At 33.6% G+C, this 118,684-nt stretch overlaps 2 protein-coding genes and 1 pseudogene across 2 annotated transcripts; all 3 read right to left on the minus strand.

Annotated features, from left to right (window-relative positions):
- Positions 1-370: 370 nt before the first annotated feature.
- Positions 371-28,348, minus strand: LOC105421211 (fatty acyl-CoA reductase 1-like; annotated as a pseudogene).
- A 6,073-nt stretch (positions 28,349-34,421) lies between these two features.
- LOC18441328 (fatty acyl-CoA reductase 3-like) lies at positions 34,422-42,349 on the minus strand. Its single transcript, XM_011627660.3, has 10 exons — positions 42,014-42,349; positions 41,820-41,923; positions 41,516-41,718; positions 41,309-41,412; positions 40,151-40,343; positions 39,414-39,575; positions 38,288-38,369; positions 37,936-38,202; positions 35,634-35,761; positions 34,422-34,817 (listed from the first exon to the last, which is right to left on the minus strand). Exons 1-10 carry the CDS (start codon positions 42,090-42,092, stop codon positions 34,676-34,678), a joined length of 1,464 nt encoding a protein of 487 aa, XP_011625962.1. The 5' UTR covers positions 42,093-42,349; the 3' UTR covers positions 34,422-34,675.
- A 13,493-nt stretch (positions 42,350-55,842) lies between these two features.
- On the minus strand, positions 55,843-74,802 carry LOC18441327 (GDSL esterase/lipase At5g03610). The gene is made up of 5 exons (XM_006851445.4): positions 74,519-74,802; positions 74,040-74,237; positions 59,472-59,743; positions 58,061-58,367; positions 55,843-56,254 (listed from the first exon to the last, which is right to left on the minus strand). The coding sequence occupies exons 1-5, from the start codon at positions 74,565-74,567 to the stop codon at positions 56,046-56,048; spliced, it is 1,035 nt and encodes a 344-aa protein (XP_006851508.1). The 5' UTR covers positions 74,568-74,802; the 3' UTR covers positions 55,843-56,045.
- Positions 74,803-118,684: the final 43,882 nt, after the last annotated feature.

Here is a 118,684-nt window from a genome sequence, read left to right on the forward strand (position 1 = left end):
TTTCTCTTTGGCTTTTTTTTTTTTTTTTAATCTGAGTGATCTTAAAGTTCCTATTTGAATCACCCAAACACTTAGCTTTTTCAAAATTTAAGTTGTTCAAAAGTTAAACTTTTCAATTTGAAAATAAATTTAAGATAAAATCTAAAAACTTTTGGGCAAAAAAAAGTAAAATTGAAATAAAAAACCTCAAAAATTTTTGACTTTACCCTAAAAAGTGGAAAAAATATCCACCATTCTTTAATCCCAAAAACTGATATTGGGGAAATTTAAGAGAGAGAGAGAGAGAGTAAAGCCATACCTGTAGAGGAAGATTGTAGAAGAATGCCATGTACCTTCGGAATTGGGTCATTGAGGTTAGGAGAAGAATCTTTTATACCACAATGGGTCTGCCACGCTTATCAAAACATGGGTTTTTAGAGAAGTAGCGATACATGGTGTCAAAAATTAGGTGGGCGTTGCAAGGGTTCCTTGCAGTGGGGGTGACGTGGTAGATGTGCAGAGAACTTTCATTACAGTGAGTCGCCATGGCCACTATCATAGCATTCACCACTGTGTCCCCTGGTATCTGTGCCCAAGTAATATTTCAGTGTCAAAATTCTCACTTTTATTTTTTCTCTCACTCTATATGAAGTTTTTTTTTTTTGGGTAATTAAGTGGAAAAGACAGGCCCCTTGACCTGTATTTTTAAAGAGATTAGGAGTTAACATTTTGAAAGTATTAATAGGGGGTGTAGTGTTAGTGATGAAAATGAAAACTACAATTTGGTGACTAAAGGTGCGGTGTTAGTGATGAAAATGAAAACCACAACGTGATGATTATGGTGTGGGGTGCTACCACCACGACCCCAGCCACTCTTATCTTATGTGTACCTTACTGTGTGCGAGAGCTTTAATTACTGCCAACTGATTCATTAGAAACTTATGAAGCTTACCACGTCCAACATTTGGTTTGGCTATAAAGTGGCGGACCTTTCCCTTTGCAAAGTTCACAATAATGCTGTCAAATGTCCTGCGATGCCTCAAGTCGCAATCGTAGTCATTACCAAGTAATTGTTTGGGCCGAAGCAACAAGCACAAAAAAGAAGAAGTAACAAACAAATAACGCCAAAAGAACACCAAGATGCCCAATAAGGATGAGAGCACATCACAAATTTTGGTTCATCCCAAATGTCTATAGGCATGACAAATTAAAATGCATACTAATGAGAGTACATAAAAAATTTTGGGATACGAAAGATATCTTACTGATGCAGTGCCGGCAACCAAGGCTATCTTGATAACCCCTAGTTGGCAAATCGGGATAACCCATTTCCGTACTTGATGTGGTGAGCAACCACAACAATGAATCTAACACCCAAATAAAATACCCAAGAACAATATTGTGTGCGCAATATATTTAGAAAAAATATAGAAATTAGAAAACAAGTAAGATGGGAAATATTCAAACCATAACACAGTAAAAGGTAGAGAGGGATACACACATTTATGTAGTTCATCCAAGATGGGCTATATCTAATGGGGAAGAGGGCAAGAATGCATTAACTATCGAATGAAAAAATTTACAAATATGAGGTTTTGTAGATATTGATTCATACATGGAAAGAAAGCTCAATAGAACTTTCATATCATACTCCCACCATCAATCGAATCATTGCTTTGTATCCATCGACTAACATCGTCTTTGCAAGAAAATCTCGATCAAATCTAGTACGATACAAGAGCCACAAGCGAAGGTTTATACAAGAAACCCCTAATCTCTATCTCTCCATAAAGCTTCTCTATATTTTTCTTTCTCTTCTTCACTAAGAGCTTCCTCCCTTCAACCCAATATTTCTCTCTCTAAATGGGTTATAAATCCTCCATAAAAGGCATTCTTTCATCTAGACCAAAAGTACCTTTGGCCTTAAAAGAAATGTTATAAGTCATGGAGGTAATTTTTGCATCACCTTCCCAACATGCAGATCAAGAGATGGGTAATTCTATATTTTTCTTTTAATTTTCATGGTTTACATGCATTTGTTATTAAAGTTACATGGTGGTCATTTCTAGTAAATTCGTTCTTTTTTTTTAATATCTTTTATGTTATATTTAAAGCAAAGTTGTGTTTGCTTTAAAAGATTGGATGATTGTGCTTATCTTTAAAAGATTAACGTGAATAGTTTATGAAGCATATTTGTAATAACATGCTTAGAAAGGGAAATAATATGAGAAGAGCCATCACAATGTAATGGGTTGGTTTTTGTTTGTGTGAATGGAAAATAAAGTTATTGTATATGGGAAAGGTTTCTATGCTTCTCCTACAGTATAAAGTTCTATCCTTCCCCTATCATCCAGCCGTTCAATTTTAATCATGAGAGCCACTCACCGTTTGATCTTAGATCCGACGTTTCAAAGTATTTTATTTTTAGTTATTTTTATACAAATTGTATGAATATGAAATTTTGTACGTGCCATCTTCCCATTGGCACGCACCTATAAAAAATATGAAAAATATTTTGATAAATATAATGACCAAAATACCCCTTGAAAATTTCAAGGGTATTTTGGTCATTTTATTTTATTGAAAAACAAATTAAAATTTTTTCTAGTGCGAGGTTAATAGAGGAATGGACGTCCAAAATTTGATGTCAAAATAGTTTATAAAAAAAAAATTTAAAATAAAATAGTGTAAAGACGGGACATTGTGATTGGGGCAATCTTAGGCCTCCATTCAGAATAGACGGTTGGATAAGGAGGAGGATAGAACTTCTATACTGTAAGAGAAGCATAGAAAGCTTGCCCATTATATATATAGAAAGAGACCTTGGCTCTTTGTTCCTCTTTTCTTCTTCTCTCATTGATGATGCATGGTGAAGGTCTTGGATCCCCATGTGTGTACCTCCTCCTTGTAATTTTCTTTTCAGTTTTTGTTCCTCTATATAAAACACGCCTATATTTGCAAATTGTTGGTTGCCAACATTTTGTTAGCTGCATCATTGACTATTCATTGATAATATCCAGTCGAGCAACCCTTAAAACCATTCTCCTAACCAACATCACCAGTCATTCTTCATTCTCTATACTTCTAGCAACTATTATTAAAACAAATTAAATAAAGATGCGAAAGCAATGAGAAACTAACTATCTCCATAAAGGGAATACCACCCAAAATCTCATTGGGATCTATTTTTCTATAAGAAATAAACATTTCTCTTCAGTCGAGGCACAAGCAAATCGTTACTCCCAATAGAAGCATACTTATCTCATTATAGGCTCCTTCAGAGGTTATTCCTTCTCTGCGCAGGAGGCCCTTGCATCTCTTTCGATATGAATCCTTTATCAAATAGAACTCCTTGTCCAAAAGATATGAATCCTTTATCAAATAGAAATCCTTGTCCAAATTGGAAATGTATTTCTTTTATATATAATTTGGTTTCCTAAAAATATGAAATTCACATGTTCATGAGTTTACGAGTGAAATCATCATCATTCAAATCACTGTCGTTGATAGACCAAGGGAGGGGAAGTGGGTGGAGGGCCCCCTCACATGGGGATTCTATTTGTTACTATTAAATGTTGTTTTAGCTAGCGAGTGTCTTCGTTTTCATAAATAAGGCTTCTACAAAATAAGACTCCCAATAAACATGAAAATTTGTTAATATGACTATCAATCCCAATAACATAGGATTTCCTCAGGGATGTGGTTTTGATTATCAATTTATCCAACAATCTCCACCTTTATATCAAAATCACTTACTCACTATGCTGATATTCATAAGATGTCTTCATGGAATCTTTTATTTTTACCGAATAACTTCCTTTCTCATTCTTGCTAAGAAGATTATGCTTGCCATCAAATTCAGCATTCGATCGATGCACGATCCATAGTGGAAGTACGTTCCATGGTGGAGCACCTACCACCAGGGAAAGGATACTCCATATAAGTTGTTTGGTCGGCAGCATCCACTGTGGAACATCTTCTTCTCCGCCTAGAACTTTGTATTCCAGACTTTTACTGGCATACCAAAAACCCCAAAACATGTTGTGATACCAGTTGTGTGGAAGCTCTAAAACTCCAGATGGATTGAATTTTGGCAAATAAAGTGCAAGGAAAATAAAAATGACAACAAGAAAATAATAAGGGAGAAAAATAAAGCAACAAATAACAACATAAAAAAAAAAACTAGGATTATATGTGGTTCACCCCAAATAGCTACGTCCATGGGAATCACATATTGGAATCCACTCGGTTTGCTGAGAGACCATAAACTGGGATTGAGATTGATATTGATAAATTTCTTAAAGGAAATAGAAATTCCAAAAAGAATTAGGACTCTTGGATATATCTCTTGGTCTTTTGAGATATATGTAACATCAATATGAAGTTTCTTATTTAGTATGGATTCCCAACCTTATATATATGGAATGAAAGTCCAGAGAATTTGTGTGCGCTATTTGGATCACCATATTGGAATGGTGAATTCCTCCAGAGAGAGGGGGCAAGGCGTCCTATACATAAGATGCAAGCTCTTAGAGAATAGAGCTTCCTATGGAGACAAACATTGTGATGGTACCTCTTTTAGACTCCTGAAAATTGAGAGGCTTGTTTTTTGTAGTGAAGCGGTTTCCATTGAGATTTTGAGTGGTTTCCCTTTTTAGTTTGAGAGAAAATCAGTTTCTCATTGCTTTCGTGTCTCTATTTGGTGTTATCGGTAATGGTTATCAGAAGTAAAGAAAATGAATGAAGAGTGGTTTAAAAGGGTTTGCTTGACTTGGTTTTTTGTCGAGGGTTACAGTAGCAACTCTATGTTCATAAATCTTTAATGTAACTTTTATTGGAATAGTGGATTTCAGTTTGTTGTGCCCGTGGATGTAGCCCTTCTGGGGTGAACCACGTAAATTTTTATGTTCTTGTGGTTTGTGTTTCATGCTTTGTTTTTCATACTTTATTTGCCAAAAATCAACCCATCGGGTTTAGAACTTCCGCGCACAACAGGTAAATACAAGAAAAAAACAATGTTTGGGTCAAGGTGTGATACGAAAAGTATTGAAGGAAAATATCTGTAAAGTTTATTTTGAGAAATATCTATAATTTTTCCTAAATTTTACATGACCCCTAATTATGGTTTTTTATGACACTCTTGAAATTCATCAGAGAAGGGCCTAAACTTCCGCACCACATCTGACGAAACAAATAAATTAAGAGGTGGGAAATGAGAAAACCTGGCGCCATCCATCCAACCAGGGAAAAGATCAGAGAAGGTACTTGATATTATGCTTGGCCGTATGATTACCACTGGTACGTCCTCTCTCAAATGCCCCATCAACATCTCTCCCATGGCTTTGGTGAAAGTGTATGTGTTAGGCCAACCATATAATCTAGCCCTAATAAACGAAACAAAACAAAGGAATGTCAATCTCCAAAGATCCATATATACTAGGGAAAGTTGGCTATAGGCCACCTGAACATTTCTACACAGAATACCTGAAAGTTTTCATGCACTCAAACCAAAGTAATAAGGAACACCTACCTTTAGAACTTGAGCAACATTAAGAGAAGAGAGCAGTTTGTTTGTGGTTCAAACTGAAATTATAACTTCCCTTCTTCAAGGAAAATGAAAAGACAATTTTTTTTTTTGGAAATTTTCATAAACATCGCATATATTTTAGCGTATTTAAAATATGGAGAATAATAAAAAGAGACCATTTACTTTTTATACAAGGAGGTCACAGTCACTTATATCTGTTCGATTTCAAATTAGATGCTTGTAAAAATGTCATTGAAAAGGCTCAAAGTTAAAAAAAAAAAAAATTCTCGAATTTCTTGACTAACCCAAACCATCCAAATTGACATCTACTTAGTTGGGGTGATTGTAACCTCTTTGTAACAAATATACAATGGTCTTATTGTATAGAATCCCTTCAAATATATCATGTAATTTTAAAATTCAGCTGATTTCCTTTATTTCTCTGCGTTTTTTCCTCCCTGGAGGAGAACCCATAATGCAAGTGTGCAATCTAGAGCCATGAGTCAATTCTAGGGTGTGGGTCAACACAAGGCGGCCACTACATGTGTCGATCGATCTGAGCTTCAAGTGTGCACTCTGTTGGGTTTATGTGGCATTTAAAGGCCTTATGTGAGCTTGTATGATCATTTTTATATAGTAAAACATTAACTCAGTGGGATTGTGGTCCTCTAGTGAACCATATTAGGCAAATGTGATTTGCCCATACCGGACTAAGCTCGACGTACTAGGCCAGCCGAGTTTGAAAAAACCTAAGATACTTGGATATAGGGATCTATCGAGAAGGGTTTAGTGGGTTAGCTCTTGATGAAGTCAGAGTATGCCCAGATGAGAGCAGAGGGACTGTGTGGCCCTTGTGTGTGATGAATAGCCTTTAGAGACAGGGCTAAAACATCATCGGTATATCATCATACGACATATACATAGATAGTCGTTTTGAGTTTCACCAATGAGAGTGAAGCGTGTACATGTGCGAGAGATTATTCTTATACACCATAGAGTCATGGTTGCATCATCATCTAGACGACCATGATTTTTTCGTCTCTCGAGGAGAACCTCAAATCCATAAATTGACATTACGTTCCCTAGTGTATTGACTGACTTTGGTATTCCAATCATGAGCCATTCTAATGGACTATGAGTCATGGGAATTGCTGGGTTAGTTTGAGAAAGCTAGATGGATCGTAATCCGCAGTTGCAGGTGGAATTCTCCCGTATATTGATAAATTGCCAGATCTAACGGATCCGATTCCCATCAAAATTAATTAGTTTTGGTTAATTTTATGATATATGATTTTTAGACTGTTTATTTGAATTTTTGTAAATCTTCTGATATTTTATTTTCGTCATTTCGATTTATAAAGTAAGAGAAATTAATTTTTCAGTGTTTTCAATAAAATATAAGATTTAAAAATTTTAAACACAAAATAAAATATTTTTTAAAATTATATGGGACCTCCATAAATATGGTAGCCCAATTTAAAACATGTGGGGTTGGGTAGGGCCCATGTGTGGCTACCAAAGGGTGAGTGGGGCAATCCCCACTCATAAGGACTAACTTGTTCTCCAAGATTGGAGGATAGTTGTGTCGTTGTTTGTTGGCTTATCTTTTGGGTATAGACAGATAAATTGAATATTTGAAATATTTAGAAAATATTTGAATCAATATTGCTTCATTCAAGAAATAAGGATTAGATATAGTAAAATAGAAAATAAGATATATACTTTCTTTATTTAAAGATATATATTTTCTTTATTTAAATATTTGATGGGAATAGATATAGGAAAGGGAGGATAAGGCTCTAGCTCATCTCTTTGAATTTTGATGGTGGATCAAAGCGATGAATAGCTCAAATATCTCACCCCAGATGTCTCTTTAGATCGACAATTAAGATTTGACCCTACGAATTGCGGTAAACCCCAAGGCATAAAAAATCCATAAAAAGATGCACTCCCACCTTATAAAATCTCTAACCCTATTCTCTCTTCTCTCTCTAAGGTTTGTCTCTCTCACAAAGATCTCTCTATAGGTAGTAGGCCCCATCTAAGGCTTCAAGATCTCTCTCAAGTTTTTCTAAAGTACACACCCCAACCAAAATTTGATCTCTCTCAAGTTTTTCTAAAGTGCATACCCCAACCAAAATCTTTTTCGAGCCAAGGGGGCACGCCCAAGTAAGATCTCTCTCAAGTTTTTCAAAGGTACACACCCCAACCAAAATCTCTCTCAAGCCAAGGGGGTACGCCTAAGTAATCTCTCTTTAGCCAAGGGGGCACGGCCAAGTAATCTCTCTTTAGCCAAGGGGGTACGCCCAAGTAATCTCTCTTAAGCCAAAGGGGCATGCCCAAGTAATCTCTCTTAAGCCAAGGGGCCACGCCCAAGTAATCTCTTTTAAGCCAAGGGGGCACTCTCATGTAATCTTTGCCTAAGTAATCTCTCGTAAGCCAAGGGGGCACTCCCATGTAATATTTGCCTAAGTAATCTCTCTTAAGCCAACAGGGGCATGTCCAAGTAATCTCTCTTAAGCCATGGGGGCACTCCTATGTAATCTCTCTCAAGCCAAGGGGCATGTGTAAGTAATCTCTCTCAAACCATTCTAAGATACACACCCTAACCAAAATCTCTCTGCAGCCAAGGGGTATGCCCAAGTAATCTCTCTCAAGCCAAGGGATACGCCCAAGTAATCCCTCTTAAGCTAAGGGGCACGCCCATGTACACCCAAGTAATCTCTCTCAAGCCAAGGGGGCACACTCAAGTAATCTCTCTCAAACCAAGGGGGCACGCCGAAGTGTTCTCTCTCAAACCAAGGGGCACACCCAAATAATCTTTCTCAAGCCAAGGGGAATGCCTAAGCCAAGGGTGCACGCTCAAGTGATTTCTCAAGCCAAGAGGCATGCCCAAGTAATCTCTCTTAAACATATCGGCACGCCCAAGTAATCTCTCTCAAGTCAAGGGGATCGCTCAAGTAATCTTTCTTAAACCTCTCGGCACGCCCAAGTAATCTCTTTCAAGCCAAGGGGCACGCTCAAGTAATATCTTTCAAACCTCTCGGCACGCTCAAGTAATCTCTCAAGCCAAGGGGCACACCAACTAATCTCTTTCAAACCAAATGAGGCATACCCAATCTCTCTCTCTCGCGTCTAGATGGCACACCCAAGCTATGGTTAGCTTGGGTGGCTTGATTTTTGGGTAGCCTCGTTTCTAGGTGGCACATGCTGGTTAGCTTGTGGTGGTTTAACTTTTGAGTAGCAAAAGGGACGATTCCTTTATTAGTAGACTCTCCCTCTCTCTTTGATCTATCTCTCATCTCTCTAAAAATCAAGCCAAAAGGGCTTTAGCAAGACTAAGGCACTAAAGCCTTAGGCAGTTTGTTTTAGATCGAGATTCATATGCCATTGAGATAGTTTTTCCATATGTAGGAGAATCAATAGACCGATCATAGATCCCGAGCACTATCAGAAGGAGGAGACTCGATGTGGGGTATATTAAGCCCAGTTGAGGTAATTTCTGACAATTTTACTTCTTTAAATCTTTTATTTGTGACTTCCCATAAAGCAATGAGTTAAGGCTTTGATTTAGGAATTGTATTGAATAGTGGTACCAAGTGAAAACTGTGTTTCCTTTCTTTTATTTATTTATTTCAAGAGTTATTTGTTTGTAACTTGACATTGTGTGTGGTCTTGCCGGTGTAAAAATATGAAAAAACAAATTTAATTTATATACATTGTGCTTGATCACATAGTCCAACTTTCATCCACTCATGAGCGCCAATCTGCGTTTTGAGCTTGGCGCCCACTCTATTTGCCAACCACACTTGAGAATTAGCCAGGATCAATGCTTGGAGTGCACACCTGAGGGTATGTTGGAAAAAATAAAAGAAAGGAAATGAAAGGGACTGGGCTACCAAATATAAAAGTTAAAGTAGTCCAAAATATTGCAAAAAAAAAAAAAAAAAAAAGGTAAAAAGAAAGAAAAGTAAAGAAAAAAAAAGAGAAGAAGGGAGAGAAAATAGTTGATATCATTCAATGACCTTTTCATGCCCAACATTTTCATTGCAAGGTGTTGAATCTTTTCATCTGCCCTCTCATTCCTGGCCTTCTCCAATTCACTCTTGACAAGTTTCAACTTGAAGTCAATGTCCAAGTGAGAGTTTGGAATTAGGGTGTCACCAAGTTTAATGGGCTTCTCCATTATCAACCCCGGCTGATTCCCCGAAACATAAGCTGGAACATCCATACCAAGCAAAACATTAATAACAATTACTTTACCAATGATAAATAAGAGACTAATTACATTGATGCTATGTACAAAACCAAAGTAGAAAAAGCAAAATATATCATAATGCTTAATCAAACGATAACAATAAAAAAGTAAGAGTTCTGTTTCTATAGAGCTGAGGCACTAAACAATCAAAGTACAGCAGACAATTAAATAGTATCGAGAAATGTTGTATCAATACTAAAAATCTTTGTGAAAGCCTTAAACTATATTTTCATCTTTAATTATTAAATTTAAAGCTTCAAAAATACTGTAGATCGAACAAATCTATGAAAACTTGAAAATCTTAAAAATTAAGAGTCCAAAAATACATTACCATACGTACTATTTCCAAGACTTGAAATCTATTTGGTTCTCATGTCCATGCATCTTATAGTGAAATTTTTAAGGTGGGTTCTAATTTGATTGTTTAGAGCCACACCTCTATATAAACGTTCTCCTAAAATAAAGAAGGAAATGTTTAAAGGGAAAAGTCCATCTGATACTCACCAGTTGAAACATGGAGCAAAACCTCCAATCTTCCCCCACATTTTTTGGCGAAGTCGATGACATGCTTTGCTCCCAAAGGGTTAATCTCCAACGCGACCTCGTACCTGCACCAATTCATCATTCAACTCATCAAAATTCTCTCTCCTCATTTACTAAAACCCAGCAAAAGAAAACAAAATAAGAAAAGCTATTATTCAAAACACCTTTCATCAAAGGCTGTATTTGCAGCAACATTGATGATGATATCAACTTCTCTCCACAATTTTTTTCTTAGATCCAACTCTTCGATTCCCACGCTTTCATGGCCGACATCACCCACTACTGGAAATATCTTCTTTAAATTCTGTCATATTTAGATAAAGAAAATAAGTGGTAAAGCAATGAACAGTGACTCAACTTTCGATTCTTGCAAAAAACATTGAAAACAAAAATGAAAATTTAAGAGAGAGAGAGAGATCAGTGCAATGGAGTTTCACCTCATTATGCAATCGATATCTGGCGGAGTTGAGATCGGAGGCTCTTGTGAGAAGAAACATCTTCTTCACTTCGGGTTGGATTCGGAGAACTTTTTCCACCAAAAAGAAAGACGAGAAAAAGTCATTTAGCACCCATGTAGAGAGAGACAGAGAAAAAAACTCATATAGCACCATGGAGAGAGAGAGATTACTCTTGGCTAGGAATCCAGTGGAACCCGTGATTAAGATACTCCTATGGTGCATGGAGCAGATGATATCGTCTAAACCCACTTGTTTTGGAGCAAATAATTTCAATATACAAATGAAATCTCTCGTCACTGCATTTTGTGAGGTATATTGGAAGAAATGAAAGGGTTAGTGTTGACGTACTTATATCGGAGGAGGTCTCAGCTGCCTAAAATAAATAAACAAATCTATCTCTCTCTCATAAGAGATTATTTTGGAGTGACACGTCCAAGCATTTAAGCTAAGCATGTCCAAGTCCATCATAAAGTTGGAGGTTAAAAAAGGGAGAGGGGTAGGCCTAAAAAGTGATGACTAGAATTAGTGAGGGTAGGCCTAAAAAGAGATGACTAAAATTAGTTAGGGATAAGCCCAAAAAAAGATAATTAAAATAAGTGAAAAAATATATAGGCATTTACATATGAGATTGTATACAATGAGATCATTTACCTTTATTACAAGGTGGTCAATTTATATTTTGTGAATTATTTTTTTTTCATATTTTTATTAGGTGTGTCGCTATAAGATGACATATGCTCTAAATTTCAAATAATTTGGATTTGTAGAAAAAAAATGAAAAATAAAACACGACTGGACAATTGTGACCATGCAATGAAGTTTGGATGGTGATGAGGATAGGCGAAATCATTGTCCATTTCAAATTATTTGAATTTGTAGAAAAAAAATTTAAAATTCAAATTGGATGGTGATGAGGATAGGCGAAATCATTGTCCATTTCAAATTATTTTAATTTGTAGAAAAAATTTTAAAATTTAAATACGAAATGAGGTCGTGAACGTCAAATTGGCCATGATTCAATCTAAGCTATTGGGCTCATATGTTTATATGAGCTAGTGGGTTAATCTCAATTTATTTCGGCGACATATGCCTACTTCTTAACTGTGGCTTAAAAATATGGGACATATATATATATATATATATATATATATATATATATATATATATATATATATATATATATATATATATATATATATATATATATATATATATATATATATATATATATATATATATATATATATATATGTAGAGGAAAATGTTGGCTGACTGCTATAGTATCAGCCAATGGCTCAATCTAGGCTAATCTGAAGGTTACAATCTTCTTTCGTATTTGAATTTTCACTTTTTTTTTTTATAAATCTAAATTACTTGAAATTTTAAGCTTTCATTTTTCCCATTAAGGCTCACCTAATAAAAATATAAAACAAATAATTCACAAAATATAGATTGACCAATATACCCCCAAATTGTTTCGGAGGTATTTTGGTCAATTTATATTTTATGAATTATTTTTTTATATTTTTATTGGATTCCTCTATTTTTGAAAAATAGACGCTACAAATTTTAAGTTATTTGGATTTGTAGAAAAAAAATGAAAATTCAAACACGAAATATAGTCGTGACCGTCGGAATGGCTCAGATTCAATCGGGGCCAATCTTTTCCCTATATATATATATATATATATATATAATCTGGGGGTCAGCCTACTAGCTCATATGAACATATGAGCCCAATGACCCAGATTGAATCTAGGTCGATCTGACGATCACGGATGTCCGGTAGTGCTCGAATTTTTTTTATTTTTCTACTAATTCATATCACTTGAAATTTTAGTTGTGAGTTCTTCTCATCAAGACGCACCTAATAAAAATATTAAAAAAATTATTTGTGGAAAATAAAATGGCTAAAATACCCCCCAAAAAGTTTTCGAGGTATTTTGGTCAACTTATTTCATGTAAATTATTTTTTTGATATTTTTCAAAGATTCACTATTTTTTATGAATACACACCTAAAATTTCAAGTGATTTGGATTCGTAGGAAAAAAAAAAATTCAAACACTACCAGATATCTATGATCGTTAGATCTGCCTAAATTCAATCTGGGCCGTTGGGTTCATATGTTCATAGGAGCTAGTGGGCTAACCTTATATTTTTCTATATATGAGAAAAGATTATGTCGGCCCAAGGGCGTACTGCTACAGTTAGCGCCAACGGCCCAAATTGAATTTGGGTCGATCTGGCGATCCCGGATGTCTGGTAGTATTTGAATTCTAATTTTTTTTTTTTTACAAATTGGATTATTCTGAAATTTAGAGCGTATGTACATAAAAAATAGGTGAATCTTCAAAAAATATAAAAAAAATATTTTACACAAAAAATAACCAAAATACCCCTATAAAGTTTCAAGGTATTTTGGTCATTTTTGTTTTTGCATATTATTTTTTTTTATATTTTTATTAGGTGCACTTTGATGAGAAGAATATATATGTAAAATTTCAAGTGATTTTGAATTATAAAAAACAAAATTCAAATACAAACAGAGGTCGTAACCGTCAGATTAGCTCAGATTCAATTTGAGCCATTGGCGTTTACTGTAGCAACCAGCTAATGGGCGTACAGAATCCACTCCCAAATATATAAATATATACTTTATTAATTATCTCTTTTTTATTAAATTTTTTATTTGTACAATTTTATTATATTTATATATTTTTATATACAAATATATACTTTATTAATATTAATTTTTTTTAAAAAAAATTGAAATCTTCTTTCGAATTGTTTCGTTTTTCAAACCAAACCAAATAAGATTCTCAAAGCGAATCTGATAACATTGAGCCTGATAGGGCATAATTTCACACTACATCTTACAAAACTAATAAATTAGGAGGTGGAAACATATTTCCACACTACATCTTACTAAAAAAATAAATTAGGAGATGGGAAGTGAGAAAACCTGGCGCCTTCCATCCAACTAGGTAAAGGATCAGAGAAGGTACTTGTTATTAGGCTTGGCCGCATGATAACCACCGGTACGTCCTCTCTCAAATGCCCCATCAACATCTCTCCCATAGCTTTGGTGAAAGTGTATGTGTTAGGCCACCCATACAACCTAGCCCTAGTAAACAAAACAAAACAAAGGATTGTCAACCTCCAAAGAACCATATATATACTAGGGAAAGTTGGCTATGGGGCCACCTGAACATTTATACACATAGTACCCCAAAGTTTTCATACACTCAAACAAAAGTAATAAAGATCACCTACCCTTTTATAGCCTATTGAATAATTTTGACGGATTCTATCATTTCACTAATTCGTACTAAATAACGAGTTAATGAGTCTCTTTCTTTTTACTATTGGACTTCCCAATCAAATTCATCGTAACACTCATAATGATCGACTTTACGAAAATCCCATAAGATTTTGTAAGCTCGTAACATTGGTCCTGATAAACCTTTTATTGCTTCCTCTTCAGCAATTAAGAGAAGAGAGAAGTTTGTTTGTGGTTCAAACTGAAATTATAACTTCCCTTCTTCAAGGAAAATGGAAGGACAAATTTTTTTTTGGAAATTTTCATAAGTATCTCTTATATTTTAGGGTATTTGAAATGGTTGCGGTTTGTATAGAGCTTAGGATCTAAACAGTCAAATTAGTGCCTACTTTCGAATAGTGTCGAGAAATGTGGTTTAAATACTGTAAATCTTTATGATAGCTTTAAAATATATTTTCATCTTTCTTTATAAAGTTTAAAGCTTCAAAAATAGTGTAGATCGACATATCTATGAAAATTTAAAAATCTTGAAAATTGACAGTCCAAAATGTTATATGTGTGAAAACAAATCACGCATGTGGGAGTTTTATTTAACTTTTCTCTTTTTTTATTTTAGGCTATTGGATTGCATCTAATCCAATGGTTGTGGTGTTGTAGGAACTTTACTCTTTTAAAGAAATTAAAATCCTTTTGTATAGATAGAGAAATAGTGAGAAAGATAGAGAAATTGGGCTGCAATTGGGTTTTCTCTTGAGAGCTTGGTATGCTCTGTTTTAGAAAGAGAAAGTGAGCAAAAGGCTTGAACTCCATCATGGGTTTGTTGTGTGCCCTGTTTTAGTAAGAAAAAGTGTTAAAGAGAACCCATTTTGGGGTGTTCTTAGTGCCTTGTTTTTTGGCACTGTTTAGAGTGAGAAAATGGCTGCTTAAAATTTATATTTTGAGCTCCATTTCACTTTGTGATCTGCCCAAATAAGTAAGTAAACTTGTAGATGTAGGTCACGATTTGTGATCGAACCACGTTAAATCTTTGTGCTCTGTAGATTGAATATTGCTGGATTTTTCATTCCATATTTTTGCTTTGATATTGTATAGTTTCCATTGCATGTTTATATTGATATGAATGCACAATAGCTGTGAATGTTATATACCCTTGATGACTTTTTATTAGTCGATCCCAACAAATGATATCAGAGCTTAGGGTTTGTTCTGCATTGTGTCTGTGAAGCAAGGGGTTTTTTTTGCTATTGTGGTTATTTGTTGTATTTTTTCTTGAAAATAGAAACGGAAATGGAATTTGAAAATTATATCAAAGTAATTGGCCAATATGGAAAATGATGATAGAATAGAGGCAAATCTCATAGCGGAGGCAGGTCCAAGTCACAGGGAAAGAAGGTTACTTGTTGGTATTACAAGAAACCTGATCACACAAGGGAAAATTGTTATGCTTTGAAGAATAAGCAAAAGGCACAAGGAAAAGGTAGTCATGCCGTAGCAATTACAGTTTCAGATGGTGAAAATGGGGTCACTTTTAATTTTGCATGCACAGTATTACCTATTACAGATACTTGGGTTTTAGGCTCTAGTGCTTCATTTCATGTTTGCCCAGAAAGGTCATATTTTTCATCCTACACATATGTGGATGGTAGCTTGGTTTATCTTGATAATGATCGAGCTTGCAAAATATTGGGCATTGGAAATGTTGTTATCAAGCAAACAGATGGAAAGAAGCACACATTGAGAAATGTGAGGTATGTTCCTGAGTTGAAGAAAAATCTCATTTCAGTCGGGCGATTAGATGATTCTGATTTCATAATGACTTTTGAAAATGGGTCATGAAAGATTTCAAGATGTTGTATGACAATGTTAAAAAGGAAAAAAGATAGGAGTATTTACACTCTTCATGGCATAGCTCAAAGGAATGATGCTATAGAGAAGATCGTTGTTACAGCTAGTAAACATGAGGATATGAAGATTTGGCATAGCCGTTTGGATCATCTCAATGAGCATGGTATGAAGGTACTGCAAACTCAAAAATCTTACTCCTATTTCTAAGCATTCATTTCTTGTTTTTTGTGATCATTGTGTCATGGGCAACAGCACAGAGTTAGTTTTAAGAGAAATGAATCTCATAGAAAAAGTAAAACATTAAAATTGATTTATTCTGATGTTTGTGGCCTTGTTAATGTTAAATCTCTTAGTGGAGCTTCTTATTTTGACATTTGTTTAGATGATTACTCTAGAAAGTGTTGGTTGTATCCATTGGCGTCGAAGGATCAAGTTTTTGAAGTTTTCAAGGTTTTTAAATCCAAGGTTGAAAAAGAAACAGAGAGATTTATAAAATGCTTGCAAACTGATGATGGTAGTGAATATCGCTCAAATGTTTTTGATATTTTTGTAAAGAGAATGACATTCGTTAAGTAAGGATTGTTTCTGAGACACCACAACAAAATGGTGTCATTGAGAGGATGCATATGACCATCATTGAAAGAGTAAAAAGTATGCAATCACAATCTGGTCTTGGTAAACAATTTTGGGTTGAAGCTGCTAGTACAATTATATATTTGATCAACAGATCTCTCAGTGCACCCTTGAATGGTGAAATATCTGAAATTCTATGGAAAGGTAAAAGTTTGTCATATGAACACATGAGAACATTTGGGCGTGAAGCTTGTGTTCAAGTGCCTAGCGACAGTAGAGCTAAGCTGGATGCCAAGTCAAGAAGATGTGCTTTTTTTTAGTATGGTGGTGATAATAGAGGTTATAGGATTTGGGATCCTATTGTCAAGAAGACTATCAGAAATCGGGATGTTCTCTTTAATGAGAACATAATATTTGCTAAAAAGAAGCAAGAAGAGTCGAAACAAGAAAGGCTTGTTGTGGATATACAAGAACCAAATCTCATTGTTTCACCTCGGCAAGTGCAAGAGAATCAAGCGCAAGCTCGAGGCAGTTTTGATAGAGGTGATGCTAATTATGAGGATGATATTGAATTAGTTCAAGATGAAGAAGAACTATCAGTTACACTTGAGCTAGAATTGAGAAGATCCACATGCCCCCACAAGCCCACACTCCTTCCTTATAATATACTTTATATGTTGATGGTGGTGAACCTGAGTCTTTTCAGGAGACTATATATTGCTCTAATGGTGAAAGGTGGTATAAGGCAATGGAGGAGGAGATTGATGCTTTGCATAGGAATGATACGTGGGAGTTGGTGGAACTTCCACATAGGAAGAAAGCATTGAAGAATATATAGGTATATACTATTAAGTGAGAGGCAAATAGACTTATGCTATATAAGGCCAGACTTGTGGTGAAAGGTTATGGGAAAAAACCAAGTGTTGATTTTAATAAAAAATTTGCCCCTGTTATTAAGCATAGCTCTATTGGATTTGTTTTATCTTTGATTGCTAACTTTAATTTATAGCTACAACTAATTGAAATTAAAACTGTTTTTTTGCATGGTGATCTTGATGAAGAAATTTATATGTGTCAACTCGAAGGTTTTGATAACAAAATCAATCGTAACTTGGTTTGCAAGTTGAAAAGGGATTGTATGGTTTGAAACAAGCATCTAGGTAATGGTATAAGAAATTTGACATTTTTATGCTAGGCGAAGGTTATTCTAGATGTGATTTTGATCATTGTGTGTATTTGAAGGGTTCAACATATGATTCTTTTAATGTTTTGCTGCTTTATGTTGATGATATGTTTGTTGCTAGTAATGATCTAAGTAAAATCAAACATTTAAAGCTTGATATATCCAAGTATTTTGCCACTAAGGATCTTGGACCAACCAAAAAAAATTTGGGCATGCAAATCCATAGAGATAGGAAGCAAGGTAAGTTTTGGTTAAGTCAATCTGAATATATTTCTAAAGTTCTTGACCGCTTCAATATGATTGACCGTAAACATGTTTCTACGCCATTAGCTACACATTTCAAGTTGTCTAGAAGGGACTCTCTAATGAATGAGGTAGATAGAAGTAAGATGAAGAATGTTTCATATACTTCTGTAGTAGGTAGTTTGATGTATGCAATGGTTTGTACTAGTTTGTACTAAACCTGACATTGCCCATGCAGTGGGAGTTGTTTCCATTGGCAAGCAGTTAAGAGGATTCTTTGGTATTTGAAGGGGACACGAAATGTATGCTTGTGTTTTGGAAATTTATCATTGGAAGTTGTTGGTTATGTAGATGCAGATTATGCATGATGCCGTGATACTAGAAGGTCTACCACTTGATAAATTTTCAATGTTGATAGTGGTGCAGTCAGCTGGATGTCAAGGTTGCAGGATATTATTGCCTTGTTAGCAATTGAAGCTAAGTATGTGGCATTGACTGAAGCAGTGAAGGAAATGATTTGGTTGAAAATGTTACTTAGCCAGTTTGAGGTGAAACAAGATAAATATGTTGTGCATTGTGATAATCAGAGTGCAATTCATCTGCTAATAATACAGCTTATCACTCCAAGACAAAGTATATAGAGGTTAGATATCATTTTATTCGGTTGGCCCTCGAGAGTAGAGATTTGCAGGTGGACAAGATTCACACTAAGAATAACCTTGTTGATATGTTGACAAATGTTGTCTCAACTGAAAAGAATATGATGTGTAGAAGACTTTCGGGGTTGGAGGAGACGTAACCTCGGGTGGATGGAGAGTAGTGCCTTGGTAATTATTTTAAAGACTTTGTGATTTATCTTCAAGTGGGATATTGTTACATGTGTGAAAACAAATCACACATGTGGGAGTTTTATTTAACTTTTCTCTCTATTATTTTGGGCCACTAGATTGCATCTAATCCAATGGTTATAGTGTTGAAGGAACTTTACTCTTTTAAATTGATTAAAACCCTTTTTTAAGAGAGAGAAAGAGTGAGAAAGATAGAGAGATTAGGTTGCACTTAGGTTTTCTCTTGAGAGCTTGCTATGCTTTGTTTTAGAGAGAGAAAGTGAGCAAAAGGCTTGAACTCCATTGTGGGTTTGCTGTGTGCCATATTTTAGTGAGAGAAAATGTTAGACATAACCCATTTTTTAGTGTTATTGGTGCCTTGTTTTTGGGCTCTGTTTAGAGTGAGATAGGGCTGCTAGAAATAGATATTTTGAAATCAATTTCACTTTGTAATCGTCCCAAATCAGTAAGTAAAGTCTCGCATCATTCTCTCGTGGATGTAGGTCACGATTTATGACCGAACCACGTTAAATCTTTGTGCTATGTGGATTGAATGTTGCTGGATTTTTCATTCCATGTTCTTGCTTTGATATTGTGTAGTTTCCAATATATGTTTATATTGATACGAATGCACAAAAGCTGTGAATGTTATAAACCTTGATGATTTTTCACCAATCGATCCCAACACAAAAATGCGTTATAAAGTACACTATCCCCAAACTTTGAAATCCAATTTTTTCTCATGTCCATGCATCTTGATGTCAAGATGATCAATTTGAGGATATTTAGGAGTGAAAACGACCTCTTCAAGTGAAATTTTTGAGGCATCAAAACAACCTTTTCTAGTAAACTTTTTTGAAATTTTCCCATATAAAATATAGAAAAGTACATAAAGTGACCATTTACTTTTTGTACGAGTCACAATCACGTATGTCCATTGGATTTCAAATTGGGTGGTTATAAGATTGCCATTGAAAAGACTCAAAATTCAAAAAAAAATTTATTTCTCGGACTTCTTGACTAGCCCAAGCCATCCAATTTTACATCTAATGAGTAGGATTGATTGTGACCTCTTTGTAGTAAAGATAAATGGCCTTAGTGTATACACTTCCTTAAATATATCATGTAAATTTTAGAATTTAGCTCATGTCTCTTTTTTCTATATTTTTTTCCCCCCCTAGTGGAGAACCCAGAATGCAAGTGTGCAATCTAGAGCCATGAGTCAAGTCTAGAGTGTGGTTCAACACTTGGCCGCCACTACATATGTCGACCAACTTGAGCATCAAGTGAGCACTCCAGTCAGGAGTGTCATTCTATTATGGCCTTGCAGCCACTCCATTTGGCAACCGCGCTTGAGAATCCGGCAGGATCAACACTTGGAGTGCAGACCCAAGGGTATTTTGGAAAAAATAAAAGAAAGGCAAAAAAAGGGATAGGGTTGTCAAATATAAAGTCAGAGTAGATATTTAAAGGGTGCAGTTTGTACAGATCCGAGACTCTAAATAATCAAATTAGAGCCCACCTTCAAACACCATCGAGAAATGTGGTTTCAATATTGAAAATCATTATGATAGTATTAAAATATTTTCATCTTTAATTATAAAATTTGAAGCTTTAAAAATAGGGAAATTATCGCTAATATACTTTTATTTTAGTAAAATAGGAAAAAAAAAAAAAAGAAAACCCTAACTTCAAAACCTCGCCTACACCCTTTCTCACAAATTTCGGATTTTTTTAGGCCAAAATGTCCTTCACAGTAGTCTTTTTACCATAATAAATTTTACCCTTTACTGCAATTAAAACACAGTAAAAAAATCAAAGAGTATTACGGTAATTTAAATACGGGAATAGTTTGATTTATTATTACGGTAATTTAATTACCGCAATGTGTGAGGAAATTTTTACGGTATTTTTATTAACGTAATACTTTCCCGATCAATTCCAAATACCTATGGGTTGAAAAGCTTCAAACTGAAGCTAATATTAGGGCTACCCCTCTCCTCCCGCGATTTATAAACTAGAGGAAAAGCTGAGTTCGAGCGAGAATTAGAGCAAAGGGATTGGTAAGGTTGGGAACTTCCAGTAGATGTCTTCAGTTGTGGCTATTGAATTGGGGTTATTTTTTTCTCTCTTTTCATTATTTATACAAGTTTTTAACGCATTATTTTCTATAATAAAAGTGGGGTTTTTCTCTTATTTTTCTCGGTTCATTGTTTTTCATGAAAGAGTTGTGCATGCATGCAGATTTCCATGAAAAATTACCAATTTTCATCGAGAAAAAGGAGGAAATATTTTTCATGTTCAGTCAATAGGGTGGTTGGAAAAAGTTGCAGATCTTGCCATGAACCAAAGTTTGTTAATGTTGATCAGGCACCAAGAATTGAGATTTTTTATGAAGGGTTAAAGAGAGAGAATTGGTTTTCAGAACGTTAATGGCTTCCTTTACAAAGGAGAGAAAAGCAACAAAACGTGTGCAAAGAGGAAGGAAAGATGCGGGTTTTTGCAAAGAATTGTAGAAAACGCATGGGGAAGGGAGAAGAGGCTAGAGGTTTGATAGAGACAGAAAATATTCGAAGGAAAGAGGCTCGAGAGAAGTGGGTTTTTTTTATATGAGACAGAGACATTGAGAGAGAGAGAGAGAGAGAAAGAGAGAGAGTACCGTAATATGTGGAAGACATTACGGTACTTCGAGTACTTTAATTTTATGTTAATTCATTACGATAATTAAATTACCATATAAAATGCCTAAGAGTTACGGTATATAAATTACTGTATGGATCTTTCTACAAATTACGGTATTTAAAGACTGCCGTGAATGTCATTTTGATCCAAAAAAAGCTGAAAATGGTGAAAAAAGGTGTAGGCAAGGTTTTGAAAATTTGGGGTTTTTTTTTTTAAAAAAAAAATATAGGTATATTTACGATAATTTCCCTTAAAAATAGTGTAAATCGAGCAGATCTATTAACATTTGAAAATCTTAAAAATTGACAATGCAAAAGTACATTACAAGATGCACTATTTCCAGAACTTGAAATCCATTTTTTTCTCATGTCCATGCATCTTGATGTCGAGATGATCAATTTGAGGATATTTGAACATCCAAACAACCTCTTCTAGTAAAATATTTGAGGTAGGCTCTAATTTGATTGTTTAGAACCTATCTATATAAACTTTTCCTACGTTTAAAATACTGGAAAAAAAGAGATATTAAAAAATCCTCTCCACCAGCCAAAAAAAAAAAAAAAAAGGAAAAAGGATTAGTTGATATCATTCATTGACCATTTTAGGCCCATTTTCATTGCAAGGCGTTGAGTCATTTCGTCTGCCCCTTCATTCCTGGCCTTCTCCAATTCACTCTCCACAAGTTTCAACTCGTGGAGAGTTTGGAATTGGGGTCTCACCAAGTTTAACGGGTTTCTCCATTATCAAGCCTGGCTGATTCCTCGAAACATAAGCTGGAACATCCATACCAAGCAAAACATTCATAACAATTACTTTACCAACGACAAATAAGAGACTAATTCATTCATGATACGTAAGAAAAAAAAAGTAACAAAGGCAAATCATAATGCTTAATTTAACGATAACAAATATAAAAATAAAGTAGGAAATGTTTAAATGAGTTTATGTTGAAATGCAGGACTCTTCCAAAAGCCCATTGTGAAATACATCCTTCAGTCCTCTATTGCTTTCATGGTTGAGGTTTGTATAAGACCCTACTTATATTGAAGTAAGGGGCACCCCGAAATTTGCTTGGAGATGCAGTTCCTTTGTCGGAAACTTCAGGATGGCTCGAAAATCTATTTTTATTCTACTTATAAAATTTTAAATTATAAGAAAGATGAAACACTTTAAAATATTAAAAATAAAAAGTCCAGATAACTAGTTGCAAGATGTACATATTTTAAGACTTAAAACTATTTTTTTTTCTTTATTGCATATCTACACATCTCGAGATTGAGATGATCAATTGGAGGGCTCTCCAATATTCAAACACCCTTTTGAGGATTTTTGAGGCATAACTTACTTCGATTTTATAAGTTTGCAAGCTTATATAATATTTATATATATATATATATACATATATATATATATATATATATATATATATATATATATATATATATATATATATATATATATATATATATATATATATATATATATATATATATATATATATTCATGGTTCGATATGACATTTTTTCCATCACCTTCCTCCCAAATAAATGATCCCTGCTTATGGAAGTTTCTCTATATTGAAGCTCGTACTTCACATCATGTTGTTGGAACATGATACTGAACTCTAATAAGTGTTCACAAACTTGACCGGTCCAACTCGAAATGGGCTGGTCAAATCAGATCTTAGCACTTGCCAATCCAATTTTAGTAGTTGGGCATGGTATTTAATAATAATAATAATAAATTTATGTAAAATCCGAAAAAATAAAAGATTTGTTTGTTATGTGTTTTTTAATATGTTTTATCATTTTGGCAAATATTGGAATGTGTTTTGATTAAATACTTGTTTTTACATTTTTCCATCTTTTATAGAAAATTTTGAAAATACCCCTAGACACAAATAGTTTTTTTAAGATCAATTTTTTCCACGACGTTTCAACTTTATTTGGATGTGTTTTGTTTAATCATGATTTAAATATACTTTTCATATTTTTTAAATATTAAGTTTTTTATTTTTTAAATATTAAGTTTTTTATTTTTTTGTACTTTTTTGGCCGGCTGAAACGTGCCGGTTAGGCCGGTTTACCGCTTACTCAAACCCGGCCCTTGGCAGGTTTGATTTTTTGACTACTGACTCTAATAACTCTCTCTCCAACGCATGGAAAAAAAACGAACCCACCTCTCTCTCTCATCACAAGGAAATCTAGGGAAGACTTTCAATTTTTTTTTTTTTTTTTTGTTTTCGATTATCAAAAAAAAGAGAGCTCTCTAGTTAAGGGAACTTAATAATCTATTTCTCTCCGACAAAGCTTACAAGGAAACATGAAGAGCTAACTCTCTCCCTTCACCCAAAAGACTAAACTAAAGCTAATAATGAAACTCTTTCCCTCTTTGTTGGGATTTATCAAATTTTTTAATTGAAATTGAAATCTTGAATTTTAAAATTTGCAATGTTGTACATTTTTCAATTTGGATATGCTGATGTACACTTTCCAATTTTAATAATCATTGTATTTTTTATTTTTTTTTGTTGGATATATCCTTATAGTCAAAGGATCATAAGTTCTTGTACTCTCTATAAATATTTTTAGGATTGGGTAATACGATTCTTAAAAATTTGCTTCTAAACTTGACAAGTATGCCCTAAGGAAAAAATTGTCGCAGTTTTCCTTTCCTAATAGTTTAATTTCTACTATTACTCATTTTTAACTTATTTATTACGATATATGAGCTGGTTATGCAACCCCATCTTGTACAGGAGTACATTATTATTTTTACTCTGGTTGATGATTTAATTGTAGCACTTGGATTTTCTAATGCAACATAAATATGAAATAAATCAACGTTTAAAATTCTTTTTTTCCTTAGTTAAACCTCAAATCCATTGCTCGATTCAGTCCATTAAAATAGACAATGGAATTGACTTTTTCTCCAAAGATATGTAGATTTTTTTCCAAACAAGTAATGTGTCTCATCAACACTCTAGTACCGCAACACCCAATAGAATGGTATTGTCGAATGTAAACTCCATTACCTCCTTGAGGTTGCACAGGTCTTATGTTTCCCAGCTAATTTACCTTTTTTTTTTGGGAGATTGCATTCTTACAGCACTATATCTAATTAATTGCTTACCGACCCCTATTCTAAATGGCAAAAGCCCACATGAGGCTATTTTCAATTCTCCTCCAACATGTAAACAATTAAAGATATTTAGTTGCCTTTGCTATGCCTTTAACATTGATCAACAACACAAATTTGTTACTAGGTCACACCAATGCATATTCATTGGTTACCCTCATGGTAAAAAAGCATACCGTTTATATGACCTTGATAGTCATGAAGTCTTTACCAGCATAGATGTCATTTTTCATGAGCATTGCTTCTCATTTTTTGAGTCTTCATCATCCCTAATCCCATCACATACTATTCTCCCACATCCATTGCCTCATATTCCTACCAACATAACTTTACCCTCCCCAGTTGATTCATCCCACATTGTTGAGTAATCAACTCCTTCTCCAACCTCTATCATGCTTCCATCACCATCTCAGTCTATACCTCCAAATGGCCCCTGATATTCTGAACGTTCTTGCCAACCTCTAACATATTTACATGACTACCATTATTCAATCATTGTTCCTTCTCAACCTACCACAACTTCTCCTCCTCAACTGGTTCAAGTTGTGCGCTATCCATTAAGTGATGTCATCTCAAATGACAGGCTTTCAACCTCTTGCAAAACTTTTGCCACTATCATTTCTACCACATCTGATACTATCATTTCTACCACTTCTTTCAAATAATCCCCACTGATACTAACTGGAGGGAAGCAATGAACCAAGAGATCACTGCATTAGAAGCCAATAATACATGGTCCTTGATTTAACTACCTCTCAGCAAAAGACCCAATGGTTTGCAAATGGGTCTACAAGATAAAATACAAAGTGGATGGGTCTATCAAGCGTTACAAGGATCGATTGGTCATCAAAGGCTATAATCAGCTAGAGGGGCTCTATTATCATGAAACCTTTGCTCTTATAGAAAAATCACATGCTCACCATGCCAATATCCATTGTGTAGCTTTATGGATTCTTCAGCATTTGCCAAATAAATTTATTCATCATTCTTACTAAGAAATAGTGTTTGCCATCAAATTTCTCTACCTCGATCCTTGCATTTGAAACCTTACTGCCATATTGACAACCCCAAACCAGGCTCTGATACCACTTGTTGTACGTGGAAGTTTTAAACTTGAGCAGTTATTTTTTAAAAATAAAGTACGAGCAATGAAATATGAAACACATATCATATTAATACAAAGATTTACGTGGTTCATCACAAGACGGCTACATCCATGGGTACGGCAAACTGAAATCCACTATACCAATAAAAGTTCATCAAAGATTTTGGAATATAGAGTTACCTCTCTAATATCGACAAAAACCCAATCGAGCAAACCCTTTTAAACCACTCTCCATTCTTTCTCTTTACTTCTGACAATCATTGCTTACAACACCAGATAGTGACGTGAGCAACGAGAAACTGACATTCTCTCTAACTAAAAAGGGAAATCAACCAAAATCTCAATGGGAACTGCTTCTTTATAAGAAACATGCTTTTCAATCTTTAGAAGTCTAAATGAGGCACCATCACAATGTTTCTTTCTATAAGAAGCTCTCTTGCCTCTAAGAGAAAACCTTACATCTTATGCACAGGAGGCCTTGCACCCCTCTCTTTAGAGGAAACAACAATTCTCACAAATATGGCACACTAATTCTCTACACTTTCTTGTCATATATATAGGGTTAGGAATTCACATAAAATAGGAAACTTCCTAGTGATGTTACATATATATAAAATCCGAGAGATACAACCAAGAGTTATAATCCTTTTGGATTCCTATTTCCTTTAAGAAACTTATCAATATCAATATCAATCCCACAAAATATGGGATTTCCTTATGTTGGTGATTTTGATAGCACAAAATCCAACACAACTATCTGCCTATTGTGACTCTGATTGGGCTAGTTGCCCAATGACCAGACGCTCGACTACCAGATACTGTATTATATTGGGTAACATCCCCATATCTTGGAAAACTAGGAAAAAATTGAAAGTTTGACAATCATGTGCAGAAGCTGAGTATCGTTCCATGGTTGTTGCATCTTGTGAACGTACCTGGTTAAATTATTTCTTGGTTGATCTTGGTATTTCTCATAATAGCCCTCTGATGCTTTATTGTGACAACATATCCGCTCTACATATTACCGCCAATACAGTTTTTCATGAGCCCACAAAACATATTGAACTTGATTGTCATCTAGTTCAAGAGAAAGTTCAATAGGGCCAAATTCGTACTGCTCATGTTCCAACTAGTTATCAAAGGGCCGACATCTTCATAAAAGCTCTTGGGAAAAACAATTTTGATTCCTTATATGCAAGTTGGGTGTTCTCAATGTTTACGGTCTAACTAGAGAGGGGTGTTGGGATTTACCAAAATTTTTAATAAAAATTCAAATCATGAATTTTAAACTTTGCAATTTGGATAAGCATTATATATTGTACACTTTCCAATTTGGATACGCATTTTAGATTTTGCTCTTTTTGTTGTATAAATTCCTATAATCAAGGGATCGTAACTTCATGTATTTACTATAAGGGTGTGGTTTCTATAACGTTGCAACCTTAAACAATCCAATTACGAAGCACCTCCAAATTTTATCATAACATGTAATTTTGGTGTAAAAACATATTACGATTATCTCAAAATCTATTTTCATATCTTACTATGAAATTTTAAATTCCAAAATTGGTTAAAATCAAGTAGATCTATAAACATATGAAAATCTTGAAAATGGACGGTCTAGATAATGTATTGCAAGATGCACTATTTTTGAGACGCAAACTTTTTTTTTCTTGAAATTCATATATCTTGATGTCGAGAAGATTAATTAGATGGGTCTTAACATTAAAAAAACCTTTTCCGATGGATTTTTGAGGTGCATCCGTAATTCTACATTTTAAGGTTGCAACTTTATATAAACTTTTTGCTTACTTATAAATATTAAGAGGATTGGGTAATACGAACCATAAAAAATTGCTCCCAAACTTGACGCACACTCGGTCTGTCTCTCATCTATTTGTATTGCTACCCACCAGTTGAAACATGGAGCAAACCTCCAATCTTCCCCCACATTTTTTGGCGAAGTCAAGGACATGCTTTGCTCCCAAAGTGTTAACCTCCAACGCCACGTCCTACCTGCCCCAGTTTATCATCATTCTCAAACGATTCATGAAACCTCTCTCCCCTCATTCACTAAAACCCAGTAAAAGAAAACAACATAAGAAAAGCTATTATTCATACCACCTTTCATCAAAGGTTGTAGTTGCAGCAACATTGACGATGATATCAACTTCTCTCCAGAAATTTTTTCTTAGATCCAACTCTTCGATTCCCAAGCTTTCATGGCCGACATCAACCACTACTGGAAATATCTTCTCTTTAACAAATGAATCGAACCCACTTCCATGTTTCTCTCTCAAGACCTTGAATAGCTCCTTCATTAAAATCTGTCATATTTGGATAGAGAAAATAAGTGGTAAAGCCATAAACACAGACTCAATTTTCAATTCTTGCAAAAAAACATTGAAAACAAAAATGAGAATTTAAAAGAGAGAGAGCATGCAATCGATATCTTGCGGAGTTGAGATCGGAGGCTCTTATGAGAAGAAAAAACTTCATCACTTCTGGTAGCATTCGGAGAACTTTTTCCACCAAAACTGCAAGACGAGAAAAACTCATAAAGCACCCATGTAGAGTGAGAGAGAGAAAAACTCACAAAGCACCCATGTAGAGAGAGAGGAGATTACTCTTGGCCAGGAATCCTGTGGAACCAGTGATTAAGATACTCTTATGTTGCAAGGAGCTGATGATATCGTCTAAATCCATTTGCTTTGGACCAAATAATCTCAATATACAAAATTAAGATCCCACTTGAAATGGGATCTGTATTTTTGTGGATTATATTTGGAAGCAATGAAAGGCGAAGTATTTAGGTATTTATAGTGGAGGAGGTGCATGTACCTAAAATAATTAAGGGATTACATCCAATGAAACCATTTACGTTTGATACAAGAAGATCACAATTGCTAAAATCATGTGATTGAAATGGTGCCTTACAAAGTTTGAGAAAATTTCTTTTGAAGTTTGAGCTTAGTAAATGGAATAAATGCGAACATGTAATTTCACATCCAATGGTCAAGATTAATCGACCACCTGGTACCAAAGATAAATGGTCTCATTGTAAGTAAACAAACTTATCTATTTCTTGACGCAAGTTTTGCCTGCCACTTTTGATCGTTAAACCTCTCTCTTTTCCTCTCTCTCTATCTCTCTCTCTTTGAGAATGGGTTGAAACCTTGGCAGTAGTATTAATGAGCCTTATGATGAAGTCTCTAACTCCATTCTCACCAAATGATAGAGCTTAAATCCCTACTCTCTCTCCTAAGAGTTTATTTTGGAGCATCTGGCAATTAAGCTAAGCATGTCCAAGTCAATATAGTTGAAGGTTCAAAAAGGGCAAAGGGTAATCCCAAAACAACATTGCTGGAATTAGTGAAAAAATATATAGGGAATTATGGCATCACTAAAGATATGGCCTTTGATCGAGCACAATAGCAAATCAAGATTCATGTAGCCGACCTCAAATAGCTTGTCAAAGGCTCTGATGATGGTGATGATATCGAAGTCTATGATGTCGTGACATCAAATTTGACATACCATATCTTACCAATCTTCAATCTTTATCAGTATTCAAAACACAGAATTGAAGAGGGGACTCAGTCCAACTTAGCTGAGGGCCAGGTCCTCGCAAAGTGAAAAAGCATTAAAAAATAAAAAATACAAAGAATAATATAAAAAAATACAAAAATAGGAAAATTTGTTTAAAGTAAAACTAAACAAAACATATCTAAATGAGGTTGATCTAGTGTTCGCAAAACAGGTTGATCTAACCGCTAACCGGCAGGTTAGATCGGAGCCGGCCAGTGACCGGTTCCGGTTTTGGTGGTCACCCAGTGTTTTAAACTTTAAATATAATGCTACTTCAATTTTATATTAAATACACTAGAATGGTTTTTTGGTTAGCTTTGATGATAGGTTCTTATATGAATCAGGGTTCGAATCCACCACCGTCGTTTTCTTTTAAGAATTCGTTTCATACATAAATTCATTTCGTTGTATATGAATCAGCGTTCGAATTCGTTTCATACATAAATTCATTTCGTTGTATATGAATCAGAGTTCGAATCCACCACTGTCGTTTTCTTTTAAGAATTCATTTCGTTGTTCCTAGAATCCTCTTTGAATGAAGATCTCTAATACACCACTAACATCCACTATTACACCACTAACCATATGCCATTTACTACTTAATTGATAAAAATAAAGGCTTATATTATATATAACATTTTTTTTTTTTTCATTTTCTTTTCAAGCAAAAGATCATTTTCTTAAAAAAAGAGATCATTTTTTTAAAAAAAAAATATCATTTTCCTTAAAAACAGAGGTGGTTAAGTCGATTTTTTTAACACTATTTTAATATTCTTTACATTATGGTAAAGATTAAAAAATATTTTGGTCATTGATACTCATTTTTATATTTTCCTATCTTTTCAGAAAATTTTTTAAAAAATAAAAACTCTAGGTACAAATCGACTTGTTATAATTTTTTTCTTCATTTTCTTTAAAAAAAAAAAAAAAAAAGATCATTTTCTTAAAAAAAGAGATCATTTTCTTTAAAAAAATAAGATCATTTCTTTAAAAAAATAGTTTGTTAAGTCGCTTTTTTAACACTATTTTAATATTCTTTACATTATGGTAAAGATTAAAAAATATTTTGGTCATTGATACTCATTTGTATATTCAAGAAATGATCCTATAGGACCCTCTCCCACCTATGTGTGTAGGACCCCAAAGGATCACCATTAAATTTGACACGGATCTATAAAAAAGTGGAGTTCTACACCTATGTGATAACTTTTCTAGAGATCTGTGCCAGTTTTAATGGTAATCCTTTGGGGTCTTACACACATGGGTGGGGGAGGGTCCTATAGTATCATTACTCTTTATATTTTTATAAAAAATTTTATAAAAAACCTCTAGGCACAAATCAATTCGTTAAAATCCATTTTTTCATTAATTTTCAACTTTATTTGAGTATGTTTTGTTTTAATCACATTCTTTATATGCTTTTCATATTTTAGTAGATTTTTTTTTATTTTTTAACAGTTTTTTAATCGTTTGGGACTTGCCCCAATTAGAGCAGTTGAATCGGCTGGTTTATTAAATCACTTCCTGACCCACGTCTGGTGAACCGTTTCGGTTCGATTTTGCGAACACTAATTTATACATTTTCTCTTTTCAAGAGTTTTAAGCTACCAGTTGAATTCATCTTTGAGCAAAATTTCTATGCTTTAGAAGTAATTTCTTATCCATTCTCTCAAATATAATAATGTGGTGTACATTGGTTTCACTCTGGGTCACTCTTCTCTCATTATCGTTTTATAGCTAGTATAATGATTTGCTCTTTTGTTATGGGAAAAGTTTATATAGAGCCGAGGCACTAAACAATAAAATTTGAGCCCAACTTAAAAATTTCACCAGAAGATGATGTTTTGATGTCCAAATATCCTCAAATTGATCATCTCGACATCATGATACATGAACATGAGAAAAAAATGGATTTCATGTTTTTGGAAATAATGTATTTTGTAACTCATTTTTTTATCGTCAATTTTCAAGATTCTCAAGTTTTCATAGTTCTGTTGATAGACACTATTTTTGAAGCTTGACACTTTATAAATAATGATAAAAATATATTTTAACACTTTCACAAAGATTTCTGGTATTGAAACCACATTTATCGACACTATTTGAAGGTAGGCTCTAATTTGATTGTTTAGATCCTATGCTTTATACAAACAGCACCCTTTTGTTATTAGTACGGTTTGTTAGTCTTTCATATCGAATGGGCATAATATGGTTTTGACATATTAATAAGTATACGGTTGTTGACTATTACAAAGTTGTTATGGTATTTCTTACTTTTTATTTAATACCTAAGAAGTATCATCCTTATAGTTATGATACAATACCATTGTCAATTATTCATCATTCATACACGGATTAGGTAACATGAGATTAATAGAAAAAAATAAAAAAAATACAGTTAGTTAAAATAGAGTCACCACCTTTCCATAGAATATGGAAAGCATATTGAAGGATCATGAGGTGATTCACAAGGTACATAGATATGTATGAGAAAGTCGTAATTGCCTATTTCATTCTTACATGCAACGCACGTAATCTAGCTAATATACACTATTAAGCCAAAATTAACGGGTGGAGACGTGGCAAAGGAATAAGAAGGGACCATCTCATGACTGAGGAGAGAGGCTAGGTATCCCAGACATTCTAGGAATTTAGGACAAACTGTATAATGTATTTCCTATTTCTAGAGTAGATAAAAAATAATATTAAAGCATAGCCACATATAGCCCAACAAGAGAGATCTACACCTTTCAATTTTGGAAGATAGGGTTAGGATTTAGAGAATCTATAGAGAGATTGTAGGGTAGGTGGGATGGGAAGTGTAAACCATAAAACATTATGAAATTGCCCCCATGAGCTTAGAGAAACTCAAAACCTAAGAAATTCAACACACATTGCATCAGTTTTGCCACCTCTCATTCGATTATTAAAGAGCCCAAGTTCTTTTTCTCTCCGCTAGGCATCCAAGTGGGAAATTATCTTTTCGCACAATTTTGACATTTTGTAACATTGTTTTCCGACATCTCTCTCCCTCTTATCTGTTTGTTGGAAGGGTCTCTTTCACGACCAGGGCACAGGTCTTGTCCAAGTAGTTGGCTCTACTCCAAGCATCGTGGGAGCACGTTTACTATATTGCTCAATATGACCATGTTCTACATGTACTTTTTGGCAACAGTATTCTTAGTACTGTTTATATGAAATTTTGGAATTTATCTAAAAGTTACTAGATGAGTTCTTTCTGAAAAAAAATAAAAAAATTACTTCAACTCTCGTTTTTGTGAGTAATTCAATGGGGAAGATCAACCTCTATAATTTTTTCAAATAGTTAATGAGTTAGCTTTTTGAGATGTTAGTGGCTTTTTTTTCAAATAGTTTAGAAGTTAGTTTTTTAAAGTTGTTAGTAAGGTGTTGTTCGCGAGAATGGAAACCATAATATGGTGACTAAAGTACAACGATGCTAGCACCATGATCCAACCCCTTTCCCGATACACCAACTTATATTACACTCACCTTTACATTCCCTAACCCTTAAAAAAAGGAACAACGAAAGAGAAATATGGATTCCTTCTCCATCTTACCCACTAAAGAAATAATAATAATATTATTAATATTAATAATAATAATAATAATGATGATGAGGAAAATAAAGATTTATTTTTCCATCCTACCCCTCAAGTATCGTAGGATGCGTTTGTTTGGGCAAAGGTTTGTCTTCTAGAGACAAATCTTCCCAATACTGTTTGTGTTTGATGTGCAAAAGTGAAACAGTTCCCGTAACTTATCGAATCCTAATTTTCTCCCTAAAACCTACAAAGCAAAATGTTTGGAAGATTTTAGTGGGCAATAAACCGACTTATTTGGCCCTACCTCTTTGTCACTTGCTTCACCCTACCCCCTGCAGCTTTCTATCTCTCACCCTCACTCGCAGAATTAGATATCTGCATTACATTATTAAGCCAAAGGGTAGACACATGTTGAAGGCCTTAATTCTATATATAGATTGTAGGATACATTTCTAACTTTAAATTAATACACATTCTATTTCAACAAAAAAATAAAAGAGAGACAAAATACATATTTATTCAATGATATCTAAATTAGAGAGAGTACGAAAGGAGAGAGATCTATTTACCTATTTTATAGAATAACAAAATTTGAGAGAGAGAAAGAGATTTCTACATGGATGCTTATCTCCATCTCCACATTGTTTCCTTATCTTAATTTGAGAGAGAGAAAGAGAGATCAACATTCTTTCCATATCTAAAATGATAGACCCATCCTTATCTCAATATTGTTTTCATATCTTAATTAGAGAGGTACACGAGAGAAAGATTTTCATATATTCCTTATCTCAACATTGTTTCTTCCTGTTTTTTTAAAATGAAAAAGTTTCTATACTTCCCCTACAGCATAGAAGTTCTATGCTTCTCCTACCATCCAGCCGTCCAAGTTTGATCAAGAGAGTCACTCACCATTTGATCTTAGATCCGACGTCTCAAAGTATTTTATTTTTAGTTTTTTTTTATACAAATTGTATGAATATGAAATTTGGTACGTGCTATCTTCTCATTGGGGCGCATCTATAAAAAATACTAAAAATAATTTTTCGATAAAATATAATGACCAAAATACACCTTGAATCTTTTAGAGGTATTTTGAATATTTTATTTTATTGAAAATATTGTTTTTAAATTTTTCTCTAGTGCGAGTTTAATAGAGGAATAGATGTCCAAAATTTGGTATCAATATAATTTATAGAAAAAATAATTAAAATAAAAATAGTGTGGAGATGTGACGTTGTGATTGGGGCAATCTTAACCCTCCATTCAGAATGGACGGTTGGATAAGGGGAAGTACATAAGTTTTATGTTGTAGGGAAGCATAGAAAACTTCCCCTTTTAAAAATTTTTAAAGTTGGTGCCAATTAGATCTTGCATTTTTTTTCGGGCAATCTTTCTATGCTTCGCCTACAGTATAGAAGTTCTATCTTCCTCTTATCCAACCGTTCATTCTAAATGGAGGGCTAAGATTGCCCCAACCGGTTATATTAATTAATATGTACCCATCGCATATCCTTTTTTCAGGTAAATAAGCCTACTGAAGTCTCTCGTAATGGCGAAAAGCCATGAAAACGCTTTAGAAACATGGAATATTCGAAATGAAAATTAACTTAGTTATAAGTATCTGCCCATTGAACAATTAAACCTTGTTCACATATAAATAATATATGGTAGAAATAAATTGACAATTACATAAAAAGAAATAACCCTTTGTTTTTTCAATTCTATGCAATTGTCCCAACTCCTAAAAATGAAGTGCACAAGCTTCACTAATCAATTATAGGGTCCAATTTTTCCTTCATATTTCTTCTGATAGGAAACTTTCAATGCTCAATAGTTGAATCAATTACAATGTATCTTCCCAAGGAATCCATAAATGAGGAGATCATTTTAACACATATTTAACCAAGCCAGGCATGTGTATGGTCATGAAATAATCATCCCAATTGATGATCTTTGGATCAAATGTCAAAAGACTATTCGGTGGCACTGCAGATCGTAGCTTTTCAGTATTCAAGTCATCAAAGCTGCGTCCATCGAAAGTTAAAAATAAGAAATACTAAAATATAACAATAATTATAATAAAACACATGACTTAGATATCAACATGGTTGTAATTAGTGTTCTGTTAATTGGAGCTCGCCACCCGAGTATCTCTGAGTTGGTGTCCAACTCAGGGATATAAAAAAAAATTTAAAAAAAGAAATTTGTTAATAATTTTTTTTTTATGTTTTCTATCATTTTGACAAAGATTGGAAAGTGTTTGACCACAAATACTTATATTTATATTTTGCCTTCTTTTCGGATTATTGAAAAAAAGCTCGAGGTCACAAATTCATTTTTTTTTTAATCCATTTTTCACTATTTTTTTTTAATTTTACTTTAAAGATATTTTCCTATCTTTTGAATTTTTGAAGTATTTTTTTTAACTTTTAAGACCTTTTGGCCATTGCCAAAACTAAGCCCAACTCGGGCCTGGTATTTGGCTCAGGAACAGGCCAAGCAACCGGCCCGGGTCGCTCTTTCCAACACTGGTTAAAATTCATTATTGACGTAACCTGTGTTTTAAAGCTTTGTGGTCTCATTCATGTAGCATTCAACCATTTATAGAGCAATGGGTGGTGTGCATTTTGCTTCACTTTCATATTCTCATTAAGGAAAATGAATTCATATTGGAATTGTATTTCAACATCTAACTCTTAAACGTATTAGTACTCAAATAAAAATAAAAAAGACCATCAAATGAAATTTTAAAACACACACACAAAAAAAAAAATTAAGAGGAGACTATTAAATGAAAATGATGAAACAAGAAAGCAGTGAAATAGGATTTAGGGACATACCATCCTTTGAAAAATGCATAGGGTTCATAGAGCTCAGCTAAATGCATCACGTAGTTGTACTTTCTATTGAGATCGTTGCACTGACGTTGAAAGTATTGGCACAATGCTTCATTCACCAGTTCCAAGCCCTGAAACAAAGAAAACAAAAGATATGAGACTCTTTTTTTTTTTCTAAACAATAGATATGTCACACTTAACTACGAAAAAGTAAGCTAATTGTGGCAATAAAAAAGAAGGAAAAAAAAATCAAGGTAAAACACAAGGAAGAAAACTTTTCATACAGCATACTCCCTTAGGAACAAATTGTATACTTGCTCCACTAAGAAAAATACCTACTTCAGAAGTGCTACTTTTCCTGTTTTATTCGCTTCAAGTTTTGGAAAACATATATAGTTCCCTGAGAGTTGAAGGGGTATTTTGGTTATTTTATTTTATTAAAAATATTTATTTTATATTGTTTGTAGGTGTGCCCATTGAGATGTTGGCACGTATCGAATTTCATATTCGTATAATTTGTAAAATAAAAACTAAAAATAACGTACTCTAAGCCATCGGATCTAGATTAAACAGTATGACTTATTTGATCTAAATTAAACAGCTGGATGGCAGGGGAAGTATAGAAGTTATATATAGTAGGAGAATTATAAAAACCTTCTCCTTAAGAAAATCCCTTATGTGAGTATATCTAAAAGTGTTTTGAGGTTTACTTTATCTTAATTTTCTCTTCACCATTTTACCTCTTATAGTTACATTTTGTTGAAAAATATACATGCAGTATATGACTAGCTACTTAGACCGAACAAATACCCTCCGTACTCGTACACACAAGACGTGAGATGAGCTTCTTTTTTTCTTTTCTTTTTTCTTTTTTTCCTTTTTTTTTTTTTTTGTCTGTCTTTTTTCTTTTTTCTTTGTTTTTTGTCTTTTATCTTTGTTTTTTCCTTTTTTTTTTGTCTTTTTTTTAAAAGATGAATGGGGAATATAGCCCCTACCTATTTTAAAAGGGTGCGGTTTGTATAAGGTGTTAAACCTTGAACAATCACGGTAAGATGTATCTCAAAATCTCATTAAAAAATATATTTTCAGTGCAAAACTCTTATTATGACCTAAAATTCTATTTTTTACCCTTATAATGAAATTGAAAGCTCCGAAAATGGTGTAAATCTATGAGCACTCAAAAATCTTAAAAAAAAACGGTCCAAATAATATGTTACAAGATGCACTATTTTTAAGATTTGAAATTCATTTTTCTTTCATATTCATAAATATATATGTCTAAGTCAAGATGATCGATTGGAAAATAAATAGCTTTTTCAAGGTTTTTTAGGTGCATCTTATCTCTACACTATACGGTTGACACCTAGAGATGCAAGATGAGTTGTTTCTTACTTTATCAAAGCTCTAGTTTTGGAGGTAATAATTACTATCTTGAACTCGAGAATAAAGACGGACGAGGGATGTCAGGTAGATGTTGGGTATAGGTAACGAATATTATAGTCATCCAAGATAGTGTGCCGCACACTGGTTTGAATGGTTTTGCTCTAGATTTCCTCACTTTATAAATCAATTTTAGGGATTGGTCCTACTATCTTGTAATCGAGTGTTAGAAAAATAGTATATTGGAAAACTATATAAGGAGACTATTTATTATTAATATAATTAGGTCACAAACACTTTTGTTCGTTAGATTTTACTTTTAATGGCTATAAGTGATTGTAACCGATATAATGGTAAATAATAAGTTTTCCAATTATATATCGAGAGAGAGAGAAAGAGAGGGAGAGTAATGATACTATGAGACCCCCCACACCCATGTGAGTGGGACTCCAAATGATTACCATTAAATTTTGACACATATCTTTAAAAAAGTTATCGATAAACCCACTCACCCAAGTCTCATATCCCTATGATAACTTTTCTAAAGATTTCTGTCTAAATTTAGTGGTGATTATTTGGGGTCCTACTCACATGGGTGTGGGAGGATCTCGTAGTGTCATTACTTATATATATATATATATATATATATATATATATATATATATATATATATATATATTGGCCCACTAGCGTTAGCTACAGTGTTTGTTCAATGGCCCAGATTGAATATGGTCCGATCCAATAGTCACAATTCCATTTTGTATTTTAATTTTAATTTTTTTTTTACAAAACTAAATCACTTGAAAATTTGATAGTATGTTATTTAAAAATAAAATAATCTAATAAAAATATTAAAAAAATAATTCATAAAACATAAAGAAGTAAAAAAAAAGAATTGGAGAGTGTGCATTTGCAAAGACATCACCTGCAGCGGAAGTTTGTAGAATAACGTCATGTATCTTCGAAATTGGGCCATTGTTGTGAACATAACCACCCTTTTTACCACTATGAGTCTTCCATCCTTATCGTAGCATGGGTTTTTAGAGAAGTAGCGATGGCTAGTGTCTGCAAGCGTGTGGTAGTTGCATGGGTTCCTAACTGAGGAGGTGACATGGTAGATGTGCAGAGAGCTTTCACTACGGTGAGTTGCCATGGCCACTATCATAGCATTCACCACCATGTCCGCTGGTATCTGTCGCCAAGTAACATTTCACTGTCAAAACTCTCTCTCTCATTTACAAAAAACACGTAATCAAATCCGGTAGTTGCGAGATTACCACATCCAACACGAGATTTGGATCGGCTAGAAAGCATTTGAGCTTTCCCTTTCCAAAGTTCACAATCAGACTGTCAATCGTCCTGCAATATCTCAAGTAATCAATGTAGCTCCTAACATGTAATGAAAATGAAAGCACTAACAAATTTTTCTTCCCCGAGCTGAATTCTATTGCAGAGACCTAAACCCAGAAAAGATAAACAATTGTAGTCAGATTTGTTTCTTTAGCAGCTTAACCTTAAGTTCATAAAGGTTTAAAACACGCCAAGCCGTTAGATGTGAAACCACACAATTTAGTGTTGTACGATTGACTATGCCCAAAGTTCGAGAAAAAAAATCCCTCTTTTTTTTTAAGATTTTGAAAACATCAGCCAGTCTACGTTTTAAGCTTGGGGTGTTTTGGACTTTTATGTGCCAAATTCAAATTTAGAACATTGTTATGAATTGTCACATATAGTCGCCTTTTTTTTTTTTTCTTTGGCAGGTTAAAGTTGAGGGATATAGTCTTTGAGATCCTAAAAGTATGGCTCTAGAATTAATGTATACTATACGTTGACCATCCATCTTAATAGAGTAAAACGGTAGAACAGGATTCGTATAGCCGACCCTTCAATTAGTTGAGAAAAAGCTTTGATGATGATGACACATTCACCATCCATTTTTAGTGAAAAACACTACATGGCAGCATTATGTTTCTATTTTTTGGGTTATTCAGTGGGAATGACTAGCCTCTTCCCATTTTTTGAAATTGTTAGTAGTATTTTAATTTGTTAAGTGAAAATGAAAGCCTAGACTTTAGTTGGGGCACAAATAGTGCTACCACTACAACCCGAACCCCATTCTCCAACAGCACTATGTTGTTAAAGGCATGTAACTAATCGCAAATTAATTGGGTTCGAAAGTTACAAAATATTATGGCACAATATCTCGACTTTTGTTCCCTAATCTATTCTAAAATGGACTTCATCTTATACTTTACGCATGCCATATTGCAATTAATTTATCTTAGCTTATATTTTATGCGTGCCATCAATTTTAGCATTAGACTATTATCTTATTCTATGACTTGTAAACCAAAACAAATGAAAAAAGTTGAGAGAAAAAGATAAAGGGTAAAGATAGAAAACCTAGCGCCTTCCATCCAACCAGGGAAAGGGTCAGAGAAAGTGCTCTCTATGATGCTTGGTCTCATGATAACCACAGGCAAATCTCCCCTCAAATGCCCCATCATCATCTCCCCCATGGCTTTGGTGAATGTGTAAGTGTTAGGCCAACCATATAACCTAGCCCTAGTAACAAAACGAAACAAAAGGAATGTCAACCTCCAATTAATCATTTGTTTTTTCAATAGTACTAACCTCCACAGAACTATTTGGTTTTGTACTCATAAAATATGGCTACAAGCCATATTAACCAAAGAACAAAAAAAAGATAAAGAACAATGAAGATAAGCTGGATATAGGCCACCAGGTTTCAAGGTATTTGACAATTCACCATACATATTTAGCATCTCTATAAATAGGAAATATAGAGGAGAAGATGGTTTATTTTTTATACAAGAATAGCACAATCATTATTGGTCATTGGATGTTAAATGCGCTGGTTAGGGATGTACCATTGATTAAGCACAAAGTCCAAAATAAAATTTTTTTAACCATATAACATATTTTAACATGTCAAATTTTACATTCAATGATTAATAATGATTGTGACCTTTTTGTACTAAAAATAAATAATTTTATATTAAACAAGCCTTTATAAATAATGACCCATATTTTTCATCTCCTACTTTTACAAGTTGAGAGAGAGAGAGGGGGGTAAATATCATTAAGAGAGAGAGAGAGAGGGAATATCATTAAGCGACCTTTTCAAGCCCAATTTTTTCATTGCAAGGCGTTGAGTCTTTTCGTCTGCCCCTTCATTCCTGGCCTTCTCCAATTCAATCTCCACAAGTTTCAATTCGAAGTCGATGTCTAAATGCGAGTATGGAATTAGGGTCTCACCAAGTTTAATGGGCTTCTCCATTATCAACCCTGACTTATTCCCCGAAACATAAGCTGAAGCAAAATATTCATGAAATTATTAAGGAAAAAAATTTATATAAGGTGCACCACAAAAATCTAATAGAAAAGTTATCTCGGTCTTAAGATAAAAATATGCATCTGGGTCTCAAGATAATTGATATTAAGACAAACAGGAATTTGCGGTTCTAAAATATGCATCTTGTAAAAAATCGTTTGGGGCGTCTATTTTTAAGATCTTACATGTTTATAAATCTGTTCAATCTACAACATTTTTGAAATTTTAAATTAAATAATTAGGATTGATCATTAATTTTTAAGTCATCGCAAGATTTCTAATACTGAGACTACATCTTCCGACAAAGTTTAGAGGTGCACCTTACTTGTATAGTATAAGGTGGGCACCTTATACAAACCTCACCCAATAAAAAATATATTGATTCAAATAGTTTAAGAGTTGGGACTTCAAGTGTTAGTGACAATAAAAACCACAATGTAGTGACTAGAGTGTGAGCTACCACCATGGACTCCGCCCTCTTCCCATGCAAATGCCATGATCAACAAAGAATGAATAAAAGATCGAAAACCAGATTTTTCAAAATTGTATATTTTCGACATTTAAATTTTTTTTTTTTTTTTTATATTCATGATTGTGGTAGTCAACGGCAACTAGCGATATTTTGAATAACGGATAGGTAACGTAGCCTAGATTGGCCGTTCTGATCTAGATTACATGAGTCATCAAAGTGGTGAAGAGGAGAAGACAAGGACCTGTGCGGGTGACATTTTCCCCATCGCCTTCTTCACAAATAAATGATTCCCTACTTATGGAAGTTTCTCAATATCGAAGCTCCTACTTCTGGAAAACTGATAATATAACCCTAATAACTCTTTCTATGTACTTATGGAACCCTAGAGAGCTCTATTCATCTACCAACGCATGGAGAAACGAACCCAGCTCTCTCTCTCTCTCTCTGTCTCTCTGTGTATCCCATACCCACCAGTTGAAACATGAAGCAAAACCTCCAATCTTCCCCCACATTGTTTGGCGAATTCAAGGACATGCTTTGCTCCCAAAGTGTTAACCTCCAACGCCACATCGTACCTGCACCAGTTCATCATCATTCTGAAAGAACTCATAAAACCTCACTCTCATGGATCAAAAAAAAATTAAGAGAAAAGAAAACAGAAGCTCTTATGAACAATACCGTTCATCAAAGGAAGTAGTTGCAGCAACATTGATGATGATATCAGCCTCTCTCCACAATGTTTTCCTGAGTTCTAAGTCTGCGATTCCCAAGCTTTCATGGCCGACATCACCCACTACTGGAAATATCTTCTCTCTAACAAATGAATCGAACCCACTTCCATGTTTCTCTCTCAAGACCTTGAATAGCTCCTTCTTTAAAATCTGTCACATTTAGATAGAGAGAATAAGTGGTAAAGCAATGAACACAGACTCAACTTTCGGTTCTGGCAAAAAACATTGAAAAATCAAAAATGAAGTTTCACTTCATTATGCAATCGATATCTTGCGGAGTTGAGATCAGAGGCTCTTATGAGAAGAAACAACTTCTTCACTTCTGGTTGCGTTCGGAGAACTTTTTCCACCAAAACTGCAATATCAGAAAAACTCATAAAGCACCCATGAAGAGAGAAAAAAACTCATAAAGCTCCCATGGAGGGAGAGGAGAGAGAGAGATTACTCTTGGCCAGGAATCCAGTGGAACCAGTGATTAAGATACTCTTATGTTGCAAGGACCTGATGATATCGTCTAAACCCATTTGGCTTGGTTTGGACCAAACAATCTGATCTCCCTACTGTATTTTGTAGGGTATGTTTGGAAGAAATGAGGAGTGAAATGTTGGGGTATTTATAGTGGAGGAGGTCTCATGTGCCTAAAATAAACAAATTCACGAGGTCTTTACTCTCGTTGCGTAGGGTTATCGGTTTCTTGAGGGACATTTGGTTTCAATGGTGAAACGTCCCGCTCTCTCTCTCGCTAGAGGGTTTATTGTGGGGTGCCAAATCCATGAAAGATACAAGCTGAATCTATCCAAACCGATTTATTCGTGATATGAATATGGACCGGTGAATAAATAAACGACTCCGGACTCGGCCGAGTAGCTCAAGTCGGTTGAGCCCTTTCGAGTTAAAAATACTAAAAAATAAATAAATATATTTAAAGTAAAATTAAACAAAACAGAGGTTAAAAAAGTAGTGCAAAAATGGATTTGTGAAAATTTAATTTGTGACGAGGGTTTTAAAAATAATCCAAAAATAAAGGAAAATGAGGAAAAAAAATATTCATGGCCAAAACACTTTCCAATTTTACAAAAATAATAGAAACGTTAAAAAAAAATATAGTACAAATGAATTTGTTATTTTAAAATTTTTTTTAAGATCCCCGAGTTAGACCACCCAACTAGGGATACTGAAACTCTCCAGGGAAGGGGAGGGGACGAGTTTACGTTACTCAAGTGAGTCCAAGTTAGCTCGCCTGAGTTTTTGTGCACTGATTTTGATATATCGATATATCATGTTATATGAGTCCTCAAAAACTCAGCACAAGGTTCATAACCTTGTCCGAGCATAGTGGCTCGATTAAGTTCAAGCGAAGTTCAAAAAAAAAAAATTTTATTTTTATTTTTTTTGCACTTGAGTTTTTTCAACGGCATTCTTACAACCACTCAATTTGAAATGCAAATGACAAGACTGATTGTAACCTCTTTATACAAAAAGTAAATGCTCTCTTTTATAATTTTCCTTTTTTGCACATGTCTAGTTTGTTTTTTATATACTTAGCCCTTTCCCTCGATTGTATTCAAACCAATGTTCACAAAATCAGCCGAGTACTTTTAACTTGGCCGAGTTACTCAAGCTCGGACCCTTGCCGAGCCCGAGTTGTCCTGAGTTAGGTGCCCAACTCAGTGACATTAAAAATAAATTCAAAAAATTTAATAAATTTTTTAAAAAAGCAAGAAATTTATTTGGGATATATATTTTTTATGTTTTATATCATTTTGACAAAGATTGGGAAGTGTTTCAGCATTAAATACTTATTTTTATATTTTCCATCTATTTCAGATTATTTCAAAAATACCCCCAGTCATAAACTACTTTTTTTAAAAAAAAAAATTGCTACCTTTTTAACATCATTTTGAAATATTTTGCGTAATCTTACTCAAGACATATATTTCTTTTTTTTTTAATTTTTTAAATATTTTTAATAAAAGAAATTTCTACTATGGTACTCGGCACCAATAAGCTGAGTTGCTCGAACTCAACCTGAATAATCAGCGCCGGCCAGGACTGCACTTTCTAACACAGAAATGAACATAAGAAAAAGGTGCATGCAGATGAATAATTATTGTACTTGAGAAACTCTGCATATAAGGAAGTGTGTTATTCATCACGTCGTGGTTCCTCTCCCAACCTACGGACCCAATTGCGCGTTTATACGGGAATGTGTCAATTTTTCTTATCAATTACACGTTTTTATTTATGTGATTTATACCCACCGACCTTTTCATCAGTAGCCTTTTTTTTTTTCTCCTCAATTACCCCTTCTCTCCGGCAATGTCAAAACTATTTGATGGAGGGAAACAATAACTTCTCTCTTTTCTTTTACTTTTTCTTTTACTCTTTTTTTTTTTTTCTTTTTCTTTTTGTTTTTTTAGGTAAGCTTTCATTGAAAAAAAATGGAAACAATAACAAAAAAAAAAAAAGGCACGGCACTTTCCCCATCATATGTTGTGCTCATAGGGGAGGACACTGTGCATCTCCTCCCTCGGTCAAACTACCTAGTTATAGGGGTGGCAAGAAGCCAACCCCCACACTTCCCTTGTCTCCATAGAGCCAGCCCTAACCCTGTTAGGGTAGGGTGAAGCTAAACCAAAAAAAAATGAAGAAAAATAAAAGAAAAAACAAGATATAAAAAAAAAGGCCACGTTGGATTAGCATTGGCCCTAGCCCCGCCCTGGGGCCACACAGGCCGGGTCGCCTAGCCAATTGCTAGCCCTACCTAACTAAATTGACTTTTTTAGTCTAAAATTTTTGGACCATATAAAATTTACTTGATGAATATTTTTAAAGGAAATTTTGAATTTTGAGTTTTGTGACACTTAGATCTAACTCTTCACAAATTAGAGCTCTCTATTCAATGTTTAGACATTAGTTTTTTTCTAGTACACAGTTTTATTGGGGATTTTTTTTATGAGATTATTCTATGAGTCCTAGAGATTACATCCCCAAAATTTGATATCTAAAAATTATCCGAAACACGTATTTTGCTTGAGGGAGTCATGCGGGAGTAGGAAATCTTTTGGCATATGATTTATTCTTCACATTATTAGCATCAATTGCCCTCCTTTAATATTGCGGGACAGTGGAGCAATTGAGGAAAAAAAAGAAGGCCCTCTCAGAGGGAGAGACGTGGGCATAATTTACGAGAAATATCAACCAATCCCGTAAAAAACAAACCCAAATTAGGTCTGCACGTAATTTTTCTTAATAATAATAAACAACAACAAAAATTTACGACTACAATAGGGGTCCACTCTTTCAAAATTTATTTTGAATTTGGATTTTGGATTTAATATTTTTCAGATTTATCAACTAGACCATCATAATCATGAATTTCAGAAGAAAAATAAATATTGAGCATCAAAAATTAGTTGAATATGTATTGGTTTTTATTTTTTGGATTGTTCATTTTGTTTCTTTTGAGTATGGTTGAATTTTACTTTTGCTAAAGTTTTGGTTTTAGTTTTCGCTACTCTCAATATTCACTTTGAAAGCCCCAAATTTGTGAATACGAAGGGATATTGGCTTTGAGTCCTAAATCTTCATAAATAAAGAAAGATGACTTAGGTGAGCAACTCAATAAATTCCTTTTAGGCTAGGTAAACTTTGTTAAAGGCCAATGGGTATCTCTTTTTTTTTCTTCGATATAATCACTTTTTCTCTTCGCTATAATCAAGGCACAGGTGTTCAGGGTGCTAGTTGTTACATATGATATATCGAGTTCCAGTCCTATCATAGGCAGAAAGTCTTTTTCTACTTGTTCATCCACTTATCCAAATGTTGAAGGGCTTAAAAGTCTCTCCCTTCCCTACTTGGGAGATGAAGGGGGTAAATTCTATTTTTGCACAATTTTGACATTTTTGAAACCATGCTTTGCCACATTTGTCTCTCTCCACCCTTTGTTTGAGGAGGACATAGGGCCACCAACATATAGAAATTTAAGCATGTGGCCATGTGACAGGGTAAGGGATCTCTCTCACATCGAAACAGTTGGTCCTTGCATAGGACTTGTCCAAGTAGTTGGTTCTAGATTGGGACTTGTCAAAAAACAAATGAAAAAAAATAAAATAAAATAAAAGGCAGACGGGCCAAGCCAAATCGGGATGGCACCGGCCCTAACACTTTCCCTCCTAGCCCGCTTATGTGAAGTGCTGGACTTTTATTTTTATTTTTATTTATTTATTTTCAAGCACATACAAAGTGTTATTTGAACTTTTTCTTCCTGAGTTCAGTCTTGAGGTTTAAGAGCTTACATCCCTAGGTTTTCGAGTTATTAAAATACTTCTAAATTTAATTTGACCAAAGGGAATAAATGAACACTATTTCTCTTTCGAAAATTTAGTGGGGAAGTGTCACCCCTCAAGAATTTACAGTACTGATATTCCTGAGATGTGACAGTCAAAACATATATATACATCTATTTTTAGGACAAATTTATAATGGCGAATTCTTACAAAGTAACAAAAGAAAGTTTAAGCACAACTACAATATCTTCTAGAGTTGATCCTGATGAGCACTCAAAATGAAACCGCAGTTATCCTGAAAAAAAATGCTTACCATAATTTGATGAGTTTGGCTACTTAGTAAGTGATCATCATAATCCTAACAATAAGCATGGTTGAAAGATATCAATATTTTCAAAAAGAAGATCTATTAACAGAAATGCATTAACAGTTTCACTTTCAAAAATGCATAATTAAGTATAATCCAAATAAGTGAAATGCATATAACATTTTAACGGCAGTGCATAATTCAAAGGATTTCACAAATTACCCTTCTGACGTCCCAAGTAGATCACCTATATACCCTATCAACGTCCTGATGGGTCCACTTAATCCCTATCGACGTCCTAGATAAGTCCACTTAATCCCTACAGGTCCACTTATACCTCACCGGCGTACCGGATGAGTCCACTTAATCCCTACCGGTATACCGGATAGGTCCACTTATACCTCACCGGCGAACCGGATGAGTCCACCTGCATACTTAAAGTATTTCTAAATCTCTTTAAACATTCGAAAGTAGTAATATCATATACTCAACATATCACTGAAATTATTAATATGAATTTCACTGAAACAATTAATAACAGTCACTTTTAATAATATTTCAAAAATAAGCAGTCAAATATTTTGGGCTCAAAGTTAGAAAGGTAGCAGTTCGTAAAGACATTCTAGCATAATTGCCAATTTAATATGTATAGAAAACTCTTATAGAGATTCAAGAATACGGAATTATCACAATTTATGGGATGTCAATTCGCAAATAAACATTTCACAGACAATGCTATAATCAATTGTAAAAATATCAGTTTTCAAATAATAAGGCAGTCATTTGCATATGAAATTTACAATATCTAAACATTCAAAAACAATAGAAAGAAATCCCACAATTTTACTAAAAGCAGAAATATCACATTTATTTCTAATAATTTTACAGTATCTAAAATTTTCTAACAATAGACGAGAAAAATAAAAAAATTTATTTCTAAGAATTTACAGCATTTAAAATTCTTAACAGTAAATAAAATTTCACAATTTTACTAAAAGTTTATTTTTTAAAATAATGAGGTCGCTTGCGCATAAAATTTATCGCACCTAAAATTCATGATAATAAGCACAAGTAATTATTTCATTTCATTTTTAAAAAGAACGGATTATTTTTCAAGATAATGAAGTCACTTACCTAAAATATCTGAAAAGGAGCTTTCGATAAAAATTGGGCTAGAGAGAGAAGCTCACTGTGTTTGTAAGAGGGCGAGCGAGAAAGGAGTTGTTAGGCGACGTCTTACCTTTCGTCCTATTTAATTTCTTTAAAATGCCTCCATTTCATGTATGAGGTATTGCGTAATTGACCACCTTTAACACCTGAAAACACGTCGCAAGGCAGCTTAAACCAAATAAAGGTAAAAGCTTTTGAAAGTAGTGATGGTCCCTAAGGACCATCATTCTCATATGGACCATCACTTATTAAAAGTTTTTTTTCTTTTATATATATATATATATTTGAAATTTTAGGATTATTATAGGAAGACATGTCCCTACCCTTTTGTTTCAAATAGATTATGGAGTTAGCTTTTTTGAAAGTGTAAGCCGAATAAATGGATACTATGCTCCTGCAAGAGTTCATGACATAGGGATGGACAAATAATCCATCTACCTTACCCTTTTTGTTTCTTTGAGGATTAGGTTTTTTTGTTAATGTAAATGTGACTATACTATAACGAGGCGCATTAGTTGTATCTGTTATTGAGAAAGCCTACTTTCCGGTGTCCATCTCTACCTCACCGACTTAATTGTTTTTCAACATAAATCATAGAGGCATTAACATTGGTCAACATGACCTATGGTGGTGATTGCACTTTGGAGAATGTCAATAATCAAGAACCACGATTTTCTACGCTTTGTACATGAAACCGACGGTGGATGGTCCTATGTGCTGGTGTACAATCTACCTACCCTCTGATGTATTGCATATTTATACATATTATTTACTATAGCTCACTCCAAGGTGTGGCACTTTTCTTCACATTATTTAGTAAAGGGTGTGGTTTGTATAAGACCGAGGCTCTAGACAATTAAAGTAAGGTGCACCTTCAAATAACGTCAAAATAATTGTTTTAGTATTAGAAATCTTTATGATGACCTGAAATTTTATTTTCATCTCTAATTATAAAATTTAAAGATTTAAAATAGTATGAATCGAGCAGATCTATGAACACTTGAAAATCCTAAAAATTGATGATCTAGATAATACATTACAATATGCACTATTTCGAAGACTTGAAATCTATTTTTTCTTATGTCCATACATCTTGAAGTCGAGATGATCTAATTGGGGGTTCTTCATCATCGAAACAAGCTCTAATAATGAATTAGTGAGACACACTACAAACACTCTCTCAGGCAAATGAGCATATTCTTTTTATCTAAAATTTTGGGATCCCATTTAGAATCACCATATGAGTATTTTTAACTAAAATGTTTTGATTGCGCATCGTCGCACTTCAGCATACTCATTCTTAAATCTTAATTATGGCGGCTTCAAAAGTACCAATGGTTCATGATCAAGAAGGTAATCCAATCACTGATTATCTACTAAAATATGGGACTAGATCCTTAGAGGCTACACTTTGGCATGTTAGACAACTTGATTTTTCAAATCTCCTTTCAATTTAAGGTGTTGCGAAAATGTCTTTCTTAAGGGCTACCCATTGTGCTTCATGTAACTTTCTCTTGTTATTAATAAAAATCTGTAGAGGACCCTTTTCGACTGAAGTACCCAAATTTTTTTTTTTTTTTTTTTTTTCAAGGACACATGTATCTAGACAACATTTTATTCTTGTCTTTTTTTCGAGCCAAGTCAATAGGTTATGGAGATCATGTCCTTGTGATTTAGGGTCCTAAAAATATGGAAAATTGTTTCATGTGGGCTGCACCAGATTTCTACATATGCGGTCTAGAAAGTGTAAAGCATCTATCTTATAGATGGATGCAAGTAGGTGTTCCATCTTAAAACAATCAAAACTAACGGTCCAAATTTTTTCTTACTAGAATTATTATTTTTAGTTTTTAAAATTTATTTATTCTATTCATGATCTCCACGTTAGAGATTACATGTCTGTAAAAATTAAGTCTTAAAATCCATCTCAAAAATAGATTTGTTAAGAGGCATGCATTTCTACATATGTGGGCTTGGCCACATAGCAACCGGTTCCTAAAAATATAGCTAGATAAGGTTTTAATTGAGGGAGAGAATTGATCATATGCTCTCCATTGATTAACAACAACAACAACGATGTTGATGATGATGATGGTGATAGTAAGAATAACAATAACAATAACAACAATAATAAATAAAAATAAAATAATAATAATAATAAATTTTATATAAGATTACAGCTTTAAAATATAGAATTGAGGTGTACCTCCAAAATCCATTGCAAAAGGTTGTTTTCATATTGGAAAACCCTTTAATTGATCATCTCAACATCGAGATATATGAAAAATAATAATAAACAAACTAAAAAAGAGAGAGATTTGAATCCCAAAAATAGTGGATCTTGCAACGCATTGGCAGGACCGTCCATTTTCAAGATTTTCATGTTTTTATAGATCTATTTGATATGAACTATTTTTGGTGTTTAAAAATTTATAATTAGATGTGAAAATAGATTCTCAAGCCATCCTAAGAACTTTTAGCACTAAAATTACTTATTATAATAAAATTTGGAGGTGCACCTTACTTTGATTATTGAAGGTTGCAAAGATAATAATAATAATAATAACAATAACAATAACAATAATAATAACAACGACAACGACAACGACAACGACAACGACAACGACAACGACAACGACAACGACAACAACAACAATAATAATAATAATAATAATAATAATAATAATAAAGATATGCTCAGGGATTTTATCAATTGGCTCACTTAGTTGCCAAAGATGAACAAATATTCCCTCCTATTAATGCTGTATGTATGCATGTGGGTTGCCTTTCATGTCTTCTGTCATCTTAAAGGAATTAAATTGGGGCCTTGACCAAAAGAACTTGGGAAATTTCTCCCTTCAAACGATGAAATATTAGTTTTGACCCAAAGAGTTTGTGCAGTTTTCCGCCATGTTCATTTATTAAAGATCGGAGCCCCTTACACTCCAGCTCAAGGGTGAGTTGGCTTGTTTGGTGGAAGAAGCCAAGAGTGGGTTGCCAAACTAGCGTGTGCCATTGAGAGAGAGAGAGAGAGAGAGAGAGAGAGAGAGAGAGAGAGAGAGATCATTATTTTTATTTTTATTTGTTAGGTAGACAACGATTTTTCATTAGAGACAGAGGTCATTATTTATATCTAGAGAAAGGTCGTTCTTTTTAGGGTGCAGTTTGTATATAGCCGAGGCTCTAAACAATCAAAGAAAAGCGTACCTATAAATAGTGTTGAGAAATGTGGTTTCAATACAGGAAATTTTTGTGATAGCCTTAAAATATATTTTCATCTCTCATTATAAAATTTCAAGCTTAAAAAAAAGCATCAATCTAGCATATCTATAAAAACTTGAAAATATTGAAAATTGACTGTCCAAAAATGGATTACAAGATATACTATTTCCAAAACTTGAAATCCAATTTATTCCCCTATCCATCCATCTTGATGTCGAGATAATCAATTAGAGGATATTTAAACATCAAAACAACCTTTTCTAATGAAATTTTTGAGGTACGCTCTAATTTGATTGTTTAGAGCCTCACACTTATATAAACTTTTTCCTTATTTTTATTGGCTAGAGTGGGATTCTTGTTGGTAGAGAATGACTTTGCATTAGGGAGCTAGAGGGGTCATTATTTATATCTACTGGTTAGGAAAAGATTTTCTAAGTTTTGTCTGGCACTGAGTAATATAAGGGAAACTATTTCCACTTCCATCGTCCTTATCACTTAAGAATCTATCTATAATGATTGGGCATGAATTTAGAAAGTAGATGTTGCCATTGCAGAGTTTTTAAATGGTGTTGGTCCCTTGGATTATGTCAAATTGTCCTAGGTTTGGAGGTAAATAGGTTTATTTATTCACTCTTTCTTCTTTTTTAAAATATTCTTGTCTTTATTCATTTCTTTAACGGTCGTCTTCTAACTCGTTCAAGAGTAGATACATGGCAAATACATAGAAGACAACCATTTACGCATAAGAATCAGTCTGCATCTAAGATTTGCTGACAATTTTTTTTTTGATACAAGGAAACTGAAGATTGTAACACAATTTGGCTTGTGCAAATGAAAGTACTAGCCGTGTCTCTTTTCTAAAGAGAAAGATTATATAAAATTTGGAATTTGGTAAAAACTTGTTAGTAAAAGAGTGGGTTCGAGTCCTGTTTTTTTTTTTTGTGTGATAATATTTGAAAAAATTATTAATATGATAGAAGATTATAACCATCTAATTATTATAAACAAGTCATATCGTCATATACCACCAAAGAAGAGTGTGAAGCACCTTTTTTGGCCAGAGCATCAGCCATTTCGTTCGCCTCCCTATATACATGATGAAAAGATTTCGAGTTTCATTTATAAAGAGAAAAAGTGCCCTTTCACCTTGACCCAATGTGACTGTGACTCTTGAATTCCCAACCGTCAGAGGGATCCAACAGTTACACAGTAGGACACCTATTAGGGTTAACATCTGTCGACCTTAATAAAAGGCTAATTACGGTTAAAGAATAACAAGCCATGGGGCATACACATGCACGGGTGCCTCTTGTGCTGATGCAAGTGTAAAGCGCGTTTCAAATGCCCTCGTAAATGTATATACATATTTGCATTGCACACTTCGTGTGCTCGTCCTTCTCTCTTTGGTTTTTATTAAAACATAATGATAGCGGTGTTTCCATATTTAAGCACCACTTTCCTTCCTCCATTCCTCAATGTGCTCTAAGTAACTCACTTCTCCTCCTACAAACAAGAACAAACACACTTTCAAAAATGTTGAATTTCAAAAAGTATATTAGTTTAAAATAATAACTAGTATTTTTCATATAAACAATACAACATTTAGTACCCTTATTTTCTTTCACGTGGAAAAAGAAAAAATATTACCTTTTTTCTAAACCAATAAATTATATTCAATAGCCTTGTGAATGATTTGGATCCAAATTGATTCTTCTTAGTCTCAAAAGATTATTGTTTGGATCAAAATTTGCAATTGGGCAATATTTTCTCAAAACTAGCCTCCCCATTCTTGAACCTAAAATTCCATTCCATCTTTCTTGAAATCTCGCCCTAATTTCTCGTGTTAGAGCGCTCTAAAATAGTTTATATAGAGCCGAGGCTCCAAACAATCAAATTCGAACCTACTCTCAAAAATTTCACTAGAAGAAGATTTTTTTATACCCAAATACCTTCAAATTGATCATCTCGACAATGAGATGCATGGACATGAGAAAAAAAAATAGATTTCAAATTTTGTAAATAGTGTATTTTATAACGCATTTTTGGACCGTCAATTTTCAAGTTTTCATAGATCTATCAATCTACACTATTTTTTAAGTTTAAACTTTATAAATAAAGATGAAAATATATTTTAAAGCTATTAAAAAGATTTTCAGTATGGAAACCACATTTCTCACACTATTTGAAGGTAGGCTCTAATTTGTTTGTTTAGAGCCTGGGCTCTATACAAACCACACCCATATATATATATATATATATATATATATATATATATATATATATATATATATATATATATATATATATATATATATATGATTTATCTAAAGTTAACAACCCTTCAAAATACAAAGGTTCAAGTTATAAGGGGTTGTGATGGGTATATTTATCAAAATAATCATTATTTTTTTATTAAAAAATTATTTAAATATGTAACTTTACCATTAAGCAAGGGTAAATTTGAAATTTGAAATTTTCACAAAAGTACAATTTTGAAAATTAGTATCCTGAAACTTTATTTGTAGATGTCATTGTCCTTTAGTTAAAATTTCAATTTTACCACTTATGGAGATGACAAAAATACCCTATGGATTGTAGTAATATTTACAAATTTGTCCTACAAAAGTAACGTTTTTCAAAAAATAGACAACAAAATTAATAAATCCATCATTCACAACTCTCTCTATCTTGAACTTATATATATTCATCATTATTTATAAAGTTTAAAGCTTCAAAAATAGTGTAGATAAAGAGATCAATGAAAACTTGAAAATCTTGAAAATTGATGGTCCAAAAATACGTTACAAAATAAATTATTTCCGAAACTTGAAATCCATTTTTTTCTCGTGCCAATGCATCTTGATGTCGAGATGATCATCCATTTTTTCTCATGTCCATGCATCTTGATGTCGAGATGATCATCCATTTTTTTCTTATATCCATGCATCTTGATGTCGAGATGATCAATTTAAAGGCATTTGGGCATCAAAACAACCTATTCTAGTGAAATTTTTGATGTAAGCTCTAATTTGATTGTTTAGGAGAAGTCTAATTGATCTCTTTGTATACTTTCTTTTTCAATTACTAGATAATGGCCCAAAATTCAAACACAATCAAATAATTAATCTTCTTTCCCTTTCATAGCGTGGCAAATGGTGAAGGAGACGCCCAAAGCTCTAGGCAGCATTTCCCCACCCAAAAAAAAAAAATAACTTCTTGATGCTAAACTATAACTTGACATAAGGGTAAAAAATCTATGTTCAACTTTAATTATGAAATTTAAAATTCTAAAAATGCTACAAATCGAACATATTTATATAAACTTGAAAATAGATGGTCCACGTAACTTACTACAAGATACATTATTTTTAGGACTTGTAATTCTTCTTTTTTTTATATTCTCATATCTCGAATTAAGATGATCAATTTGAAAGATTTTCAACATCAAAAACTCTTTTCTATTGGAGTTTTGAAGTGCACCTTACTTACTTCTATAATATAATAAAGTTGCAACCTTACTTATGTTAAACATAAATAGAATAAGTTCGTTATAAAAGGGGCGTCCAAAAACCATTCAAAAATATTTTACGTTTATGAAAGACCATGTAGAATATATGTTGTCCGAGGTACAATCACCTGTCTTTAAGGTTATTATAGGGTTTTAAAAAGTCCAAAGTTCTGCAAAGGCCCCAAACTCTAGTAATAGTCATTTCAATATTTTGAATTAAATCTTTCCTTACTACCTTTCAACTCCATATTTGAAAACCACCTCGGGTTGTAATTTATTATTTCTTAGATTTATATTTTAGTACGCCTCTGTATCTTTTTCAATCACCTTGCATCATCCTCACTCGTCAAAGTTGTTTTCCAATTAATTGAGGTAAGTGGTACGACTCCATGTTTGTCATTTTGCTTTATTAAGGCTTTACTTTTAAGCAGTAAGACCGCGTATTTTTTTTCACTACTTCCAACCATAACCTTTGAGGTTACCTTTCACTATTTTTTAGCCTTAAGGATTCATAATAAATTTAGATAAAATTTTATGTTGACTGCCTACCTAACACAACCAAATTTGACGAGAAAAATCTCTCTCCATCTCTCTCTCATAATCATCATTTAAGATCGTCCATAGGACCGTGAGTAGAGATGTAGAGGAAAGGAGAGAAGAGGCATTTTTTTTTGGAGAGAGAAAGTTATGGAACCTTTTTCACTTAGACTTGTAGCAATGTGCTAGAAAAGTCTTCCAGTTAATGGTTGGAGGGAGTTTGTACCGGTGGACACGCATTTGATGCCCTAAGGCCCTCAAATCAAATTTGGCATGGTGTAAAAGAAAATCAATACGATATTTTGGAGTTTAATAAATCTATAGTCCCAATACTAAAAATATAATTGACTGCAAAATGAAAATATTGAGCTCAATATCATCTTTCCCTAAATTAATAAAGAGGTGAACTAAAAAAGATTTGAGAAAGTTATAGGGGGTACAAATCTGTACACCCAATCCCACATTTTTTAAATTAACTCATATTTATTGGGGGCTTATATAATTTTAAAAAATATTTTATTTTGTATTTAAAATTTTTAAGTTTTATATTTTATTTAAAACATTGAAAATTTAATTTTTTTTAATTTATTAATTCAAATGATAAAAATAAAATATTAAAATATTCACAAAAATTCAAATAAACATTCTAGAAATCATATAACATAAAATTAATTAAAACTAATTAATTTTGATGGAAATTAGATCCGTTAAATCTAGGAATTTATCAATATAAGGGAGCAGTCCACCTTCAAATGCAGACCACGATACACCTAACTTTTTCAAACTGACTCAGCATTCCCCTTGATCCACAATCTACTGCAGGACTCATGATTGGACCACCAAAGTCAATCAATAGACTAGATGATGCAATCCAAATTTATAGATTTTAAGTTCTCGCCTAGAGACAAAAAATTATGATCCTCCAGACCATGATGCAACCATGACTTCATGATACATCGAGGTATTCTCTCACACATTTACACGCTTCACCCTTATAAGTGAATCTCAATACAGCTATCTATATACATACCATATGATGATATAACAACAATATTTTGAACCATATCTCGAAAGGCTATTCTTCACACGCAAGAACCACCCAATCCGTCGGCTCTCATCTGGGTATACCCCAACCTCATCAAGAGCTAATCCACTAAACCATTGTTGGTAGATCTATATGCTCAAGTATTTTGAATTTTTTCAAACTCGACTAGCTTAGCATGTCGAACTTAATCCGAGTATCAACAAATCATATTTATGTTTCACTATATAAAATGCTCATACAAGCTCTCATAAACCCAACTGAAAACACATCATTCCTGTCCCTTAAAGATCCAATGTCTATTATTGTACTAGCTAATCACCTATCAAAATCATATTTCACAAATAAAGAAAATGACATGTAAATGACAATGTTATACAATGTAATGAAATTTCAGATGGATCAAGATGCCAAGGCTTCTACTGAAGGACGAAGGTATGAGACAATCGCAGCCCATGCAGACTGAGTAGGGTGCACAGAATCCCAAAAGAATGTTGTCTCTGGATTACTGCATATGTTGTATGTAGCGCGGCCGCTCTTGTCGATGCTTCCACACCTATCTGTAACTGTAAAACCGTCGCAACAAGGCCTTAAACTATCAACGAACTTCCCTGCAAAAGAAAGACCTATTTCAACACCATGATCAAACCCATAGTAGGTAGTAGAAGTATCAGGGAAAGAAATCTATCAGGGGCAATCCCATGGACCAAATTGTACATTTTGTACCACGATTAGGGCTTTATGCTCCAAATACTTAAAAATCATCTTTTGATTCATCTTGTGATCAATTTCAACATAAAAAATAAACAAATAAATATTTCAAGCCCTAGAAATGATCATCAATCTAAGGGACCATGCAGAGTCAATCTCAGAATGAAACATTTTCTCTTTTAAATTTCTTTTAGATATGAATAAAAATGAACTGAGAGGTTTGGCTTTAGAAAGCTCCGTCTAGGTGTTCTAGCAGCAGTGATTATATTTACAATTTGGTCACATGCACCAATAAATCATTTTCCTAATCTAAAAAGTATAAAACAGCTCTGAAAGGGTAATTAACAAACAATTATTTCTCATTTTCAAATTTAAAAATAGTCCCGTATGTTATATATTTTACACCTAAGTCCCACACTTTATAGTGAATATTGTATTTTCATTTTGTTATTTTTTTATATCCAACCAACCTCAAACTTTTGGCACACATGCTTCTGACCATAACATACGTGCGGAAAAACTAAAACAATATACAATTTAGTTAAATAAAAATATCAAAATACCCTCACAAATTTTAAAATTTTAAAGTTGTTTTTGTTATTTTATGTACTTTAAAGAAATCAGTAATTTTATAAATGTGAGAGAGTGAAGAATGAACTCCCCAACTTTGAGCGAAATATGATGTACAGAAATAAAATAAAATTAAAATATACTATACTCTCTCGGAAAGTGAGACTTAAGCATAAAATATAAAATGTTCAAGACTACTTTTTTATTTTGGTAATAAAATAGGATAATTTACAGATGTATTTTCCAAAATAAAATGTTCAAGACTACTTTTTTATTTTGGTAATAAAATAAGATAATTTACGATGTATTTTCCAAAATAAGCATGCCAGTGATCTAAGATGGTAATGTGGATGCGAAGGAAATTAACTCCTATTCTGATCCGCCTTGCAAAAAAAATATGTTTAGCGGTGACTATTCTCGTAAAATTATCATATATCATTAAAGTGGTTAAACTTCCTCAAGAAATCACTACATCATTTAAATAAACCAATATCAACAAAGTGATCACTCAAGAACCTTCCTACATATTTTGTTACGTATAGCTAAAAATGACCATGTTTTGGGTTTGCAATCCTAAACATGGGTGGAATTTTGGTAACTCGGCCCATGACAAAAGTGGGGCAAAATTATGAAAATGGTTCTGCATAATATCAAGTTTCTAAACCCAAAACAATGCATCTTTACTACAAACACACATGTTTTGGGTTTGAAGCTTTGAATGAGTGATAGTAATGCATTCGTTTTGCTGATCCACTTAAGTTGAACGAAATGACTTAAATACCCATATTTGTTCAAAATTCACATTTAAAAAAAGACAATTTAATGAAAAATACCCATCTCTCGCTTACGAGGACACTTGAGTCAAAATACGAAGATAAACATTCTTGATATGAAATTCAACACAAGGGCATATTTTGATATTTTGAACAAAACAGGTGAAGAAGCACTTGAGTGAAATGACCTTCACAAATCAACAATATTGCTGAAAATTTTGTTGATTTGACCATGTTAGTTATTTTGAATCCTAGTATGCCAGGCTTTGACCATGTTAGTTATTATGAATCCTGATACGCCAGACTGTGTTAAAACCCTAGTTTATAATATATATATATATATATAAAAAAGTACTCATATACCTTGGCCACTTGGGGTCTTTAGAACAGAATTGAAAGAGTTGAAGAGGTCGAAGATAACTATATTTGAAGAGTTGTTGGCCTCTTTGTTGAGGTTTTGAACTTCTTGCTCCAAGAGTAAGTTATGAAAACTTGTAGCTGCATTTTGGGTCTCATTGCACTGCTTATATGAAAGAACTTGTGTGCTACTAGGTAAACAACCCAAAGGTTCCATGGTTGTAACTGCGATTTTCTTCACTCCTAAACCTTGGAGACGTTGTAGGTTCAGGGACAATTGTTTCACAACCGCAATGATAAATGGTTGTAAGCCCTACACATAACATCAAAAAAGAAAAGGAAACCAAAAAAAAAGAAAGATAAGTGGAGATCACAAAGTCTAGTATTCAACAATATAAACTACGATATCATATAATTGAATGTGTAAACACCTAACCTAAAGAATATCAATTTTAAAGCTTCAACTTGTTGCATCGCATGTTATCAAGACCCATTCGCTGCAGTCAAACCACCAACCAGTGACAGGGCTGGTTTGGTCCTAAGAAAAACTCAAGAGTTTATTAGAGAACTGCTCAAAACCAATTTTCGAGAGGTTTTGTTTTTGCTAAAATACTACTTTTGACCAATTGGATAGGTTAAAGAAGGTCAGAAACCTCTTTTAACATAGGACAAGCTTTCTATATTTTTCCTACTATATAAAACTTATATACTTCCTCCAATCCAACCATCCATTTTGAATGAACGGCTGAGATGGCTTCAGTCACAATGTCACGCCTCTATACTATCTTATATTTAAGTTTTCTTCTAAAAAAAAATTTCACACCAAATTTCGGGTGTCTGCTTCTCTCGTAAACTCGCACTTGTAAAAAATATAAAAAAATATTCTCAATAAAATAAAAAAATCAAAATGGCCTTAAAGATTTAAGGGTATTTTGGTTACTGTATTTTATGAAAAAAACTAAATTAATATTTTTTCTTTTTTAGGTGTGTCCGATTGAGATGATGGCATGCACCAAATTTGATATTGATATAATTTATTAAAAATAAAAACAAAATACTCTAATGTATAGGACCTAGATAAAACTGTCAGTGGTTCACTTGAACTAAATTGGATGACTGGATGGGGGAAGTATATACCTTCTATACACTAGAGAAATAATAATTTTTTCCTTTAACATATATTAATATTTTTAATTTATCTTTAACTTTTTTTTATTTTGTTTCAGTCGACAATCTCACTAATTTTGATTGGACTAAACATCTAATAAATTCAGTAGCCGATCCAATTTTGATAACACTAGTAAAGACCAAACTTCCCTAAAACCTAGGCAGTAGCTATGGACAATTTAAGGAAAAAAATATAACAAGTAGTATCCAAAATTTCCCCCAAAAAAACTTGAGCCCTACTATGCAATACCTCTGCTGAGCCATTACGTTCCAAGTATGCAGAATAGTCGTTGCCAGCCAGTGAGACAAGGGCAACTGAACGGTCCAGATCGTTTTGGCAGATGACTCCCTGCCTTAACAGCCGCTCAAAGGAGTCAATTTGGACGGTCATATTGGCCATTGCGTTCAATGTAGTGAACACTCCCGTCCCTCCGATCGCGAAGTTCACCCCATAGCGTTGCAGTGAAGGGTTGATCTTTCGCCACGTGTATGGTATAGGAGAACGGACCCCTAAAAACTTTGCTGCATTGAGAACAAAGACAACATCGTCGTAAATAATGTGATAATCCCCAGTTTTGGTCGATAATACCTGGTTCTTTTATTAAAATTTCATCCTAGTGGGAATGTTGAGATATTCACTTCGCATTATAATCATTGAATATTTGTTTTTTTTATCATATTTAAAAAAAAATTAGTTAATATCATTGTGAAGTTATTTTTTATGAGTTTTAAAGGGTTTCTAGTTAGCAGATACCAAAGAGAATATAGCATCATTTAAATCGAATATGAGCTCCTCATAATAGACTATAATTAGTGAATAAACTCGCCGAAACAATTTATGAATGCTACACAAACATTTATCATGGCCAAGAAGCACCTAAAATTGATTATTTTGATATCTAAGGTCCATAATCCATAAGAATGGAGAGATTGAGGAAGATGTCGCACATAGCATTAAAGTTGGGTCAACAAATTGGAGATGTACTTCCAGAATTTTATGTGATCGCCGCAGTAAAACTAAAGGAAAAGTTTTATAAAACTGCTATAAGACCAATCATATTTGTGGGACGTAATGTTGGTCAGTAAAGAAACAACATATCCATAAAATGAGTATAGTTGAGATAAGGATGTTGAGATAGATGAGTGGCAAGACAAAAAAAATTAAAATTCAAAATGAGTACATATGACGAAACTTAGAGGTGGTTTCAATAGATAATAAGATGAGGGAAAGTACACTTAAGTGGGCTATTCATGTGCAGCATCGACCTAGAACAACTAAGTTAAGAAGGCCAATTTCATTCAAGTGGAAGACTCTACAAGGGGAAGGGAAGGGCTCAAAAAGACATGGTTGGTATCAATGACAATAGATCTGGTGACTTATGGTCTGACTAAAGAAATGATTTTTGATAACACGGAATGGCAGAACAAGATTTGTGTAACCGATCCCAGATAGTTGGGGTAGGGCTAGAATGAGGATGATGATGATACAAATATTTGTCAACAATATTTATTCGACCGTACCATAATAAGTTTATCCACAAAAATACTTTGCACATAATAATTAGAACAAGATGACGGGATAACATTTTCCTCAATTTAGGTGTCAATAATTGGAAATCATTAAAGACGCCTTTTTTTCCCGATGAGAATATAGTAGAAATTAATTTTCGAGTACTCGAATAGATCATAAGGGCCTAAAACCTTTTGAAGGAGAATAAGGAGATACACAACCAGCGAAAGAAATCCGGAGTTTAGTTTTAAAAGCAAGCAGCCAATGAAATAAATAAATAAATAAATAATATATATATATATATATATATATATATATATATATATATATATATATATATATATATATATATATATATATAAACACAAACATAAACATAAACAATCAAATATAATAAAACTACAAAGAAATATAATAAAACCGAAACTTATTTAGTATAAACTAGAACTTAAACTTACAAATTACAACTGTTTTGTAGATGCAGAGAAGAAAGTCGACATACCATCAGATATACAAGACTCGTGAAAGAAAGATAGGAATAAAAGAGTACACAACTCGAAGAGAGGGAAAGTATGAGGAACACTCAAAGAATTTACAACTCCAAGGATAAACTTCCAGAGTAAAACTTAAGATGCTTGCTGAAATGAAGTCGCGTCCTTTTATAGACCTCTCATTTGCATTTGAAATCAGTTCAAATCCGTAAAGTTGTCGGTGGATTTGAAATCCGCAAAGTAATTGTTGGTGTATTTGAATTTCTTTGAAATCCACATAGTACTACAATGATTTGCCACAATGACCATTGCTACAGTAAAAAGTGCTACACTGACGGTTACAGTGACCGTTGCTATAATGATTTTTAGTGAAAGTTTTGATTCTTTCTTTTTTTTCATATGATTTTATCATTAGTTGTCAAGACACGTGTTCTGGATTGATTGAAGTCGAATCATTCCTTATCTTGAACAGTGTTTTAACTATGTTGTGATATAAAAAGCTCGGAGTACTCTGGATCGAAACCTTCTTCATTCAGGTTCTCATCATCTTCTTCCCGTAGAAACATTAAGTGCATCTATTTAAGCTCAATTTCAGATAAATGTTTTGTTTCTATTTGATTTAAATAGTCAAGCAACTCATTATCCTCTCCAATGACAACTAGATTAACTGGAACAATTTTTTTAAAAGTGATTTTACCCGGAACCAGTTGTGTAGTGACAAGATTATCCCACCATTTAACATAAACTTGTCTTTCAAGATTTGGGATATAATCCTACCTATCATTATCTACATTCATGACGTATTGTCATCTTATAATCCATCGAATTTCATATAAAATCTAAAAATATAAATCTAATTCTCTTTTACAAGCATTTTTTTTGAAATCGCAAAATTTTTGTTTCAATTCATTAATCAAACAATGAGTATTTCAAGAAGAGGTCCCTATGTATAAAACCAACTTTTAAACCAGTTTGAGATATCCTGTAGGCTTCTTATCTTGAATAGTATGAACTAGTTGTGAGTGCAGGCAGGATTTTGATAGCAAACTATTAAATTTCATGCCTTTATATAGTCATGATAATTAAATGACTTAACAGAAACATTTTGTACTTGGAAATATTTTGGCTTTAAAAGATCGAATCCCCATTCTCTGTAAGAAATAATGTCAAGAATTTGTTATTTTGAAAATTCAATATAATGCCCATTATTTCTATAGTTATGAACTATATGTATGGATTTATCTCTTTTAAGCTAGCCTCATAATATTCACGAGTTTTGAACTCATTCGTAGGATGAATATCATCCTTAAGGTATATAATTGCAATATCAGCTGGATGATTATTCTAGTGTTCATTTTCCACTATTATTAATAGAATTACTGTCGAAACTATATAACGTGATTTTTCATCTTGGGCATTAGGACTTTGAGTCCTTAAAGGTTGGGGAGATATTTCAATCACTTTTTTGGGCATTTGTATTAAAGCCTTCGGAATAATAGATGTTGTTACCAAGCTTTTACTTGGACTTGGAACAATTTCTATTGGTTGTTTCCCCTTCTTACGTAATTTTTAAAAATTCTCGAGTCCAAAACTCAAGCAAATAATTTGAATTACCATTAATATCTTCAATTGTAAATTCAAATTTCGAAAGTATGCCTTGCCATCGGACAAAGAGCTGTTTTGAAACCAGACTTTTAACATCCATTTCGAGAATTTCTTTTACAGATTTGCAATCAGTTCTGACAAAAATTTCTTGTTGAGTAAATTACTCTGAAATTCAATAACCGCAATGAACAATAGCTAATACTTATATTTTTACTGTGGAATACTTTTGTTAAGCAGGGTTCGAAGTTTTGGAAGTGAATCCAACTAGTTGTTCTTTGTCATGGATTCTTTGTTTACGAATCCCTCCTAATCCTTGCTGAGAGGTATATGTTTCTACTATTTTAAAACCATCAGGATTGGATAAAGCCAATCATGGCAATTTTTTAACTTTTAATTTTATTTTTCTAACCGCCTTTGTATGCTCCTCCCTCTATTCAAGAGGATATTTTTTAAGCCTTTGAAATAAGGGTTTCGCATCAAAAGCAAGAATTTTATAAAAATCAGCTTTGTAATTTAAGCATCCTAAAAACCCTTGCAATTCTTTTTGAACTTTTAAAATATCAGAAAACTTGTTAGTAAACTGTATAGCAATAGACAGAGAATATTGCACAAATTAACATAATCAAAATTAAAATTAACAAGAGCACAAATACACAGATAATATGAAGTATTAGACTAGAACTTACATAGTACAAGTAGTACAATTGTTGAAGTAGACAAGGAAGCTGGACACACCAAAATAAGACACACCACCAAATATAGAACTTGGACAAATCGGAAAACAAAAGTGAAGACTCAGAGAGGCAGAGAAAATAATACAAGCCAAAGAAGAGACTCACCACCAAATATAGAACTTGGACAAATCGGAAAACAAAAGTGAAGACTCAGAGAGGCAGAGAAAATAATACAAGCCAAAGAAGAGACTCAAAGCTTAAAACTTTTGGCGCCTGGCTCAAAGGATGTTGCCTCCTTAAAGAGGTATTCAACTCGGATTTAAAACCATTTCAAATCCGTAAAGTTGTTGGTAGACTTCAACTAGTTTGAAATCCGCACAGTATATTGTCGGTAGACTTGAATTAATTTGAAGTTCGCATAGTAACCGAATAGTAAAAGTTCTACAATGATTGCTACAGTGACTCGTTACAACAGTAACTGCAGCAAAGACCGTTGCTACAATAACTATTATAGTGACTTTTGTAAAAAAAACTAAATTCCTTGATCTTTTCTTTGTGATCGTTTTAGGTGTTGTCAAAACACATATTCTGGATTGATTGGAGTCGAGTCGTCCCTTATCTTGAATAGTATTTTAACTTTGTTGTGATGCGAAAGGCTCAGAATATTCTGCATCGAAGCCCTCTTCCTTCTGGTTTTCCTCATCTAACTAAGAGGTAGACATTTTATCTTCTTCTTCTCGTAAATCCATTAGAAACTTTCTTTTAGGCTCAATTTTAGAAATATGTTTTGTTTCTAATTAATTTAAGTAGTCGAGTAATTTACCATTTTCACTAGTAAATGTTAAATTAACTAGAATAACATTTTTAAAGATAATTTTATTTGGGACAAGTTGTGTGGTAATGAAGTTATCCCACTATTTGAAATAAACTTGTCTTTCAAGATTTAGGATATAATCTCACTTATCATTATCTCGCTTATAACATATTCCCACCTCTGGATCCCAGGGATATCATATAAAATCCAGAAATACAAATCTAGATATCTTTTACTAGCATTTTTATTGAATTCAAAAAAAAATTGTTTCAATTCTTTAATCAAACAAGGAAGTATATCAGGCATGGGTCCCACGTATAAAACCAACTTTTAAACCAGTTTGGTGTATCTCGTAGGCTTTTTAACTGGAACTGTAAAAACCAATTATGTGTATAAGTAGGATTTTGGAATGAAAATATTAAATATCATGCCTATATATAGTCATAATAATTAAATGACTTAATAGTCATATTCTGTTATGGAAAATATTTTGGCTTTAAAGGATCAAAGCCGCATTCTCTATATGATATAATGTCAATAATTTGAAATTTTGAATATGCAAAATGACGCTAATTACTTCTATAGTTGTGAACTATATGTACAGATCTTTTCTTTTACAACATCCTTATAATATTCACGTGTTTTGAACTTATTTGAGGGATGAATATGATCCTCGAGACATATGGCTGCAACATCAATCGAACGATTATTTTGATACTCATTTTCCATTATTATTAAGGGAATTGACGCCGAAGCTATATATGACGATTTTTCACCTTGATTATTAGGACTTTGAGTCCTTAAGGGTTTAGGAGATATTTCAATCTCTTTGTTGGGCATTTGCCTCAACGCCTTTGGAATTTTTTATAGTAGTGCCAGATTTTTATTTGGGCATTAAACAATATCCATTAGACATTATGAATGGAATGTAATGCTTTTTGGTTTAAAACATGCATCTTCTGAATTTCATAATATTATGAATGATATTTTTAATCCTTATACAAAATTCATATTTGTTTATATTGACAATGTGCTTATTTTTTAACTCTTTAGAACAACATTGGAAACATTTAAATATCTTCATAAAAGCAATAAAAAAAGCAGGTTTGGTAGTTTCTACAATGAAGTATTATTCCAAGGGAGTATTATTCCATTTGAGAGGGATATACAATTTACTGACAAATTACCTAACATTTAAAAGATAAAAAAAAATACAAAGGTTTTTAGGATGTCTAAATTATATCTCAGATTTTTATAAAAATATTGCTTTTGATGCAAAACCTCTATTTCAAAGATTTAAAAAGAATCCTCCTGAATGGACAGAGGAACACATAAAGGCAGTTAGAAAAATAATATTAAAAGCTAAAGAAGTATCATGCTTAGCCTTATCCAATCCTGATGCCTTTAAAATAGTAGAAACCAGTGTTTTAAAAACGCCTAGTCGAACCGGACTCGCCCGGTTCGACTCGGAAATCGCAAAAGTGGATCGTATCAGCTAAAAAATCGAAAATCATCCGGTTCTAGAGAGAACCGGACGATTCTGTACAGTGACTCGCCGATACACTGTACGGAATCGGTGAGTCCTAACAGTAAATCGGCGAGACCCGAAAAGGATTTTTTTTTTTTTTTTTTTTTTTTTTTTTTTTTTTTTTTTTTTTGTTTTTGTAATCCATGATAGATTTTTTTGTAATACTTGATCGATTTTTTTGTAATCCATGATTGAATTGTTTTTGTTTTTTTGTAATCCATGATCGAATTTTTTGTTTTTTTGTAACCCGTAATAGAATTTTTTGTAATCCATGATCGAAATGTTTGTTTTTTTTTCTTGTAATCCATGATCGAATTTTTGGTTTTTTTTTTTTTTTTTGTAACCCATGATAGAATTTTTTGTAATCCATGATCGAATGTTTTGTAATACATGATCGAAATGTTTGTTTTTTTTTTGTAATCCATGATCGAAATGTTTGTTTTTTTTTTTGTAATCCATGATTGAATTTTTTGTTTTTTGCTTTTTTTGTAACCCATGATAAAGTTTTTTGTAATCCATGATTGAATTTTTTGTAATCCATGATCGAACTGTTTTTTTCTTTTTTTGTAATCCACGATTGAATTTTTTGTTTTTTTTTGTTTGTTTTTTTTTGTAATCCATGATCGAATTTTATGTAATCCATGATCGAATTTTATGTAATCCATGATCGAATCTTTTCTAATCCATGATTGAATTTTTTGAAAATTTGTGATTTTTTTTTTTTAATCCATGATCGAATTTTTTTTTGTAATCTATGATAGAATTTTTAGAAAATTTGTGATTTTTTTTTTTTAATCCATGATCGAATTTTTTTTTTGTAATCCATGATAGAATTTTTTGAAAATTTGTGATTTTTTTTTTAATCCATGATCGATTTTTTTGAAAATTTGTTATTTTTCTTTTTTAATCCATATTATTCAAAGAGAAAATGAGAGAGATGATGATTCTGTGGCCACCCTATCCCAGCCATATTATTCACATATCGAGTCCCAACAGCAACATTGTAGGGATGAGCACGAAATGCTGTAAATTAAATGCTGAATGGCGGTTCATGCAGGGAAAGAACATATCAATATTCGCATATTCATTCAAAAACATGAAAATTCTTAATGGAGTACCCTCATTTTTTATTGAATTCCTAAAAAACAATATTTATAATGAATTTTAATTAAATTTTCGGATTTTTTTTAAGCTTTATTCTGACCGATTCACCTGATTCCCGATCCGGATCGTCGATTCGCCGATCCGGATCGGTTTTTTGGAAGCCCGTTCGGGGTCACTGATCCGATTTTTAAACCATTGGTAGAAACAATTGCATCTGGGCAAGGAATAGGAGCGACTCTTAAACAAAGAATCTATGATAAAGAACAATTTGTTAGATTTACTTCTAAAGTTCGGAATCCTGCCTAGGAGAAATATTCCATAGTAAAAAAAGTCTTAGCAATTGTTCACTGTGTCAGTAAATTTCAAAGTGGTCTACTTAATAAAAAAAATTTTATCGTGACTAATTGTAAATGTATAAAACAAATCTTAGAAAATATGTCAAAAACCTGGTTTCAAAACAAATCCTTGCAAGATGGCAAGCTATATTATCAACATTTGAATTTATGATTGAATATATTAAAAGGTAAATCAAACTATTTGCTTGACTTCTTAACTCAATAATTTTTACAAGGCAAGAAAGAAGGGGAATCAGCCAATGGATATTGTTTCAAGCCCAAATAAAAATCTGGCAATACTATCAAAAATTTCAAAAGTGTTAATGCAAATTCTCAACAAAAAGATTGAAATATCTCTTAAACCCTTGAGGACTCAAAGTCCTAATACTCAAGGTAAAAAATCATAACATATAGCTTTGACAACAATTCATTTAATAAAAATGAAAAATGAGAATCAAAATAATCATCCGACTGATATTGCAACCATATATCTCAATGATCTTATTCATCCTTCAAATGGATTCAAAACACGTGAATATTATGATAGTGTTTTAAAAGAGACATGATATGTACAAAGAGTTCACAACTATAAAAATAATGGGTAGCATTTTGCATATTCAAAATTTCAAATTCTTGACATTATATCATATATAAAATCGGGCTTTGGTTCTGTAAAGCCAATATATTTTCGACAACAAAATATGGTCATTAAGTCATTTAATTATTATTACTATATAAAAGCATGGGATTTAATATTTTCATATTAAAATCCAACTTATACACGTAGCAAGTTTCTACAGTTCTGGCTAAAAAGCCTACAAGATATATCGAACCGGTTTAAAAGCTGGTTTTATACATAGGGACCTTTGCCTGATATACTTCCTTGTTCGATTAAATAATCAAAACAAAAAATTTTCAAATTAAGTAAAAATGCTGTTAAAACAGACCTTGATTTGCATTTATGGATTTTATATGAAATCCCATGGATCATGAGGTGGGAATATGTTATAAAAAATAATAATGGGTGATTATATCTCAAATCTTGAAAGACAAGTTTATATCAAATGGTTGGATAACTTCATTACCACACAACTTGTCTCAAATAAAATTACTCTTAAAAAGTTTGTTCTAGTTAATTAAACTGTTTACGAGCGAAGCTGATAAATTACTCGACTACTTAAATAAAGTAGAAACAAAACATGCTCCTAATGGCTTTACGAGAAGAAAAAGATAAATGTCTATATCTCAACTAGATGAGGAAAATCATAATGAAAATAGCTTCAATCCAAACTACTCTGAGCCTTTCGCATTACAACACAGTTAAAACACCGTTCAAGATAAGGAACGACACGGCTCTAATCAATCCAGGAAACGTGTCTCAACAACACCTATAAAGATCACAGGGAAAAGACGATAAAATCTAGCTTTTTTACAAAAATCACTATAGCAGTTACTATAACAACGGTCACTGTAGCAGGTACTATAGAGCCACTGTAGCAATCACTATAGCGCTTTTACTAGTCAGTCACTATACGGACTTCAAATTAATTCAAGTCCACCGATAATTACTGTAGGGATTTCAAACTAGTTGAAATCCACCGACAGCTTTACAGATCTGAAATGGTTTCAAATCCGAACTGAAGGCCTATATAAGGAGGCAACCTCCCTTGAACCGGGCACCGAAAGTTTTAAGCTTTGAGTCTCTTTTCTGGTTTGTGATCCTCTCTCTCCCGCTCAGAGTATTCATTTTTGTCTTCCAAATTGTCCAAATTTTGTATATCTGGTGATGTGTCTTACTTTGGTGTGTCCGGCCTCCTCATCTACTTCAACAATTGTACTACTTGTACTATGTAAGTTCTAGTTTAATACTTCATATTATCTGTGTATTTTGGCTCCTGTTAATTTTAATTTTGATGTTGGTATTTTGGGCAATATCCTATGTTTGTTGCTTTTGCTTTCATGCTTCCGTCATATTTTGGTATCAGATCTAAGGTCTATCACAGCGGTAAATTGTAGAAATGTGTCTAAAAGAGTTAATATTATAATAAGGTTATAAAGTCGCAGTGACTTGAAAATCACTACAAAACGAGAAAGACATGTGAAAGCATGCGGACTGTTTCCTGTTGACTCAGATCCAAACGGTGTATATATATTATGTTGCTTTTATCATATTAGACTATGTTGCTTTGAGTGTGTTGTTGTTGCTTTATGGTATCAGAGCCAAGGTTATTACAGTGGTAAACTGTAAAAATATGTCTGAAAGAATAAATATTATAGTAAAGACCTAAAAGCACAGTGACCCAAAGATCGATGTTAAGCCAAGAAGGCATGTGAAAGCGTAGGGATTATTTCATGTTGACTCGGATCTAAGCTGTAATATTATTCTAATGGAAAATTTTCTCAAAACCTTATCTAATGGATCGGCTTCCACTAGTTCTAGTTCAAATGTATTACGTGTTAATAATAAGGATGAAATAATTATAGATAATATAGAAAAACATATTCAAAATTGAATCATTTCTAAGGTTTCAATTCAAGATATTTATAAAACAAATGAACGTTTGAACTTAGAGCTGACTTTTCAATTAAAACAATTGAGAAAAAAGGAAACCCAAGATAATTTCCAGCTTCTGTCTAACATAATGATAGACGATCATAGAAAGAAAATTTTCAATTATCTACATATTGGGTTGGTTCAAGTGGCGGTTAAGCCATTAACCAGAACAGGGTTAAATAACTCTATGCACAGATCTCAAACTTAGAAGACAATTAGATAAACAAAGAATGACAGGCAAAAAGGAACTTGGATATTTTTTTGAACAGTTTGGTAATAATACTTTTTTACCATCTAGTTCACAATATTAAAAAAACTCTCAAAGGAGTGAAAAGTATAAGAAGTATAAATCATCCTCGAAGAGGGACCAATCATCTAGAGGGAAAGGAAAATTTTATAAAAATTTGTGAAAGACCAATCTATTAAACAAAAGGGAAAAAAAAAAATACATGTTTGTTTTAATTATAGTAAAATAGGACATTCTAAAAACAAATGCAGAGTCAAAAAGAGGATTAATGCCCTTAAAATTGAAGATAGTATTAAAAAAAAATTATATAATATTCTTTTAATAAAAGAAGAATCATCTGATAGCTCTTCTGAATCTGGTGAAGAATCATTTTTTCCGATTAATTCTTCACCAGCTTCAGAAGAGCTATCAGATGATTCTTCTTTTACTGAAAGAATATTATATAATTGTTTTTTAATACTATCTTCAATTTTAAGGGCATTAATCTTCTTTTTTACTCTACATTTATTTTTATAATGTCATACTTTACCACAATTAAAACAAACAGGAAAAGATTGGTCTTTCACAAAAAATTTATAAAATTTTCCTTTCCTTTTAGAATAATGGTTCCTTTTCGATGATAGTTTATACTTCTTATTCTTTTCACCCCTTCCATATTTTTCTTTATATTGTGAACTAGATGGTAAAAAAGTATTATAATCAAACTCTTAACAAAAATCTCCAAGTTGCCTTTTGAGTGTCAATTTTTGTTTATCCAATTGTTTTCTAAGTTTAAGTTTAATTTTTTTTTTTTTTTTTTTTTTTTTTTTTTTGGATTAGAAGGCTACCCATTTTTTCAAGTAGATTCAGCTTTTTTGTAGGTATTAGTAGGGTGACCCCGAAATGAAAACCCCAAAGTGGTGACAAGGCAATTGTTTGAAGTTGACACCTTACCCAAATGCAACCTTTTATTAAAACACCGGTTTTACCTGCTCAAAAGGGGACAAAATTTATATGATTTCAAAAATTATCATAACCTTCAAACATGAGTAGATAAATCCAATGGCCAAAGGGACAGTGATAAGTTGCGCATTTTCCTTGAATTCGTCTAGGACATGACATTTTTTAAGTACCGCTAAATTGTTTATCCATTTGTGGGGTCAAAACCCAATCCAAAAAGCTAAGAGTCAGCATACCCTTTCCCTAAATAATGGTTTTTTAATTAGATTCCGACATTAATTCTACAGAAAAAGCACATCAGTCATAGAAAAGCATAAGGAATGTTACTTTGTGCACATTTTTCGCACGGAAAGGGAACATATCCAGGTGCCTTGGTGCATTATGGGCCTAGTGGTGAAGAAGAAAAGCGTGGTTTAAAATTTCGTCACGGATTAGACGAAAACAAGCCAACGGTTTAACATTTCGGCACTATTCAGAAGAAAACTATCCATCGTTTCAAAATTTCGTCAGAACTCGTTCGTAATTGAAGGAGGATAAAAATATCACACTTAAATGTCCCAAATTGATTGAGAGATTAAAAAAACAAAAGAATTTAAAAAATGGCACTCCTACTGCACAATTCCCACCCTTAACCAAAGGTACAGGGATGCGGATTGATTGAGAGATTAAAAAAACAAAAGAATTTAAAAAATGGCACTCCTACTGCACAATTCCCACCCTTAACCAAAGGTATTGGGATGCAGTCGTAGTAACCCCATACCTAGTTATCATGTTGTAGCTTTTAATGGGACGGACTTAATTTATATGGTTTTCAATCCCGCCAACACCTTCAAATAAAACAAACTCTCAAAACTATATGAAAAAAACGGGTAATAGCTAATCTTTACCATTAAATAAAATATAATAATAAATAAAAAATACGCCCTCTCCAAATCACTTTTTGGATACGAATCACATAATTGGGTGGTCAAGCCCCCCTGAAAAATACATTCAAAAAAATAATCATTATATCTGAATATAATTTTCAAATCATCTTTGATTCAACTTATTTAATTCAATAATACCACAAATAAAAGCTAAAAATAATTTAAAATTTTCAAAAAAAGATAATTAAAAAGAAAGAGCTATTGAATTTGAAACCATGGATCTATGGTCCCTCACAGTGTGTCACGGCGCACCTAAGTCCACTCGGTTAGGAGGGCGAAGCCAAGTTTCCCTGTGTTGGATGTATAACTCAAGGAGATTAAAAAAAAATTTAAAAATTACTGATTGTTTTATAATGTTTTTGTATGTGATTTGGGTGTATTTCGCAAAGATTGGTGAATGTGTTTTTTCTCTAATCACCCGTTTTCTATTTTTCTCCTTTTTTATATTTTCAAAATGTCCTAAACTGTAAATCAGACATTTAAAATCTATTTTTCTCTACATTTTAAGTATGTTTTAAGTTTCAATTTACTGTTACTACATATTTTTTTTAGAAAAAAAAATGAATTTTGTATGTTGGTCCCCCAATGCAAGGTTCATGATCCGTGTGGCCTTGTGCTCAAAATCCTGTTTTTTTTTTTTTTTTTTTTTTTTTTTTTTAACAGAATCCATTTTCAGGTGACCTCCATCCAAATCTTTTTTTTTTTTTTTTTTTTTTTTTTCCTAGAATCCATTATAGATCTACAAAATGACCTCCCAAGTCCCAACCGTGCTTTTGGGACAAGACCACCCAATGTACCGAAATACTTCCAATTTTTTGGGTGAAAATACTAAAATAACACCTTTTATGCTCTTTTTCCCTAAAAATTCGCCATAGTTTGCCAAAACTTCGCCTAAAAGATATACATACTGTTCGTAATTTCGCAAAAGATTCGACCGCAGCAACCAATCAAATCATCCAAAGAAGGCATGAATGGTCATGAATCATTTCCATTGAAAACGAAATTTCAGACGAAATTCAGTTGCCTTGAAAAGGAAAAAATGACGCGAAACATTAAAACTTCGGCCAGGTTCCAAAAAGCTAAACATGGGGTTGGAACCTGAAAAGAACTAAAAGCGAAAGCCTGAAGAGAAAAGAGACGGACACAGAGAGCACTCGCATTACAAAAGAGAACCAAATGACACACACACTCGTAACAAACAGGTAAAGTTAGAGAGAGATGGAGAGAGACTATTTTTTTTTTTTTTTAGAAAGAAGAGAGAGATCCAAGGAGATTAAAAAGTTATATTACAAGGTAAAAGGGAGAGGTAGAAAATTACTTTTGAGTAATTCAGTGGGGGAAGAGAGACTCCTACCAATTTTTTCAATAGATTTGAGAGTTACATTTTGAAAGTGTAATTTGGGGTAACGAGTCATGGGGTACTAAGATGCTATTAGCACGATCCAACCCCTTTTTGCAGCGATGCTATCATCACGATCCAACCTTTTTTTAAAAAAATAATAAAATTAATGGGGATTTGAGCCCTTCTTTTTTTTTTTTTTTAAAGAGAGTAAAGACAGAGGTCTTAGACCGACAATACGACCGCCAAAGCCCCGCGCCATTCTGAATTACTTTTGAGTTACTACTATGCGAGTAAGAGAGAGGTATAGGCCTTCTATAATTTATAGATAAAGAGGAGTGAGAAAGTGAGAGGACTAAAAAGATTTCAGAGACCAAAAAGATTCAACTGTGACTAGGCCAGGCAATTACCCGAATGGCCCAGCCAGACCCCCCGTCTGCCGGCCAAGTCTGGTCCGGCCCATTTTTCATTTATTTATTTAGCCCTTTTTTTTTTGGCCCAGCCCGGAGCAGTCCAGCCCTAACATGACTCGGGCTAGGGCCAGGCCTGAGCTGGCCTGGACCTATGGTGATACAGTCTCGGCCCGTTGCCTCCCTCAAGCGTGAAAAACAAAGACGTTGTAATGTTATTTAAGAAACAAGAGAGAGAGAGTAGCAGTCGTAAATATTAAATAAGAAATAAAAAATTAAGAGAAATATATTTGTAGAGAGGGAGGGAGAGGTGATTTTTGTAGAGAGAGAGAGAGAGAGTACCAAGGAAATCAGTGAGGACACGGCCATCAGAGAAACGGCCGGCTGGTTTACCGGGGAAGGTGATCCCGTATGGCTGCTTCCACGACGGCGATACGCTCTTCCGAAAGTTGCCAGTGTCCGCATACGAATCCCCAAACACAAATAACACCCTCCTCTTTTCACGATGATGAGCTTTACTCTCTACTCCCCCTAAACTCACTGTTACCATAATCAACAACACACCCAAACTGTAGATTAATAGAGATTTGGGAGAGAATATATCCATTCAAAAACTAATAGAAAGACAAATGAAAAAACAATTAAAAACACACTATTTTTGTGGCCGCTTCAAAAATTTATACCCCCCCACCAAAATAACAATAAGGGAAAGGAGCAAATCTCTCTCTCTCTATAAATCTTAGAACAGAAAAATGTAACATTATTAATGATGAAACCAAATAAAGTAAATTCAACTTTCCGTCCAAATATGAAACGCTTACCAATTAATAGAACAACGAAAAGAAGACTGCAAATGAAACGCAGTGCCATCTCTTTCTTTAGAAGAGGAGAGTGGTTCTGAAAACTTGGCTCGCAAGAAAATACTCCTCCTTTATCTTTAGCACTCCCCCTGATAGGTGAGAAATTGACATAAAATTGAAACCTCCAGCTCCTATCTCTCTCTAGAACTGACTTTCTCTCTCTCTCTCTCTCTCTCTCTCTCTCTCTAGAACTGAAGATTGATGAAACGACAATAATGAAAGGATAGCTATCAGATAGAATCGACAAATAGGTTTCTGGCCTTATGCCGTATTTATATGTCCTCATTCGATGAAGGACACAATAATGTTAATGAATAGTAAATACGATGAATTTTAATTAATAATAAATAAATGTTTTTTAATACGAACGGACGAATAATCGAATTACAGTAATTCGGCCGCCGCACGTGATAAGAATGGACCCCTTCTCCCAGACCCGGCACGTGAATCTGCAAGACCTTTTCTTTTCTTCAATTTTTACCGACGGCCAGGATCCGAAAGGACCTAATACAGAAAATCTGAACCGTTGGATATGCTTTTTCGGCTATCGTGGATGAGGTCCACCATATGGTACTCGGTTTCCCCCCAACCCCACAAATCAATCATTTTTCAAATCTTTCGCACGCGTTGTCAAAGATTAGTACATTAAATTAAAAAATTTAATTTCAATAAATGAGATTAAATTAGAGAATTTTTTAAAAGCTGGTACAGGTGCATACATATGGTTTTATCTTGTGCTGATGTCCCCTTGCCCAAGGTTATATAAGATATGTTCATTTAACATCTTTTTTATTATTTTAATAAAACAGGTTGGGGCCGATATCCCTGCATATGGTTTTATCTTTTGCTGATGTTCCCTTGCCGAGGTTTATATAAGATACGTTCATTTAACATCTTTTTGATTATTTTAATAAAACAGGTTGGGGCCGATATCCCTGCTGACTCACCCAAAAAAAATTATGTGAAATTTGAAACTTGAGATTAGCAAAGTAATACCCAAAAAAATTATGTGAAATTTGAGACTTGAGATTAACAAAGTAATAGATTACTCTTGAGTTCTCACTATTTGGGATTCTATCTACACATTTTCTAGGGAAATGCAGTCTGTGTTTGGTTCGGAGTTATCTATAGTTGGCATCTATAGTAGAATTAGTATGGGAGGCCCAAGAGGTGGTGGTTTACCTTGTAGTCGATATCACTGTTCAAGTATGCTTATCTCCAACTCATATAAAAAAATAGTCAAAAGGCCGTATTTGTTAGAAAATTACGAGTTTCTATCAAAATACAAGACTGCTTAATAAGAGGATTCGCTGCAAAAACTCATTAGGCCCATTATTGCCGACACAAAGGCCTACTTCTTTAGATCCATCATGCAGTGCATGTAGTTTGATAGACAAAAAAAGTCACAATATGCACTTTCATGTGCTGCACTAGTTGCATTTCTCCAAAGGTGTCCCAAAGTTCTTCCACCGAATATTATTACATAATCATCCCTAAAGATCTCAATCATCGTTGGTGTATGCCATAGGTGAATACCACTTAAAGCAGCAAGCATAACACCCAATAGAGATACTCAATCGCGAGTGAAATGAATACAGCAACTTCAATCTTTTCAATAAATCATTTAAATAGTAGATCAACAAAAACCAATGTGACAATTCGTTCCCCTTCTAGTTTCCCTAATATGGTGCCATAAGTGTAATATATTCAATAACCAATAGTATATAAAAAGTGTCTTATATATTTTATATTTCATGCTCATATTTTTATTTTTATTTTTCTCAAAAATCCCTTTGTTAAAAATATCAGTTCCCAGCTCTTTTTTAAAGTAGTTTGATCATTTAGTTAATATTTTCCTTTAAGGGTATAGGCAACAATCTAATTAGGTGGTCTTACCATGAAAAATGTAGTTAAAGATGCATAATTAGGAAATTGGAAAATGTGTTGATAGGGCTGCATCAAAATAAGTAAAGCCTCATCTTAAAACTTACTGGAAATTGTAGATCTTGCTTCGAAAAGTCTTCAAATTGATCATCTCAAGTTTGATCATTGTGGTTGTGAGAAAAAAAAAGATTTCAAATCCTAAAAATAATGTGTATTTGTAACACATTATCTAAAACGTTCATTTTGCACAAAAAAAAAAAGTTTTCACAAATCTACAAGACTTGTAACATATTTTGAATTTCATAATAGGTGAAGGAAATTGATTTTAGAACCATCATGGAGATTTCTAATACCCAAAGTGCTCTCCGGACCAGGATTTGAGTTAAGGCCATACTGAACCTAGGCCACAAAGAAACCACATCCGTAGAGAATTTTTTCAAGGAGAAATCATTTGTATCTTTGATAATATATAAAAAGTGTCTAACATATATTTAGGGTTATGTTAGGGTATTCATACATATGAGTAATTACTTAATGTACACACTATTTTTTTGGACACTCAATATTCTTACTCCACTATATCGTAACTTTTCTTATGTACGGATATATTAAGTAATTAAACAAGGGTAAAATGAAAATTCTTAATAGAAGGAAGAGCAGTTATTATCTATCGTAGATGATGACATCATCATGACATTGCTAGTATGGAGCAATGATGGCTTCTTGAATACTAAAAAATATCATTACTTTCTTATATAAATTGTGATTCTACCTATTCTAATTAAGAATAAGTGCCCTTATTTAAAAAAATTATATTATAAAACAAAGGTATATAAATGTCCAAAAAAATTGAGTACATCAAGAGAATACCTATATGTACGAGTGTTCTAATATAATCTCATCTTTTATATTTTATGCCCATATTTTTTTTTTTTTATTTCTCTCAAAAATACCCTTTGTTCAAGAATATTAGGTTCCAACCTTTTCTAAGTGGTTTGACCATTCAATTAGGTGGTCTTACCTTGAGAAATATAATTAAAGAGGCATAATTAGGATCATCGACTCACATTATTGAGTTATTAAGAAGGGTAGGTTTGTGTAAGGTGTCAACCTTAAATAATCACGGTAAGGTGCATCCCAAAATCTCGTTCTAAGATGTATATTAAGGGCCAAAACTCTTATAATCACCCTAAAATGTATTGTTACCACCCATTATGAAATTGAAAGCTCCAATAATATTACAAATCTAGCAAATCTCTAAACACTTAAATATCGTGATAACATAAGGTCTAGATAATGTGTTATAAATCTTTGAACACTTTATACATATTGAACTGGAGATAATCAAGTGGAGGGTTTTCTAATAATGAAACAATCTTTTCTGATCAGTGCTGAGGTGCACCTTGCTTGTACAGTATAAGGTTGATACCTTGTATAAATTTTTTCCTATTAAAAACTCCCAAAATGCGTTGAAGATCAACACAAAATATATTAAGGGGTTGTCTATTTGCAGGATTGTCTACAAAGAGACCATTTATCCTTTGTGTATGGAAGTCACAATCATTCTCATTCATTGGATGTCAAATGGTATACCTAGGGATGAGTCGTGATGTCCGAGATTTTTTTTTTGGAGCTGTGTATTTTCAATGATACTCTTACAACCACCCATTTTGAAACTTTAGAGACAAAAATGATTGTAACTTCAATGTACAAAAGATAAATGGTAGAATATCCCATACATTAAAGGCTTATAGTGAATTTTTCATGGAGAATTCGTTTGTAACTTTGATTGAGCACTATTTTTATTGAAGGCTTGGATGTCGAGGGTGACCCAAAATGACCTAACAAAATCCAACCATTCCATTTGTGAGATCCTGAGAGTTTATCTTGGAAATGGGATCATGTATCTAATATTTTACCTATGTTTCATGTAGACTACTACAATCATGAATTTATTATCCAAATTGCCATAATTATAAATGTGCAAAAAGTAAATTTTAATTATTTTAGTGTCAAATTTTGAGCCTTATAAATGATTTTTCTCTATTGTAAGCCTACTAAATAGTTTATTTTATATTTTTTTGAAGGGTTTATTTTAAGGGAAAGTATATTATGAGACCATTTACTTTTTGTACAATATGGTCCCAATTAATCTTGATCATTGGATGTGAAATTAGGTAGTTGCATTTATTTCATTGACTAAGCTCAAAGTTTAAAAGAAATTTTTTCGAACTTTGTGACATACCCAAGCTAGATTTCACATCTGATGATTGTAAGTATTTGTGACCCTAGAATTAAAGTAAATAGTCGCATGGTATAAAATCCCTTATTTTAATCCTCATAACTGCATTGTTTTTGGTTTTGGAGCTCTAAATCCCTTGAGAACAAGGCAGACACGTGAGCAAGCCAACCTACCAAAACACCTCCATATCGGTGTCTAGAGCTTCACCTCAGGCCAGGTACTTAGCCTTTGGCTTGAGGCATATTACCTTGGCGATTCGGACTCGCCTGTACAAGGGCAAAAGCCCATGAAAAGTTTAAAAACAAATCAAAAAAATTGCAAATTCAAAATGAAAATGGTAAAAAGGTCAAACAATATTACAAAAAAAAAACTTTAAAGTGAAAAATTACAAAAGCCCCCAAGACTACACTATTTATTCAACTTACGCCCAACCTAACATTTTCTCTCAATTTTTTCTCTACAACAAACTTTCTATACAAATAACCCCCCAACCCAAAAAAAGAAGAAGACTAAACTACCCTTAATACTATTGCACACACCTCTCTCTTTGGCAGTAGAACCTATGAGACAGCGCTCCGATAGTAGCAAAGCATGATCTGGCAGTTGCAAAGGGCGCTCCTGCCGTAGAACTTGTGAGACATAGCGCTCCGACAGTAGCAAAGGGTGCTCCGGCGGTAGCACTCCGACAGTAGCAAAGGGTGCTCCGGCGGTAGCACTCCGGCAGTAGCAAAGGGAGCTCTGGCGGTAGCGCTCCAGCAGTAGAACTTGTGAGACGTCAAATCTCGCCAAATTGATTTTTTGGTATGGGAAAGGCATTTCCGTCTAAAATAGAAAGTTTATTGTGGGGAAAAAAGTGAGAAAAGGTTTGGATGGGGTAAGTTTCATAGATATTGTATTTTGGAGGGGTTTTGTAATTTTTGCTAAAAAGTATATTTGGATTTTAAAAAAAGGTGTGGTTTCTCTAAGGTTGAAACCTTAAACAATCCAATTAAGGTGCACCTCCAAAATTTATCATAACATGTAATTTTAGTGTAAAACGTTCTTAGGATTACCTTAAAATCTATTTTCATTTCTAATTATAAAATTTTAAATTCCAAAAATGATTAAAATCACATAGATCTATAAACATATGAAAATCTTGAAAATGGACGGTCAAGATAATGTGTTGCAATATGCATTATCTCTGGGACTCAAAATCTCTTATTTTTCCCATATTCATACATTTCAATGTCGAGATGATCAATTATGAAGTTTTTCAACATTAAGAAAACCTTTTTTGATAGATTTTTTAGGCGCGTTTTTATTTTTACATTTTAAAGTTGCAACCTTATATAAAATTTTTCCTTTAAAAATTAATTTATAGCTGGGAATATTTTAAAAAAGAAAAATGGTATATGGAAAAAAAACTCACCAATCTTTACCTATAACATCCAAATCATATATAGAAATTTTATAAATCAATTCCCTATTTATATAGATATTTTTAGGTTTTTTTCATTATTTTAGCATATGCCAAGTTACACCAAGTCACTTGGGGTAACTCGGCTCACCAAGGGACGAGTCCAAGTCTCGAGTCTTTTAACACTTTATATCTTTAAAAAGTTTAGCTAGTCCAAGAGAAAAATCATCTGGCCGTCGTGATAGTCCTCAACTCCTAGTGAATTTTAGTACGCAGTCTATGTGACATTAAAGAGACAACTACTAATCTCCACTTCTTAATAAGAGAAAAATATGAGGAAAATGTTTGCGTAAGGTGTCAATCTTATAAAATAAAATAAGATGTATATAAAAAATCCTATAGAAGAGATTTGTTCGATAATGGAAAACCCTCACGTTAATCATCTCGATCTCAAGATGTTTAGATATAAACAAAAAAACAAAAGAAAACAATCATATCATACAAATAATTTATTTTGTAATAAATTATTAGAATTATAAATCTGAAATTACAGAGTAGTACAGCCAAACTGGACCAGGCAAGTAAATATTACTATATTAATAACTTTGGGGAGAATAAATAACAATACTAAACCTGTTTAATGTTCCATTCAAACAAACACCTGGAGAGAACCGACCCGTGGCCACCGTCTTTTTCCCCGAAAGTTTTCAGTACTTCTCTAGACTACTGTTTCGCGAAATTTATAAAAAATTTCAGCACTTTGAGATGAGTTTTGGTCAATTTTGACACCATGGAAGTCACTGTTATTGCACAAGATCGAATTTTGAAAGTATATTTGCTTATCGGTTGGTGGCCGAAATTGCGGTGCCGATTTTCGTCAATATTTAGACTTGCTTTTTTTATGGGTAAATGAAATTTGAAAGCAACAAAAGTATCATGATTGCTTGGGCCACGTGGACGGCTAATTATGTAATGAACGAACAAGATTAAAAAACACGCTAAAAGATACTCTCCTCTTGCGGGGGTAAATTACGGTGAAAACTTATAAAATTATTTGTACGATTTTAAAATATGGGAACGTGTGTGAATATTTTAATTTTAATTTTAAAGATTAATTTCATTAACTTTTGGTACAAAATTGTCTCAATTTATTTTGATAATTTGATGTGATATTGAATGTTTAATTATTTTATTAATCAAGTTTAAAGTTTAAATTTTTTTTTCTTGACACGTCATATTGATTGTAATTAATTGTGATAATGAATTGATCAAATTTAAAATTCAAAAAAAAATTTCTTGACACGTCACATTAATTGTAATTAATTGTGACATCTACATATGAATGATAAATGATCTCATTGTATATAGTCTTTTTTTTAAAAAATAATAATTATTTCTAAAATTTTGACTAAAAAAAAATATAATTGCTGTAACAAATTATCTAGACTCTGTTTCGCCTTAAAAATAAGTATTCATATATATCAAGATTTATACTATTTTTTGAGTTTTGAATTTTATTATTGGAATTGAAAATAAATTTATATTACTTTTTGTTGGAATTGAAAATTGATTATCATAGAGATTTCATATTTCCATTACCGAAAGTGTTTTTTTAAGAAGATTTAAGACGAGGCTTTATTTTGCTTTCGTAAAGCCTAGGCCTTATAAAAACCTCATCTAATAAAATATGCCTGATGGAGCATAATATACGTACTGAAAAAACAAAAGATTTCTCCCAGCTTTTGTCATGGTATACGTATTAAAAAAACAAAAGATTTTTTTCAGCTTTTTGAAATCTTGAATGACACGTTTTGGTAGACCCAGCGGCATACGTGTTGACGTTTGAAATCAACATTGTATGTTTTTAGTTTAAGAAACAAAATTATAGAGGGGTAAAGTTTCTTTTCGAAAGAAGTGACAAGACATCATGGCCATCACTTTCGGGTGCGGTTTGTATAAGTGCGAGGCTTATCGATCAAATTAGACGGCTCTTAAAAAAATTTTCAGTAGAAGAGATTGTTTTAAATGTTCAAAAACATCTTCAAATCGATCATCTCGATGTTAAGATTTATAAAAATGAAAACAAAATTAGATTCAAGTTTTGAAAATAATATATTTTATAATGTATTTTTAAATCGTCAATTTTCAAAATTTTTTATAGATATTCTCCATCCACACTACTTTTGAACTTTAAATTTATGAAAAAATATTTTAAGACTATCATAAATATCTCCAAAATTGAAACAAAGGAGCTCAAAATATCACAATGCTATGAATCATCACTTTTAAACAAACTTCATGCAACATATATGAGTTCCTCATTTGATCGGGGGTGACAACTTACAACTCAAGTTGAATGAGATAACCATGTGGCCTAACAAACTCAAGGAGGTAATAATAATAACTTAATAATGTTTTTATCAAATAAGCATTATTACAACCCTCCCATGGCAAGTCTCAATCCGGTCATGTCATTCTCAACCCAGATAAGAGGGGTTAGATAGGGCAAGGATAATAGAACTTTGTTATATCTTTACATGCAGTTGATACTAAATAATTGGGATAAAATTAGAATGATAATGACAATGATGATTTTGTAAAAATATATATACACGAACTTTTTTTTCATATCTTATAAAAATTTGGTTTTTTAATGCTAGATGAATGTTGTAATTTTGAGTCTTACATGAAATATTTCGAAGAAGCTTTGAAGGCTTTGAACCCTCCACCTCTCTCATGGAAACCGATTTATCCACCACTAAACCAAGCAAAGTCAAAGGCAAAGGAAAATAATAATAATAATGATAATGATAATGATAACGATAATGATAATAATAATAATAAAAAATAAATAAAAAAAAAGAGATAGTTATCCTCTTCTCTTGTTAAACAAAGTTAATTAGGCCTTTTACAGAATTTGATTCCAATAAATACGGTTATCTTCAAAAGGAATCTTAAGAAGGAAAATTGTTTCATGGGGCTGAACGGCAGTGCTACAATATGCGGTCCAAAGGTATAAAGCATCCATCTTTAAGATGGATGCAAATAGGTGGTCCATCTAAATACAAGTGTAACTAACGGTTCAAATGTTTTTTAATATAATTATTATTCTAAATTATTATTTTTCTTGTCATATTCATGATCTCCATATTTAGGATTATATATCCTCTAAAAATTAGGATAAAATTATATTTAAAAAACGTATTATTTGTCAAGCCAGCATTTCTACAATATGCGGGTTGGCCGCATAGAAACCGTGTCCTTTTCAAAATTGGACTGTTTAAAATATTAAAAAGCATCTAAAGAATTCTCTTTAATGAATTCTCTAATTTTAATGAATTCTCTAATTTCAATGGGATGGTGGGTATGGTCGTGGGACCCTAGAGAGTCTTTTATTTCGTGCGCATGAGCTAGGTTCAGCCTCGAAGCACATGTTTTTCAATTTAAATGTATCCATTTTAAGTATGTGCTAAATGTAATTTCTGCATAATTTCTCATAAATTATTCTCGATTAGTATACATTGTCAATTATGCAAAGGGTGTGGTTTGTATAGAGCTGAGGCTCTAAACAATCAAAGGAAAGCACACATTCAAATAATATCAAGAAATGTGATTTCAATTATGGAAATCTTTGTGATAGCTTTAAAATATATTTTCATCTTTGATTATAAAATTTAAAGCTTCAAAAATAGTGTAGATCGAGCGGATATGTGAAAGCTTGAAAATCTTGAAAATTGATGGTCCAAAAATGCGTTACAAGATGCACTATTTCCAAAACTTGAAATCCTTTTTTTTCTTATAACCATGAATATTGGTGTCGAGATGATCAATTTGAAGATAGTTAGGTACCAAAACAACCTGAGATGATCAATTTGAGTATATTTAGCCACCAAAATAACTTCTTCTAGTGAATTTTTTGAGTTGGGCTCTAATTTGATTGTTTAGAGCCTCGGCTCTATATAAACTTTTCTCTTACGTAAAGGGCAATGATTCTTGGAGGCGACTTTTTATAAAAAAAATGTTAAAAACACATCTCTTTTTTAATGTATTAACCAGCGTTTTAAAAAACGCCGAGTCGAACCGGACTTGCCCGGTTCGACTCGGAATTCGCGAAAAGGGACCGGATCGGTTGAAAAATCGAAAATCGTCCGGTTCTAGAGAGAACCGGACAATTCCGCACAGTGACTCGCCGATTCATTGTACCGAATCGGCGAGTCTGAACAGTGAATCGGCGAGTCGTACGGAATTTTTTTTTTTTTTTTTTGTAATCCATGATAGATTTTTTTGTAATACTTGATCGATTTTTTTGTAATCCATGATCGAATTGTTTTTGTTTTTTTGTAATCCATGATCGAATTTTTTGGTTTTTTGTAACCCATAATAGAATTTTTTGTAATCCATGATCGAAATGTTTGTTTTCTTTTCTTGTAATCCATGATCGCTTTTTTTGTTTTTTTTGTTTTTTTTGTAACCCATGATAGAATTTTTGTAATCCATGATCGAATGTTTTGTAATACATGATTGAAATGTTTGTTTTTTTTTTGTAATCCATCATTGAATTTTTTGTTTTTTGCTTTTTTTGTAACCCATGATAGAGTTTTTTGTAATCCATGATTGAATTTTTTGTAATCCATGATCGAACTGTTTTTTTCTTTTTTTGTAATCCACGATTGAATTTTTTGTTTTTTTTTTGTTTGTTTTTTTTGTAATCCATGATCGAATTTTATGTAATCCATGATCGAATTTTATGTAATCCATGATTGAATTTTTTGAAAGTTTGTGATTTTTTTTTTTTAATCCATGATCGAATTTTTTTTTGTAATCCATGATAGAATTTTTTGAAAATTTGTGATTTTTTTTTTAATCCATGATCGATTTTTTTGAAAATTTGTTATTTTTTTTTTTAATCCATATTATTCAAAGAGAAAATGAGAGAGATGATGATTCTGAGGCCACCCTATCCCAGCCATATTATTCACATATCGAGTCCCAACAGCAACAATGTAGGAATGAGCACGAAATACTGTAAATTAAATGCTGAATGGCGGTTCATGCAGGGAAAGAACATATCAATATTCGCATATTCATTCAAAAACATGAAAATTCTTAATGGAGTACCCTCATTTTTTATTGAATTCCTAAAAAACAATATTTATAATGAATTTTAATAATTTTTTCGAATTTTTTTTATGCTTTATTTTGACCGATTCACCCGATTCCCGATCCGGATCGCCGATTCACCGATCCGGATCGGTTTTTTGGAAACCCGATCCGGGTCACCGATCCGTTTTTTAAACCATTGGTATTAACACATCTCAAGGGGCTTTTGTTACATAACTTAAAAGACTTTTTCAACAAAAGTTTTGTGCAATATTATTCACTCAACATATGAATAAGAATATATTTTTTAAGTGATTTTGAGCTCCTGGAGATCTAGATCCTGTACGTTTGATTCGAGGGAAAGACTTCTCCATGAAAATTCTATTCTGCATAAAAGTTCTGTCTTGATAGGCGATAGTTTTCCCAATTTTGTTTCACAGGAAAGAGAGAAACACTTTGAAGGCTAGGAAAGTGCGTTCCTAATCTTTCCTAGCACAAAGTGTATTTTTGTGAAAAGCCTCTTCCTACATGTTTAGGTGTGAAAAGCCTTTCCTAGATGACAGGAGCTCTTTGGGAACGAACTCCCCCGGGGGCTTGGACAAAGCTTTCTAAAGAAATAAAATGGACAATGGGCAATAGACAACATGCATTCACTATTAGGGGCAAACTCAATCTGGATCAATTTTAATCGGAGAAATATTCCTTTTTGGATCTCCAGGAGAACATGTATGCAAAATTTAGGGTCCAATAGCTCCTACCTCTATTGCCTCTATGCTACAGTATAGCCCACTTATATAAATTTGTTCCTGTATTAATGTTGCTCAATAGACTTCAATACATACTAGCATTTTTTTTTTTTTTTGGTGTAAATTAAGAAAGAAATTGGAGGTACGGGGACATAAAAATAGAAATAATTAGTGGTTGTCGATTGTATCACTGGGAATGAAAACCTATATCAATAGCTGAGGTTCAAGTGGTGCTACCACCACGAATGTCCATTCCCATACACAACGAATGTCCATTGCCATACACACTTGCGTCTTAAGTGTCTGTAAATCCTAATAAACAGTAGTAATTTCTTAAGGGAGTTTTAGCAACCTTGTGAAACTATCATGAGGTTGATGAATTGCTAAATGCGTGTTGATGAATTACTAAATGCAGTTTCACCTAGGGTCTTGTATAAAATGCAAAACCTTTGAAGCTCAACTTTGATGGGAGCATTGCAGGAAACCCTACGAGATCTATGTGCAGACGCAATGTTAGAGATGGTGCTAAGGCTAAGTATTCAGGGACATTGTAACATGTACAGCTAACGAGGCCGAAGCTCAAGCTCTCTTACAAGGTATTAAATTAGGAGAAAAAAATTTATAAGGGTGAGGCCCTTAACAATCAAATCAAGAAACACCTCAAAAATTCACTAGAAGAGGTTGTTCCGATATCTAAGAATTTTCAAATCGATCATCTCGACTCCAAGATGTATGAACATGAGAACAAATGGATTTCAAGTCTTCAAAATAGTTCAACTCATAATGCATTTTTTGGACCGTCAATTTTCAAGATTATCGAGTGCTCATAGATCAGTTCGATCTATACTATTTTTTAAGGGACTTGGTTTTTATGAGTCCCCGACTCATACTATTTTCATGCAAGCTCCCTTGAACACCCATTATTTGTTTCAATCTTGAATCCAAATTTGTAGTGATCCATGATCTACACTATAATGATGATGTTAACATATAGATATGGATTTGCATCATACTCATACATATCAATACGGATGCATCTTTATCTGATCTTGCTTTGTCCTTATTGATGCCTCATATCTGCCTCGACTTTGCTTTGCGTTTATTAATGCTTTAGATTTGCCTTGTTTTGGTTGTTATAACTGTTTTGATGATCGAGTTTTTTGTTACTAGATTTGATTTTTTCTGATGATCAAGTTTTTCGTTACTCGATCATGTCTGATGATCGAGTTCTCTAGTACTCGATCCCATATGTTCCTAAGACCGTCCGTTCTTGTTGATCCGTTTCTGAGGCCGTCTGTTGTTCTTGAGGCTTGTTGATCCGCTACTGCTTTCTATGCTTATTGTTCAAGCAATATGTACTTGTTGTTCAAGCAATCTGTGCTTGTGGTTCAAGCAATTTGAGAATGGAGATCACTGTTAACTTATGGATAAGGATATGATACATATCATTAGGTGTTATCTATCTTACTATTTATCTTTATCTTTAATTGTTACTTGCCTATACTTGGTGTCTATCCATAACCATAGGTATTTATACTTGGTGTCTATCCATAACCATAGGAATTTATCTTTAATTGTTACTGGGCCTATATTTGGTGTCTATTCATAATCGTTGGTATTTATCTTAGCTATCCAAAACGTTTACTATTTATGTTTATCTTTAATTGTTACTAGCCTATACTTGGTGTCTATCCATAACCGTTGGTATTTATCTTTAACGGCCTATATTTGGTGTCTATCCATAACAGTTGGTATTTTTGGTGTCTATCCATAACAGTTGGTATTTATCTGTAACTGTTATTAACCATATATTTACATTTTTTATTAATCTATTTAATTTACAGAGTTCTCTACGGTATTATGAAATTCTAACAGATGATAAATATAAAAAATAAAATTTTAAAACATTTTTATTGGAATAATTTCCTATCGATTGGATAGGAATCTTTAGTTATGGGTGTTCATCTTAAAGTCGGACGTTTGTGATTGTGCCATTAGTGATTGTGTGGGGCTAGTCAGTCCGCTCACTTACTAAACACGTTATTTTTTAAAGCTTTAAATTTTATAATTAAAAATAAAAATAAAATTTCAAACCATTACAAATATATTTCACAATCCCATATTATTCTTTGAGTGTATGAGAATCCTATGGACCAGTGATCCTCTTTAGTCCATGATGTTCTACCTTCCTTCCCCTTTTTCCCTTTCTCATATGGACCAGATCAGTAAGCACGAGCCATGGGGCAGGTATTTTGCCTTTACCTTTTTTTTGTTATGTTCCAAGCATTTCATAGGAAACCTTTTTTTATTTTTCCAATGTTAATTTGGAACTTTGTATTAAGGGTGTGGTTTGCTTAAGATCAACTTTAAACAATCAAAGTAATCACTAGTGTCCTATGGATTCCACGCCCTAAAACAAAAGTTTTTTAAAAGTTCTTCAAAGTCCTATGCATATGGCTAACTTTAAAATAATAAAAGCACACGGGCAAGTCCTTAGAAGGGAATTAGGGGTGATTAACGGCTCGGGTCAACAGCTAACCCGATGGATAGACCCCAAGTGGTTCCTGGTCTGTGTCTTATTTTTGGACCTGATAGGTTGGGTCCAGGTCAAATAGTAGGGACTCGACATCATGTCAGGTTTGGGTCAGGGTCTATGTTGACCTAACCTGACCCGATCTGAATATTTTAGGAGTACTATATATATATATATATATATATATATATATATATATATATATATATATATATATATATATATATATATATATATATATATATATATATATATATATATATATATATATATATATATATATATATATATATATTAATAATAATAATATATATTATATAATTTATTGGTATTTTATTTTATTTTTTATGCAGAAATAATTTTTGATATAAAATAGTACTATATAATATCTTATAACTAGAAGCTCACACGAATTCTTAAAGAACAGGCTTCTCTCTTCCCTTTGGCTATTTTTTCGTTGTTGGGAGTATAAGTCATAAACGCTGCTGACCGCTTAGCCTCTTTCTTTCCTTTCTATTTATGTTCCCCTAATTCCAGCATTGTAATTTCATGCTTTTGCAGCAACTTATCAATAAAAAATAACCATTGCTTGACACGGTAAGACTTGGGTTGGGTCTGGGTTCACTTGACCTTGACCCAAGCAGGTCTAGCATGGATCCTATTGGGTCAGGTTGATCCGGGTTGAAGCCAATCCAACCCGAATATATTAGTATAAATTACATGTAAATAATGCTAATTATGTAGTATAAAATCTAAAAATAAATTTTTGTATATTTTTATTTATAGACCCAAACCCGACTTGACCCAGTGGGTCTGGTCTGGTTCCAACTGGCTTGGACCCGACCTGGAACCGAATTGGGTCTAACTGTGATGGACTACTAACTATGTAAGAAAAAGTTGGTTGTTATATGAACAAAAAAATATGCAAAAGTATATTGACTATTTGGCTTAGATTGAAATGGACTTGAAATGGCTTAATTTGTTTGAATTAGTCATTTGGAGCATAGTTTGGTTTAGATTGATGTGAACTTGAAACGGCCTACTTGGTTTAAAATTGGCCACTAGAGAGTAGCGGTATAGCATGCTCCCACGTCCACCTCCTTGTTTTGAATTAGTCATCCTTTCACATGATATTTGTATGACCAGAATTGAACCACAGAGGCCGCATTTTTTAGTTTTCTTCGCAGTTTGTGAGCTCTGCAGTTTTTTGAACGTTTTAACGACGAGGACTTTTATTGCACTGAGCACGCTATTTGCTGCTGGCCCGGCGAGTCGAAAACGGGCTCGGAGACGCACAAAACGTTGGTTTTTATTTGAACAAATAAATAGGGAAAATATGGTACTACCCCTTAAAATTGGGATTAATTTTATAATATCTCCTCGAATCTTCTCAACCCTTCTTTTTTTTTGTTCTCCTACTTTCCCATGTTTTTTATTTGGGTGCGGTTTGCTTAGAGCCTAGGCTCTAAATGATTAAATTAGAGCATACCTTCAAATAGTGTCAAGAAATGTAGTTTCAATACTGAAAATCTTTGTGATAACCTTAAAATATATTTTTATCTTCATTTATAAACTGTAAAGCTTTGAAAAATAGTGTAGATCGACAGATCTATAAAAATCTCGAAAATTGACAATCCAAAAATGCGACAAAATACATTATTTTCCTAACTTGAAATCCATTTTTTTCTCATGTCCATGCATCTTGATATTGAGATGATCAATTTGAAGATATTTGGGCATCAAAACAACTTCTTATAGTTAAGTTTTTTAGGCAAGCTTTAATTTGATTATTCAGAGCCTCTGTTCTATATAAATTTTTTCCTTTTTTTTTTTTTCACCCCTTGCAACTGCCCTAAATGCATAAGGTTGTATATGAAAATGGGCAGAAAGAGGAGGGATTAAAGTTGGGATACCGACTTTAGTTTAGTGCAGTTGCAAGGGGTTAAAATAAAAAATAGGGGGAAATAGGAGAGCAGGGGATGAAAAGAAAGATTTTTTAAAAAAATTTAATGGCACCTGATATTTAAAAGATTGAAGAGTATTAAAGACATTTATCCCAAATTTAAGGGTTAATATGATAAGTTCACAATAAATATGCAAAAGTTGATTGACTTAGATTGAAGTGGTCCTGAAAATTTAACTTAATTGGTGAAAACACTATTTTTCAACAAGAATGATAAAAAAAATCATTTGGCAAAAGATGAAGAATCTATAAAGCTATCCAATGGATGTTGACATGGTGAGCAGGTGATTTTGATATCAATGTGGAGATTGTTGGATTTGGTATTATCCAAAATCACCCATATATGGAAACCCCATATTATGTGAGATTGAGATATTATCATATTATATGGGATTAAAATATTTCCTTATTACATGGGATTGATATCGATAAGTTTCCTAAAAAAGAGAGAATCCAAAAAGATTAAAACTCTTGGATATATCTCTTAGTTTTGATATATGTGTAACATCGATAGGAATTTTTCTATTTAGTGTGGGTTCCTAATCTTATATATAGGATGAAAGTGTAGATAATTTGTGTGCTCTATTTGGGTCACCATATGGGAACGGTGGTTCTTTTAGAGAGAGGGGGACAAAATCTCATGTGTGTAAGATGCAAATTTTCCTCTTTGAGAGAAGAGAGCTTCATATCGAAAGAAACATTATGATAGTGCCTTATTATAGACTCCCGAAGATTGAGATGCTTATTTCTTATGGAGAAGCGGTTCCTATTTAGATTTTAGGTGGCTTCCCCTTTTAATTAGAGAAAAGTCGGTTTCTCGTTGCTCTCGCGTCTTGTTGTCGGTAACGGTTAGCAAAAGTAAATAGAAGGAATGAAGAGTGATTTAAAAGAGTTTGTTTGATTAGGTTTTGTCGAGGATTATAGAGGTAACTCTATGTACCAAAATCTTTGATGTAACTTCCATTGGCATAATGAATTTTTATTTGCCATGCTTGTGTTCTAGCTTGTGTTCTATTTAGCTTGTGTTCTATTTGCCGCGCTCGTGGATGTAGTCCATCTAGGATGAACGACGTAAATATTTATGCTATTGTGGTATGTGCCGAATATTAACCCATCGGCTTAAAGCGTCCGCGCACAACAATAATTTCATATTGTTTCACCAGGCATGGTGAAGAGCATTCATATGTCACGTATGGTTTCACCAGGCATGGTGAAGAGCATTCATATGTCACAACTGCCCTCTTCAATCACATACAATATTTTTGACCCTACAAAGGAATGCTAATACTTTTGACCCATTACACTTCAATCACATACAATATTTTTGACCCATTACAAAGGAATGCTAATACTTTTGACCCATTACAAAGGAATGCTTTACATCAAACTATGCTCTACATCAACCTTTATGAAAAGCTACATTTGCATCTTTGGAGCTTCATAATTTCAACCCGATAGAACTAAACCATAAGTATACAAGCATTTATTGTCTCTCAAACAAGGCAAAAAAGCAAAGCCAAGTGCCCATTGTACATCTAGAGATCAAAGCAGAGTGTCCATTTTATCTCAAACAAGGCAAATAAGCAAACCCAAGTGCCCATTGTACATCTAGAGATCAAAGCAGAGTGTCCATTTTATCTCAAGAGAGAGATTTCTCTACACCAGTACGTAAAAACTCGGGCGAGCCAACCTGGACTTGCCCGAGTAACTCAAACTCACCAGCCTGACGTGTTTGAGTATCCATAGATTAGATTGGTGGTCTGATTCCAAGATCTTAAAAAACATTCAAAAAGAAAAAAATATTAAAAATCTAATAAGAATTTATGATATGCTTTTTTTTATATTTTCTTTCATTTTAGCAATAATTGGAAAGTGTTTGGTCATGAATACTTGTTTTTATATTTTTTTTTCTTTTTAGATTATTTTTACAATACCCCGTCAAAAATTGATGTTTTCAAAATTCATTTTTTAGTACTTTTCTAACCTCATTCAGATGTGTTTTTATTTAATCTTACTTTAAACATATTTTTCCTATTTTTTCAGATTTTTATTTTTTTTAACACTAACTCGGACTGCCCGTGGTTGTGCACACTGCTATACAGGCAACAACTCTCTGACTTTGAAATGGGGTACCCAATCTCTGTGTGTGTGGTGTAGAGAGAGAGAGACCTACCTTCTAGTATTGAAAGGAGTTATCTTGATAACTAGACCAGGGAAAACATCATCTGGGTCTTGGATATGGGGATTCTCTTCCACTATGAATGGATCACCACACTTCTCACTAATCGTGTGCAGAGTTTCTCCCTCTTCCACCACATATATCTCATCACAAACCCTTTGTTCCTCCTTTTCCATCTTCAGCACCCCTTGGCCTCCTATATCACAGCAACCCATCAAAACCATAGCTCCAAATGCAAACACCAAGCACCAAAGAGCTCTTCTCTCTACTTCAACTGAGGATGATGAAGATATCGCCATGGCTGAATTCCTGTAAACTCTCAAAGAAAACAGAAAGAATTACTCTTTGGCTTCCTGTAAGCTTTGTTGAAAACTTTAGTCTCCTGTGTGGTCTTGTTCAAGGCAATGGGTTGGTATAAATTGGGTTTGAATTCTAGAGAGAGAAGGTCTTCTGGGTTTTAGAGAGAGAGAGAGAGTTTGTATTGTGAATTTGACGTTTTCAAGTATGGTTGGCGATGGAGACATTGCAGCGAGTTAGGGTTTAGTTTAAGGTTGTTCGGGTGGGCGGGAGTTGGGACTTCACCTCGGATATGAGGAGTAGGTAAGTCTTCAGTGATTAGGTAATGCTTACATTGCATTATAATTACATTATTCTAATGAAACTATTTTTTTTTCATACTTTCTGTATGATTAGAAAGATAGTATTCGTTTTTTTTATTAAAAGGGTCGTGAAATCCCTTACAATAGCATTCACATGGTCAGAAGATTACTGATTGGACTTCAGGGTATATTTTAAAATTTCTATATCAATCATATACATCCTCAAAAAAACATAAATTATTTTTAAATTGCTTCAATTTAGGGTTGAAAATTCAGAAAAATCAGGGATATTATGGCAATTTTATCGAGAATTTTTTATTTTTTAGAACATTCCTGATTGATATAGAAATTCAAAGTATATGACTGTAATTTATAATCTTTTGACTTCTCTTGTAAGAAGTTTCATCTCCCTTTTTTGATATAAATATATATATATATGGCCTAAATTGTCACATGGACAAAGATGCTTTTGGCAGAGACCTAAGCTTTATGTTAAAAGGTCAAGCTTCACGACAGTTCCCATTCGAGAAAGGCAATTTAGTGTTGGAGACCTTTATGGTGATTTGAAACATTTTACCCCTAAAAGAGTTCTATAAATATGTAGATCTGTGAGTAATTGAAAATGAATATTCTAAATAATATATTGCAAGATGTATTGCTTTGAAAATGAATATTCTAAATAATATATTACATGATGTATTGTTTTTAGAGCGTGATATAATGCAAACATGTTTTATCTATGATTGGTGAGATCGAGATAATCAATATAATAATATCACATTTTCTTGTAGGATTTGTAAGTGCAAGTTTAGTTTTTTTTTTTTTGCCATTATATGAAGTTTATTCTTTCAAGTAACAGGAGCTATGATTTTGTATGTAATTTTTATACCATCATATTGTGTTTATTTGTGTCATTTCATGGGTCTCTCAATTCTCTTCCTTCTCACTTCTTCGGAGAAATTCTCTTTTGCATGAATTTTAGAAATATTTTCAACTCAATTAAAATTGTCATTTAGGGTTGGAGATTTTCAGAATGCTGGAAATTTGAAATATTTTCTATTCAAATCAAATTATTTCACTAAGGGTTGGGGAATTTCAGGAGGCTTAGTGCAAAAATGTATAATAATCGCATGCTTTGGTCTCTTCTCAATTATTGAGTGCAATGGTATTTTGGGTAGTTCATATTCGAACTTGGGCAGTAGTGTTGCAATAGTCAACACTTCAACCAATCAAGATGAATCCCAATTGCTTTTTACTGCATTACTAAAATTCATTTTTCTCATTTATCAAACCTCCAAGACTTATTTTTTTAAAAAATAATTATCAAGTGGTGCATCATCATTTTCTTTAAACTTGAAACAACTAATAAGAAAGCTTTTCTAATTGCCCATGGTTGTCTATATGAGACTTATTTAAGATAGTGGACATGGTTTATTTATTGTTTTGGTTTTCTCAATCATAATGATGCTTTATTTGTTTATTGCTAAAACTAGGAATATGGTTTTGGCTCGAGCAGGGTGGCATCGGATTTGCATGGGGAGATCTAGGGTTTGAATAGACCTCCACCAGCTTACCTACCCTTTTAAAGAGGTGGTCCTTCTAAAGAGAATCTCATTTTTCTTTCTTTTTTCTATTATATTGTTTTTCTTTTTTCTATTTTTTTGAGTGAGAGAAAAGAGAGAATGTGTGAATATGTTTGGTTCTTGGTTTAGTTGATCGTTGTAGGGCTGTTAATGGGCTAGGTTTGGGTTGAGCCCATCGATCATCCTGAACCTGGCCAAGGTGGCACTAGCCCAGGACTGGCTGTGGCCCTGTCCAGGTTGGGACGGACATAATAGATTCAAGAGGAAAAAAAAAATGAAATATTAGGGAAAACACAAGACTAGGAAGCGCCAGGCCAGACAGGCCCTTCGGTGTCCCAAACCCAGCCCTTGGATGAGGACAGTCCACTGGCCGGCCCTTGGCCCTAGTCCTAGTGATTCAAGGTGGTGTCGACCAGGCCAAGCCACCTCACTCATTACCAGCCCTAGATGGTTTTTGCAAGTATATTTCATACACGTCTTGTGCATCACACCTCATAGGTGATGCATCCATCGTCCATGGAGATTGGCTACACTTCCGAAGACACATATTAATCTAAGGTTTACGTTTTCTGTCGACCACCCACCTGGACAACATATGGTTGATTCCATGGTTGTGTATGTTATCCCACATAGGTTGTGCACTATACACTGTTTGACTAAGATTGGTTTTTATCGTAGACTTTGTAGTCTGGATGCATGTACGGATGACTTCTCAACGCATTGGTAGTTATGCACTTATCAATTAATTGGAAAAAGGATTTGACGACAACTATATATATATATATATATAGAGAGAGAGAGAGAGAGAGAGACAGAGAGAGAGAGAAATGATCATATAAGATCTTCTCCTACCCATATGTGTAGGACCCAAAATGATCATCATTAAATTTGACATCGATCTATAGAAAAGTCAAGTCCCACACCCATGTGATAATTTTTTTAGAGATCCGTGTCAACTTTCATGATGATCATTTGGGGTCCTACATACATGGGTGGGGGAGGGTCCTATAAGATCATTACTCATATGTATATATATATATATATAGGGAAAAGTTTATACAAGGTTGCAACTTTTTTCTGTTTTTTTTTGACAAAAATTCCACAATTGTATTAAGCTAGAACAAAATTACAGAATCAAAGACAATAGTTTCAGGAAGGGAGGAACCTCCTTTAGCAAGAGAGTCTGCCAACACATTGGCCTCCCTATAAACATGAACAAAGGAAAAGAAAAAGGAAGATGAGATGTCCAAAATCTGAAGCAGCAAAGATTTGAGCTCCCATTGCAGCTTTTGTTCTCTTTTACACTACTCAATGAAATTAAGAGAATCCACTTCAAGGATACAAAAACACCTCACATTCTTTTCCACAAAGATACGCATACCATAGAAAAGAGCAAACAGTTCTGCAAAATTAGTTGTACGCGTCCCAAGTAGACTTGTATACGTAAAGATCACGTTCCTCATCCAATCCCTAAGCACACCACCAAAGCCAGCTGGGCTTGGATTTCCTATCGAACTACCATCAAAATTAAGCTTGTATACACCAAGGGGTGGAGCCACCCATCTTCCTATAAGTCTACCTTAGAAGAGACCCATATGAAACAAATTAATTAAATTTCTTCTGATATCCACTTCTGATATGTTCTGACTAACTTTAGTAACTGAAAGACATAACCAAATTGAGTGCAAAACTCTATCCAAGATTTTTCCAAACGGCAGATATTTCCCCTCAAAAACTCTCCTACTTCTCTCTTTCCAGATTTCCCATAGAATGAGGTAGAATGATGCCTCTAGTAATTTGCCAAATAGCAATCCCGGTTCGTGGCAAATCAATCATACAATTTTGTAAGATCGCAACCACTGAAGGCGGCATTACAAATACAATCCCAAGCTGGACAAAGAACCAACTCCAGAGGCAAAGAGCAAAAGGACAATGAAGGAAGAGATGGTCGTCGGATTCCCCATCCGCCTTACACATGAGACAAATATTTGGTAGAATTTTCCCTCTTTTGATAAGATTATTTATCGTAAGCACCTTCATTTGGACCGCCAGCCATTACAAGCCTTGTACTTTGAGAGGAAGAGGTCATTTCCAGATGATGTCTATCTCAGGCATAGACCATCTCCATCTATCGTGGAAAAACAATAAGTACATGGACTTCCCCGAATAAACTTCATTTTTATCAATCTCCCATACCACCTCATCCTCAGCATCAAGAGGGATATAGACTTCCTCCAATAACCTTAATAAACCAGAGAGTTGAGAGAAAAGAGAGTTTGAGATTCTATTATATGGAAGATTAATATTCCACGCAACTTGGTCACCCATACGAACAAAACTATTTGAAACAGTAGCATTGGGGTTGGCCATCCTCTGGAAAAACAAAGGAAAGAGTATTTTCAGCGGGGAATCCCCCACCCATTTGTGGTGCCAGAAAGAAATATTGGTGCCATTGCCCACAGACCCGGGAGAGCAAATACAGCCTTTTTTAGTTCATCCATAGAGATATCCCTATCCAAGATAGGAATGAGATTGGGCGGGAGAACTCTAAAACCCACATGACTAAGTCTGGAAGTGAATTTTACTTCAGAAGTAAAGGCACATTGGAAGTGATTAATAATAGTTTGGGCCATACCATCACTATCATCAGCATCAACTCCCTGTATAACAAGACCAGAAACATCATTTTGACGCCTCCTAGCATTAGCAATTGCATGAAAAATCTTAGTGTTCATATCACCCTCATTTAATTTGGCACTTCTCACACCAGCCATCTCTTCAGACCACTCCCCAGACTACTACATAACTTTATTAGCCTCCTCAATAGCTCCCAACACTTCTTCCACTTTCTTTTTAATAGAATAACACTTATCCCTTTTCCAATCCATAAGTTTATGTTTAATATTCAACAACTTCTTATGGATTTGGAAGTAAAGAGTCCCACCAATATAGAATTCTCCCAGTTACTCTTGATAAGGTCAAGAACATCCTTCTCCTTTAACCACCCAATTTCAAATAAAGGTTTCGTGCCCCCCGACCAAAGCTTAGAAGTTAACAAGATAAGAGCATGATCAGATGAAGGTCTAGAGAGGCCTTTCACAGAAGCTAAAGGAAAGGTTTCAGACCACTCAACAGAAACCAGAAACATCGCAATCTTAAACATAGAGAGATTAGAAATACTCCCATTAGTCCAAGTGAAATTCACACTTGCAATAGGTAAATCTATGAGAGCATGGGATTATATAAACCTATTGAAGAGACACATGGCCGTTGTAATTCCCCCCCCCCCCCAGAAGAACATTCTTCCGGCCATCTAATAAATTTAAACCCCCCGCCCCCCAATACAGATTGGAAATTCAAACTGAGAAATAACTTCAAACGTATTCAAAATAAAACTCTCTTTCTGGGCAATAGAATGGGGTCCATAGGCGTTCATAAGACCCCATTGAAAATCAGTTGCAGGACCCACAAAACCCACTAGCAAAAAGAAGTCTTTTTTAAAGACACAAAAAGAGAGCAGGACAGAAGGGTCCCACAAAATCCAAATACCACCAGATTGACCTACTGAATCGATACCTACAAAATCTACTACTTCAGGACCCCAGACTTCCCTCGCCCCAGAAAGAGTAGGGCTAGGAAGTTTGGTTTCTTGCAAAATAAGAGCAGTAGGTTTATACTTGTTAATCCAAAACTTAACATCGTTTTTCCATCTGAGGTCACCTAGACCTCTTACATTCCAAGAAAGCAAAAGCATTAAGGAAAGTAAGGAAGGGAAGAACCTGAATCATCCTCCCTGGACCCAAAAAAGACATCTTCCATCATCAAAGCCTCCTCTATGGTCTCATCAAAAGCATCCTCCATAGAAGACGGAGAAGAAGGGACTTCAATTAGCTATTCGTTTCAAATAACAATACCAGCTACACCACCAGGACGATGTCCATGAGCCATCAGCTGAGCAGATGATTGGGTACCCTTCATAGGGCTCTTGCCTTTCCTTTTCTTTTTTTCCACATCCTTAGCGGGGGTCCTCTCCTCAGTGACACCACCATGCTTCTCCAATTCAATTTTCTTATTCCTAGCATCAACGGCTCTCGATTTCTCATCCTTGAGTTTGTCAACAATTTCCTTAAAAACCACCCTTATTGGCAAGTCAAAATCCATCCCGCTATCGAGTACTATGGAGCCCACATTGGCCTCCACCTGATCACTCTGAGGTTGATTCTCGCTTGCCAACGAACCACCTGTAGCCGCATCGTAAGCACTCTGGGACAACAATTCAAGAGCAACCACAGTTGTTTCACCAGTCGACACCTTAGACAGGTGTAGGTGCAATGGTCGATCTTCACAAACTACATACAAGTCGTTAGCCACTTTATCTTCCAACATCGCCATCATCGCTTGTTGCTCCACCTGCACTGATAGTCCATCCTCTATTAAAGCCATCGAGGAGTCTCCCATCACCTCCTCTTCCACCATTGCAATGGGCTCGACATCATCATCTACTACCACCAGTGCCATCGAGTTCACAGTTAATGGATAAAAAACCTGCCTTTGAATCACACAATCCTTCCTAGCTGCTCGACGGTGCCACGGGGGATATGTGACAGCAAGAACAACGAGCACCACTTGGAGCTCAGCCATCGATCGAAGGCGAAGACCTGTTAGCAGAATCACAATGGCTGTAACCAAAGTTCTATCTACCTCCTTCAGCCCAGCGTGGAAAAAGGCAAAGTTCTTGCTATCCACCGCCTTCAAAACAGGCATCGAGAAGATGGCACCGCCTTTCATACCCTACGGGAAATCGTGCGGCACCACATCGCCACCATCTGCCGTCAGCACGAATCTCGAAAACTGCGCCTCACTTCTTTGCCGCAAAGCAAATCCTTCCATTTTGTTGTTTTGACAACCTTCTATCCTTGATGGTCCCTCACTGACCTCGCGTTCGCGTGGTCCATCAACACGGTGAGTACTGCTTGACAAAGAGATCGTCAGGTAATTAGCAAAACGGGGATCCACCACTTACAAACAAAACGATTCTTCATAGACATCAAAGAATCCTCCTTAGACCGAAGAAAGAAGATGATCTTATTCTCTCCCATAATTTTGACATTCGGAGCATACGAAAGGCTCCAACTCCTTCTAGCCCAATTGGACAAGCCAAAGATATCTATTGATGGGGGAGAGAAGGAGCCCACCACTGGGAAGTTCACACCTGAAAGAAGCACCCCTGACAGATCATAGCTGATAGAGACCACAACAGCTCCATCCCTTTCCTCAGCCTCTCCATCCTCACCTCCACCGAAAACCATCCTCCACCAAAAACCGTCTTCCTCCTTATGCCGAAACACCTATTGTCTTTGATTTGTAGCCACTTAGTATGACTGCATAATGGAGCAAGCAACAGCCTGCGCCCAATGCTTCAGCCTAGTCTTCGTCAGTTGTGAATCATCAGATATTGTAACCACGGCTACTTCGGGTTCACTATTTGAAGAAGAAGAAGAAGAGTGGGAGTTGCAACTGAGATACTGCCTTTTCACCGCACAATACAAAGTGAGAGCAGGAAGCATCCCACAGAGCTTGTGGTCTTCATCCAAGCCAAACCCGAAACCCGCTCCCCAAGTAAACCTTCTTGGGTTTTTCCATCTCCCAAAAATCCATCATCTCACTCTTCATTTCTCTCCTTGCTTTTTTTTTTTATCCATTTTCGTTGAGGATTCCCTGATCTACAAATACCACTCCTTTTCTTTAAATTGTAAAAAACTAATAATCTTTTGTTTGCGCTCTTTTACTTGCTTTTGTCTCTCTTTAATGATCAATCTCTTCTTTGTCTTCCCCTTTCGAACTGTCTTTCAATCTTCCTCTTCCTACACGGTTATCCTCGATCTCCCTTCATCCTCTTCTATCTGCTCTCCCTACCTCTTTCTCCCTCAACAATGCTCTCATTCGTTTTCTCTCTCATTTCCATCTTCTTCTTTTTTTCTCTCTTTTTTTAATAAGGTTGAAACCTTAAAATGTAGAATCACAAATGCACCTAAAAAATCTATCAGAAATATTCTTTTAATGTTTAAAAAGCCCTCTAATCAATCATCTTGACATCGAGATCTATGAATATGAAAAAAAAAAGAGTTTTTGAATATCGAAATAGTACATCTTGCAACACAGTATCTAGACCGTCCATTTTCAAGATTTTCATATATTTATAGGTCTACTTGATTTTAACCATTTTTGAAATTTAAAATTTTCTAATTAGGTATGAAAATAGATTTTAAGATAATACTAAGAATTTTTTACGACAAAATTACATGTTATGATAAAATTTTAAGGTGCGCCTTAATTGGATTGTTTAAGTTTGCAACCTTATAGAAACCACACACACACACACACAATATATATATATATATAGAAACCACACACACACACACACAATATATATATATATAAATATATATATATATATATATATATATATATATATATATATATATATATATATATATATATATATATATATATATATATATATATATATATATATATATATATATATATATATATATGGGTGCGGTTTGTATAGAGCCTAGGCTCTAAACGATCAAATTAGAGCCTACCTTCAAATAGTGTCGGCAAATGTGGTTTCAAGATCACAAATATTTGTGATAGCCTTAAAAATATATTTTTATATTTATTTATAAAGTTTAAAGCTTCAAAAATAGTGTAGACCGATAGATCTATGAAAACTTGAAAATCTTGAAAATTGACGGTCCAAAAATGTGTTACAAAATACACTATTTTCAAAACTTGAAATATATATTTTTCTCATATACATGCATCCATCCTGATGTCAAGATGATCAATTTGATAATATTTTGACATCAAAACAACCTGTTCTAGTGAAATTATTGAGGTAGGCTCAAATTTGATTGTTTAGAGCCTCGGATCTATATAAACTTTTCCATATATATATATATATGGAAAAAACTGGGATTAGCCTACTAGCTCATATAAACATATGAACCCAACGGCCCAAATTGAATCTGGGCCTATCTGACAATCACGGATGTCGGGTTTGAAGTTTATTTTATTTTTTATAAATTCAAATCATTTAAAATTTTAGGACATCCGTGATTTTCAGATAAACCCAGATTCAATCTAGGCCGTTGGGCTCATATGTTCATATGAGCTAGCGGGCTAATCCCAGCTTTTTCCATAACCATGTTTTTGGTCTTTGTATGACCCCAAATTCTGCACACACATTATTTTCATCCTCATAATCAATCCTAGCAAAAGAAAAATTCAATTTGTACTCTATATGGTCAAAATTAGTACCCTCTAATAATGAATCATGAATGTCCACTTGATGAATTTAGAGATCTAGGCCTTAACAAATTCAAAATCACTTTTTCCGTTTTTACCATTATTAATCTAATGATGATAACGCTATATAAAAATTTTGGGAATAAAACAAGAATTTTTTTTAGGCCTATATTTAACCATCTCCCTAAAATGCATGGCTTATATTAACTAGACTATAAAAATACTTTCTAGGGTGTCTTTCAAAAAAAAAAAAAAAATTGTGATTGATCTTTAAAATTAAAAGAGTGTACATTTAAAAATTTATGTCAAACAAATGTCTCTAACATGATATTTGAAGAGGGTTGTATTACACTACTATACAACCGTTGCATGAAATCATTCCCCATACACACACACACACAAATATGTTAGAGCAATGATCTAATGCAACCATCGTATCATAGTATAATGCAATGACAATTCTAGAAAATCAGTTTTGTAGTATTTGTATGACCCCAAATTTTACACACACATTCTCTTCATCTCAATATTCAATTTCGTTAAAAAAAAAAGAAAAGAAAAGAAATTACATACATATCCGTTACACTTTATGTTATTACGGTTACACCAAATAGTTTTCGTTATTACTCATCTGTCCATTTTTTATCTTCCATAATGCCTTTTTCAAAAGAAGACAACTTTGCCATTTTTTTAGATGTTCAACATCTGAATTTTTACAATTTTCGGATGTTCAACATCCGAAAGTAGCCGCAGCTCCAACAGTGATTTTTCTCATTTTTGGATGTTCAACATCCAAATTTCTGTGATTTTCGGATGTTGAACATCCTAAATTTTTTGCGCCAACATTTCCTACGTACAGGTGGAAACTTATTTATTTTTATATTTATAAAGTTGGGAAAAATCGATCATTGAAGCACATACCCCTTTTACTGTCCCTTAATACAGTAACCCACAAAGTTGAAGAGATTGACTCACTATTTGAACGTGATTGGTACTGTACTTACTCTGTCTTTTTACGATTGATTAATTAAAGTTTATTATATGTTATTTTTTAGGATATTTTATTTTATTAATAATATTTGTTGTGTATTTTTTATTAATAAAAAGAATTTCTTTAATATTGATGAAGTTATTTATTTTATATAATTATTTGTTGTTTGTATCATGTTGATATATTGCATACCTTGTTTGGCTAAATAATTATTAAACTTGTTTGTTTGTATTAAAATTTGTTGTTTTCTTTTGTTTAATGTTTATTACTCATAATTTTAGTAGTACACTATTTCAATCTATTATGTAATACTCAAATTTTATGAACCCTAAAGTAGTTAGAAATATCCCAATTTTTTGTAATTTTTTTGTATTGATTTTTTGTAGCACAAATTTTGCTATTCATTTAATACACAGTAGTATTGACAATGGCTACTGAGGGAGTGCAACTGGTATTTCGATATGGGGGGTCATTTGAGATGAATGCAAATGACGGACATGTTATTTATAAAAGAGGAAAATTGAAGGTCACCAAATATAATGGTAATAGTTCCTTAGAGAAACTAAAAGGTCATTTTGCTAATGTAACCAAGTGTGATCCAAGCAAATTAGCTATTATGTACCACAACACAAGTCTATCTAGTGGGCTTGATTTGATTGATGTTAGTGCTGATATAGATGTATCTTTTATATTGGGAGAGGAATATTCGAGAATTGTAGTATATATTGCCGAGCCACAATAAGAATTTGTTGCTAAGGACCCATCTTCAAATATATCTACAATTTATTTTTTCATCTGTAAATAGTTTTCTTTTAATCTTATATGTGCATAAATTGTTGCTTCATCTTACACTCTATCTTTTGCCAACAGTCGGCGTAACACTTTACCTGAGCAAGATCAAAACATTGAAGTGGTTCCCAACCCTGAGCTCGTACCAGAGCGTGATATGGAGGATATTGAACCACTAAAGAGTCCATGTAGAGGAGTTGATAACGAGGTTCTATTGAATATTGGGCAATTGTTTGAAAATGTTAATGAATATCAGCATCATCTAGTTGATTTTGCAATTCACAACAATTTTGTTTTAAAGTTTGACAAAAGTGAATTAGGACGGGTGTGGTCAAGTTGTAAGCTAGAAGGATGCACATGGCAAGTGTGGTGCTTACGAGTTAGCAGTACCACATACTTTAAAGTGAAGTCTATGGTTAAGGAGCACATATGTAGTGGTCCAATAGGGAGGGTCCATCAGCCACTAGCATGTAGTGATTAGGTAGCAAAAAAGATTAAAGGCTATCTCCTTGACCAACCAAAAATTAAAGCAAAAGACATTGTAAAGGATGTTCAACGTGATCACGGGGTCAGGCTTTCCTATATGTAAGCTTGGCAAGGAAAAGAGGTTGCTAGAGAGATGATAGATGTATCACATGAACAACAATACCATGATCTCCCCCTATATATTGAGAAGATCAGAAGAATCGACTCGAGAACCAAAGTGCGCATCCACACAGATAAAAGCAGGTTCAAACGATTATTTATTGCTTATCGTTCATGCATTATGGGTTTTGTTAATGGATGCAGGCACTAATTGGTATTGATGGAACATTCCTTAAAGGAAAGCATCAAGGTATTTTATTGTGCGTCATCACACTAAATGCAAATAATGGGCTCTTCCCATTGGCATTTAATGGGTACCCTAATCTCCCTGCCTTAATCATTATATCAGATCGACAGAAAAGCCTTCCAAATGCAATAGAAAAATGCTTTCCCACATGTTTTCTATCATTTTGCATGCGCATGTGGGAGAGAACTTCCAAGGCTTTATGAAGAGGTCAACAAATATTGAAGTTCAGTATTACTGTTGCTGTTTTGGAAGGCAGCTCGTAAAGTGACCATTTGTGGGTTTGAAAAAATAATATTTGATATACAATGTGCTGACCCATAAGCATATGATTAGATTAAGAATATTCCTCCCAAATTTTGGGTAGATGCCTATTTTACAAGGTCTAAATACATTCATCTTACCTCAAATATGGCCGAGTCTTTCAATGCTTGGATTTTATTGGCTCGAGAGAAGTCGATCATTACAATGTGTGAAGAAGTAAGGGTACAGTTGATGACCAAGTCTTTCAATGCTTGGATTTTATCGGCTCGAGAGAAGCTGGTCATTACAATGTGTGAAGTAATAAGGGTACAATTGATGACCAGGTTTGAAGAGAAGAGGGAGTTAGGTAATACTTGGAGCGGCATGCTAGTACTGAAAGCCCAAGAATTACTTGATATGCGAAAGATGAAGGCTTGATTTTTTCACACAGTTATATCCGCCATGGACACGCAGTTTGATATCCATTTTCTTGGGAAGCAGTACGCAGTCAATTTAACGCATTGGACATGCAATTGTAGAAAATGGCAACTCAGTGACATACTGTATGCCCTTGCCATTGCGGCCATTAACCATATGCATTTGGATCCCACTGTGTACTGCCATAAATATTTTATAGTATAATACTTTAAAAGGGCATTTGAAACTCCCTTTGCTCCTGTCCCGGATGATATTGAGTTGACAGGTATTTACAACCGGATAGTGTTTCCACCAAGGACTACACACCTTCTCGGTAGGTTAAAAAAACAAAAAAGAATATCTGAGACGAAACATCCGATCACCAGGCCTTTGAAGTGCAAATGATGCGGCGTAGAGTGAATTACTTGATGTTAATATTGTATTCTTGTATCAAATTATGAATTTCATGAATTAATGAATGGAGTGAATATTCCGTTTTTGTTGTCAAAATTGTGTTAGTACAATTGAAATTCTTTGTTGTCATAAATCTTCTAATGGAGAATTTGGAGCCCCTTCTGAAACTATTATGAGTTTACCAATATTTGTGTCAAGAAAGATGATTTCAAAATTGAAAATCTTTGTGATAGCCTTAAAATAAATTTTCATCTTCACTTATAAAATTAAAGCCTAAAAAATGCATTATTCTTAATGTCCAGTTTTTTTTCTCATGTCCATGCATCTTGATGTCCAGATGATCAATCTGATGTCTAAATATTTTTTTAAACATTGAAATCCATTTTTTTCTTATGTCCAAACCTTGAAGTCCATTTTTTTCTCATGTCCAAACCTTGAAGTCCATTTTTTTCTCATGTCCAACCTTGAAGTCCATTTTTTTCTCATGTCCATGCATCTTGATGTCCAGATGATCAATCTGATGTCTAAATATTTTTTTAAACATTGAAATCCATTTTTTTCTTATGTCCAAACCTTGAAGTCCATTTTTTTCTCATGTCCAAACCTTGAAGTCCATTTTTTTCTCATGTCCAACCTTGAAGTCCATTTTTTTCTCATGTCCATGCATCTTGATGTCCATTTTTTCCTCATTTTCAAATCTTGAAGTCCATTTTTTTCTCATGTCCATGCATCTTGATGTCCAGATGATCAATTTAATGTCTAAACAATTTTTGGATGTTGGACATCCGAAAAGTCAAAATTTTCGGATGTTCAACATCCGAAAATATGACTGTCAATATAGGAATTTACTGGATTTTAGCAGTCAACATCGAACATCCGAAATTTTAACATTTTCGGATGTTCAACATCCGAAAATATCATTGTCACAATCCAAGAAGTTCATGGATTTTGACAGTCACATTTTCGGATGTTGAACATTAAAAAATTGTCAGTTTTTGGATGTTCAACATCTGAAATCATTTGCGGATGTTGAACATCCGAAAATGTCAAATTTTCGGATGTTCAACATCCGAAATTAGACTGCTAAAATCCAGGAAGTTCTTGGATTTTGACACATATTTTCGGATGTTCAACATCCAAAAGTGATTTCTATCACATGTTCAGTTTTCTTATCACATGTTCAACTTTCCTTAGTTCAGTTTAGTTCACATGATTTTTGTCACCTGTTCAACTTTCCCTAGTTTAGTCTTCCTGTCATGTTCATGCTACACGTGCAAATTGAGAAACTCAAATTATAAACAATTTTAATACATAAATTTAATACACATGTGCCACACGCCAGTCTTCACCTCTCAGTGATTATTTTTAGAAACTCAAATTATTAAACAATTTCAATACGCAACAAGCCGCAAACTTCATTAATATGTAAAGGATTAAACGAAAGTAGAAAGAATGACTTAAGCGAAAATATAAATGACCAATACAAAATTCATTCAACAAATTGGGTGGGTCAAAATGACCAATACATTTCAACGGTCAAAATGACCAAGTGTTCCAATACATTACATGGGTCAAGACCCTATTACATTGGTCACCTTCTCTTAGGCTGACATTGTTTCTTTCGTGTGTTATATCTTCTGGGTTCCTCAACTGCAGGTTATGTGGATGGAGCTAGGTCTTCTACAGCCCAACTACTGTCACCCACTTCATCATATCTGGCCTCGTCAGGTACATCTTCGTCATTATATTGACGTTGCAAAATTTCAATCCTGGCTTCTACATCACTCATATCCACATGCACAAACTTAGACAACGTTTCAAATGCGTTGTTAAAGCGATTATAAACTTCATGATACCACTTCTGTCTAAGTGTAAGTGCCTCTGCTAACATGACTGTAGATGCCTGAACTGCACTATCCTGCACAAACAAGATTACATAATTAATATATTTAAATAATTTCATAGAACTAATAAGTAAATAAAATACTATAAGAATTTGTAGGTCAATATAAACGTACCAACTGGTCCTCATAACATCGAGATCTCATTATATATTGTGGTTCATGAGAAGGAACCACATCTTCTTCTTCTTGGATATGAGGTTGCAATATGTCTTTGGGTGGGTTAGTGACATTATGTATTAGAGGACGAGACACCAAGTTGTATCAGGCCTTGTACTCCTCTGAGGGCAACCCATTGTCAGTATCTTCTATAATTTCAGGCATCATGCGGTCATAGCGAGACAACCAGTGAGCGATTTTGTATGCATTCACAATTCGCCAATCTCATTTTCCACATTGTTTGCTAACCCTCTTACTAACAACTAAGGGATTCATTAGAATGTCCTATTTAGCTCCAAATTATCGGCATACTTGATCTGGCATGTACGGCTCGGCAATATCATCAAATAATGTGTTGTAATGCACATTGCAGTTTGATATGCCTGCTGCCTATCATCATAAATGACCTCATCAGGCTTGAAATAGAGATTTCAGATTACATGTTATATGATATGCAATCAGTCAATAAAAATAATTACAAATACTTAAATACATTTGAAAGTATTCAAATATCAAATTATACACTAACCTCATTAGGTTGGAGGTTATCAAATTCTTGTATGATGGGAGGCATTAGATTATGTGGATTGCCATGATATTTCTTCGGTGGCTCCCATCTTTTGGCCCTAGGCATATTTGGAGAGATATTATACAGTATAGGCCTCATATGCATAATATGCTCATATCACCAGCACTGCAATAAATTAAGATATGATAAATATTAGATATGTTAGGAAAGCAATCTAATCTATTACACTTATATCATATACTAACAAAAAAGGTTACCTACATGAGAGTGGCTGAACCACTAAAATGTCTTCGCTTGAAAGTGCAAGCTTTTTCAAGTAAGCGATCGAGGAATGCAAGGGCTGCAGCACCCCAAGCATATGTGCTAGCTCCCTCAATATCTTCAAAAATTACAAGTATCTTGTTGGCACTGTTGAAACTAATGCATCAGCGAATATAGTGACACTGATGAGGAAGAGCAAATATGCTCGAGTATATCTATAAACTTGAACACGGATTGCATCAGGTGGCAATTCCCTAAAGTTAGCCTTCAACTATGTATGCCTCAGACTTGTTAGGTTGTCATCAATGACTATACCCAAATTGTCATCTATATACTGTCGCAGGTCACTGATAGGACGATATGTAACTGGGTCGCCATCCACAGCCAGTCCTAATATCTCGTATACATCAAATAACGTTGGTGTCATCTCACCAATATGAATGTTGAAATGAAATATGTTGGTCTTAGAACGTCACCTCTCTACATTAGCTGAGACCAAAGGATGATCAATTCGGCCTGGCCGAATGATAGACAAGGGACCCAACCCATACGCATTTACTAATTGAACATGCTCTTCTATTAATTTCCATTCATTTAATTGATAACTCTTCTCATCAATTCTAATTTCTTCTTTCTCCTGAAATACAACAAATAAACAACATATTAGTCTCAATACATATATATGTACTTCTCATAAAATGTTTGAACCTGAGTACAATTTATTGTAAAACAACAAATTAATAAAAAGAGCCGATGAATATATGCATATATATGTCCTTCCCATATAAAATACGATGCATGTTCAGGTTGAAGTTGCAACAAACTAGGGTCTTGAGGACCTCCTGGGTATCATCTATAGGGATGTAAACGATTCATATTCACTGAAATCACATATGGTCACCATGTTAATCAAAAGGTTACGTGTACAAATATTTATTGGATAACAAATGAGCAAACAATAATGACATGCTATTATTAAACAAAAAAATTGATTGTTTCTTGAAATTGAATTAAAGTCTCTAGTTGGTCCAAGCCAACTTGGGAAAGTCTCTAGTTGGCCCAATGGTTTTCAAATTACTGGTAATTAAAGATTTGCTCTATCCAAAATTCATTATATCCAACCACCCAAAACAACCACCCATTGGTAAACTCTATCTCATAATCTAGAATAATACCTATTTCTAACCCTACAAATTTCATATATCAGGTTAACCATTTTTAACTGTTCAATTGCATATATTCAAAAGAAAAATCCAAGTACATAACTAAAGAAAATCATATAATAGAGCTATAAAAGAGCAATAAGCATTAAAAAAAAGTCACAAATTTCACGAACGCAATTCTTCACTAATTGGGTAACCATACATTTCATAAAATTGATTTAATTGATAAATTGATCAAATGTAACAAAAAGATGCCAATATTTTATAAAAGAAGTGAATAGCCAATTAAGAAATTCACACCCCATATCAGGTCACTCTTTGAAATAGCTATGAGCCTCCATAGAACACGGAAAAAAGAGTTTTCCAAAGATTCCAGGGCCAGCTCCACTTGATCATTATTCATTGACCAATCCAAAAAATAAAGAAAATACAAAGTCGATATTCAATGGATTACTAGGAAAGAAAACAAGAAAAAATTCAGAATAAAATAGAGTTTCTATACCCAACAAAAAATAAAAAAGAAGCAGACAAATTAAAATAAAAAATTCAAAAAATATAAGAACAAACTAGAAAATATAACAAAAAAAAAAAACCATACCCTTTCTACATAGCAAATATAACTTCTATGCTGATGTATTTTTAGGGATGCATCATATACCCAACAAAAAAACTAAAAGAAAACCTAGAAAAAATAAAAAACCAATAGTAAAAATAAAATATCACAAAAAGACAACAAATAAACCTATAGCCTTTTTCCTTTTTTTTTTTTCTTTTTTTTTTTTTTTTCTTTTCAGAGAATGGAATGTTTTTTGTGTATTTATACACCAAGTAAGCGAACCCATGTATCAGTTAAAAGAAATTTTGTTTTTGCCATTACATGTTAGGAGAAATTTGTTTTTTCCATTGGATGCAGAGTACAACATTTATTTCCAATATCAAATTAGAAGGAGAAACCAGCAAAAAAAAAAATGGAAAACCACAAAAAAAGTAAAAGAAACAAAACCTTACCTTGTTGAATAAGGTGAAGAAGGTTGAAGATAATGAGACTTCAAAACTGATTATCATTTGAGAGAGAGCACGATAATAGAGAAGAGGGATGAGCCGAGTCAAGGGAGAGGGGTGAGAGACAGTAGGGAGGCTATGAGAGGCAGCCAAGACAGTAAGGAGGTTTGAGAGGGAGCCGAGACCATCGCGAGGGTTTGAATGAAAGATCGCTATTTTCGGATGTTCAACATCCAAAAATACCAAAAACTCGGATATTGAACATCCGAAAATAATAAATTGAATGTGTTAACTTGCACCCATTTTCGGATGTTCAACATCCGAAAAACACGCATATTCAGATGTTGAACATCCAAAAAAAGGCAAAGTTGTCTTTGTTTAAAAAAAGCGTTATGGAAGATAAAAAACGGACACAAGTGTAATAACGGAAAGTATTTGGTAGATCCGTAATAACATAAAGTATAACGGATTTCTACATAATTTCTCAAAAAAAAAAGAGTACAATTTGAAGCCTAGATATGGTCAAAATGAGTCCCCTCCAAAAACGAATCTAGACCATTCATTTTGTGAATTTCAAGATCTTAGCCGTTATAAACTCAAAATCATTTTTTTCTTTGTTAACATTGTTCATCTAATGATAATAAAGCTATCCAAAAAATTGAAAATGAAAAAATCCTTCTAAGGCCTAGATCTAAGCATCTAATGATATTTAGGTTGTGTTTTCTAATTTATCTTTTTTGTGATTGTTGATTAGAATGAAAATAATGTATATTTCAAATTTTGGATCAAACAAATGGTCATAAGATAATTTTTTAAGGTTGTTGCATCATATTACTGTACAACCGTTGCATGAAATCATTGCCATTCTGCCGCAAGATCTACCCTACTACTTTTATAATAAATATGAAAAGATTACAGAGTTATATACGAATAATTGTTGTAAAATTGTAACATAGAAGAGAAAAACAAATAGAATAATGAAAACAGGGAACCAAGATATATCAAATATGATCCAAGAGGTATGAGTATAATCGCAGATTTTGAATGTAAAAACAAACTTAAATTGCATAACTTACTGATTACAAATACAGAGACTTGCAAATTTCTTCCACTCAGAGGGATAATAAGAAGGTAAAGCAGATAGATTACAATCACACATTCTAAAAAGAAGTCATATGGAAGTTACCGACTTTGATGGTGTACAAGTGTCTATGATTGTAAAAGCCTAACCTACTGTCTACAGAATAAAAGAAGAAGGTGAGAAGAAAGAGAGAAGAGAGAGAGAGAATATGAGAGAGCAGAGAGAATATGAAGAACTATGAGAGCTTGCTTCTTGATAAGGCTTGTTGCTTCCTTGATGCAGTCTGCCCTCTTCTTCTGGCAGAGTGGGTATTTATAGAGGATCGTCGGAGGAGAGTATGAGGCTGGGATTGATTGCTTGGTGACGAAGGAAACTCTAGTGGCTGATATTCGTTTGCTTGACGACGAAGGAATGCGAGGATAAGATTCTTGCTGAAGAGGGGTATGTAGAAGATAACTGGATGTCGGTGATGGTGACAGATGGTGACATGGCGAATCTGTGTGAGCGGTACGTGCGAACAGCAGCGAAGGAGGAGGAGACACGTCAGGCGGGTGATTTGACCCGAAATTAGTCACATCGGTTAAGAGAATCTTTACTGTTGCAGATGTTTGTCACTTTATGTAAGGGGAATATTTTTGTCGTAGCATTTGATAGTGGGGTCTCATCTGATAGTTGAAGAAGGAATCTTTACTGTGTATGATATGACTCCAATTTAGCCACATCAGCTAAAGAGGAATATTTGCTGTAGCTTGTCGTATCCTGTATGCAAAGTAAGGAACAAAAAGAATCTTTGCAGAGAAAACGTCTTGTCTTTGGATGAGATGATATCGGGCCGAGCTACTCATCGGGTCTCTGGCTAAAATCGTCTAGCAAAGGATTGCCAGATTGTACTGTCTCTTCTGATGTAGCTGGTGCAGTAGTATCAGGGGCAAACATTTTGAAAAGATTTTGCTCTATTTCTTCTAATGTAGCATTAGGGTGTGATTGCTTCATTTTCTTCAGATAGGCCGAAAAAGTGGTAAACTAACTGTATTATATACTGGTGGGCTTAATACATTGGTTTGAGGGAGTATTCGTTTCAGGGATAAGGAGGCAGGATCAGTACTGAAAATGTCCCACCATTTGATTTTTAAGGTTTTGCCAAGCTTGGGAATATACTCATAATTGTTAGTATTATTTCCAGAAATAGAGTAATCTCATTTGAGAATCCAGCGTATCTGATAGATTGCCATGAAATAAAGATGGAAATCTTCTAGGTCGGTACAAGTATTATATTGTGCAAATTTAGTCTGAAATGCCTGAAATTTATCAGGTAGAATTTGAGTCTGTGATCCCTATAGTAAAAACCAATGGCGAAACCAGTTTGGGAATCTTTCAAGGATGGGAAGTTTGAATTGTAAATACCAGGAATGAGTATTATTGGGATTTTGGTAAAAGAACAATTTGTGCCATGCATCGATATATTCAGCATATTTATAGTATTTATATTGGAATTCAGGGTTTAATAATTTTTTCCCTTGAAGGGGATTGCATCCCCAATCATCATAAGAAAGTAGTTTTTTTATTTGAAATTTGGAGTAGGCATATACTTTAGTTGTGCCTTGATAGAAATGGACTATTGAAACCGAACCGATTTCCATAAGAATGGCTTCATACCATTCACGAGTTTTGATTCCATATGAAGGATTTAGATGGTTGATAAGATAAAGGGGAGCTATTTTATTTGGGTCAAGTTGTGCATGAGTATCGGAAATAGGTATGTCTGAGAGGAAGGCTGTGTCTACATAGACTGATTTGGCAGAGGTAAATGGTTGTTTATTTGGATATGTTGCCGGGGAAAACGTCGGACTTGGAGTTTGTATTGGACTTTGAGGAGGAGTTTGTAACAAGTATTCAGGTACATTTGAAGATCTGAGAAGTGACATAGGTGTCAGGTTTAAAGAAGAATGGATGGGCATAAGAGGCCCAAACATATTACTAGGTACTATTTTCATAGGTTGTTTTCCTTTTTTGGTATTTGAAGACTGATGATTATGCATATTGCTATGCTTATTATCAAGAAAGAGTTGCAAACCGTAGGAGGAAAAGCCGTAGGATGAGATTGTATCGTTCTTAGTGTGTTGTGGATATGTACGGTCCCCCCTGCAAAAATTCACGGGTTAAAAAGTCAGGTAAAGAATTAGTAGAACCATGAAGATGCTCAATCGAGAAATCAAAAGCAGATAAAATAGCCTGCCATCGGGCAAATATTTGTTTGGATACAAGGTTTTGAACATCTTTTTGCAGAATGTCTTTGGCGGCTTTACAATCGGTGCGGATAAGAAAGTGTTGATTTAAAATATCAGTTTGAAATTTACAAACACAGTGAATAATGGCAAGTAATTCTTTTTTGACGGTAGAATAATTTTTTTGTGTAGAATTCCAGGCTTTGGAAGTAAATCGTATTAGTTATTCTTTAGAATTAATAGATTGTTTTAATATACCACCGAGTCCTAATTCAGAAGCATCGCATTCAATAATTTTCGAAGCTGTTGGATCAGATAAAGTTAAACATGGAAGTTCTTTGGCCTTAAGTTTAAGTCGCTGGACAGCCAAAGTATGAACATCAGTCCAAGGTGGAGGATTCTTCTTTAGTCGGTCATATAAAGGTTTAGCATCAAGAGCTAGATTTTGGCAAAAATCACTTATATAATTTAGACATCCTAAAAATCTTTGTAATTCAGTTTTATCTAAAATTTTGTCAGGAAATTTATCAGCAAAGAGAATAGATCTATCAATTGGGATAATGGTCCCTTGGTTTATATTATGTCCTAAAAATCTAATTTTTGTTTGAAAAAGATTTAGCTTTTTAGCAGAAACTACTAATCCAGTATTTTTAACTGTATGGATGAAAGTATGAAGATGTTTAAAATGTTGTTCAAGGGATTCTGAAAATACGAGAACGTCATCAATATAAACGATCATGAATTTACAAAAAGGATTAAAGATATCATTCATTATTTTTTGGAATTCAGATGGAGCATTTTTAAGACCAAAAGGCATAACATTCCATTCATATTGTCCAAAAGGGACATTAAATGTTGTTTTATATTTGTCTTCTTCCTTTATTTGTATTTGCCAAAAACCAGATTTTAAATCGAATTTGGAGAAGAATACAGCATGTAAGAGTCTATCGAGTAAATCTTTTTAATTTGGAATGGGATATCTAATCCATTGTAAGACTTTATTGAGGGGTTTATAATTAATGACTAATCGTGAAACTCCTCGTTCTTGCTCAGCATTTTTATTGACATAAAAAGCAGAGCAGCTCCAGAGAGATAAACTAGGACGTATGAGTTTTTTTTGGAGTAAATCTTTTATTTCATGATGACATGTTTGTAATAATTCTGTATTCATTTGGATAGGTTTGGCTTTTGTTGGTATTTTTGTTTCACTAAAATTTGGTTCATATGGTAGTCCAACAATATGTTGTTTTTTATGCCAAAATGCATTGGGTAATTCATTACATATCTCTTTTTCAATAAAACTTTTGAGTTGTTGTATTTTTTGTATTATATCATGAGTTTGAAGTTTTTCATTAAGAATTTTATGTTTGATCTCAAGCTGTAAGGATCCTATAAAATCTTCTTTTTGCTTAATACTTTGTTTGACAGTATTAATTTCTTTAATTTTTGGTTTATCAAGAAATTCAAATCTAATAGGAGTACCATGAGTATTTGTTTCAATACCTGTATGGGAAATAGTAACTGGATATAATAGAGTAAGGAAAGGTACGCAAAGGATTACAGCTTGGCTGAGTCCTTTGACCATAATAAATGGAGTGGGAAAACAATGTCCTTCAGTACAAATTTTGGCATTAGATAACTTGTATTTTATGAATAGTCTACTGCCATTTGCAGTATTAAGGATTTGGGTAGTTTTATCAAAGTATTTTGGAGGGATTAATCCTTCATTGAGGCAATTCAGATCAACACCTGAATCTACCAAGGCTAGAGATTGGAATTCATATTCATCATTTATGACAATGGTTATTAGCACAAACCATTTTTGTGTGATTACTCGATTTAAAATATTTACTGATTGTCAGGTGGATAATTCGCATTTAGTTAGATAATCATTGGGATGATGTGATTTGAGTAAATGGTTAAATTCTATGACATCTGTATCAGTATCTATTTCGAAGGTATTGTCATGGAGTTCAAGGATTTGAATTCTATTTTTTAATTGGGATAATTCTACCTTAACTATATTGACTTCGGCTTTGAGTTCAGCAATAGTAGGTTCTTTTTGAGTAGCTTCATGCTGACTGATACGTTTCATGATATCAGAAAAATTATAATTATCAGGAGGTTTAACTAAGGGCATATGTTTTGTTTTTGTTTTAGTTAAATTAATAAACTGAGTAATTATTTCTCTTTTTTCATCAGGATCAGATATTTTTTCTATTATATCTAAAATAAGATTGTCTTCTTTTGTTAATGTATGAATATCAGAAGTTGTAATAAGACATTGACATATTTCGTCTTCTGTATTAGAACTAATATCTGACCAATAAAAATCATCATTATATATTGTTCTTATAAAAGAAGTATCACTACTTGAGGAAGTAGTGTCTGTATCGGAACTATCAGACGAATCATGTATTTGAATAATATCATAGATTTTATTTCGGATAGACTCATCTAATGTAATGGAGTCTAGTTTTTGTTTGACTTTACATTAGCTTTTATAATGGCCGACTTTGCCACATTTATAACAAACGAGTAATTTCTTTTTATTCTGTTGGGATGATTTGGAAGCAAAACGTTTCGTAAATTTTCTATATTTTTTCTGTTTGGTTGGAAAAGACTTATGTGTTTTTTCGGGTTTATTACGATGTTTTTTCTTTTTATATACTTGATGTATTTTATGTGGTTTAGTTTTATCTATATGAGTTTGATCCATATGATAGCCAAATTGTTGGCAGAAATCTCCTAACTCTTTTTTACCACTTAAATTTTGTTTATCAAGTTGCTTTTTGAGTTTCAAATCTGTACATAGGGCTAAGCCTTCAGCACAGATTTCTGAAGATAATTCTCCTAAAGTATATTGAGAGTAATTGATTACACCATTATTTTTGTTTTTTAGACGTTCTTTGACCTTTTCAGCAAATAGATAAGGTAGTCCGGCTACGAACTTTTCTTTCCAGTGGTCAAGATGACTATCTTCCCGTATAAGTAGTCGAGAGAAAAAGACGTCTTTATACCATTTGTAGTGTTATAGTGTAGGACATCGTAGATTAGATAAAAGATCAGCAGTCCGTGCTGCAAGTATTGAAGTATTTCCTATAAAATGAAGGGCAATTGTATAGATTAAGGAATTGACAGCATCACTTTCAGAATATACTATATCCTGATTGTGTTCATTTTTTGCTGTCCATTGTCGAGTATTAGTTAATATTTGTTGTTTTGTTTGTTCATTGAGATAGGAATCCCACCATCCTCTTAACCATCCGGTGAATCCTGAGACTATAGCTTTTGCTATTTCTTGGTCATGGCTACCAGCCATTTTACATGCCGAAGCATACATAGTCATGTGTTTCATTGTATCTAATATTCGGTGATCAGAAATTCCATCAATATTCCAATCTATAATCGTTCGACCCGTATATGTAGAAGTATGACTTGTTAGGTCTTCTTCTAATTAGATATCAACTGGGGTTGGTCTTTTATAATATGGTCGGGCATTTATTGGTTGCCAATTTTTACTGTAATTGATTCGATTTATAGTATCTGGAGTAATTTGAATTTCAGAAAACGCTGTTTGCATATTTTTTATTGTGTTGGCAATTGGTAGTTCCATTGTTTCATGGGTTTGAAAAAGTATTTCTTCTTGTAGAGTCATATTATCATATTCAGGGATTTTTGCTTTTCCTTTATCATTGTCTGGTAGAACAATTGTTTGTTTGGGATATTTTATTTCTAGTTTGGATAATTTGGAGATTAATTGATCCATAAGTGTTTTATTATCATCGCCTATAAGAAATTTTTCTTTATTCAAGTCAGGAGGAGGTTTAAAAAATAATTGTTTTTTCTCCTTATAAATGGGAGGATGTAATAAGTTTTCTATTCTATTAGTTTGTTGTCCAATTGTATGGAGGCAGAGATTTGTATAATTATTTTGTTCAATTATATGTTGAAGTAATTCTATACGAGCTATATTTGCATTATTGAGTTTATATGGTGTAGCTACTGTTTCATATACAACCATTTGGGTTGAGGATGAAGATGAGGATCCTATATTTTGTTCTGGAGTTTTAGTAGCTGATACCATAGTAGCAACTCCTTGTATTTTCAAGCTTTGTTCAGGAGGATGTATGGCTTTAATTGTATTTCCTTCAGTAGTATTAAATACTGTATATTGAGTTTCTAGTGTATTTATTTCAAAATCAAGGATAGGGATATTGTGTTGGCTTAAGGTGTCTCTTAACCAATCGAAAAAGCATTTTCCTCTATTTCCCTTTTTTCTCCATTTTGTTAAATCTTGAGTGAAACAATTCTACTAATCTAGGTTCAAACTCTTTTACATACCATTCTCTAATATTTTTATTTTCTGGGGATAAAAAATCATTTATGATATATTCTTTATCAAATGTTTCTTCAAGTTGTAAAACTTGGATGAATTCTGCTTCAGCAGGTTCTTCTTGAGCTTCTCTATATTGGGGAATAATGATATTATCAGACATTCGTAGGAGTCCATCAATTTGTGGTTTTACTGGTGTTGATGGAATATTTATGATAGGAGGAATTCTATTATACGTAGTAATA

Source organism: Amborella trichopoda, chromosome 11, assembly GCF_054954075.1.
Source record: "Amborella trichopoda isolate Santa Cruz 75 chromosome 11, AtrichopodaSantaCruz75HAP2 v2.0, whole genome shotgun sequence".
Classification (NCBI taxonomy): Eukaryota; Viridiplantae; Streptophyta; class Magnoliopsida; order Amborellales; family Amborellaceae; genus Amborella; species Amborella trichopoda.

What these genes read in the sequence shown, in the direction of transcription:
- LOC18441328 (XM_011627660.3), bottom strand. Translation starts at nt 42,092, where the DNA reads ATGGGTTTAGACGATATCATCAGGTCCTTGCAACATAAGAGTATCTTA. An exon ending in GATATCGATTGCATAATGAA is followed by an intron (nt 41,719 to 41,819) that starts GTGAAACTTCAT and finishes TAAATGTGACAG; the next exon opens with ATTTTAAAGAAGGAGCTATT. An exon ending in TATGCATTTTTCAAAGGATG is followed by an intron (nt 34,818 to 35,633) that starts GTATGTCCCTAA and finishes CGATGGACGCAG; the next exon opens with CTTTGATGACTTGAATACTG.
- LOC18441327 (XM_006851445.4), bottom strand. Translation starts at nt 74,567, where the DNA reads ATGGCACTGCGTTTCATTTGCAGTCTTCTTTTCGTTGTTCTATTAATT. An exon ending in TGTCCTCACTGATTTCCTTG is followed by an intron (nt 59,744 to 74,039) that starts GTACTCTCTCTC and finishes TTCTCAATGCAG; the next exon opens with CAAAGTTTTTAGGGGTCCGT. An exon ending in AAAGACCCCAAGTGGCCAAG is followed by an intron (nt 56,255 to 58,060) that starts GTATATGAGTAC and finishes TTTCTTTTGCAG; the next exon opens with GGAAGTTCGTTGATAGTTTA.